Source organism: Megalops cyprinoides, chromosome 13, assembly GCF_013368585.1.
Source record: "Megalops cyprinoides isolate fMegCyp1 chromosome 13, fMegCyp1.pri, whole genome shotgun sequence".
Classification (NCBI taxonomy): Eukaryota; Metazoa; Chordata; class Actinopteri; order Elopiformes; family Megalopidae; genus Megalops; species Megalops cyprinoides.
In genome coordinates, this window is record NC_050595.1 from 18344792 (window position 1) to 18488429 (window position 143638).

Genomic DNA, 143638 nt, shown 5'->3' on the forward strand with positions numbered 1-143638 from the left:
TCTCACGAGGCGTGCTGGACAGGGGTTTGAGAAGGGAGCCAGGATGCGTGCACATTTCCTCTGTTAAGAGGGCTTAGGGTTTCACTGGAAGAGGAGGGAAAAGTAATCATACATTCTATTTTTTCCTTTTCAGTATAAAAAAGTTTGTGGGGGTGGAGGTTGTTTATGTGATTATCTGAGAATTATCGAGCTGGTTCCCATTCATTGTGTGTAAGATTTAGTTTGAACAAAAGGCCACATCATTCTTTTTTTTTTACCTGCCTCTGCTAGAATGCTGGACTGCATGAATAAATCACATTCAGCTCCCCCTTTGATTTGTTATTTTATAATATTGCACAACATAAGTACTGTTATTATGAATGTATGACGTGCAGGAAATGAAAGTGGTCTATGTATGTGTGTGTGTGTGTGCAGGAAGAATAGAGGAGAGAGCGAGGCCTGTGACCAGAGAAGCCTGGGGGTCACCCACTGCACCCTGGTGCCCACACACTGTCCATCCTGGGGGGAAAGACTCACAGTCGAGCTGCAGGATGAGCAGGCCCATGGGAAGGGTGTGCTGCCAAGACCGCCATAACCAGAGATAATTTCAATATTGTTAATCGTTATGCATTTTTCAACAGCTCCACATTCTATTCACTGTGCAGGACCAAGGGCTTGACCTGATAATATGTGTGGTTATAAATGTGAATGCTTTTTTTTCAGGCTTGGGCCTATATAACAGAGTAGCACTGGGAGAGAAAACTTATAACTGATATTTGTAGTCACCTCCTCCTTATATACTGATAATACATTTGTAGTTGTTAATTAGTAAAATAAATGGGGTAATATTAATCAACTAAAAGTAAATGACAGCCATCATCAACAATAATCATCAATCATATTTTATTAATAATTTTTTCATAAGGGAAACAAACATAGGTGTTTAAGGTGACCTGAGAATGAGTCACCTCTTATTATTGACCAGTAACTGGTTAGTAATGCACAACAGTGCTCATTAACATTTCTATTGAGCGATGCATTGAAAAAACGATGACAGTGACAAGCTGGCATACAATACACAGCAAGCTAACTGCACACAGTGCACGGTATCACCATAGCGAATGCACTGCACACAGCCTTGGCGTGAAGTTGTTGTCGTAAAAATGGCCCGGCTAATCAGTAAATCAGTCAAGGAATTCCAAGAAAGTAATCTGGTAAAACTTTCATTGATGAGAAAGGTTAAATATTACGTTGCTGATGGTCATCTAGACATGGGACACCTGGTAGTCCAGGCCATAAATAAACCAGGCACTGTGAAAAGCAAGAAAGGTTTTAATCAAGTAATTATTGAAAAGTAGCTGAGAAAGCCAATTGCAAGCTCTAGTGCCTAAACACTGCCTCTCCAGACAAGCACAACAGGTGTGTACACAACACACTACCAACAGTTGTACCTTACACCTGTAACAGGCCAGTGATAGCCACTCTAATCCAATCACCCTTCAAAGGAAAAAAAAATAGGAGGAGCAGAGATGAACACCTGCCATATGTAAGAGAGACTTTCATGTTGGGTCTTTTAAGCACTTCCCTCTTTTCTGATGGCTCTCGTGTGTATTGGTGATGTGAGGAAAAATGAGGAGGCTGCAGTGTGAGGCTCTGTGATCAAAGACAGGAAGAGGGAACGCATCACTTCTTACTGCTTTTTCCCTCCTGTCTGTCCTATTGTTTCCACTCATCTCTCCATTCCATAGGAAGTCTGTCTTGTCTGGTGAAATTGACAGCATAACCCTTCTGTTGCTAAATGTAAATGTGGCTTTTCACACACTGTCAGCGTATGTTTTTACTGAAAATGCTTAGCAACAATTTGAGGACTTTTCAAGGTCAGTTTGGGGACTTTGCCATTTAATTAAGTTTGTAATGTTTTTCCTCACACCATATCTGTACAGTTTAACAATTGAGATTCATGGCACATCATATGCCATATGTGATTGTGAAATCTTGAATTTTGTCGTGCTAACCGTAGCTCTCTCCAGCTTACTGTGGTGAGAAAAAAAGTTGTCAGCTGTGATTGTGGGCAGTTCACCTTGTCAAAACTCCATGTTGAGAACAGCATCAGAAATTTATTTGCTGAGATTCTAACAATTATCAATCTAACGCCAGTGTCTACATGGTGTTTTAAAGTTCCATGTATTTTGTTAAAATAAGGTCCATGAACCTTGCAGCAGTGCTCTTTTTTAATCCTGTTCATCAGCAAGTTCTATCTGACCTCTAACTTTCTGTGGGAAAGGAAGGGTACTAAATTGACCATGTGCATCAAATACTTTACACATGAGAGCTCCATTTGTGTGTTTTAAGGTCAGATATTCATTGTCAGGAGAAGAAATACAGGTTGGGGAAATTCAATGCTTTCGAAATCCCTGAGCAGCGGTCGCACTTGACTGCTCTGTGCTTGAATTTGAAATGAACATGTGTTGCCTCTGCACTTTAGAGAAAAGAGGTGATGGGGAAATCTGTCAGAGTAAAATTGCTTCTCCTTGTTCTGCGCGTCAGGCTTTTCTGCTGGTGGTAATTGCAGAGCACCAGGCTGATTATTCCGGCTGCATGATTTCACAGAGTTAAGTGACAGAATAATTGCACACTGGTCTTAATAGCGCTTCCCAGTGAGCAGAGGATGTGATTGGCTTGCATATGTGTTTGTGATTGGCTGACACTGTCGACATTCTCTTGGTTACAGTTGCTTCTCAGGCCCCGCCTGCATTTCCACCACAGAGCTGTGTAGCATTCTGGTTGGAGGAGAGCGGTCACCTAGTTCAGGCTTTTAGCAGAAAATCAGAAGTGCCCATCACCATTTTATAGCAGAATATTACTATTATGATGTTACTAATTGAAATGGTTTAAATGCAGTCATTCCCATGAGTTGTGCATTGTTATGTATTTTGTGACAATCACATCACAAAGAGCCCTTTAAATGACATTTCATTGATTGATTGGTGAATGAATAGATGGGTATCATATACAGTGACTAAAAACTCTGAGTGCCAGAAATGGTTCTGGAAGTTCTCCTAGTAATATGCGATTGAGAGAAATTCTTTCTCAGCTCAGGGTTTGGTAAGAAAGGGTTGAGAGAAAACATTTTCATGTACTCCTGTCAACATGCTTTTCTTTTACACCACATTTGACATGGACCAGTGCAGCAGCCTTTTGGTCGAGAATATTAGCCCTGATTCAAACTCAACCACAGTAACTGCTGTTCTGTGGACTAACATCCTGTCCAGTGGTGTACTATTTCAAGCACTACAGAAATCAGAAAATCAAGAAAGAAGAGCAAAGAAAAACCAAGAAATCAAACAAACTCCTTTTCTGTAGATACTGTGTCTGTTTGCACTCTGTAGTGTGCAGAATGTTGTGCCAGGACAGCGTAGAGACAGCAGTCCCACATTTAAAAGCCATTAGTAAATCATTCATGACAGAAGAGTGTTTGAATTCATTGACTCAGACAATTAGTCTCTCAATCACAGGTGACCTGCACATTATAAACTGGGATATGACAGATGGGTACAAGGGGGTAATAATCCAACTGTGCTCCCATGCTGTGAGTAAATGGTGGTGTTTGGGTCATTGATTATCTCTCTGTCTGTTGATATTGGGCAGAGGTGGTTATCAGTGTGGCTGACAGCCAGAGTAAGGAGCTGCTGACTTCTTACATTCTTCCATTGGCACTCCTGGAACCTTTTCACCACTATCACCTGGAACTGCTGCAGGTGAGTTCCTGACCGCTGACCTCCAACTGTTGGTACCGGTGAGCCCCCAACCCCTGACCTCCATTAATTTGTACACATTAGCCACTAACCACCAACCCCCCTGGGTTGGCACAGATGAATCACACAATCTGATTTGGCTACAGGTCAGTCCTCCAACCACCGTTCCTCAGTTCCAGGTACAGATGATCCCCCATCCTTAGGTGTAGGTACAGGTGATCTTCTCTCATCCGGGTGTAGTTACAGTACAGGTGAGACCCCATGAGCTCCTTTGCCTTTCTGTACCAGAACTGACACATTGCAAACATCCATTGGTTTATCCACCTGTTATGGTGTTCATAAAGCCTCTTTCTGCTATCACGAATTTAAATGATCTTAATTCAAGGGAGAGGTATCTTCCTGCTCGTCGGCTATAGGCAGTCTTTGCTGACGTTTATGTGTGGAGCCAATTAAAAGGTGTTATTTCCCCCTGGGAGATGGAGCCATTCTTTGCGGCGCAGCTCAGGAAGAGAACACGCCTCAGTGTGTCCCCTCTCTCTGGGTTATGGTATCCTTAGCAACAGCCTTTTTGCTTAAAGTTTGCAAAAAGCATATGAACATCACAGAAGAAGTACCACTTGTTTCCCGTGGTTGCATTAAAACTCTGGGTGGTGTTCACATATGTAAGACCTTCCTCCGATGCAAATCTTATGTCAGTAGCTAAAAGTAAAAGTAACTTGTCCTAGGAACAACACTAACAATGAGTGACAGTGGCCTGACACATCAATGTTTAGGCATGTATTCACGGTCTGGAAAAAATAATCAAAATAAATTCATTTCAGTGATTACTTACTCAAAAATCAGAACCCAGGGTAACAGTCTCCATATATTTCAGGAGTGTTTCTATAGATAAAAAATTTATCAGTGTATCAGTTCCATTACGCTGCTAGTATCCTATGATCCTCTGTGCCCGTGTGATGCATTCCCTTTGCTCCACGACCGCATGCTACCAACAGTTCTCCTTAGTTATAACAAAGAACAGCCCTCTGCAAGCCCAGGCTGTGATGTCATCATCAACTCACCAATCCCTGCCCAGTGGGGCAGCATGGGATTTTGGGTTCCTGGGGGAGCAGGCTCTGCACTGAACATGTGCAGTGTGAGGCTGAAGGACTGCCGCGGGTGGAAAGTATCAGAGGAGGGAGGGGGTGTTTGTTGTGGAGGGCAAGTCATGAATAAGCAATGCTCTTTGCAACCCTGAAGGTGAAATTGCAATAGTCTGAGGATAGCCCACTTTTCAGGGTCAGCCATTCTCTGTGTCTGGTAGAATATATTACAGTGACTGTGAAAATATTATTCTGGATTGTGCCCAGTTGTCCAAAACCTGTGCTGGGAACAGCATTAAATGCAGCTCATATCTCCACGGTGATAAGATGGATGGCCAGACGCTGTTCTCTGTGCATGCTGGGAACTTTGGCCAGATCCTCGGCTATTTGTGTTTCCGTGGAGGGGATTAAGAAATGCTCATGCTGACAGGGATGAGAAAGCTGTCAAAATATAGACTCTCACTCTGACAGTGATGACCAACAGAATTAAAAAGCTTTACCCCAGGTTAACTCCACTCCTATCTTGTCTATTGCAGTCTTTTACTTTGGTTATATTTTATTTGCTTTAAATGTTGTGTGATTCTTTGTCTTCCTCGGAAATCTCCTTATTTAGGTTCAATAGTAGAATGGAATCCCTGCTCTTTGATGTTGAACTTTGAACTGTTTTGTCTGGGGGTGATTGCAAGCCTATCAAAAGTAAAGAAATTAATGAAAATGCAACTGCAGTATCAGTCAGCCAAACCCAATGAGGGAAAAAAAGCCCAAGTTTTGAGCAGGATTACTGAGCTGGGTCAGTCCTGTCTGTCAGGTTTGTTTTTGTGATTGCATGGCTGGCTTTCCACAATCTCCTCTGCTCTGCTGCTCACACTGATCCCAGAACAGGCCCACAGAAGCAGAGGGGATCAATTATTTATGGCCTGCCTTCCATCAGTAACAATGTTCCGATGTTATGCATTTACCTGCCATTGTTGTGGGGTTTGTGAGTCCTTCCATCACACAACCTGTCAAATTCAGTCAAAAAATCCCTGAATTATGTCTGTTGATTACTGATATTTTGTGAACTTTGTGATCGTTATCAGCAATGCATGATCAAGACCTTTTACCACTACAGTGGGTGAAGGAGAAATCAACAAGGAAACTGTTACCCATAAAATATGGATATGTATGGTTATGAAGACAGGAAATCGGGTCAGTCTGTGAAAAATCAGACGAAAAATCACTGATAGTACAACTGGGTGAGTGGCAAGTGTTGATTGTAGCTGTGAATTGATCACACCTATAGTGTGGGAGTCCCCAGCTTACTGGTGTTTATGCCCTCCATAAAGATTGATCATGCCATGTTGTCTTAATGGAAGACTCTCTTGAGAGCCTCGAGCTGTAAACATTACCACTGTGGCCTCCTGGAAATCCTTACAGCTTTGAGATTAATGGAGGCATTTTGTGGTTTCTCCTGCTCTTAAGAATGGACCTTATATATGGCACGTTGCTGCGCATGTAATAAACTGGAGCAATGGCCTTGTGGTTAGAGCATCCCTCCTGACCCTAGAGGGCTACAGAAAGCTTTAAAAATGGTACCCACTATGGTACCCACTACAGGTCTGTTTGATTTTTTGCATTTAAAGAGTTAGATTATGGGTAATTGCCGCAGGATAAAATGGTGTACTGCTAATAGACTACTGTACCTACATAAGCTGTTTCATACCATAGAAAGCACAGATGCATTTCCATTCTTAATGGAACTTGGTGTTCCAACATGATATCTCTCAATGTTCTAAAAGTTCATACTTTCCTGTTTTGATTTAATTTCCTGGCAGTCTGCACATCATCACTTGTGTGGGATAGCATAGCCCTTTTTTAGAGATGATACCCAGTGGAATTGATGGGAGTCACAATTTTTTCGTTTTCTGACGGTTTATATTAAAATTTACTTTTAAGATGCACTTGTACTTACTGACACTTGTTATGATAAAAGGTCATCCTGTGGTGTGCCCTCTCTGCAGAAACACAGTGCTGTGCCCTCGGGGGTGCGACTCTACGTCACTCTGGTCCGCAGGGTCAGCGTCCTCCCCAGACTGCCCCGTTTCTCCTTCACCGGGTTTGAGGTACAGTCATAAAAACTATTCAGACAACAACCTTTGAGGCTTGATGTGTCCAGCCATCTAATATTTCCTGCTGCATTGAACATGTATGACATTTTTCAGTCATTTTTTTTCTTGTGAATGAGTTGAGCATTGAGTGAATTACAAAGCACTTATGGCTGCACATCAGGCTCCTGGTGTTCCATAAAGTTACATAATGGATATTTGGCCATTTTATTCTGATTAGTATATTAGATTAAGTGTCCTAATTGGATTTTAACAGTCTGTCCATCTCCTGACAATAGAGAGGTCCTTTGTCTATTTTTTTCTGTTTCAGAGTAGTGTCCCAAAGAGATAAAAACGTTGCTAACTAAATCATTCTGCTAACAATTCCCCATTAACTGTGAATTATTTCATTGATTTACTCCATGCTGAGAGAAGTATTGAACACAAAATGAGTTTAAACGTCGGCGCGTGGAGCTGCATCGCTTGGAGGCGCGGGCAGGCGTGTAGCAATTACAGATCGTGGAGTCACACGGGGACAAGCGGCTCTGTTCTCTATCCTCGTTAATCTGGCGATGGTTTCAGGTGCTTCTCCAGGCCATGGAGAGGCCGCTGAAGGAGCCTGCCGGGCCCCTCCTCGCTGTGGCCCGCATCATCCCCAACTACAGCTCATACAGGTAGGAAACTCCAGGTGTACACCTGAGGGAGGCCTCACTCCTCCGGTGAGCATTACTCATTGTGAGTGTTAATGCGCCTGAAGAAAATGGGTTGTTAGTTGTACAAGCCCTCCTGATTGAGCACCACAGGGCGGCTCATCCCAGAGGTCGAAGGTCAGTGTCAGAACCGCACGAGTGCAATCTGCTGCCTGTTAATGCAAGCAGGTCCCTGACATCAATTAAGAGAGAATGAGAGCGTTTTTCCTCCTCGCCAGACTGCAGACTTTACATCCAGAGGCCAAAAATAACCCTTTAAAAGCGTGACTCTGAAAAGGGGGTGGTGGGGGGAGGGGTGGCAGGTCTGGGTGCAGGGAGTGCATACTGTCAGTATTGCAGGATCCTTGCTTAGTGATGGATAATGGCTTTGGCAAGACCTCCATTAAGGGCTGCATTGCGTCACTGCGTTTGTCGCTTCTGATCATGTTTAGTGCTGTGTGAGGCCTCCCAGCCTTTGTCCCCATAGGAAGGTTATACCGCCGTAACCCTCTAACTGTGCCCTGATCTTGTGTTCATTTATCCCTGGCTTATGGACAGCTTAGTTAATGGCCTCTTATTGAGTAACATGTGGTAGAAAGTATGGCCATATGTACTGAGATACCAAGGAAAATATATTATGTGTGATATTATTTTTTGTTTTATATTTTTTTTTTGTTTTTGGATGACAAAGCTCAAAAGTTTTGTGAAATACTTTTTTGCTTACAACTTAAATTATTTACAGTTAAATGATAATGCAATAATGTGTACATATTTAAAGGGGTATAATGAGCCACACCGGTTCCAGCTCTACAGTGGAAAAAGGGTGCAATGAGCCATCCTAGTTCCAGAAAAGTACAGTATAACAGGCCAGCGTGGTTCCAGCACTGCAGTAGGGAAGTCGTTTCAGTAACTCCCGGTGTCTGTCCTGAAAGCCGTTCTTTTGTCTGCGTCTCCACGGAAGGGTCTGCTGCTCCCACCCGTAGTGTTCAGCTCCTGTTTCTAATAATAACGCCGGGGCTGTTGCCAAGGCGGCGATCGCAGCTCCGCTCAATGTTTTATTTATTCTCCTTTTTCCAGCATTATAACTGCAATCTGCAGGATGTCTGTCGGTGTGACACCCCCTATGCTTCCCGTAATGTCCTATTGCTGGAGGGTGTGTGTTTGGGGGAGGGGGTGGGCGGAGGATGAAGGAGTATTGGCAATCTGAGAAAAAAAAAAAAACGTGTTTAATCATTCATTCTGTGTCTGGAGACGGGCAGAGTGCTTATGAGATTTCTGTTTTCTGTAATAAGAGGTGATTTCAGCAGTGAAATGCATTAATATCTTAGCGTGATGGCACATGACTGTATGTTGTGTGGTGGAAGTGTCTGAGCGTATGTGTGTGTTATTTATACAGTATGCGTGTGCTTTGTGTGTGTGTATGTTGAATGGGGTGTGTGGCTGTGTTTTAGGGGGCGTGGATGTGTGTCATGTTGGGGTGCGGTTGCTTGTTTTGTAGAGACTCCATGCTGCTGCGGACGCCACGGCCAGCCGGCATCACTCTGACCTCGGTGAACTTCCCCCTCCCTCCTGACTTTACCTTCACTAAACCCTCCCTCACTGGACAGGGTTATCCACAGGTAGGCAGATCACTTCCCCTCTCCATTCAGCTCTCTTTAGTCTGCCTAGGTAGATTTATCAGGTAACAGGTATCATGCTGTATCAATGGCTTACTGATTTAAACTAATCCTAGTGTTTCACTATGGAGAGCACAGTCTCCTGATTGGTTAATATATGTGGGGTTGACAGTGAGTGGCCACTCCATCCACCATAAGCTTCATGAAGCCTCACTCTCCTGTCATGACTTTTTTTATTTTACATCATTCATTTGCTAGGTGCAGCACCTGAATGTACATATTATACCTCTATAAAGTGGGATAATGGATTTCATTCTGGCCTGAAGACCTGACATACTGTGGTAACAACAGCAGTGTCCTACCTGGGAATCGAACGTTTAACCTTCTGGTTCGAGTATTTCCCAGACAGGCGCGGCTGCTCCGTGGGCACTAACCCAGCGGGTTTGCGTGTCTCTCTCCCTGTGGCTGCTCAGCCTCCGCTGCCGCTTCTCGCCGCCCTTCGCCCCGCTCACTCTCCTCATGAATGTTTTACCGAGCGCTCAGCGCCTTGTGCTTCCTGCCCAGCTCCCGCTGTCTTTTTTATGGTGAACGTGTCATCTCTCTCCTCTCTTCCAGTGCTAAAGAGCACATCCTTAGGCCGACCCGCTCCGCTCCTATTGATCTTCTTAACTGCCTGCCTCCGTTTATCTATCGATCCATCTGTCTGGCCTCGGCCCCTCTTTATACATCCTCTCTGTGTGTATTTGTTCTAACCACACAGCTTTTTTCCCTGTCTTCCTGCTGTCTACATAAGGTCTCCTGCAATACAATGCAATTCTGTTACCACAAAATCGCATATTTTGCTTTGATATTTCCCACGCAGCAGGATAACATCTACATATGATATGCATACATACACTGTCAATGGCAACCAAAAGTGTAACATGCTCTCTCTTCATTTTTTCTAACAAGGAGCAGAGACGGATACCGTATTTCAGCTTGTGTACAGAAGGCCTTCTGGTTGTGGCAGTGGGCTCATATTCACGCCAGGCCTTTTGCAGCTGTCACAGCCTCTATCATGAGACTGTTATGCTATGTTATATTATCACATTACGTTATAACCCTGATTTTCCTTATTTAAAGTGAATTACAGACGGCATGATATTTGCTGAAGCAATGCAACAGTGTATTATGATTCTGGTTATAATGCTCCCACGCCACAAGTGCAGCTCTAACCACTTCATTCCAAAGCCTGTCATAATTGTTATTTCTCTTATTCAAATACTAATCAGTGTAGTGAATGCAGAAAAAAACACTGAGATTCTTGATAGCTTAAGAGGAGCTGTTACAGAATAAGGGTGATGTCGGAATCACTTGACCTTTTGTCAAATGACATGTTCCTTATCAGCACTACTTTAACGAAGTCCAGAAAACCCTTAAAATCTGCATGAATTAGCATAAATAGAATGTCAGATTGTGGTATGTAATTGGCCTGTGGATTGGGAGTCAGTGAGGTCGTTAAGGAGCTGTTGCCTCTGTGTATGCCAGTGACATCTGTGCCACCAGTGCCCCCCTGACACCGCCCCCCCCCCCCCCCCACAATGGGACAGGTACTTGTCTCAGGTTACTTTGTTGGTGTTAGTGGAAGGAAATCTGACCTGCTTCTTTAACAAAACCCTGCCTTCCCATACTGCACCTCTCTCTCCAGCCATCCCAACACAAAGGGAGGGGTATCTGACAGGGAGGAAGTCCAGAGACAAATATTCATTTCAGTATGGTGGGGGTGGGGGATTAGACAAGAAAGTGCACATTGTTAATGTTGTTTTGTTTTTTTCTTTGAAACCTGTAGAATTCTTATTATTCGATGTGTTATTTTTGAGCCATCAGTTTCAACAGCAAAATCGCTAAGGTGCAGAAACCCATTTTGTAAAAAAAAAAAAAAAAAACGTAATGCAAAAATAAGCCACTAAAGCATGGCACAAGAATATGGCATAAGTGACCTTGTTGAAATATGTAGATGGTATAAATGTAGTGCACTTCAGCAACAGGCAAAAATGAAGCCAATTTCTAGGTAAAAACATCTGGGCACCTAAGGATTATCTAGCACCCCCCCTCCACAAAGGAAAAAATACAGCAGGTGGGAGTAAGTCTTAATCAGCCCCCTGATGGGCTGAGAGGAAGTGTGTGCGTGTGTGTGTGTGTGTGTGTGTGTGAGTCAGAGTGCCTCTGTATGTGTGTGTGTGTGTGTGTGTGTGAGCATGTGTGTGTGTGTGTGTGTGTGTGACAGCCCCCAGCCTCACAGCCATCTGCCTTCTCCTACCATTCTTCCAGCCAATGGCTGAGCAAACTCACACCCAGCAATGGCTACTTCCTGGAGGGGGTGGAGCCTATTTCATGGAGACACTTTACTATAGTCTAGAGTTGGCATCGCTCCTAGTATTGTGATAGGCAGACTTGATGTCTGTTTATAGCATCACAAAAAGGGCTTCAGAGAAAAGAGTTTTTGAAGTCTAGGGCCATTTTGCGCATGGTCTCATTTTGTGTTGGCATCCGTGTGTACCTGTGCACGTGTGCCAAATTTAAGCCCTTCAAACAAAAAAAAAAAACAAACAAACATAAGAACAGCTCAGATTACTCAAGCTGATCAATGGTCAATACTGTGCTCAAAAAGGTTTGGAATCTGAGAGTTCCCACTGGATAAAATATTCTCACGACTGAGCTCCTTTCTTACAAATAGACTTTAGGTCTCCATATTACAGTGTTACAGTAATGGCACAGTAATAGAGTTAAGTATCTGGCTCTGGCTGTTTGAGACTCTGTGGTTTTGCCAAATACTGATTGACATGTATTTGACACATTCTATAGTAGTTTTAGTAAATGCTGTAATGTCTAAAATGGCTAAAATATATTCTGAGCAGGTTTACCACATAGACATAATCTGAAAAGACTCATGAAACACCATTGCACCATGTAATTGACACAAATATATATAGATTGTTATGATATTATGATCCAAATGAACATTGTTATGGATCATTGTTTGCCACCATGTTAGCACTATGCTTTTTATTGATTTTATTGATAATTTTAGACTCTACATTCACTTAAATCAGATGTATGTTATTTTTAAGGTCAATAGTCAAGCATTATGTTTTTACTAATGTGTGTTTTTTATGTTTTATGTTTTGTTTTGATGACTGATGAATGTAATTCTGACTGTATTTGTTCCTGTGTATTTAAAGTGGTGTGCCGTAGTCTTGTAAAATCACTCCACATAGGTCTGTCTGCCAAATAAATAAATAATAATTGTTGAGATACACATAAAATGGACTGCAGATGTATGTGCTTTACATGTTTAATCTACAGATGTCTAATATTTTATTATAATCTCAGAATACACAATTTCTAATCTGGTCAGACATGCATCAAAATTTATATGCATGCAGATTTATATGCATGATGACTCTGCCATTTTGCAGGTGTCCCAGGTGGGGTTACCTGAGGAGCAGCCAGTGTGGAATCACTGCTTCCTGTTCCTTGAACGAGACAGTGCCACCATCTTCACCGGGGGGGCTGCCCTCGTCCTGGAGTACTACCCCACCCCCACAGGTGCGGTGGGACCCTAATCTAAAATATTTCTAGTCTTCCATTTGTTCAGAAACAGTACAGTATTACATCATTGAATCATTATGATGATTGTAACACACTTACTAGTACCTAATCATACTAGTGATGTTTACACACATTCTGCCCAAATATGCATGTTAAAGTCAGCCCTGACACACACTGCATCTGTAATGTGCTTCAGTTTAACAGTGCTATGGTTATTACAGTTACAGCAATGGCTTTAATCTGATTCTATTAGCAAAATGAAACTTATTAGTTCTGGGCCTCCTACCACCTCCATCGTGTGGTGTTCTGAGAAGCATTGGAGGGCGGATTATTTTTATTACATCACTTTACATTATAATGGTTACATCATATTACATGATTTATTGGCATTGGCATTGGCATTTATTCAAGGCGACTTACAGAGCTTACATTTAGCATTGTCCTTTTATACAGACAGAAATTTGCTGAGCCTTTCCAGGTTAAGCACTTTGCTCTAGAATTCATCAGTAGCACCACACATGCAATTTCAGCCTGCAACCCTCTGTTTAGTTGTCAGATTCCACTGTGGACCCCCCCACGGTGCCACATGCTGTAGCCTGCGGATCTGGGCCTGTATTCGTGAAGCATCTGAGAATTAGTCATGAAAGAGTCCTGCTAAAAGCACTTCTGGGATTTAAAAAGTCCCTCAGAGCAGCTGGGAGGGAGGCCATTTCCTACTCGAAGATCTCATTTGATTTTTATGACCAGTATAGTGCAGCAAACGGACAGTAGCGATGATTTTTCACAGTTCATCCCATGTGTTGAGAAAACGCCCAAAAACGCTACTGCTGTCAGTACTACTGTACTACTGTTGAAAACAGTACTGCTGTCATACAGCATTTGTTAACATGATCAAATATTTCAAAAAATGTGAGTAAATCACCTTATCTGAGGGATATCTTTCTACCAGCACTGTTTTGTCAAATGTACACAAAACATACTTCCTCTTCCTAAAACGGTTACATGCTGAATCACTGTTGTCACCTGTCAGCAACTCCTAAAGTTTAGGACAGCTCATGACAACTCCTTGAAAGTCTTGATAAATAGCTTTTACTCTTAAGAGAAAGGGTAGGGGCAAATTGACATCAGTCTCAGAATTTTTGAGCGCATAGGACCTATCTCCTACTTTGAGATGCTTGATGAATACAGAGCCTGATCTCAGAGCAGTAACTGGATCAGCAGCAAGTGAACCACAAATGACTACATTCACACTTCCATTTTGCCTCTCCCAGGATGAGGCATGTGCTTTTGGAACAGGCAGGCAAAGACTGTGTCTCATACGTTCTCAACTTATGACTGGTCTTATTCCCTCACCCCACCTGTCCCAACACTGGACTTTGCAGTGATGAACTCTGTCAGTTGGGACCTCCACAGCCCCCTGGGCTTCTCCACCCTTGTCCTGGATCAGCAGCTCTACTGGAAGCTGATGTCAGAGGGAGGGCAGAGGGGTCTGAGAGTGGAGCAGCTCCTCCTGCAGGTTAGGAGGATTGATTGCGCTGTCTCGAACTATGTCCATGGTTAAGTTTTATGAAGGCCCAGATACGATCTAACTGCAAAGTCGTTTGTCCTTACCTTTGAACAACAAATGGAAGCAAGTGTAGCCCTGTACCATTTCTTGCATTATAGCATCAGCATGATTTTGACATGCTCTGACACCAGTGAAAACTATTTTGTAAAAAACAAAATAAAGAACTAAAAAACTAAGAAAATAGCAAAATAACACTTCCTTCCTTCCAAGTTAAGCACTGAATATATTGTTGGATAGACTCAGTAAACACTTTTAGCTGCCTTTAGTCGTTCAGGTTTTTGGTACCTTTTGAGGCACTTTCTTAATCCAAACCACGTGAGGAAACTGAAACTGAAAATCACTTACATGCTGCAGTAATGATTGTGATCTGTCACAAATGTATCTCTGCAGCACTGCGGCTGGAGATCGCACCTGTTACATAAAAGTATCAGGACTTATATAAATACACTCCACTTTTCAGGCACTCCTAAAGCAATAACCCTCTCTTTCATTTCTGTTCTTTTCCCACAGGGTTTGCAGGATTATAATTTCCGATGAGATTATGTAGTAAACATGTCTTCTGTGGGAAAATGCTAATTCCGAGTAAGGGAACAGAACTGGGCGGGTTCCCTGTTCTGGGGGAGCTTTAATCCATGTACCAGAACAGAGCTTGCCTTTCTGAGTGGGGTTTAATCCCAATCTCCCCTCTGTCTCAGGGCAGCACACTGCAGACCATCACGGGCACCACTCCCACTGTGGGCATTGTCCTTCGCCTCATTGGCTCAGAGGTGAGTGTCCAGACATCCTCTGATCCAATCAGAGTGCATGTTTTTGTTTCAGAGAATGTTGCTTATGAGTGCTTGGCTTGCATCCAGACACTTAGCAAAAGGCCGAAGTCAGCCTGTAAGACGACTCTATTGTAGAATGATCACAGAATGGCCTGCTGTGTTCACAGATCCTTCTGTTTCAGAGTTTTCCTTGGTCAGGTAGCTCTCCCACACTGGCAGGCTCAGCTTGAGGAAAGGAGCTTGGTCATTTTTTGCAGATACTAAAATGTGCGTGGAGTCTAAGGGAGTAGGCTGGAGAGGGTAGTGAAGGTGCTTTATTGCTCTTTAATAATTACTGCGCGGCATTATTGTAGAGATGCAGATGTCTTTATGGGCTCTGAGGGACAATGGTATATTTACGAGCATGGTCGACACATCTCTCTCCATTCGTGTGAACAAGTGCAGACCCCCCCCCCCTTTACTCCTCCTTGTGGCTTCTCTCTCCCCCCGTCTCCCATCCGTCACTTTTCTTTTGCTCTCCCCATCCCTCCCTTTCTCTCTCTCTCTCTTTTTCTTTCTGCCTCATTTATGAGTGCTCTGAGTGTCCAGGCCCAAGCCTCTTACAGATTAATAGAGATGCTGTAAAACTGTAATAGGAATAGATCAGAGCACAAGTGATTGTTTCTTTGGGACCTCCCATGTGCGCTATATTCTAGCTGAGGACAGTGCCTGACAGACAGTATCTAAAAGTGGTTACAGCCCGGTGTCAGCTTGTGTGCGGAAACCTGTCACTGAGCAGTTATTTTTGGCAGCAAAAAAGAAAAGCTTTTCTTTCTCTAATTAAAATGAGATATTTGGAATTGTCATTGAATAAAAAAGACTTGGTTCGTAAGAGGCACCTCTACCTAAACATTGTTTTTTAATTGTTTGAAAGATTGCCCCTTGAATTGTTTGGTCAGTGTTCAAAGATAAGAACATCAGATGTTTAATGATGAGAACAGGACATTCTTGTAATTACTGCTTGGATTCTATGATGAAGCCCCTTTTTAATCCACTTTAACACAACTGCATTCAGATTGAAGATTTCAGCATAATATATGTTGCTCATGGAGTACTTTGTCAAGCACTTTTTGAAAATCCAGATATTCAACATCATAAACTCATAAATCCAATCTGAGTCAATACTTACAGGAGTTTCCTCCAAAAATGCAGAAGATATGTGAAGCTTGATATCCCTGTGCAAAAACCATGCTGACTATCCGCAGACATCTGCGTACTGTGGCAAATTCGTTGATGGCAGAACGGTGATGAGTCAGTGGGTGCTTCAGTAAGAGTGTGTCATGGTGGACTGAGTAAGAGATGAAAGACATGCATCGCAGAGATTTTGTGAGCAAAACAAATGTAAAGAAAGAAGAGGAGGAGGAGGAGGGGGGAAACATGGAGGAAGGGTGAGAGAAGGGCAATACATTATTCATGGAAGGGAAGGGGAGGGGACGGGAGGGGAGTAGATTGAGGTTACACGTACAGTAAGTGCCAAATTAATTTTTTTTTTTTTTTATACTCTTTTTTTTCCAGCTGGTGTCCAAAATAAATTAGCACTTCCAGCCATGCAGTAAAGTGCTGGGGAATTCATTTCCATGAGTGTTATTGTAGCGGCAGAGCAGTAGCACCTCAGAGGTGCCCTCCCCCCTGCTGCAAGCGAAGGGGCTTTAATTACGCCTCCAGCTCCTGTGATGGCCGTGATTGCTGGAGTCCCCGTGGAAGGGCCTGACAGTGTGTGTGTGTGTGTGTGTGTGTGTGTGTATGTGTGTGTGTGTCAGTGTGTCTATGTGGGTGCACATGTTCAGTTACAAGTATGGATGTGAATGTCTGTGTGTGAGCATGTGTGTGCTTTGTCTGTATGCGAGTGTGGGCTTGTGTGTGTGCATGTTTTGGGGGTTCATAGGTGACAGGGTATGATCTCTTAGCAACCGAGGCACACTTGTTGAATTGTTGAATGTTATACATACATATAAGACGAAGATGTGTGTGTGTGTGTGTGTGTGTGTGTGTGAGAGAGAGAGAGTGTACATGGGTGGATTTTGACAGCAATCCATGGTAGCACAGATGCAGGTGCAAGCACTCTGGAAAGTCACTTTACCAGTCAAAGCACATTTAATTTAAAAAAAAAAAAAAACAGCATTAATTTCTTACCCCACGGCTAATTTATTCTGGGCACCCATAGGCCAGGCATTGTGCATCACAGAGCAGTCTCATCCAGCTGTCTGCTACTGCACATCTGTCCTCCATCTCCCGCTCCATCAAACGCAATTACCGCTGCTTGGAGCCCGGGATGTGGCGCCAGTGTATTGTAAAGCTACAAAGGGCCATTATTTAATATTGGCTCAGCGTCAGTGCTTGATTTCAATATGATTATGTCAGTATTATAACATGTTGCACTCTAACAATTTGAATTCCTTTGTTCACACCTGTTCAGATTTGTTTTTGAGGTTTGGTTTTATTATAAAAAAAATTGGAAGTCATCTGAAAAACAGCAGGTAGTGCCATGGCACTGGGCAAACAGGTGTTTCACCTTCAATAACTCCGTAATCTGATTCCACAGCCGTTTCCAAACGACTCGGGCGACTCGCAAATCCAGAGCCGCACACAGTCTGCCGCTTTCAAAGGTAGAGTCGCACGGTAGCAGAATATCAATCCTCTGCTTGAGAATGCCTGACATTCACGTCTCTCAAAACTCTGCCGGTGATTACGCGGAAAACGTTTCATCCGCGGTGAAAAAAAGAAAGGCTCTGCGGGTTTATTTCTTACGGCTTTGTCAAAGCGGTAGCGTGGCTCAGAGATAGCCAGCTGGATTTCAAGGCTCTGTGAAGACGAGCCCAGTACAGATGTCGGCTCTGAGATTGGTCATGAAGAGGTCTTTGATGTTGCAGATTCTGAGGGGGCCACACACTGCTCATCACCATAGCCACACAGGGTCAGTGCTTGCTGGGATTTTTTTTTTTCCATCCTTGAATCTGTATGGCTATGAAGATTTCCTCATCTTGCTCTAATATTAGCTGCAGCCAGACGGCGAAAGTCTTTGCTGAAGTTAATGGAAAAACATTATAAGAATGTGAGAGGTGAAATTGGCAATTTTCCCGAGAGACCGAAAATACATCTTCATGTATCTAGGTTTATATACAGCACAAACGAGACACTGTAGAAATACGTTGCGCTCTTGTAGTCCATATAATTCAAAACATCCAGAGTTGCGCCTTATGCACACAGTAGTCAGTTCAAACCCCACTATTGTGATCAACACACCTGGGAACCATGACCTTGTAGATGGTAAATGGAAAGCCTGCTTTGACTTTCAGTGCCTCCTGTTGCCTTTTATCATACACTTAGCTCACCAATGAGATGGAGTCGCCAGGGCACTGGCGCAACGGGCGTTCTTTTGTTCACAGGACTCTGGTTCCGACTTCCTGCCACGCAACACTGTCCCAGGGGAGGGTCGAATGATTGGCTAATTGAATGAGGCACGCGTGGTGCCTGCGGAGCAGACATCCTTCTAGCACAGGAGGGAGCGCGCGGCCGACAAATTGTGGTCTCTTTTATGGGGCTTTTAGTTTATTTCAGAACCAAGGGCAGCGCCGCAACAGCTGGCTGCAAACCAGTCCCGTAGTGCTGTTTATCGAAGAGACACGTTCACTTCCAGCAAAGCATTTATTTGGATGTTGAGCTTAATTGGGTGTATTAGATGTGCAGCGCAATTATCCGCACGTGTATGTATAGGCTGATCAGAACTGAATAGATTCCAGTTAAGGGGAGGGACGAGTGAAACAAAGCATAAAAGCGGGAACAATGAACAGGCTGTCAGATGAATGGAGAGTTAAAAGGTGCGCGCGCCATCCTGGCCTGGTGCTCTGGCTAAATGTGCCCAGTGTCATGCAGCAGGGGACGAATGCATGAATTTTAAACGCGAGGAGGTTGTATGACCCCACATCTTAATGCGTCCCATCTCATTACCCCACTGATCGCGCCGTTCCGCTTCCAGTCACGCGCTGCGCCCGGGAGACGGGGTCGGCCGCTAGCGGACTGCCCTGGCCCCAGTAACTCACGGAGATAGATTGCGCTTTTGCTCGGACCAGAGCCCCGCTAATTTGATTTTCCTCCAGACGTCAGGTTAACGAACGGGCAGCATAGAGATCAGGCTTCCTAATTACAGAAAAAAAAACAAAACCCTGCTCCTTTACGAATACGGATCTCAGGATCATGCCTCAGAGATAAATTGTTTTCTTCCTGAACCCGTTTTTCACTGTTGATTTTTAGTCATTATTGCTTTGTCTCTGCATGCATTTTGATTTTTCTGTAAGTCATTTTTAGAGATTATTATCTTAGTTTGTAGTCTACCGTTGGTTCGGGGGGAAATAGTCAGTTTTATTAGTTTCCTGTTGATTGTGCAGCCATTGGCCGGCTCTGAAACAAAAGGCGACCTTAGCGTTTAATGACATGGGCACTAAACCGATGTCTTTCTACATAATAACGAACAATACGGTCTAATACGCACCGCACATGCTTGTGCACGTACTGGATTAGTCTTGATAAGCGTCGTTTTGACTGCGGAGCTGCAAATGTTTGTGGATGGATACAATATATATCTAAGGGAGAGAGAGAGAGAGACATGACTCTCACACTAATAGTTTTGATGCTTTGTTCCTAACGCGGAGTAGCAAATTTAGCAATTTAAAAAAAAAAAAAATTTAGCAAATTTAGCAAATTTATATACTATTTTAAGATTTACCTAATCAAGCCTGGACGTCACCGAATTTGACAAAAAAAAAAACACATTCTATTGAAAACGCTATAGGATGAAGCTCAGAGTCATTTCATTTAACACTCTATAATACGTCTTTAGTGATATTTGCTTTTATCACTTTATTTAATTGATTTGTCTCATATAATATTAGTTTTGACATGCCTCTGAGAACATTTTGTGAAATGTATATACCGTTTATGGGGGAAAAAATAACTGATGACACATAACTCCCATACATTTCTATGCTTTTAAAATAACTAATTAGAGCCATGCTACCAAGTAGTGTCTGAACCAATATCTTAAATTTTAAACTGTTTGGCAATCCCTCTGTCAGCAGTGTCTGTGTATTCTTTGTGTTGAATGAAAGAAGAACAATTAATATACAATTTAATAATAAAAATAATTCTCTTGGACTTCAGAGACTCAACAGAGTGTAAGAATCCTGGGTGCCTAAAAGACCACATCCAGAGACAGTGATGCACAGGAAATATTGTCCATAAATATTGTATTGATGTTGAGGATATTAACGTCTTTCAGTTATAAATTAAACAGCATTCGGTGAAGGAAAATAAGCCTATGTTCCTTTACCAAATGCTGGAATTATTTGTTGTATTCATATAGATACACTTATTGCTTGTTGAAAGCAAATAAACCATGATATAACATTGATACATAGATTAGGTTTTAGTGCTTTTTTGCTGCAGAATAACTTGCAGGCGTTTTTTTTTTATTATTAACAAAAGAAATTTGGAATAAAGTTGTGCACAGTGCAGTAAGATGACCAAATAAAACCCATTTGATATAGATAGATAGATGGATGGATGGACAAAAAGAGATATTAATCTTTTTATAAGCGTGCCAGGTTCAGCAGTAGTATTGCAGCATTTTAGTCTGATTCAGATAGGCATGCTGTATTATAAGTATGAATGGATGGATAAGTATGAACCTCCATCACTGAGGAATGCCCGGAAACAGGTTAAATGCACTTAATGTCAGATCACTGTAAGAGCCTGAAATGAAATTGCGGTGAATATCTGGGCGGGATGAGTCTACTGCTAATGACATTAGATCAGTCTGTCAAATGATTTCTGGGCAGAGGATCCCATTTTGCTGCAGGGAGGTGGAGTCAGTTCTGATGGAGGAGTGCTTTAAGCAGCCCACTTTGAGGACACAGTTAAAACAACATGACCCAGGAAACAGAAGCCCCCTTTTTCCCTCACTGTTGTGAAGAGTGCATAACACACCAGTGTGTGGATATATGGGGCAGCAATGACATAATGCTATCAGAGTCCTCTCCTGTTTCCAGCCGTAGCTTTTTGTTATTACAGTGATGGTTTGAGATAACATTGGTTTCTGCCATAGTGATAAGAGTCTGTCTTGCTGTAGTTTTATCAATATGTGTCATTACAGCAACACCAGCGTTCATGTTGTTATAGCAATAACAATGTCTGTGTTCTCATGGCAATGATACAGCTTGTGTTGTCATAGCGTCCAGACTCCCTCCTGACAACGGTGGACCCCAGTGTCTTGCCCTGCCTGGATTCAGAGCCCCTGGAGGAGACTGGAGCACCACCTGTCCCTGTGCTCCCCCTCTCTCAACCCTTGAACTCTGATGAGGGGGAACCTCCCCCCTTCCCCCCTCCCACCAGTGGCCGCCCCGCCCACCTGCAGCTGTCGGTGAGCTACACTACATCAAACCACACAGTTTCAGCCATGTTTTATGTTTAGTGCTGGCCAGCACATACAGTGATGCATATCTTGTGTAATCCTTTAAAGTATTCAATCAGCTCTTTACCAAACATCTTCCTGTATGAGGTGTCTCATCGATATATTCAACTACACGATTGTACACTGATGACATCATCACAGCTGCAGTGATGACATCATCATCATCATCATCATCACCACATGCAGCCACATCTTTTCTTCTGGTCAATACATCTTCCCTGCTAGAATTCTGCATCTAATCTACATGTTTACTGTGTATGGAACCTGTACAATGTGCCAGAATTCTAAAGGCTCTATTTGAAGCCGATCAATATCAGCCATCAGTACAAATTTCCGTTTCATCAAGTCTCTGTATATGCGATTGATTTTCTGAAACAAGACGCTCGGAAAAGAACCTGGTAGTGCTTTTATTTTCTCCTGCAGTCAGAGCCAACAGTATTGATTTGAGAGTGAGGCTTCATGAATCTCATAATGGGTGGAGCTACACTATCATTTGCTGTCAATCACTAATTCACCCAATCAAAATGCTTTGCTGTTCCCAGGAAAACTCTATGGTCACTTCAAACCAGACTGATAGCACATGGTGACCTTGCCCATTTTTGGGAGCTTGTGAAGCCTCACTCTCACATCACTAGAAGAGGAACTCAGCCAAGAATGAGAAAGATCTCTGCTTTACTGCTGGGAGTTTGATTAGGGGCCTCAGTAAATTACTATGAGAGAGTGTGGATCAATGCTGTTCGATGCAGCTGCCGTTTGCAAGCCTCACCGCTGACGTCTCTCTCTGCTTTCATTAAACCACAGAATGCAAGGCCAACCTACTTTATATGTATAACACTGGACTCTACAGTAATTCAGTGTATTTGTGATTGTGCTTTCTGTGAATCTGTGAGTGTGCTTTTTGTGAATCCGTGAGTGTGCTTTCAGTGAATCTGTGAGTGTGCTTTCAGTGAATCTGTGAGTGTTCTTTCTGTGAATCTGTGAGTGTGCTTTCAGTGAATCCATGATTGTGCTTTCAATGAATCTGTGAGTGTGCTTTCTGTGAATCTGTAAGTGTGCTTTCAGTGATTCTGTGAGTGTACTTTCAGTGATTCTGTGAGTGTGCTTTCTGTGAATCTGTGAATGTGCTTTCAGCAGAACTGTGAGCTTGCTTTCAGTGGTTCTGTCAACATGCTTTTGGGGGAAACTTTGAATGACACTGAAACCAGTTTCCCCCGAAGTGATAACAGGACCAGGTCTCACAAAGAGCTCAATTTACCCACCAGGCTATATCCCGTGGCCGTATCGAGAGGGAAAGCACGACTGCTCAGCCTCTCCTATTTCAGAGGTTACAGTATGTCATCCTTCAGCTCTTTACAGAGATTTCCACCCCTGATGTTCAGTATGCAGTGTTCAGATGGCGTCTGTGGTAGTGCTGTGTGGGGAAAAGAATTACCAAAGCTAATACAGTGAAACTGAGTGAGGGTTCATTAGTCTGCACAGTGTTGAGAAGAGGATTTGTTCTACACTTGTTTCAGTGTTGATTTTGTGCTTTTTCCATGTCCTTAGTGTATTTTTTGTTGCTGTTGCAGTTGCTGGCAGGATTACAGAATTCTCTGTTGGCACGGCCTCAGGTGGAGCTCAGTAATGTATGTGGTCTTGGTTTAACAGGGTTGGTTTGCACTGTAATTTCCTAGATGTCTGCTGCTGGCTACTGCTACGAGAGAGAGCAAGAGGGAGAAAGGAGGCAGATGTAGAATAATGGCAGAGATTCAGGCTGATTCACCATTTTTTACTCACATCAATGTGAGCATTTACCCTATAGGGTCAATTGATTAATGTTTTCTTGGCTTGGAGTGCTGGGCTGTACTCCGTATCATACACATAGACATAAAGACATTTGTAGCTGTGATATTAAATAAAGGCATACAAAGGCATAGCAATGTACTGTAATGCATACACATCAAAATGCCCAAGATGTATCCTTGTGCGCTTGGGAGGGCCAACCATTATAGTAGACATTGAAACATCCTTATCCATGCCTGTTATTTGTATATGTTTGAATCTACCTGTTCAAATTCATACAAACAAGGACTGCAGCAATGTGGGAATTAACAAGTGTTCAGTACTTGGAAATGGTGCTAGAAATATTGATGGCCTCTTTTGGAGTATATGATCAAGTTATATAAATGTAGATATGACACAGTAGCATAAAAATAAAAGGGTCAAAGGTGATGGCACAATGATGATACCAAGGATGTTTGAAAGTACACACATCCTAGTATGCAGGCATGCGACCCGGAACAAAGCCCTGGAGTTCCTGCTTATGTGTGGCTGGAATGGGTTTACAGTGACATCTAGTGGTCATTGCAGTCCACTTGAGTCACAGGAGGAACCTTTGTTTCACTCTGAACAATTATTCTGTGAATATCATCTCATTTTATTAGTAGTTAATTAGTACCTAATCTAATAAATTGGAAGGATGGATTTAAAGTATTGTATGAGTTGAAAGTAAAGTCTAGAGATCTCAAGCTGTAAAGTTTTCCATTTTTTATGTCATAGCATTGTTTTATTTTTCTGTGCATGTTTTAATATGCTTAAAATGTAATTTCAGGTGGTTATTAAATAGCAAAAGGACATAAAAAAGAATTCCCTCATTTTAATAGCTCCTTTTTGACAAAGATGCCAGAAATGTTGGAATTCACTGTCAATATCCACCAGAGAAATCTGTTTTTAGCTGGAGAACAGACAACCATAGACAGACAGGTTGTCTTCAGCGGGAATGAAATAAGAAAAAATACAGGTGTGAAAGGAGCACCACTCTCCTACCACTATGACCGCTTTATGCTGTCTGGTCTCTCACACATTCATTCCCTGTTGGATTCGAATAATTGCTCCTAGGACGTCTGCTTTAGGGCAGGTGTCTGAATCCCACTTCTGTGTGGGAGGTACAACTGGAGCTCTAATGACAAGTAGTCTGTACCATCAAAACCAATATTTCAGTTGTACAGAAAAATTGCATGTATTAGCTCCTCTCTTTTTCCCTCTCGGTCCTGGAGCCCATGGCTTTAGCACATGCTCCTTCCTTTCTGCTTGTGGGGATTCTAACAGTTATTAAAGGTGTTATTTTTTCTCTTCCTTTGAAATGGTTTTTTTTGGCTCTCTGCAGTTTGCAGCAAACTGTGTTTAATGAAACCTGCAGGGGTTCAGAGGTGCAGGGGCAACTCTGCGTTACTGGCACAGACACAGGCTTTACACACATCTGAACCTCAAAGGCAGTGACAGAGACCGCGAGAGAGAGGGCTGGACAGACAGACAGCCTGACAGAGATACAGACAAGCAGAGAAATAGCAAGTCAGCATTAGAAAAGGAGTATTGCAAGCCACTGTGGTTTCAGCTCTATAGTAGAAAAGGTATATAATATGTGAGCCAGCCTGGTTCCAGCTTTATAGTAGAAAAGAGGTTTAATGGGCCTGCTTGGTTCCAGCTCTGCAGTGGAAAAGGACCTTTTCCCTTGTCCTGAGACACTCAGAGACACTGAGTTGACATTCCAGATAAGAGAGTGTGGAAAGGCCTTTCAATCATTCAGCCGGATTTATAATCTGCACCTTTCCTTTCAAGGGCAGTTACAGAGCAATTCTGAAACTGATTTTTCTTTTGCAGTGCAGATCATTATCCTTACCTTCCATTTCTTTTTTAATGAAACTTTTTTCTGAATCATCCTGGCTAACCCAATTTATTTTACTACATTACTGTACTTCTAGGGATGGATTCATACATCCTTTATCAGCCATGATAACAGTAAATTTAAATAACACAGTGCTGCACAATTTCTGTTGGATGTGGATTCAGAGAAATCTGTTGTGGGTCTGTCAATTTCCAGTTAAATTATTTTTGATCAAGACCAAGACCTTATTTTCAAGAGCAGTACAACCAAAATTCCTTATCAGCTGGAGACATGATTTTGTTGTTGGGACAAAAGTATAGATCTACAACACCGTTGGAGCAGACATCACCTTTATAAATGTTGTTTTGTACCATGACACATCTTTGTGTTTCAGCAATTAATGTTGTGTGAAAAATAATCATTTTTGTTTTTAAAATAATTTCAGAACTTGGATCATGGTGTTTAATTACATTTTCAGTTCAGTGATATTTCACCCTGATTTAAATCTCAGAGGACAGTTCTTCATAGCAGGCTCCCAGTATTTTTATTCATTTCATCCACTCAGCCTGAGTTACAGCAAAGCTGTAGCTAACAGTGCATTAGAAAGCAGTGGCTGTAATGACTGCAGACCGAGGAAAGCGATAAAAACAACATTCAGCTGCATAATGAAATGCACGCTGGAACAGAAGCAATTTGTCTGGCAGTGATGTGGTCCACTGACCCCACCCCCCCTGCTGTGCTGTAGGTGATTGCTTATATTGACTGGGTGCGGGGTGCGCTCCAATGCAGAGAGCCTGCTGTACAAAAAAGACTTCAGGCTTTTAATTCTGATGATGTAAGATCTGATTAGATTTTAGCCCTTGGTTGGGGGGGGGGGGTGCAGGGGCACGATTTACTGTGAATAATGATGGTGTGAAAGGACCCCTCACCCCCAACCCGCACACACTCACACACACTCACACTCTCAAGTGTGCACACACACACACCATACACTTGTAGTGGGTGCACTCACTGTGCCACACCCACTCCCCCTGGCTGTTCCCAGTGAGTCTTTGTGTGGAGGTTGTGTATTGGTGGGCGTGCATTACTGCGGCTAAATAATGCTCTGATTTAACTCCAATCCTCTCAGCATCTCCCGCAAAACATCAGGGTATGAATCACAAGCAGACCCCCCTCAAATAACCCCCCCCCACCCAGTGGCCTTCACCTATCCATCCTTAAAGCTTCCTGGAGTCATATCGCTTGCACACAATGAGACGTGTTCCTTGTCTACCTCTGTCACACCCACAGTGACCTGGTTTCCCCTCTGTGTGAGCAGCATCAGTATTCACCCTGTGCTCATGTGGAGGCATTACGGACTCCTCTGTGTTACTGCATCAGCAGTAGTGTGTCTCTCCGTAGTCTTCTCAAACGCTGCAGGTGTTAGTGACTTTGCTATGTTTTCAATTGATACATTTTCACACAATGAAATAAATACATTTTATGTTGTAATTTAAAATGCCAGCCCCTGAAAGCAGTGTGTGTGCACACATTCTCATGCACACATACACGTGCACACCCTCACGAGCACACACATACGTACTATATGCAGCACACGCACACACACACACACACACACACACACACACACACACACACACACAGTCATCTGCTGGAAACTGTGTTTTCCTTCTGCTGACGGAGTGTAATTCAGATTATCCAGTACCCAGACTGCAGTCCCGAGGGGAGGGCAGTAATTCAATCACCAGGGGGCGGAGAGGACAAATCTAAAGCGAATAACAGAATCAATATTAATTTTTAAAACACACCATGTTATTTCATGATATTTGTGATGCATAATTATTGTGTTGTGTAGGTTATGGTAAGTGCATGTGTGAAAAAGTTAAGATTGGATATTGAGTTTACTGAAGGAAAATAAGGAATCTATGGTGGTCTACATAAGTGTGCAGGCTTAGGCAGCCAAAACATTCAAAGTTTTTCATTTTTAATACTCTTTTGAAAAACTGAAGCATTTGATTTTGACTTAGATATTGTTTGTTACAATGTGTAAATAACTCTAAAACGGTCACTTCACTTGACTCAATTTCAGCCTTTAAGACCCCAAAAGCAAGAAATATTGAAAGGATGTATAGGCTTTCTAGATATGTTTGGTCACATGGACTAAAAATAATATGACTATAAGTCTATGAGACTTATTTCATACTGTGTGGGCTGATCTGGTACACCAAATCAACCACTTTGATGTTTGTTCATTTTTTAATAATACGCATCAGACTAATTTAGTTTGTAAGACTAGTAGATACTAGACTAGTAAATTTTATTTCCTGGAAACTGTCAGCATAGTCCAATGAGTTATGATTGCAGACCTCATTTCAGCCAAAGACACTCGACAGCTTCTGTCTTGTCAGGAAAAATACTATTTTAGTATGAAGACGTTCATCATGAAATGTTTGCTCTGAAAAAAAACAAAAAAAAAAGAATTCACTGATGCCAAAAAAATGCTAAAAAAATAATTACACGACAGCGCTAATTTTAATTTCATTAGTGTGAGATGGATTTGGAGACTAGAGAAACACATGGCACAAACACTGAATACCAACTTAGCAGAAGAGGTGAAGATGCAGAATTCCAATAGGAGCGTTACTGTATCGCTGCCAAGATACATTCCCCCAGTGTTTGTGTTCAGGCTAAGAAAATATTAGTCTGCCAAACCACCAGAGAAATTGATTGCAGTTCTTATAATCAGGGCAACATCAAAGGGTAATTAATACATTTGGATACATCTTGACGCACAAATTTGATCTGTCTCCAAAACATCTGTGATCGACAGTTATTCTGTGCTGTCACCACGGCGGCATATGAACGCTGCCAGTTTGCTGCTGCCTCAACAAATGCGTTCCCCTTTCATTTGCTTGTTGGTCACCTTTGGTGCCTATGCATGGTGATTCCATAGCTTACATTTTTATATATGTAGTGATTTAGTAGTCTGATATCTAGGTTTTCCCAGTCCAGAGGTTGCAGGTTCAATGCCCAGGTGGCCTATTCTTGTACCCTGGAGCAAAGCACCTGAATCTGACCTTCAACAGTAAGTATCCAGCTATGTTGATGGATGATATGTTAGTTGTGCAGAACGCTTTAGATCAGGACATCCCCCCCCCCCCCCCCCCCCCCAAAAAAAAAAAAAAAAATAGGAAATAGGAAAAATAGGAACACAGTCTGGTTCAGAGCCATGCTGTCTTAACACAGATTGTTAAACTCAGACTTACATTCATAATGGTGTGGTGTAGGTTTTTTTCTGAAAAACAAAACTCAGTGATAGTTTGGTTGCCCATCCCAAGTACGCATCAATCCGCTTTGAAGCAGTATCCTCACAGAACTGGAATGGAACGTTAAGGCATTGTAATGCTGAAGTATGCATTGTGCCTGGGCAAGCTCAGGACTGTCACAGAGACCTGACATCCCCCTTTCTGTTAGGAGCACTGTTGTCAGTAGCAATCTGAGGAAATGGCAGTATTCATGCTGTGTGTCCCAGGACACCAGCACTCCGCCCATTTAAGCTAATTAAATGAGCGAACACCATTCTACTCACTGGACTGCTGGTGTGATGAAAGACCTTTGAGTCAATTGTTTCTGTATTGGTAAAATAACAAGTGCATGACAATAATGGGCATTTTGTTAAAGGATTTTAAAGAGAAAGCATGTTTGACTTCATGGCTCAATGAGTAAGGCAAGTTTTATGTGTGAACTTCACTTTTGCCCAGCATAAGCAAGGCATTTGTCTGAAATTAAATAAAGACAACCAAAAAACCTTGTCAGAGGACTTGTCAGAGGATGAAGTGTGTTTCTTTTAGGTTGAATACATTATTTAGCTGTAGACTACATCGGCACTTGTCCTTCACTTTGACTTACTATACAAATAAGCCAACAAGTTTGCTTGCTTTCAGTACAAACACAGTTTCATTCATGTGACTGCTGAATCTACCAATCTCTTTGTGAAATAAAAGGAACACCTTGGTGATTCAAAATTAAGGTGGTTCACATTTAATTTAAATGTGGACTGAATCCAGGGGTTAGTGTATAAAGTTGTTGGTTCAGACAAGAAGAAAATGAAGTACACAAAGCATTAGATCACCATGACCTTGTACACTAATGAGTAGATTTTAAAGTGCTATTCCAGGTTCTTTGCAGTGCTACCAAGCTAACCCATGAATCCCTTTCACAAACTTTCACAAAGTTGTCGGCAGCTTCCTCATAGGCTGGTGAAGTTGCTATGGAGGGCTTGTGTTGTGGTAACGGGAACAGGGGCCGCTGCACAGGGACCTAAACACAATGGTGGCTTCTGCTATGAGGACTTCAGTCATCCATCTGAAGCAGGCAGAAGTTTAGACAGCTCTTGTGATAAGACATTGGTAGGTTACCTTTCAATGCAAGCTGCTACGAAGGAAGCCACTCTCCCTGCCAATAGAAAGGTAGGCTGGTTGTTGCGGTAGTTGTGTGGACAGCCCTACAGTAGGTAAACATTGTGCTGTGTTTGTTTAAGAGAGAGATGGAGGTAGTATCTCCATTTGCTCACAAGTACCACAGCTCAGGTGTGCAATCTCATCCCTGGCAACCGAGATTACCTGTGAAGGTACGCACAGTGGGCCAAGGAGGAGTATGATCACACAGAGCTCCTACAGCACAGAGTGGTGAATGATTGGGATTTATCATGGAGTTATAAGTGAGACTGTCCTCAGGACATGGCCCGCTATTACAGGCCACACTCAACCACAGTGAGTACTGGGTCGGGGGCCCTGCTTAGTCACTCAACAGGTGTGGTTTGGAATCTTTGAACTTGGGAACATCTGGCCTCCATTTAAACGTGTTAAATATTGGCTTTCTTCATTTAGCTGACATTTAGGAAAGTTTTACTTTATGAGTGTATCTTCAGTGTGTTAGCATATCTATTATTTTGACTTTTTAACCATTACAGTGTAATATTCTTCGCTAGTTTAGCTACCTTGATCACCACAGAAAGGGTCAGAGGTATCTCCTAAATTTGCCATGTTGGCTGAAATGCTATTTGTTTTGTCCCCCTCTTCAAAGCATTTTGTGATGACCCTCAAAGGTTGCTGTACTAAATAGATTTAATTGGTCTGCAGTGATTTCTCTTCAGCTGCAGCTCTGTGTGGCATTGAATGCATTTTGATTTGTACTCTGTGAGGGTCTGTGTGTCAGTGTTTGTTAGGAGTGCTAATCCGTGTAACTGTACTGTTTGTTTGGAGTTTATTTAATCAATCCAAAAGCACTCTCTGTGGTCTTACTTGTATTTTAACACCAGAGAGGGTGGCTTCTTTCCCACATTGTGTCCATGCTCTTTGTTTGACATTAGTGTGGAACTTTCCTCTGTAGCTAATTGTTAGTACTCAGAAGATGCCTGATAGTAATAGCACAGGTAAAGGACTAGCAAATGTGACACCAGTAATGACGTGCTTCTCCACAGCTCCAGAGAAATGGCCACAATCTGCCATCGTACGATGCCCTGGCGGAGATCTTGCCGGAGTACCAGTACCTGTTCAGGGTGCCAAAAGCTGGGCTTCATGACACCGAACAACACAAGCCCCGCCAGGCGGGTGGAAAGGGTGGGGCTGCGGAGAACGAGCAGCACAGATCTCAGGACAGCCATGCGCTAAACCAGACGTACCGCGTGCAGTCCCCACATAGGAGGTAAGCCACACCTGCAGTCCCCGCAGGTAAGCCACACCAGCATACACAGTGGTGTTTTCATCCTGGGTACAAAGCATAAACTGCCTTAAACAGTGGAATAACTCTAAATTCTAAATACTGACAATTTGACCACACAAGATATGGCCACCACGCATACTCACATGCATACTCTTCAGTGATGTGTTTATAACCTGGGGAAAGCTGGGGAGCTTTGGTCTTTAACAGAACTAGCCAATTGTAGCTAATTATTGAAAACCTGTTACATACAAAACACATACCTTGCCTTTTTTGTTCACTGCAGGTTCACCAGAATATTTGACAGTAATACCCTCATTGCACATTTCCTATGCATTTTGTCTGCAGAGTCCCGTTGTCAACATGGGACAAAAATGGCTACAATTAGCTACTTAAATGTATACATTTATTATTCCATATTACTGAATATTTTATATTTAATAAAATTCCGTTTCTTGAAATGAACGCTGGCCATCTCCGCTGAAGGACTCAATAATACTGTTGAAAGTAGGAATACAATCAACTGTTTATTGTGCATTCCTGGTTGCTGAGGCCTCTTATTGACTCCTGAGGCTCTGTGCAGTTAGGAGAGACACCGGGGAAGCAGAGAGGCGGCACTCCCTGTTCATTTATCCACAAATAACACCAGCAGTAGATACGGATAGCCTGAGGGACCCAAGAACTGCTAAACCAAGGGGATTCAAACCAGAGCGCTAAAGAAATTAACATTTTCCACACTTTGCCTTGGGTGAATTTCCCTATTGAACTGAGCTGGCCCCTCTGAGGTGTGGCAAGGTGTCTGATTGGTGAAGGGGATGACCAATGGCAGAGGCCGTGTTACTACAGCTTTGTTTTCTTTAGACGGCTGAATTCAGTATCTTAAAAAGATTACATTTTTGCACATTTTCCAGTTATACTGCTGGATATTTACTGACGCAAGTTAGGTTAAGCACCTCCTTCAAGGGAACAACAGTAGTGTCTCGCAGGGGATTCGAACTTGCAGCCCTCTGGTTTCTGTACTGAAGACATGTCTGCGTACCTAAGAGTGTAGAACCCTCCTTAAGAAATCCCAGAAGGCCTTGTTTTAAATGCCCTGAGATGCCTGGCATGCAAATTTGCCTTTGCTGTGTGTTTCTTGGATGTTGACAGGATTTCATTTAGTGTAAGAATGTTTTAGTGATATCCGAATTGGGAAGGTTAATGGTTTTAGAGTGCTTCTTTATGAATGTTGGTTGTGTGGAGTGTGGACGTACAATCAATGTGGAGATTTCTCTGCCTCAATGCGTCAATGCCTCAATTCCTCGGGGGGATTGAAAATTTAGCAACTGACTGTCCCCCTCCTGCACTCCATGCCAGGCCCCCCGTCCCGGATTTTGAAGAAGACCCCAACACGGCAGAAGTTACTGAGCACCAAACAAGAGTGAGTACACCGCCAACACTGTCCACTGTCACTTACCACAGTGCACACTGGCAAAATGAGTGAGGCAGCCAGGGGGACCAGCTGTCCCTGTTTCCCCTCGACCCCCTCCCCTGGCTCATTCCTGCTGTGACAGATGCTCAGCTCCTGGCATGTCGGTTCTGTTATGCTGTAGAAAATAAATCGCCCCCTGGACGCTCCTCGCCGGTGTCGCCATGGCAGCCTGGAGGCAGGAGCTGATAGTTTGGCACTTGTTTGCCGTGCGGGGTTTCTGTGTAAGTGTAAATGTCAATGCGAGAGCCTGCGGTGCCTGGGCCCACTGTGGGTCCTGGAGAGAGCCCCGCCTCACCCGTGGCCCAGCCAATGAGGGATTAGCTCTCACGGGAAGGACTGTGTTCCCTCTCCACCTCCGTGACCGCTAATGTTTGACGGGGAAAACAATCCCATCGCTGGGATACATTAACATATCCTGCCCTTTATCGCTGTTAAACCTGAAAGCAGCTGAATGTGCCGAAGGGATTTCCAAAGAGTGGATCAGCAGGAGAGGGAGAAACGGGCTGAGAGAGATGCAGAGCTTATCACTGTGCCAGTGTGGGGTTTTCAGCTCTCATATCTTGGGGTGGTTTGTGATGAAGTAGTAACACAGCTATCTCTTAATTTTGCTGTTCCCGTTATCTGAGGTACTTTAATGCTTTTATGTTGCTTTATTTTGAAATCTTGAATCACTTAACAATTACAAAATATTAGCTGTGGAGGCTTGTAAACAGAGAGCTTATTAACATTATTAATTATGTGCATACACACACACACACACACACACACACAGACACACGCACACTCACACACACATAGTTTCACAGGGACTTTCAAGGCAACATGCTACTCTTTGTTGTGTAATTCTCCTGCAGTGACACTAAGCGCTGTTGACTCCCATTCTCCTTTGCTGTTTTAACATTCATAGCATTGGGGAGGAAAGGTCCTGCTTTGTGACCCAGATGATTTAGCTCTTTCTGGGCTCATCATTGGACCCCCCCTTTTGTTGTCCCCCTCCCTCGCCCCTCCCGTTCTGCCCTGAGTGCATTACTCTGTCTCCTGTCTCATCTGCAATCATAATTCTCACCCATCAGGCACTGCTTCAATTAGACGCTCAATTTCCTCCACAGCTCCCAGGGGAGCCGCGCCCACCCCGGCTTAGATTAGACCCTCCTAATCACCGTATCCCCCTTACCCCCACCCTCCCCTCTCTCCACTTGCCCCTTTCCCTAGCCCCCCTCATACAGCCACCATGAAGCTTTTTAACAGATAGACCAGCCACCACAGAGCTTTTAAACACATAGAGAGACCAGCCACCCTAAAGCTTTTAAGCAGATAGAAAGAGACCAGCTATCATGAAGCTTTTAAATAGGTGGAGATGGATCAGCTGCTCATAAACAATCAGCAGTTTGAACATTTTGTGCAAGCACTGATTGCATTAAATTGAATTAAATTCTTGATGCGAAGTTAAGTATGGAGTGCCATACAGGTTACTGTGGTGTCTAGGCTGTGGTGTATTTATGAATTACTTCAGAAATGGCTTCTGAGTTTGTCTAGCACAAAGAAAATCAAAATAACAGCAAAATAATGACATTCTTCAAAGGGATGTTTCTCATCAAATGTTTTTGCATATGATTCTAAAGCAAGTGTGAAATTGTTTTTGTAAATATTCAGGAAATGAGCTATTAGATGTAATGTTTTTCTCACTAATGTGGGATGTGGTATTGTAGAGGTTACTTTAGGAGAACTGGAGTTGGGGCATAGTGTGTTTCTGTTACTGCAGTAAGTGATTGGCCCTTTCAGCTCTAAGGAGTGTTCTTATTGGTTAGAATTTCATTTCCATGGCTTCCATTTCCACAGATTAATTAAACAAAATATAGCTGTTTATGGCTGCTTTTGTTTAGGGTGCTCTGAGGGTTTTGTTTTATACAGAAAGACTGATGCAGTTGTGTTTTTTTGAATATGTAGAAGCGTGCGTTATACAATCTAGACTTCAAACACCACCGGAGACCCATGTGGTACAACAGTATTGGTCAGGTGCAAACTAGAACTGGTTGTAGTAGAATACAAGCTTAACTGAACCCTCAGAGAGAACTGTGTCTGATCACAATAGCTACAACTTTCACAAAGTTTTTGATACCAAGGTAACCTGGCAGTGCTGAGCTGCTCTGTACATCCTGTTGTTTTGGGGCTGTTGAACAAATGAGATTTCAGAAAAGGGTACACTAGCCCATGAGCCAAATCCTCGGATCAACCTTACGTGACCCTGGCATGCACGCGGTTTGTTGCCCCCTGGAGTCCGAGTGTAGCAAGACGATTACATTGTACTCTCAGCACGGAAAATCAATTATGGTAAGATACCCCCTAATTCAGCATTCAGCGAAAATCCTGCTGTCTCTCCTGCTCTAATGAATTATCCGTATCTCCCTGAAAACGAAAAATATTAGAGGAGATGCACATAAATTAATATTAATAAAGCAGGATTTGAGCTCTGTGACAAATGGCTCCAACACAAATTGCCTAAACCGAGATGGCTGTTAATCCTGCAGCAGCACAATGAATCAAGTTCTCCCATGGGGTGCTGCTCCTGCTGTGGACTGTCCAGGCAGGCAAGACAGTGGGGCTACGAGGACACCTTGTGGTCACAGACTGTAACTGTCAATTCTTCCACTTGATGCTGGCTTTAGATTTTCACTGCGCCTGATTTTTGACATATTAACTTGCAGTTGGATGTTTGAGTTCACTGAGTTTTGAGTGATACTCATTATCTATGTGGTGAGATGATGTTTCTAGCAGTGACACGAGGTATCTCTCGCTTTACTCTTACACATCCACATACACACACATACACACACACGCGCACACACACACACACACACACACACAAATTCCCTCCAACCTCTCTGTCTTTCTCCTTTGCTTTCTCTGCCTCTCCCTTTCTCCCTCTGTCTCTCTCTCCCTTTCTTCCACTGTCTCTCTCTCCCTTTCTCCCTCTGTCTCTCTCTCTCTCCCTTTCTCCCTCTGTGTCTCTCTCCCTTTCTCCCTCTGTCTCTCTCTCCCTTTCTTCCACTGTCTCTCTCTCCCTTTCTCCCTCTGTCTCTCTCTCTCTTTCTTCCACTCCATCCCCTCTCTCTCCCTCCTTCTCTTACCTCCTTTCATTCCTTCTTCTCCTCCTTTCTCTTTCAGGAGTTGGAGAACTACCGCACAGCCATGCGGAAGATGGCCGAGGACATCATCGCTCTGCGCAGACAGGTAGGTGGGCTGGAGTCAGAGAACAGCCGTCTGCGCAGTGAGCTCAGCCTTCACCAGGACCTGGGCCGCACCCTGCTGGAGGACACCGACATCGATGTGATGACCAAAGCTGAGATCGCTGACCGAATCGGTAATCCAGTTCACTTTGCCCTTCCTAATCTTGTTCAATGCATTCAGCTGCAGCTACACTCTCTACTGCATACCCCCCACCCTCTCCACATAAGTAAACCAAATCCAGAAAAAATAATATTGAAATGCTTGATTTTGAACACTGAAAATAAATGAATGAAAGGACTTCAAGAGTTTTCACATCAAAGGTCAAAGGTCACAGAGTATTACACGAATCTTGAGTTGGTAAAGAAATGCCTGAAATTAACAAACTAACTGAACCAATATTTACTGTACAAATGGACAATGTTCCCATGATTGTAACCTCAGCAATAGGTGACAAAATGGCAAAAATGACAAATGACAATAACTGTAAAACAGTTAAAAAATTAATCTGTCAGCTTTCAAGAAATGCCAACCTAATGAGTCTAATTTCACCTGGAAAGACCCAATATAAATTAAACTGCACAGAATAATGAGAAAGTAGAGTTTTGTTTACAACTAAACTTCTTGCGGTTAAACTTCAGTACTTCCTTTTGTGAAGACTTGCCCTTTTTTCATGTGTCTCTGAGAAAAGTTTGAGCGATATATGCGGTCTCGACCTGGTGTCGCTAATCCACCTTGCGGTTTTTGGCATGCTTAGATAAGGCAGCTGCCTCGGGGAGTGAAGGCAGATAAGGGCTCACAGTGAACCTCTTATCTTCTGAAGGACACCTTCACCCACGTCTTTGCCTGTTTATGGCCATCAAAGCACAAATAAAAAAATAATAAAATATAAAAAAGGTCCATTTAGTTTCCTCTCTGTCAGCTGGGTTTCTTGCATGTTTTCACTTGTTAGGTAGGTTTGCTCAGAAAATTGTAAAATATTTAGAGTTAAAACAGTTGTAAATTGTAAAAATTGTAAAATAGTTGATGCGAAAACAGTAACGTTATCCTGATTTATAGATGACTTCCTGCGTGTTTGTGAGCATGTGGTGTGGTGCTGGGTTTTGGGAGTGTGTGTGAGAGCTGTCCCTCTGCAGTGCTGGGTTTATGGGGGAGTGTGTGTGAGAGCTGTCCCTCTGCAGTGCTGTGTTTATGGGGGTGTGTGTGAGAGCTGTCCCTCTGCAGTGCTGTGTTTATGGGGGTCAGTGTGAGAGCTGTCCCTCTGCAGTGCTGTGTTTATGGGGGTGTGTGTGTGAGAGCTGTCCCTCTGCAGTGCTGAGTTTATGGGTGTGTGTGTGAGAGCTGTCCCTCTGCAGTGCTGGGTTTATGGGGGTGTGTGTGAGAGCTGTCCCTCTGCAGTGCTGTGTTTATGGGGGTCAGTGTGAGAGCTGTCCCTCTGCAGTGCTGTGTTTATGGGGGTGTGTGTGAGAGCTGTCCCTCTGCAGCGCTGTGTTTATGGGGGTGTGTGTGAGAGCTGTCCCTCTGCAGTGCTGAGTTTATGGGGGTGTGTGTGAGAGCTGTCCCTCTGCAGTGCTGGGTTTATGGGTGTGTGTGTGAGAGCTGTCCCTCTGCAGTGCTGAGTTTATGGGGGTGTGTGTGAGAGCTGTCCCTCTGCAGTGCTGAGTTTATGGGGGTGTGTGTGAGAGCTGTCCCTCTGCAGTGCTGGGTTTATGGGTGTGTGTGTGAGAGCTGTCCCTCTGCAGTGCTGAGTTTATGGGGGTGTGTGTCAGAGGTATCTCTTTGGTGCCTGTGCTCTCTGCTCCAGCATCCCTGAAGTTCAAGCTGGCCAGTGAGAGCAACACAGTGACGTCACAGAGAGACACCATCCAGCAGCTGCAGAATGAGCTCATAAAGGTAAGGATGCACCTGGCTCTTACAAACCCATGAAGACCAGCAATGTGTCTGCCAATTGGTTGGAATGTCTAAGAATGCCATAGCAGTGTAGTACGGCTGTCAATGTTTTCAGTGTGACCATCCTCAATGTTGTCTGGTGATTCAGCATTTTGTGTGCGTGCCAGCATGCAAGGACCTTCGGGTGTTCATGTGCAGTTGGGACTGAGTCTTTTTTCCAGGCGTTAATGACACTAAGGTTCAAAGGAGAGAGTCACAACAGCAAATCTTCACTGACGTTGGTGCACATGCCTTGGATACGTTTGCCTGTTGTGATAGTATAGGAGAACAAAGGTAGTGCACCACAGTTGTCTGTCGTGGTAGTGTAGTTTTACCACGGCCGTGTGTTGTGGTAGCACATTTTGACTGCTGTTGCATATAGACGTAGTTCATTAATAGCACAGCTGTGGCAGTGCAGATGTGACCTCTGACCGCAGCGAGTGTGTGCTGTGTCTCCTCAGAAGAATGATGGGGAGAAGGAGCTGCTGAGGCTGCAGAGAGCTCACCAGCAGCAGCAGGCTGTGCTACAACGCTACCAGAACCGGCTGGCCCGCGTCACAGGGCTGGAGGCCACGGTGCGCCAGCAAGAGAAGGTGCTGTACCCGAGTAACCTGGAGTACCTCACTGTCTCATACAGTATACTCACTGTGTCATACTGTATACCCAATGGGCTACAGTGTAGACTCACTGTGTAACGTTGTATACTCACTGTCTCGCACTGTGCACTCACGGTGTTTACTCGGTTATGATCCCTGCTATTACCACTGTGCTACAATGCTGCCCCACATACTATACTTACTTTGCACTATATACTCACAGTAACACTGTATACTTGCTGTGTCCCACTGCATACTCAGTGTCCTTATTCTGTACTCATTGAACACAAACTGCACTCCCTGTATACATACAGAATACTATCACTGTCCCACTGGAGTGTGCCAATGACAGAGCGCCCTGTAGGTTGTGTCTCCACATGGCGTTTCTGAAAGAGCCATGCCCTTGTTGTGCAGGTCATTGAGAAGATGGAGAAGGTGCTGGACAGCAGGCTGAAGGGGAAGAATAAAGAAAACGCAGAGAGGAACCAGAAAGTGAAAAAACAACACGCAGGTGGGGGTGCGTGTCTCTCCCGTTTGACAAGTCTGTAACTCAGAGTGTTCAATGACAAAATGGAGTTTTCCAAAAACATTCATGTTAGAATTCTCATGTATAATGAGTTCTGATTCCTGCTTTATTAGAATACAGGTAGAACAAATGTGTCACTAATTAAACATAGGGTATGAGCAATATGGGGATAAATAATTGACAATTAATCGATTAATGTAGTTATTCTTAACACTGAGATGGCGTGGCCGTGTGTGTGATGGTGTGGCTTGTCCGCAGGTGAGGAGGAGGAGGGCAGAAGGAGAGAAATAGAGTCCGTGCTGACCGCTGAGAACTCCCGTCTGAGGGCAGAGCTAGAGAAGCTCCATCTCCAGCCAGCACCTGTCATCATCCAACAGCCAATGCAGGTAACCCACAGACAAACGGTCGGCCCTCAGACACAGCGGCAGAGTTTCGCCTCCTCTTTACCCCTTTAACCACCATTAACTGACCTGAACACATTGAAATTTAAGTGCAATGAAAGGCACAGACATATTCCATTCAAACAGCAGTCAAAAGATGATGGTCACAAAAAAAACATCTAGAGACATTTGAAGTCGGGTTAATTACCTTCCACGGTGTAAACACCTTGTAACTACTACAGGGTGTGAACATGAATGCAACTAATGCAAAAGTTTTAGGATGATCATATGTCAAATAGATGCCTGAGCTCTTCCTCAGAGGATATTCTGGTCTTTGGATAAACGTCTTCCACACTGAAAGAAGTCTTTTTGGTGATTTCTGCAACAGAATTATTCACTGAGGATGTTCTTGCTTATGCAGTGTGTCTGTTAGTTGATCCTACATATTACATTCTTTAAGTGTTTATCGTACTCCATTAGCACAGAGACATGCGTTTTTACATAGTGACAGTTGGCGTGATTGGATATGTACCGAAGCGATTCTGATTGAGTGACTTGAAGGAGCAAAGCAGTCATCTGCTACTCGGGATTAGAACCTGTAACCATCTGTGTGCTGTGGTGCGCATGAGTGTGCTCTGTGTGTCAGATACAGGAGCCCTTCCCTGAGAGTGAGAAGCTGAGTCTGCTCACACAGCTGGAGAAGGCCCAGGCGCGCATACGCTCGCTGGAGAGCCAGGTAGCCTACTGCACATGCTAACCGCACATGCTGACCACACAGACGGTCTCAATCAGGAAACATAGCCTCCCGTCCAAGGGCCCAAGTTAACCACATGCGTGTGTGTGTGTGTGTGTGTGTGTGTGTGTGTGTGTGTGTGTGTGCACTTCTCCTTTTTCAGCTGGAAGAGAACTCTAGACGCTGGGGGAGGGAGAAGCAGGACATGTTGACCAGGCTGAGCGAACATGACCACGGCTTCGCCCGCACATCAACCATGATCCTTCACGACCTCCCCCTGGTTAGTGGGCCAAATCCCTGCAAGGTTTTACCTTCCATTAAACAATCATGAATTTGCATATTGAAAGTGTTTAAAAATGTCAGTCACTGGTAAGGTGCTATACCTGGGGGTTTCAAGTTTCAGACCAATCAGTTATGACTGTATCCGAAGCTTTCAGGCATGAGTAAAATGGAAAAGCTGAATTAGTTAGCAGAACAGCCTGATGTCTGGAATCAGAGGGGGCTGCTGCAGGTTTCCAGCTGGTTCCTGTGTGTGTGAGGAGTTGACAGTCCCTGTTTGTGTCCCCAGAAGAGTGTTTCCCACTCGATGTCAGGTCCCGGGAGACGCAGGCAACTAGACCCACTGAACTGACCCCTTCTCTGTCCAGCACATCGTCCTCAACCCACAAACATCTGTGCGAAATCTCTTCTCTTTATATCAGATTTTTTTTTTTGCTTTTTTGACCATGAATAAATGTAAACCTGGGTCATGCTTACCATTTCATGAACTCAAAACCATACACTGATTTTTTTTTTCCTGTGCACGTAATTTACTGATAAACTGATGTGAACAAAAACTGTACACTAGTCATGTGGAACACAGAATGTTGCACCAGACACTGACATTACAGCATTTTGCTTAATTTGAAAAATAATAGAAATAAATTCGGGTACCACAATGTCAAAATGTATCATTTAAGCAAATGCTTTCATGAAAAATAGGATGCCGTGAATGTATTGATCTTGTACTCTGAGTTACAATAAATAGCCACAAGGTGACGCTGCTGTTCCTTGTTTGTTAAACTTGTCAGACCTCCGTAAGAATGCTGTGATAACTAGTTATATGCATTCATCTCTGGATGTTTTTTTTTACATTTTGAATTTTATTGTTTATTTTATGTTTTTAATTTTAATTTGAACTTTTACTCCTAAATCCACTCATTATGTTTTTATGCAGATTTCAATTCATTTCTCAAAGTGAATAACTCATTGAAAGAGCTTACAGACCTTACTATATGTGCATTTTATCAAAGAAGACCTGAAGAAACTTGACTAAAAATTCATTTTATTTTTTAACATTTATTCACTTGTGTATGGTGCCTGTGTCCTTATAAAGAGCAATGGAGCAGCAGAATACAGTAGCATGTTTTTAAAGGTCAGCGACTGCCAGCACTGGCTAAGAATCTCTATTACAGTTCCACAGAGCCCCTGCACATCAGCAGTGTTCCAGCTCCAGCAGTGTGTGTGGTCCACTCTCACACTGGCTACGTCAGTGTACTCGCCTGTCGCGATTGGCTCATCTCAACGCAGCTCGAGCCCCATTGGATGGCCATGTAAAACTCAGAATGTGCAGCATCTCTGATTCAGATACAAAGTGAAGCACCTCTATCCCTGTCAGCAGATTGGGTCACAGTCACTCTGTGGCCCACTCCATGGTGGGCATAGCCAGGCCAAGCCAGGCTGAGCTGGGCTAGACTAGTTCTTGAACATGTCGCAAAGCAGCTTCTCCATGGGCGTGTTGCCGATGGTGGAGTGGAAGAAGAGCAGCTCGATCCGCTCCGATGCCACAAAGCGCAGAGAGGGCAGGAGCAGCAGGAGCTTCCCAAACCTGAACCCAGAGCAGAGTCAGAGAGTTAGAGCAGAGTCTGTGCAGAGTCAAGGAGTCAGAGCCAGAGGGTTATTTTATCAGCTGCTTTTCTGGCTCTTAAACCAACCATTGCTATTGTGTCAGAATGATTTGTTTACTATCTGTTTTTTACTGTTTTTTTGGTCTAACCTGTGTTTCAAAAGACCTTTTTATGATGGATGGATATGGGTTTATTTGGTTGTCTGGGGAGGGTGCGTGCGCGTGTGCATATGTGTGTGTTTACCTGGCTGGCTGGCTCGGGTAGTGTGTCCGGAGGTGCTGACCCAGCATCACCTGAGACTGGTCCTGGAAGTTCTCCACCTGCTCCGGATCTTTCAGACCACGAGTTTCTGCTCAGCCAGGAGAAACAATTGAGAAACTGGTGAGAAACGGAGAGCTCAGCCGGAGATTCCTCCCACAGAAACCCAGTCATCATCACCCTCATCATTATCTTCATAATTACCGTCACCATCAGTGCCACATGCAGTAAGTGTATCAAAGGCAGTGAGTGTTTTTCAGCGGTGGCACCCAGATACCTGGAAGCTATGAAATGGGAACGCACCTGGTTTGAAGAGGACAATGGCCTTGAGGCAGGCGAACTCGGTGGGGTCGACGGCGAGGGCCCGGAAGCGGTTGAAGACCTCCTGCAGGAGGCGCAGGTCGGCGCCTGCGGGGCTGGCCTTGCCATGCAGGCTGGGGGAGAGGTCAGGCAGGGACAGCAGGGGGCAGGTGTCCAGCGGGAGGGACCACTGGATGGTGCAGAGCAGGAAGAGTTCCGCCCAGGCCTCCTCCAGCAGAATCACCTGAGGAAGCACAGGTAAACATCTCATCTCCAGCGTGGGCTGTAGCTGCCAGCCAGTGAATCACCTGACATGCAGATGTCACTTCCCCATGCAGCATGTGGATGCTCCAGTACCAAGCCTCTCACATAAGATGGACTTCATGTATTAATGGAGTATTAATGAGTAAGAAATGAATAAGACTGGCTGCATTTTGGAATTGTATCTCTAGAACAAGATCTACTGCCTTAGAGGGGGAAGTCACCTGATCAAAGAGCTTACCTGGTCGCGGAACGGCAGGTTGGAGAAGATGGGCAGGTTCTTGGCCCACTTGACGGACACGAAGAGCAGACGGGCTGAGGTCTCGTACACGTTCTCCGGGCTGTTGGGTGGGTACAGGGACATGCGGCAGTCCGAGGCCCTGTCCGGCTCACCGCTCATCACGTCAATGTTCTCGTCCGCTGCAAAACAGAAAAAACAGCTCAGGACCCAGGGTAATCCCAATAATCTTTAAATTAATTTACCAAGATCCATTCTAACTTCAGTGACTGTGCAGAATGTAAAATTAGAAATTGCTGCAGTAACATGCAGTCACAAGTCATGTAAAGTCACAAGAAGGCCTTGATAAAGTGGAAGGAGGAGCAACAAGACTGGTCCCAGATCTTAAACCTGACTTATCTACAGAGACTTTAAGCACTAAATCTCTTTAGTCTCGGAGGGATTTGGTTGAAGGTCGATCCTCTGATCAGATTAGTTCAAGCGAAGATCTGCGGGCAAAATTGTGTTTTTATGGAAGTTGTAAATACATATATATTTTATGAATTGCTATATTTACTGTTACTATTCGCTCACTTAATTTTATTGTTGTTTTAGATACAGGGAAAAGTCTGAGAAAAATGGGACGAATGGGCCGTCCTTGTGTAATTGTCATTGTGAAATTCTTGTGCTAGTGCATTTGATCAGCAGATGCTCTTATCCAGAATGGCTAACGTCGTTGTAATGTGTAACTCACCGTCCTCGGGCTCCAGCTTGGCGCAGGTCTCGGCGGTCATCAGGCTGGCCATGAAGCGGTGGTTGTTCTGGGGGCTGGAACAGTGCTGCAGGGAGGTGGAGGAGCTGATGGCGGAGCTGATGTGGGGCTTGGTGATGACGGAGCAGACGGAGGCAGTCGAGGAGGTGGGCTCCCTCGTGGTGGCCAGGTGCTCCTTTTCCGCGTCTATATCGATGGAGTCCAGGCGCACCTGCGCCGTGCTGCGGGGCTGCCTCTCATTCTGCACCGCTATGGGAGGGGGAAGGGCGGGTTAGAGACGGCACACAAAACCCTGCCAGAGTCGCCTTCTACTGGGCCTCTGACACAATCGCTACTCTCCACAAGAGAATCTCTCTGCCCTGGCCCTGGAGGGCCACAGAGTCTGTAGCCTTCTGTTCCAATCAGGCATGTAACTTCATTTGTACATTTAACTGAGTTCATTTCAGCCCTTCAATTCCATAGCCTCTGCATGACTATAGCCCTCCAGGCAGTAGGTGGGCTAACCCTAATCTACTGGGATCTCTCTGAACTGGTGAGGAAAACACCATTTGTTCTGTGGGTTCTAAAGACTCTTTGATTTCAGGTATGTGCTGCTGTTTAGGCTCAGGGGTGCAAGCGATCCAAACAAACGCTATTAAAGATTAGGCTACTCGACTCTTAGGCTACTCTAGTGGTAAAATGCTGTCACTACGCCTGTTTGATGCAATCAGACAAAGAGACAGGCAGACAGGAAGCCACACTGAGCCAAGTGCAGAATGCTTGGTTGGAGGGAAACCAACACTGTGACTTACATGATATTGTCCTAATTTTTCAAGCCTTAGCAGGAACATTTGCAGTAGAAAAAGGTCATGGTTACCATCCTTGTTCATGCCAGCTTGCAGACACTTCTTGAGGCGGCAGGCCTGGCACTGGTTCCGATGAGCCTTGTCCACTGGGCACGTGCCCAAGCCAGCCTGGCATCTGCACAGGATGGATAAGACACTGTGAGTCAGTGGCTTTTCCCAAACTGGGCAAATGGCACCTGTGTCACCAATTTGACTGCTACAGTGCTATAGGAAATATTTTACATCTTTATGTTTGAAGGAAACTTGACTAGCAGATTCCTAATGCTTTAACATAGAGTAGTTCCCTGAATGTTCCTTTAACCTTACAGAACTGTTGTTATGTTACCTATCTAATCCTTATCAGTTCATTATGCTGTCCATTTCACTGTCTCTGCATGCCTGAAATTATGATGTAACTCAGTCATGTAATTCGGCTTGGATGAAGCAGTCTGCCAAATGAAGGATGATTATAATTCATGATGATTAAAATCAGGTCAAACAACCTTTTTTAATGGATATTTAATCATCACATCGTTAGGCTGAGACGATCATGCAGAGGATGACTTAGAAAGTTTTAATCTTCGGTCCCTGCCCCTCTGCAGAGTAACAGCAGGCAGGTTTTTGAGGGGTGGAGATGGGTAGAGGGTGCGTGCAGGGAGCTCCAGGGCCGCGCCCACCCCCACCTGTAGATGAGCCTCCTCCTGACGCTGCGCTTGAAGAAGCCGCTGCAGCCGTTGCAGGCGTAGATCCCGTAGTGTTTGCCGCTGCTGCTGTCGCCACACACCCTGCACAGCAGGGCGGAGCTCAGGGACTTGCCTGCGACGGGGCTCTTCTCTGGGGAGGGGAGAGAGGGCACTGTGAGCTGTGTAGAGCCCTGCGGTGCTCTGCAGCTTGTGTGTTATGGAACATGTGCATCGTAGACATTGTTGATCTCTGGGGGTATTGCACACTGGAGATATTTACTGTGTACCTCTAGAGATCGTGTGCTCAGTATATTTCAGGAGATCTTACAGAGTGGAAGTCTCCTGTGATTTTGCACATAAGGGATCTCTTTAGATCTTGTACAGTATGGATCTTCTGGTGATCTTGAACACTGTAGATCTTGTACCCAGGAGATCCCTGGACTAATGTTTATATAGATCACCCAGGCATGGACTGTTTTTACTCATTCTGAGAGACATGCTTATCATGGAAACATTTGTGCCTGTAGATAACCCAGCTATGTATGTGTTTAAAGCTGAATATACTGTAGCTGAACGTTCTTGATTGACGGCAACTCACATTAAATGCCTCCAAAGTTCATGTGTTATTCTTCATATTACTATAATCCAGAATTTATTTTGGTAATTTTTTACAAGTTCAATAACTTTCCTTTTTTTGCGTCTTAAAATAATCAGGCAGATCAAGTTCGTTATACTTGATCTGCAATAAAGAAATAAAAATGAACTGAAAATTTGAGATGAAAAAATGGAAAGAGTGAAATGTAAAAAACTGTAAAAAAAAAAAAAAAAGGAAAGTAAAGAACAGGGAAAGTGAGAGTTGAAAAATTGATTTAGTAAAATTTCAGGCTTTGAGATTCAAACAAATGATCTTGTCTTATCAGAGTTTTTCAGCTCTATGTCAGAATTATGCGTACTAAACCTGTCTGAAGTGTAGATAGGTTGGGTGTGGGGAACTGGAATGTGAAAATCTTTTTGTGCTGTTGCGATCATGCCTAATGGACAGATTGATATTGTAAGGGCTGAGCTTGGTAGCTGTGCGCTGAGGCCTCGTTAAGGGGTACCGGCATTTTAACGAGGCAGTAAAACCATGAGAGAATCGGTTACAGTTCCCCATGGGGCAGGTCTACATCACCTCTGTATCACCATAGTATCTGTCCATAATATTCTCGCTACCTGGGTGAAGCATAGAGGTCACATACCATATAACCATTTCTATTGATTGGTGAGTCGAAAAAGCCCATGTTGATGAAATGCAGCCACCCCACAGAGAAATGTCACTGCCTTAGGGCATGTGTGCCAAATTTCACGGAGCTGCGGCATGCTGAGTGTGTTGTATGTTCTGCCATCTTCATGTTACAGCACCTTGTTTGCTGCTGTACTCTGGTGCCACATTTTACTAATTAAATTTGTTAATGTTAGAGTTGCTCTCTTTGAATCTGTCATTTCTTTGTGGATGGAAGTGTCACGCCATTATGAGAGAGAGGGAGGTCTTACCTCCGCGGCTGTCCTCTGAGCCGATGCTCCTTGGAGACCCACTGGAGGTGGATGAGGACGGCATGGATATCCTGGACAGGTGATCCTCCATCAGAGATGGTGGATGAGGAAGTGAGTGGAGATTCCTGGGTGATCGGAACACACACCCTTTGTGAAAAAAATGAAAGCACTCCTTGCACTGGGTCTCCCTGTGGTGAGCTTTCTTCTGCTTTTGTATTTTTGTAGTTCAGATGTAGATTCCAGAAAAGTGCTTTTGGGCTGGTTCTCCTGCAGTGTTGAGGTCAGGGCTCACAGAGAGGGTCAGAGTCTCAGAGCTCAGTGGTGCTGTCCGTCGAGGTGGTGCCACCACAACTGAACCAAACTTCACGAGCTGAGGAGATGCTTTCCGATGGGATCGCTTGTCGTCCGTCTGCTGTCACAGTGCAGGCGGAAAGCTGTCGCTTGGCGGGTTGTTGTGTTGTTCTCTGCCCTTCTCAAAGACTGTGGAAGGTTCAGGAACCTGCCAGTCTGCGGTGTGTGTCCCCTCTCCTTCTTTCTGTGTGGAAGTGTCTGGAACCTGCTCTCTGTCTCGTTGTGCTATCGGGTGAACCTGTATGCGTCGTCCAGCAGTCCTACCTGCGACCTGTCTGTGTGGGACGGTGCGTGTGAATGTGTGTCTTTCTCTCTGGGGGCTCCTGAAGGGAGACAGAGGAGATTATCTCCATGCGCTGTGTAAGCACATCCTTACTGGTCATCCTCTTAATCTTTACTGCCCATCAGCTGGATCAATCAGTCACACTGCAGAGAGTTAACCAGGCAGGGAAAACACTTCAGGAGGAGGGAGAACAAGACGGGGGAAAACGAGGGTCAGGGTTAACACAAAGGCTGGGGCCTGAGACAGGAGCGCTCTGTCTCTACCTGTCAGTCTCCCTCTGTCTCTCCTTGTCTCTCTTTCCTTCTCATTCCTGTTTCTGATGGCCACGTCCGACAGTTGGCAGTGTGGTATAGTGTTTTTGAGGAAACAGAATTGAGAGCCAGAAGGTTGTGGGTCCAGTGAACAGGCCACTGTCACAATGGCATGAAAACCCAGACTGTCTCAGTATTCCATGTTCAGCAGTACACATAGACAGCATGTCAAATGTAAGTCTGTGTGGGTAACATCATCTGCTAGGCAGTTTAAAAAATATCATTGAGTATGATAGCCACCTTTGGACATACTGCATGCAGATGTTTTGAAGCCATTCCATTGGTATCAACCTCTTTCTCCAGTGCCTCTGTATTCAGCACCAGTCTGGCCCTCTCCTAAATTAAATTTGAGTGGTGATTAACCAGTTCTCACTTGTCCTGTTCTTATCCACTTTTTTTGTTCTTATTTCACTTATCCACTAATCTAATTTGTCAAGATGCCTGTCTGTCTGGTAGCTTCCATTTGTCTTTACCTTGTGTTACAGATGCACCCTTCTTTTTGATTGCAAGGAAGAAGTGGTGCTACAGTGCACAATGCTGTATATGGCTATAATGAAAGATCCTGGTAAATGGAGGTGAATTTCATTGTCTGAGCAGCCTAGCATCTCATTAAAAACACCTTATCAGAAAGCTCAAGGGGAAGCAGTGCTGAATATGCATATTGTGCATTATTTTTCTATTTACCCATGAACATTTTGTTTTGCTTGCATGGGAAGGGGGAGTGAATGCCCTCCTCTCACTTCATATTTCATTTGTTGAATCTCCCTCATGACTCGTTAGACATAGCAGTTCAGCTTGGGCGTACAAGTTCAGCAGTACTCCCCCATCTCAAGTTCACTGACATGTGACATGGGATATGACATTTGTAGGCTGTAGAGTCTATACTTAGTTAAATAACAGTAGTTTAGATATAACAGACTAACAAGCATACTAACAAATTGCGAGCTGGCTAGGTTGCTCCTACATTGAACATGTGGTTCTAGCAAGCTGATCTACTAACATTACTTATAGTAGAAATTAGCATGGCAGCTCATGGGGGGGGGGGGGGGGGGGGTTGTGTGATTCCTAAAAGTTCAAGGGGACATTGATGCAAAAGGTTGAGAAACCCTGCTGTGGACTGTAGACTGTAGGCAAAATGTAGGCAAAAAGTTAGGCAAAAATCACCAACTTGCATATCTCAGCTGGCATTTACTTGCTATTGATTTGATGTATGCAGGTTTTTTAGTAGCACATTCATCAATGAAAGGAATAGTACACAGATGAAAATACTGCCCTTGACAAATGTATCAGTACCAGTCAAAAGTTTGGACATACCTACTCATAAAAGGGTTTTTCTTTATTTTTACCATTTTATATATTTTAGAATAATAGTAAAGACATCAAAACTATGACATAACACAGATGGAATGACCAAAAAGTGTTAAACCAATCAAAACTATCCTATATTTTAGATTCTTCAAAAGTTACAAAAAAAATTTTGGAAGTTAGTTCACACATCAAGTTCAAGTTCACTATTTATATTTGTTTAAAAAACAAATTTCAAGCATTTAAGCATAACTCTTTAGATCAAAATGTCTTTGAATGCATGTTTCCCATTATTTTAATCAGGTGTGTTCAGACTTTTGACTGATACTGTATTTATGTATCTATCACCCCAGAATCATATACACTCATTCGTTTTCTTTTCATGCACGGAGACTGGCTGGGTGACAACACTGACACCCAGCACAGTCACGTAAATGGTGGCAAGTGTGTGACATGAACTAAGCTCATGGGGGTGGGCGTGGGTCATGCTACACTTATAGATTTCAAATTATCCCTGCCGTCAGCACAAGCGTGTTATCCTGTTATCATCAATGAGGTCAGGTTTACGTCTCAAGGTTGAACAGAAGCAGAGGTCAAGTGCGGCGGGGACTCAACCATGACAGGACCCCTGGCTGGAGTGACACTGACCCTGCTCATTGCTGTGACCCTTGGAAATGAATTCCCCAGTGTTTTATTTTCTGGTGTTGCATTCCCTAGAGTTGTACCCACCGTGTTGTCTTTCTGCTGTTATATTCCCTCATGCTGCAGTCTGCAGTATTGTGTTTCCTAGTTGTGGATTCAGAAGTTTATTTCCTGGTGTTTTTACCCTGCAGCTGTAGGTACAGTGTTGTATTCTGTAGAGCTGTGCCCCCAGGGTTGCACTCTGCAGTGCTGTGTTGCCTAGCATTGCATTCTTTGGCGTTGTTTGTGACACTGTGCAGTAGCTGATCCTGTTCCTCGCTCATCGTAGTGAGGCGCAGGACTCGGGGGAAACAGCCATTCTGCACTGTGGCCTGCACTGACGCAGTGGGCACTTTGAAACTGACTGTGAGTAATAGAATGATCTTATTGCGTTGGCCTGTCAAATGTCAGTAGAATAGTAGAATGATTGATTAAATACATGTGAATTTTTTTCCAAGTTGAACGTCCACTTAGTAGGTGTATTCTTACAGTATTATTTGGTAGTCTTAAAACTCTCGCAAACAAAGCTAAGCTGCTCAGCCTATCACAAAACGTATTTACTGTGTTTAGCAAAGACAGGGAGTAAGGGGCTGGGAGGGGGGGCACAAGAGCAGAAAAACAATTAGCAGCAAGATTAAAAGACCTGTAAAGACCCAATCCTTGCAGCCAGGCTATGGCCATATGGTGGGTACTCTCTGTCTGCCTAATTTGTGACCCTTGTGTGATTTACTCCTAATTAGTGTGCCGAAGTCAGAGATTTTCTTTGATTTGTGGATTTAGCTTATTAGGGGCTTACACAGTGTCTGGGCGGGGGGGAACCAGCACACAGCCTTACTTGCCTGTTCTGTTGTTTTATTCTCTGCTGGTGATGTAATTGAGGTCACCTCCATGGCTCTGTTGGGGGGCCAGGATAGCCGGATAGCACAACTGAAATCTCTGCTTTAGGATTTGTAATGCTTTCAAGGCATCAATGAACAGATGCCGTTCAGCGATTCTTAGGCTATTCATGTTCTTGTGCCTTTTTGTGCCAAGAATCTGTTTGTCTGTGTCTCTCTCTCTCTTCCTCTCTTTCTGTCTGTTCATCTTTATATGTCTCTCAAGTTTTAACATGTCCATGTTCTGATTATAGACAGACAAGGTAAAGTACTTAGTGTTAGTATAGATTTCCCCTTTTGGTAAGTCACATTAAAGAAGAGCATCTGCCAAATGAATAAAGATATGAGTTTTACCAGGAGCAGTCCATGTAATGGCAGGCCTCAGGATGCAAGTAAAATGAGGACTTATATTGATGTACAACATCAGAGTTGTATGTATTCCATGATTAGACACCCTGATTAGGGGGATTGCTTGGCAGATGGGGTTTTTTGACCTTTAAACTTTGTATTCTTTGTTTAGTCTGGTGACCAAGAGGGCCAGGACTATGACCTTAACTGACCTCTGCATCATAAGCCTGGCTAAGTGGTTGGAGCCACCCACCTGTGTATTTTTCACATGAAGAAGCAATAATGAATCAATAATATTCACACGACAGTGAGTCCAAGTAAAGTAATTCTTTTCATTACTACTTGATTTGTTTTGATAGGTACCCTTCACTTTACACGATTTCTAACTGTATACAGTCATTTCCACAGACACATTGGTTTTTTTCTTTCATGCAGTAGTCGAATGGAGCACAAAAACTAATCACTTCAGCTGCTGTCATCCCCTCAGATCCCACTGCCACATACTTATGGAATGAAATATAAGGCTCGGAATGCTGTGTGTGTCTTTAAACAGTTAACAAATGTCACTGAACATTCCCATGTGCCTGAACACAGCAGCATGGTAAACGGCAGGCCTGTTAGTCTTGGCCCCATTGGTTATCACCAAACTAAATGCATCTGTATTTATGAAAAGCATTCAGGCAAATTTTTTGCTATATCACAGGTGGCTAAACTGATCATATCGTGATTGACAAACACTACCTGTGGTTAACCATGATTTGAGCTCCTGGAAATCAGATCAGACTAATGCCGTATCAGTTTACATAACAAACACCTGTCACCCAGCACTGGGCGGGGGTTACCAAGTGAGAGTTTTGGATTTCTCCCTCTTGTTCAGAAGACTTGCTGAGATGGGCAGGCCAGAGATTATGGCAAGACAAAGAGATTAGGAGGGGAACAGCCTAAAATTAGAATTCAAAGCATGATTAGGTATGAGTTATGCAATAATATTATTAATGACTGATCACTTTATTTCCTGTCCTCTCTGTGTATCAGCCTGAGCTGTGGAAGGTTCCTTCGTCAGAGGGAGTGTTCCTAGGAAATCACAATTCCCCTCTCTAACCTTCACCCCCAGTAACATTCAAACATACATTCAGAGTTCAGTTCACATTATGTTAACACAAGTGCCATTTACTCACTTAAGATGTCAATCAGTATGAAAGTTTGAGAAGGTTTTATGAACAGCACGACCGTTTTTGGTTCTGCATCGTCACCTAAGTGCTTGACATGCAATGAGCAATAAGTCACAAAAAATGAGTCTCTGCTAGTCTCCAGATTTCCTGCAAATGTAATAATAATGTGAACATGTTTCAGCTTGAAATATTCTGAGATCATTACAGTTCCACACGCTTACATTTGCATCTGTGCACATATTGTTGTATGTTCAATATATTGATGTACCTGGTACTCATCATTGTAATCATGTCAATCAATGTGAAAATTTAAATAGGAGCTATAACCATCATGGCATGGCATAATGTGCATTGTAATGCCTAGTAGTGCATTTTCACCTAAATGCCCACTGGACAATGTAAGAAACTAAATCTAAGCATGAAAAGACACTCTAAACATATTTATGATTTTTCATTGATCTCCACTGTGATTACTGCAAGTTTTGTAAAAATGTGTGGAGGTAGGAAACTGGACAGGTGTCAGATAATAAACTGTTGTCTCACTCCATCACTCTGTTTTTCATTTAATTGTTCTGGAGGTCCACTCACTGCAAACGTGATGCCCCCGGTCCCAGCACAGCTCATTGACTGTTGCATAAAGGGGTTGCTGATGCAGTGCGTGAGCAATGGGCAGCAGGGTTTTAGATCTGATCGCTGTTGTGCTGACACTGTAGCTCCGGCATCTGCTTGGTCCCCCATCTCGGGCTGTTACATAACCAGGTGGCAAAGCCTCTCTTCTCTGGCCTCGCCTGTGGGATTTGAACTGTATGGATTAGCCTCTGAACTGCCCGGGAGGGTGGGGGGGGGGTTAAGAATGTACCTTGCCCTGGGTAAAGCGTGTCTGCCAAGCAAATGAATACACATTTGTTGGGGGTTTGTTATATTTGATCCATGTTTTTGCTTCAGGTGGGTCTTTTGTTTCAGCTCGGCTATGTGAGAGGATATTGAGAAAATGGATCTGTCTTTACAAAGCAGAAGTACACACAAAATCAGGAGAACAGGTGACAGGGTGTAAGCTGGTGCGACAGGGTTTGAGTGAGAGCGAGAGGGTTTGAGAAGGTGCAGGAGAGAGGGGATGAGACGACTGGGGTGGCCTCCCCTCCTCACCCCGTCTGGACCTCCCCACCCAGCTGCCGTGCTGGTGTAAGCTGGTGCGACAGGGTTTGAGTGAGAGCGAGAGGGTTTGAGAGAGTGTGTGAAAGTGTGGGAGGATCTGACAGTGTGTGATGGTGTGAGAAGGTCCGAGAGGGTTAAAGGGTGCGAGAGGGTTTGTGAGAGTGTGAAAAGGTGTTGGAGAGTGTGAGAAAGTGATAGGGTGTGAGAGGGTTTGAGAGGGTATGTGAAAGTGTGAGAGGGTTTCAGAGAGTGACAGGGTGTGAGAGGGTTTGAGAGGGTGTGTGTATATGTGAAAGGGTTTGAGAGTGTGACAGGGAGTGAGAGGGTTTGAGAGGGTGTGTGTATATGTGAAAGGGTTTGAGAGTGTGACAGGGAGTGAGAGGGTTTGAGATTGTGTCAGGGTGTGAGAGGGTTTGAGAGGGTGTGTGTATATGTGAAAGGGTTTGAGAGTGTGACAGGGTGTGAGAGGGTTTGAGAGGGTGTGTGTATATGTGAAAGGGTTTGAGAGTGTGACAGGGTGTGAGAGGGTTTGAGAGGGTGTGTGTATATGTGAAAGGGTTTGAGAGCGTGACAGGGAGTGAGAGGGTTTGTGAGAGTGTCAGGGTGTGAGAGGGTTTGAGAGGGTGTGTGTATATGTGAAAGGGTTTGAGAGTGTGACAGGGTGTGAGAGGGTTTGAGAGGGTGTGTGTATATGTGAAAGGGTTTGAGAGCGTGACAGGGAGTGAGAGGGTTTGTGAGAGTGTCAGGGTGTGAGAGGGTTTGAGAGGGTGTGTGTATATGTGAAAGGGTTTGAGAGTGTGACAGGGTGTGAGAGGGTTTGAGAGGGTGTGTGTATATGTGAAAGGGTTTGAGAGCGTGACAGGGTGTGAGAGGGTTTGAGAGGGTGTGTGTATATGTGAAAGGGTTTGAGAGCGTGACAGGGAGTGAGAGGGTTTGTGAGAGTGTCAGGGAGTGAGAGGGTTTGTGAGAGTGTGACAGTGTTAGAGAGTGTGAGAGGGTGACAGGGTGTGAGAGGGTTTGAGAGGGTGTGTGTATATGTGAAAGGGTTTGAGAGCGTGACAGGGTGTGACAGTGTTAGAGAGTGTGAGAGGGTGTGAGTAGGCATGAGATTCTGAGAGGGTGTGAGGGGGTTTGTGAAGGTTTGGGGCAGTTTTAAAAGGTGTTGGTGAGTTTTATTGGGAGTGTGAGGGGGAAGTGAGGACAAGGTGTGGGAGAGAGAGGATGAGACGACTGGGGCGGCGTCCCCTCCTCACCCCGGCTGGACCTCCCCACCCAGCTGCCATGCCCAGCAGCGACACTGTGCCCTGCCCCAGATCTCTGATGGTGAGCAGCTGGCACCCAAAGCCAGCGTGTGCTGATATCAGCAGACTTGAGCGCTGCCGCTGGGCTGAGAGAGATAAGTGTCAGATCGCACCTCTCCTGATCCCTCTGACATGGCTCAGCCTCCTGCGCACTGTTTAGCAGATCCAGTGCCACATTAAAGCAGCCGACCATGTGATCAAGATCGACATCGGCCAGCAAAAAAGGCCGCGTGATCTTACCTCCCCAAAAGCAGCCAATTCCACACCTGACACCCCCTCTCCACAAAGACGTGCCAGCATTACAAATTATAGTTCAAAGTAATTTATGTGTCTTTCAAATGTGCGAGAACAACTAATGTTTAATATGTAATGCACAAAGGAAAGTATGCAGAACTCTACCTCTGGGCCAACAGGCTGGTGTTTCAACATAATACATGCACAGCAAGTGCCCTCGGGTGAAAACAGAGCATTAGACAAAGCACGACTACAAATGGAACCACAGAAGAAATGTTTAGCAGTTTCTCTTTTACAGATAACAAAAGGTAATTTGGGACTATGCAGTCCTAATGCTGACAGGCAGTTTATTACACTACTGGAGAAGATGTCAAGAGGAAAGGATGAAAATAAAAGCCACAAGAACATGGAGTTGCCATGAGGTGTATGACACAGGTTGCTACTGATTCGAAGAGGCATATTATTAAGATGAGGTCAAGTAAAAAATCTTTTTCATAAACCACTGTCTCAATATTTGTCCATAGATATATTGTACAAAGTTTGTCAAACTCTGTTTTGTAAAGTCGTTGAAACCATCTCTATGCTGGCTGTCCATTTTGCCTGTCAGTCTTCATGGGGAATGTGGTGTCCTTGAGCATAAGGTCTGAACGCATTGTTTCCTAGTCTTCAAGCTAAGCCGCTTTAGATATAATCTCTTTGAATGCCAACTGTTGTCAAAGAGTGGGCTTAACCTTTTATGATGTGTCATAGTGTATTTTCATACCTGTGTGATTGTATACGTGTGCACGCATGTGTATGCGCATGTGGTAGGCGGGGATTGCTGCTAAGCTATGCTAACTACACCAGCTTGCACGTGTATGAATGCGTGCACCAAGTCTGTTATGATGACAACTGAACAGGCTTTCTTCTGGGGCCAACACAACTGAACAGGCTTTCTTCCGGGGCCAACACAACTGAACAGGCTTTCTTCTGGGGCCAACACAACTGAACAGGCTTTCTTCTGGGACCAACTACTTGAGTGGGTCACTTTTGTAGTGCCTTTTTGCCATGTAGTGGTGACACAAAGGTGCTGTCACCGCTTTAAGGGAACCGATCACTCAGTTTAATGAATATGTGAGTGAGAGAGAAACTGCGGTTTCTCAGGCTGCTCCCTTCAGCCACAAATGTTTGTACGTCTGGCAAGGTCTCAAGTAAATGCAGCCCCATAACATGCAAATGATCAAATCAATACCCCAAGGAAATACCACAGGCATGCAAGCTCATGTCACTAAATAGGTGAAGTGTTAAGGAGACTTGAAAACATCTTACCCTTGTGCACGGAACAGGTGAACTTATTATGGGGTGGGGAATTACATTTACATTATCTTACATTACATTTTGACAGTTGCTCTTATCCATAGCGACTTACAAAGGCTGAGAGCAAAGTACGTAAAGGACACGACTGGACACATCTGAGCATGTGGCAACCCCTTACACGGCGCTGTGATAATTATTAAAAACATGGTTGAGTGAACACAGTGAACACAAGTGCCTTACACAAGTGCAATACAACATACTCTATAAAAAGACTACACAAACAAGTGGAAAGTGAGTTATGCTTGGAGTTGTGGAGTCATACTGTGTGTGAGTGTCTGTGTTTGTGTGTGTGTGGTAGTGCGCTGGGAGTGTTGTGAATTCCCGTTAACATGATGTGTGCAAAAAAAGATATAAAGGTTTAAATGCTGCTTATCACATTCACCTTAACTGAAAGGTATCATGAGACTAACCTGAGCAATCTGTGCAGAATGTGACAAAGATATTACATTCACCACGCACTGAAAGAGAGAGTCCAGGGAGTAGCCTACATCCTGTTCTTGTAAATAGAGAGTTTTACACCAGCTTATCACCTGGCAGGAAGACATGGCCACAGGATGCTTAAAATAAAAACACTTTAATGATTAAACCCCTGCCTTAACACAATACCGTTTGTCCAGGGATCTCCCTTCCAGAGGGAGAACCTCATCCAAACCTGTGTGGGCGCGGCACTGCAGCCATTATGATCCGGAGCACTTAACACACATCAGAGGCAGAGAGTGTCAATCAAGCCCCTGAATGCACAGAATAAAAACCCACCCCGAAAAGCCTTATCAAATCAGAGTGTGCTTTGTAAATAGGGTCAGTCTGCCGGTATCCTGCATCTCTGTGTCCTCATCTCTTTTCACATCACTGTCACACATCCTGGTACTCCTCCCGACAGTGGCCTACTGCCAAAGGCCCTGCCCGAACCCCACGCCTGAGAGAGGGTACACAAAGCGGAGAGAGAGAGAGAGAGGAAGAGGAAGAGAAAGAGAAATCGGGGGTGAGGAAGTGAGATAAAAAGAGATTGGAAGAGACGCACAATGATGTAGATATCATAACACAGTGTCAATAATCTCCCAGAATCCTCTCTCATACAGGGGACTGGCAGTACCTCAGCAGCCTGCAGCGAAACTCTGCCAGGCGGGGGAAGGCTCTGGTCACACTGGAGGTCTGCTCCTCATCACTCCAGAGCCTCTCAGCTATCGCACTCGCCCTCGGCCTGTAAACAATCACAACAAGACTTACTCTAGGTGTGTGGCTGAGTAGGTGTGGTTGAGCAGTGTTTACTCTGGGCCTGGCTGAGTGGACACTCCTGCTGTGTCTTGCTCTCTTACCAGAGCAGAGGCGAGAGGTTGGCAGCATCCACATACTCCCCCCATAAACAGACCTCTCCACCAATCACCAGCTGTTTCTGCTGCTCAGAGCCTGGAAGAGTGCATACACACACGCACAAATGAGCACTATTTTCTGAATGTTGATGCCATCTTCAGCATGTCTTTTTGTCCATCTAACAGCATGACCTTATTTTTCTACTGTAATCTATTCTTGATTGTTATTTTTACAGATGAACCATTACTCTGATAATGTGGGAGGTCAGTTAAGCTGATGCTGTCCAGTTGCAGAGGGGGAGTCTTTTGTCACAGTTCTTGCTGCCATCTAGTGGATTAAAAAAGACATGCAACACACAAGCCACAAAAAACACAGCAAATCAAAGCCAGCAATGTGATATCCTTTGATAAAGCATGTTGAAGGGCCATTGCACAACTAAAAAAATACTGTCTTTAAATACAGCTGAATAAGAGGAGGATGATTTGGGCATGATTTCACCAATTGCCCATGGTTCTGAGTTTGGACATTTTGAGAAAAAGCATGGACAAAATTCCCTTTGACATGGCCCCTTCTGTTTTTTTACTGCAAACTGGACACAGCACAGGCATGTTTTTTTACTAAAAGAGCTGAGAGTGAAGAATATCTGATCCAGAATGGCTTAGGGCATATTATTCATCTACAGCTAAAAAAAAACAGCTAGAACTGCTGTTTATTCCCAGAACAAAGTAAACTTCAGAGAACCACTTTTCAAGTTCTGTGCCCCAGCTTTTCTTACACTGCTCCAGAAATTCTTCACTGGGTTAAAATGTTCACACACGTAAAAAATGAACCTATTTATGACATACAATCAAACTAATCCTTAACCAAATCAGTGTAGTTTCAATATATTGTGGTTTATCATCATCTGCACAAATTAAGAAAATCCAGATCTTTCCGAAAGCTCTCCTCTCTATCACGCAGCACACACAGGTTCTGACCGGTAAAGGCAAGTGGTCGGACATTGTAGTAACGGGACCAGTCATGGGTGGGCCCGGGCTGGTCCAGGTACCAGGGCGAGGCCAGTATGGCCCGTATACCTGCCCGGGTCACCTTGCGAACCTCACACAGGTAGCAGCCCCCCTTCCACACCTCCACCACTGACAGAGTTCTGGGCTGAAAAGCACAGTCATCTGTCATTGGCTGAAACACACAGTCATTTCTCATTGGCTGAAACACACAGAGGTAAATATCCCTCGTTCTCCTCTCCACAGCCACCCTGCACCCAACAGTGATGAGTCATGAAATTATCCATGACTACAGAGCAGATTTAACTATGGCCTGGATATAGGCAACCTTTGCCCTTAATTTTTACTTATGATTAAGAACAAGTATTAGTTGTTCAATACAAACACATTTTTTAAATAATTTAGTTTATTGCTGATCTGTGTTTGTGAAAAAAAACCCACTTTCCATCAATTGTGTATTAAAAGTCTGGACAGATATTGATTAAATCCAGGCATATCCTTTCATACAGTGTATGCATATAGTTAGAGGGGTCATCATTCTAAGGACCCTAACAATTATACAGCACAGCCCCTGAAAAGAGATATGACTGGTTTTCTGCTCAGATGACCCAAAGCCTCATACATGGGACAAATCAGGCTATTATCTTGACCCTGGGGGGTGACAACATCCATAACATCTACATGCACATTGAGTTCTGCTACATACAGTATACATGGTTGAGGCTGTTGAGCACAGTACATTCCGTTTCTTGTGGAAGCCAAGACACAGTATGCTCAGTCTCTCCAGTGTAACATTCTCACCCCCCAGTGGCAGTCAGGTACGGTGTGCTCACTCTCTCTTGGTAGTTGGGGTAGTTGGGTACAATGTATTCACTCTCTCAAGGTAGTCATTCACAGTATACTTGCTCTACTGTATGTAGTCATGTACAGTACACTCATACCCTTGAGGTTATCAAGTACAGTATACTCACTCTCTCCTGGTAGTCAAAGACATCCTGCCAGACGATGGCCGTCTTGTTCAGAGCGGCAGTCATGTTCACGATGCTGGAAGAATCAGCATCTTTTAGGTTAGAATCCTGTGTCTGTGTGTGTGCGTCTGTGTGGCTGACACATTTATGTGTGCTTGTGTGTATGTTTTTTACTCACTTTTCCATGTAGAATGACTCCAGTTTAGTAAAGTCGCTCCCAAATCCCATCTTGGACATGAACACCCTGACGTCAGGATTGGACTTCCTGCAGGGGGCAGCACAAACACACATGGCGCCGAATTCACTGTGTTCACACAATGCTTGCCAAAGGCTCATTTCACACTTAGAGAGGCGTGCAAAATTTCACAAATGCTCTGGGTAATTGGCTTAATGAGCTAGTTTAGCAAATTAATCATTTGCTTAAACAGGACTGAGTGACTGTTTTGTTTAAATGTGTTGCACTCATCATCAGAGCTTTTGTCATGTTGAAGCAATGGAGATAAACTGCAGGATTTAATGAAGGCTTCAGCCCTGCGTTCACACACAGAGGAGAGACAAGGTTTCATACCAGCAGGTGGAGTCCACCTCATCTCCTCCAAGGTGAACGTAGCGATCAGGGAAGACATCTCTGACCTCCTTAAACAAGCGGGCCATAAACTTGTAGCTGTAGCCGGCAGCGGCATTGACCGGACCGAACCTTCCATCGGGGCTGCCGCCATGGTAACAAGGGGTCAGCAGATTGGGGTAGCCTTTGGGGTGGGGGCAGTCACGCAAAACACAGAGCACACAATGTCTTGCAACTGCACGTTGTGAAGGCTGGGTGACACAATGTACAAAGTTGGGGGGGAACTGATCTTGTAAAATCCAGTCTTATTGTGCAGTGAGTTAGTGTGGCGTACATTTTAACATACTGTCTATTTTTGTCTATTTTCACAACTGGATCTGTGTTGAAAAAACTGAGGTTACATACCTTGCTCAAAGGTATATAATCTCAAAAGTGTCCCAACTGGGAACTTAAACTGCACCATTCTGGTTACCGGCCCAGTGGCATAAACCCTACATTGCCAATAAGACACACATTTGTGGTGTGGGACACAGCCTTGGCCCCTGTTCTCAATCTGGGAGCACGCCATACCTTTTCCCCAGGACTGGGTATGGCCAGGTGAGTCAAACTCTGGCAAGACCCTGATTCCATGCAGCCGGGCATGTGAGATCACCTGCCTCACGTCAGTCCGGGTGTACACGTGGGTCCTGGGGTGGAACGCGCCCTAACCCATTACATATACATTACATTATTGTCATTTAGCATACTCTCTTAAGCAGAGCAACTTACACAGATTACAGTTTTTGACATTTATACAGCTGGATATTTACTTAGGCAATTGTGGGTTAAGTACCTTGCCCAAGGGTACAATAGCAGTGCCTCAGCGGGGAACTGAACCAGCAACCTTTCGGTTACAAGCTCTGCTCCTTACCACTATGCTACACTGCTGGGCATGAAACTCAGGAAAAATGTAATAAACATGCTCCCAAAAGGGCGAATATGATAGACAGTGATAGCACAGAGACTCGTTCAGGTAGGCTGCTGTATCTGGAGACCACAAGTGAGTTCTCCATCTTTCAGAGACTATGTTGTTGGGAGTAGACCATCAGCTGAGCTGTTCACTGGCCTTAGCCCTCAGTGAACCCATGCTGACCCTACCTTGTTGCTGAGATCAGGAAAATATAGGCTCTGGAAGGGGAAGGAGGGGTCGTCCACAATGTGCCAATGAAACACGTTGAATTTGCTGTAAGACATGGCTTCCTGAAAACAAAATGAGCAGTTTAATTAGACAGGAAGATATGCAAGAAAAGCACTATAAACTATATTTAAATTTGATTTCTTTTCAGCTATATTCCAAATGCCCATCAGTTTGCTTCCAGAATCCAAACATCTCTCTGTTCTACAAAGCATCCATTGCTTCTTTCTACGACAGCAGTAAAACAGCATTTATTGCAATTTATCAAGCTATGTTATCCCCCTCACACTCTCTCCCTGTTTGTCTGCTTGTAACAGAATGTGGAATGTATTACCAGGGTCTTCAGGATGGTTTTCACAGGTAAAAAGTGTCTGGAGGTGTCCAGCAGAACTCCTCTATGCTGGAATCGGGGGAAGTCCCAGATCTCAGTCTTGTTGACGTAGAACTGAAATGACAAAAGGAAACTGTCAGATGATACACTACCAGATATAATCAGAAAATGAATTTCTCATTTTGAGACATTACATATTTTTCAGAACAGAAACATCCCCCTGGACTCAGGTATGATGCAAATCGGTATCACAACAACAATAATCCAGATGACTACACTGGATAGAGGAACACACTTATGCTTATTTACTGCAAATGCACATTATGGTTATAGTAATAACTACATTTTTTCTCATATCCTTGTTAACACTGATAAGGATGAAAAAACAAAACAATTAAAGGTGAAAAAGGTAGCAATTAATATTCAAAATGACAGTCAACTCATCAGTCAGCTCACGTATGGCCTAAAGTGGGTTAGTGGTGTGTTTGATCCTCAAAAGATGAACACCTGATATGACCAGCTTCTGACACTAATCCTCAGTCCAGAAGGTAAACACAAAACAGTAGGTCAGTCAAAGCAGGGCCTGACCCCTGACTGACCTAGAACAACTTTAAACTAATTAAAAAAAGTCTATCTTAGCAGCTATGGCCAGATATCATCCCCTACCCCCCTAAGATGATCCAGGGTGTCTGATTGCTCCGCTTTAGCGATCAAAAGCCTCTTTCATGTCCTCCAAAGGGAATGCTTATGTAATGCCATGGGTGTATGAAAAATAACAAGAGGGCTTCCTTCAGGTAATCCCACTCTACTGACACACATGAAAACATGATCCTTTAATGTAGCCTTGTGATAACATCAAGCAGTTATTTCATTCACGTTACTTACAGTATTATGGTCATCTTGGTAAACAAGCTGACTGAATGACTCCAAACCTAAAATACAAATTTAAAATGAAACAAGTACAAAATTAAAGAGGATGTTTCAGATGTCATGTTCAGTATGAACAAAGTTACAGCATCGGAAAAAATATTGTGTAACTAGGCCATGCCAGTAACCTAAGGTGTGCTAATCACTGGCTGGCATCTTTATGGAGGACCCAGGTTTGGACTGGCATCCACATGTGTTGTTTAAAGGAAAGGAAGCAGTACCTCTCAAAGCTCCCCATACCGTCTCAGCTGTCAGTACCCCACGATACGCAGATACACTCAGGTTGTCTGTGGCACAGCAGAAACATACATTACATTCCAGAACTGTCCTCAAGGCGTCTTCCTCTCTACCTGCTACCTGGGAGCTAAACTCAGTCAGGGTCTCGACGTTAGTATGGTCACAGGGGTACTGTTTTGCACCTCAGTCCTTGGGAGAGGACCTTAGTGTCTGAGATGGAAATAGCCATTGACATCTCAACAGGGCAGTCCACTGATTCAAGGTGTGGATAGACTGAGAAAAATGTGACAGACACCAGTGAACCATGGTAATTAGTCATAGTATGAGCGTTCCAAATGCTTTCAGTATTCTGCCTGATCTGCGATGCTTTCAAGTGTGATTTTTCACAGAATTTCACAGAAGCGTTGGGAATGGATTTGGCTTACAGTTCTCTCTGGAATCTGCGTGGGGGTATCCCTCACACCCGCCCTCTCGCACCCGCACCACCACTGAGAAAAGATCCTCATCAGGCCAAGAGTGCCTGCCTGGGTTGTCAGTTCCACTATCTGTAAAACAACAAGAACTGGCTGTAATGAGCTGCCTTTGATTGGCACCTTTATGATGAATTCTTTGTTCTCTTTCAGGTTGCAGGCTTGCACAAGGAAGCTCCTATCAGTAGCCGAATAGTCTTCCAGCACTGCTTACCTCTTGATTCCCACAAAGTATATCCTACACTGTACCTCATATCCCCATTACACAAGTGAAACCGGAAGTACTTACTCTCACGTTACTGTCCTAGATCTTTGTTAGGCACTCTGTGCTTCTGAAGGACGTAAAGTTAAATTGCTCTTGTGCCACTGTATCTATTCTGTGAGAAAAGCTAGTGTTTGCTTTCATGATCATCTTGAAGCACTGTTATCCTCCAAAAAGCCTGTCTTAGCATTTTTCAGTCTGAAGCTTTATCAGTGATGAGTTGCCCAGCTCTGTAATTGACGCTAAAACCCATGTCCAAACGGCAAACAATATCACGAGCAAGCTGAAAACACTTACACGTACTACTTTCACCGCGTTTTAACGCATGATCTTGTTGTCAGTCCATCACAAAGCACCCTGGCGTCACCTTATTGTCAAGTTCAGCGTACAGTGTTACAATGCACTCTTTTCAACCCTCGCACAAAAGCCTTTTTATCTGTGCCTTCAGAATAATGGACAGAACAAGAGAACGTTAAGAGGAATTGCATTTTTCGAACAAAATTACAAAAAAAATAAAATATATATATATTAAAGGGAATATATATATATTTGTATGACATTGCAGCCACGTTGTTTGAGGCCACGAGCAGGCACACACAAGTATGATGTCTTTTTATGTTATAGTTCAGGTTTGTTCATTGCACTTGGTACAGATACTGTAGGTCATTTTTGCATGTGATGCCGCGAGACAAATTTCCTCAGGAAGGCAATTCATTAAAAAAGCATAAAGCAACAGCAACAATATCCATTCTCAATTTTGTTTTGGTTACGAGGTATTAAAATTTAACTTTGTAAGATCTGAACCTATAAACATGTTAATGAGGACTTGTATTGGATTGCCAAGAGACCAGTGAACAGCGTTTAGGAAGGTATGGGATGGGGGGTTAACAATTTAATAATGATCACATTGGCCGAACATTTCCCGTTTGCAGTTTGCCTTACCTTTCCCAGCGGTGTAACCAGGAAACATGAATGAGAAGTACCTTCTGAACGCCGTGTCAAGCACCGAGCATCCCGGCTGGGCTACCGAATTCTTTGCATACCGAAAAGTGAACTCCTGAGGATTTATTGAGTACCGCTCGTCAAATTGACTAATAGTCTGCGGCATTGGCCATACTCCTTCAGTAACAGGCAGCCCGGGAAGTGTAATCAAATACACGAACGAAAGCCACAGAAAAACATGAATCAATGACTCTTTTATCATGTAACTGGTGGATGCGATCATTTCAAAGCGAGCGTTCATCTTTTTTTTAAAGAAAAAGAATAAAAGATTGCGTCAAAGTGGTCGTGACGATGCTAAATCGGTTGAGGATGAATGAAATGCTACTGGCAGCACGCTTAGTCCCGCAGCTCGACTGTGTTTGTTGCTGGAATCGACAGGTTCCAAGTCATATGATGCACAGACTTCAAACAAAATGTAACACGTGACCGTATGTATACATATGAAGTACAGCTTTGGCTTTATGTTTTCGTTCGCTCAGACCACTGACCAAGATGACCACAGTGGTGGTACCCAGTCAGGAAACGGCCTGGGTAACGGCATCGCCTAAAATCACTGGTCATTCTTATTGTTTTATAGCGGTAGACTAGTTAGCTAGCATCAGGGGTAATTAACCGAGGCGCTGGGGGTGATCCCCATTCACAGTGGTCAGATATACTGTATTAACGAGAGAGAACTTCCAAACATCTAATAATGACTACTCAAATTTGTGAGAGCGAGATATACCAGTAGTCTATTTGTCTATTATAAAATAGATCAATCGTTGGATATTTTGTTTGTATCTGCTTCTTCGGTATTATTCTTTAGTGACTGAGTCAATGAAGCAATAGTGGGCTAATCAACCAGCAGGGCAAACCATAATAAGATTTTGAAGATATGACTAAGGGTCTATCATAATAATAATGATAATAATAGTATAGGTTACCTCATTTATCATGATGACCTTATAACAGGCACACGTGAAATAAATGGTAATTTTGCCAGTACTTCCTAACCTGTGAATTCATACATGAACTAATAATAAAACTAATTCATACTGTACAGTCACAAAATAAAGCAAGCCATAATCATGCAGATCACAACGATACTTGAATAGCTGAAGCGGTGAAATCGACATTTTCCTGTCTGTATTCCACACTCAACATGGCAGCTATCATTCACCGAACTTGTCAAAAAAAAATTGCGCATGACACAAACTTTGTTGTTTTAACCGACTTTATTTAAATTGCTCCAGTTTTTTTCCGCTTAGCCGCGTGACGTAAGGTCGCCGTCGGTTCATTACGCCGCGTCCCTTTGTTGGCCCAGTAGCGGCAGCACTTGTGTTGTTATTTTCTCTGCAACTGAAAATTTGAAGTCAAATATTTTGTTTTGGGTTTTTTTCCGTTTTGTCCTGGCGTTTTCGGCACGCGGGCGTCTCGCGTTCGTACTCTTTCTCGTCGCGATCAGATATTAACCTAGTAATGGACTCGGACGAGGGTTACAATTATGAATTCGACGACGAGGAAGAGGAATGCAGCGAAGACAGCGCCGAAGAGGAGCCTGAAGACGACACCCTGGAGCTCGGGGAGGTGGAGCTGGTCGATCCTGTAGTGGCCGGTGGCGAGCGAGACGAGTGCGCGGAGACGGGGAGCAGCAGCCTAGGGCCTGGCCAGGATGAAGAGGACTACCGCTTCGAAGTGCTCACTGCCGAACAAATCCTCCAGCATATGGTGGAGTGTATCAGGGAGGTCAACGAGGTCATCCAGGTGAGGTGTTTTGAGGCAAGCCGGCCACAGGAAAGACCGGGGATGTGGGGAAAGTTTTAGGCCGCAGATCGCAGAACGTAGCTAACGCAGTAGTTAGCTGGCTGGCTAGCTATGTGGCGTCGGCTCAAGGCGAGGGGTAGATTGTGGTTAGCTAAACGTTAGCAACTTAAACTGGGAAGCTTAAATTGGGGAGTAGTAGCTAGCTAGTCATTGTGTTGTCCCTAGTTAGCTAGCTAACGTTAGCTAGCTGTCTGGCAATAAAACGGCGTAATTGCAGTGTATTTAGCTAACTTTACCTGGCGAGGAACCTAAGTTATACATAATTGTTAGCTGGCTGGCTAACTTAGCTAAGGGCGGTGCTGGGTGGTAGTTTCGAGGGATCGTTAGTTAGTGCTAACTGCTCTTTATTTGTTGGAAAGTTGGCGTTAGTTAGTTGTGTAGTCTGTCTTTATTTTCAGAGTATTGAGTTTATTAGCTAAGCGAGTAAGCTATCAAGGGGTTCTGTTCTTCACGAAACGTTGTTCCCTGAAGAGCTAGCTTAGCCAGCTAGCTAGTTAACTCACTTGGTGGAAGTTCGTAACTCTAAGGAGACACACCTGCGAAATGATCGGTTTATTATTTGCAAGGCCCGACAAACACCATGACGAAACTAATCGACTCATAAGCACTCGATTGAACAGCAGTTGATTCGGCAGCCGTTCGTTGTGTCGAAATAGCTTTCTGATGTTAGTAGCTGACAAGTAATGTAACGCTCAAAAGCTCGCGAACTAAACACGATTAAAATTTCACCGAAATCACTCTTTCCAGTTTCAGAAAAGGAGTCTTGCTTGGCTAGGTAGCTTGCAACGCGTTTCATCAGCTTGCTGGCAAGGAAAATCACCTGTTCAACGTTAAACCCACACAGAACATAGCTAGTTAAGTGCTGAACATAGTAACGTACTTCAGAACATAGTATTATTTCTGTTTGAAACATGCAGTCAACGACAGCGGTTACACATCCTCTTAGCTAATTTTAACTATAAGATAACGTTACAGTGCTTCTGTGACGTCTGTTGACCTGTGTAACCAACTACGTGTCCCTATGATATGTTGTCAGTTTGTTAAAATGAAGAAACAAACTTGATTTTTAATGTTTTGAGTAGTTATTGCCAGCTATCTAACTTGCCTAACAAATATTTGCCGTGTCGCCATCAGATTCGTATTTGCTGACGTTCTGTGTTGTAAAGGGAATGTCCCTTGAAGCAATTACGCTTTCTACTTTTTATGTCACGTGGCTTAGTGTTTTGCTGCCTTTTCGTTATATGTAAGCCAAATTCGGCAGGAAGTTAAGATGACAAGAATGTCTATACACATCCACATCATCTTTGGGGAAAGACTGTGCAGCTAGTTGATTCTAAATCATTGTGCTTTAATGCAATGGATGAACTCGGTGTTAACAATCCGGACATTTTGGGTTATGTACACTTGGCTGTACACACATTTAAAATGTCCTGCCCTCACACATCCCCTCTGCGTTGATGCTTTGTATATCCCTTTTGTTAACTGCCCTCCAAACACAGTTATAACCGGAGCTCTTTGTGTGTAAACCCCAACTTGCTGAGCTGTGTAGTTGTTATGTAACCTGCAGCAGCAGGGTATTTTCAGAGTGTATTGATCTCACTTCCATCAGTGTTGTGAGAAGCTTGGGAGCGTTTGGAAGACATCCATGCTCTGCGCTTACTACACAGGCCAGCAGCACAGCTGATCCCCACCAGAGGTCTGGGATTTACTGTGTTATACCTGTAAAAGGTACCAAACCATAACCATACCTTACAGCAAAACTTCTCCTTTATTTACAACAGACACTAGTTTTATAGCCTGTTTGTCAACTTCCATAGCATACTTATGTAGTCGTTAATATGGGAGTTGAACCTGCAACCACTCTGTGTATGATATTCTTTTAGAGGAATGCTACAGACATAAGCTCGTACAATGATCCTGTGTAGCTGGAGGGGCAGGTGCCAGCATAAGTGGGAGGATGTGTCTGACACTGTGTACCAGTGATGGAGGGTTTACTTTGGGCAGCTGCTGCATGTCACCCTAAAGCAGGGACCAAATTTTGTGGTTTCACTGATCCCTAAATTATCTGGATAGCTCATTTAGCCCTAAATTTTCCAATATGTTTAAATATTCATGTTAGTGTTTTTTATATACATAAACAATATAATTAGTATTAGCAAAAATTTTGATGGCCACCAAGTTTAGATAATGGGTTATGTATATTTAGCTTGATATCTTGGTAGTCATGTGAATTGGTTTGAAATCTCACATTTGAATGCAGGAGATTTACCATGCTTACAAGTTTCAAATGCCTGTGATATGTGACAGTGAGTGTAAGTGGAGCTCCATCCTCTAACAGCTTACTGAGACACAGTGAGTGTGTTGTTATGGTGATGACCATAGGTGGAAAAGGTGTTGGAGGAACTGTCTGGATGGTGATCTCTTGGCCAGAAGCTAGCAGGTTTGCCTCCTCAAAGAGACATTGCTTTTTTTTCTCACAACATATATTACTTCAGTGAAAACTCTACTGCATTACTGGAAAATGTTAAGCATTTTCTATGTAAGTGGGAAGCAGGTGCAGTGAGTTGGGAAGTTTTGAAAACACACTTAATAAATGTGTGCTAAATGTTAATAACAGTAGGGTCTGAAGATCTGTGAGAGGTATTTAGATTGAAGTGAGCAGATTGATTCTGCTTATAAAATGGTTACTTGTAGCTATAGCATTCACACCTTTTTGTTGCAAACTGTAAAAGGGTATGTGTGTTACAGTGGCCTATTTATGACTGCTTCCTCAGTAATGCCTGCCTGGAGATGCTAGACTGCAGCAGCTGTTGGATTACTCAGCACTTGCTCATACACGCTGCACTATAGTGACACTTATTTATGTTAGGTTCCAGTCCTGTGTCCTGAGGAGAATTTCCCATCACCTTTTTTCGTTTCCCATCCAGAAAAGTAATTACCATTTAGCCCATACAGTTTTTCATCTTTTCAGAAATGCACTTTTTTTTCCCTGCCTCATCTCATTTTGTGACCTTAAATGAGATCTTTTGCATTTCAGCCATCACCCCCCCCCAATATCATTTGGTCATTGCATTTTAGAAAAAAATCCATTTTTTGCAGGTTGCCAGATTTACGGTCTAAAAATAGCATTGCCTTTATCTCCCATGTCTTTATGTGGTTTGCTGTGACATCACCACAAAGACATGCCACCCTGGTTCTTCTGCTTTGTCTCTTTTGTGTTCTGTTTCACTAGGCTATGTACATGTGTGCGCTTGTATCTGTCTATACATAACACATACAGACACACATACACGGTCTTATTGATCTGAAGTGTTCGGCACAGAACATATAGTCATATAGAATATGTTGTAATGACAGTCCTTTGAAGGACTGAAGTCACTGGCACAGAAAGATGCCCACCAGCAAATCTTTACAGGATAATTAGCTTCTGTTTCCTTTAGGCCTACTTTTAATTAAACATGGAAAAGATGAAAAATGAATCCTCTGAAATGTTCACCAGACTCTCATCAGGGAAGCACATAGTTAAAAAGTTCTCTTAAAAATCAGTGTCACATGTAACTAAAATTGAGCTTTAATTGATGCTGTATTTCTGCCGTTGTGTTCAGCAACGTAAAACCCTACGCTGTAATGTGTGGTAATGAAGACGATCCTGTCCACTGCATGTTATGCTGTTGTATTCCAGGTGCTCTTAGGGCTTCAAAGATAAGCTTTATAGAGACTGAGAGGCCAGTCTTGCTGTTTGTACTCATTTGCCATTTAATATCATAGAGATTTCCTTTCCCTCAGTTTTTAAACTGGGGCATGTTTGGCTTTCATAACAGGATTATGTCCCTGGTCAAAATCTGATTTGGTCAGGAAACATGTATTGCCAATGTGTGTACCATAACGATTCAGGAGTAGATTACTCATATCAGCTTGTCAAAGATGTTAGGCCACTGGTGTTCTGTTTTGGCTTGTGGTCCTCCCACTTCCTGTCCTGCTTAGAGAGCTTTCTGTTTGTTGAGGCTTAAACTAGCCTCTCCTGAACAGGTAGATTATGCTCAAAATGTATTTAATTCTAAGAAGGGTCTGTTCTTGTCTGAGCCAGCTATAAGCTGCAGCTGTTGACGTGATCGTTCAGGCGAGCCATGTAAAGTGGAGAACAGAAAAGTTGCTGATGTCATTGTGGTGATGCTACTTCTAGCTTGTGATCTCTAGTAACTTTAGATGTCCCGTTCCACATGCTGTCAGAGGGGGTGTTTTTTTGTAGACTGTAAAGACTGCGTGACCGTTTAGCTCAGTGAGTAAGATGAATACATTTGTGCTGATCTTGTCTCTTTCATGGAGCACAGTTTTCCAAAAGACAAAGCAAGGGTTCAAGGACACCTTTTGCCAGATTCTCCAGCTGGAACATGTCCAGGTGCAAAACACTGTCGCTTTTTGCATGTCCACCTGAGCACCATTGCACTGAGTCAATCTGGTTTTCATCTAGCGATTTATTAAATATCCCCCCTGAAATGTGTGATCGGAAGTTGTTGTGGATGAAAATGCGTGAGTCAGGTAAGCTGTTTACTGTAACGGTAGCTGTCTGCCTTATGTTTTGAGACATGCGTTAATGAACCTGGAGGATCTGACGGTGCCAGAGGGAGGAAGAGTCTTGGAGGGATATGACTCTTGTGACTTTGCTCTCTAGTGGTATACTGTCATTTAATCCACTTCTGTAGATACGCTGGTAACAAATCCCCAGATTGCGTGACACTAGCAGGTGGTGTATGATGGCCTTTGATCTCCTCATGGACATCACGCTGTTCCGATCCCCCAGAGGGTGAAATGCTGCCCTGGGTTTTGAAACTTGTCTGTGTTGTGAAAGGTGTGCAGTTTCTCGATGCCAAGATTGTGACAAGTTGGCACCCTTTTCCCCCCCAGATAATTTCATGTTAATTTTACAAGCGATTTTGCCACAGTGAATTGCAGGTTTATAGGTATGCAGTTTGTTTGTGCCAAAGAGATTGTCATTTCAGTGAATTTAAAGCATCTGTTTCTGAGTTTAATAGTTAAGTGAATCATAATTAATATTCTTCCTTTCCAGAACCCTGCCACGATAACGAGAATACTTCTCAGCCACTTCAACTGGGACAAAGAGAAGCTTATGGAGAGGCAAGTGCTTTTGTAGCTCATCTGAGCATGTTTTGTCTGTGTTTCTGTAGGTTTGCACACTATTTCCAGATATTTTTTTTAAACATCTTATGTCCTTTCAGTATATTGTCTATTTTTCTCTGGTTATTGAATTGATGGTACTTTTACATAAATTTGGTGTCGTGGTTTGACATTGTGGTTACCAATAATGTTTAATATCATATGTAACATGTTCCTGGAATGTTTTGTTCTCAGAGGTGATTTCTGTTAATGCTTACTATTAATGTTGACATGGTTACATTTATCTCTATTCAATACAGTATTCACTCATTTAAAATGAATTTAGAAAATTTCCCAAAGATCGTCTATGAATATGTGGTGCCTTCTGCAGGTACTTTGATGGGAACTTGGACAAGCTGTTCTCAGAGTGTCACGTCATAAACCCCAGTAAGAAGTCTCGGACGCGCCTGATGAACACGAGATCTTCGGCGCAAGATATGCACTGTCAGATCTGCTACCTGAACTACCCCAATTCGGTCAGTACCTTTCCGCTCTGTTGCTGTGAGTTTTCTCAGCCTTTTTGTTTTTTTTCTTTCTTCATTTTCTCCTCTTGGCTCCGAGTCCATGGCGCTCGCAGCCGTTTCATCATACCATGTGAACACTTCCGCCATACTAAACGCCAAAGCCCATTTGGAACTGTCAAAGAACGTGACATCAGACTGACACTCAGGAAAGACTGAGCCCAGAATGTGGAGGTTAGGGAACACATGATTGTGTGGGTGAGCAGACTAGGAGTGAGTGGCTGTATATGGCACTCATGTGACATCTGAGAGAGAGAGAGATGCAGAGCTGCTTCACAGCACAGGCCATTAGGAAGAGTTTTTGCCAGGCAGCCAATCGTTGGACAGGACCCCTGCATTAGCATGCACGGCAGCAGACCTCGGCGACTGCCTGCTTTCAAACTCCTGTCTGGAAAGGAACATTAACTGCAGCACAGGTACTGCATATTTCAACACGCATTTTGTGTGAATAAGCCTGTGTGTGCTGTTTTATTGGGGTGGTTGATGCATTACCAGCTGAAGTTATTTTTGCTGTTATTTCCACAATCTGAGGTTAGGACTGCCAGGAGCTGCAATAATTCATTCCCTTCTTCAAACAAGATGTTTTAAGGTTGTTTTTGTGCCTTCCTGTTTTAACTTCTCTGCTTATCTGCGTAAATTTCTTATCTGCATAAAACTCATTCAGGAAACGATCTCCTAAATGAGCTGGTCTCAGAGGAGCCAGTGTGACATAATTATTCTAAACATTTGAGCAGAGTTTTTTGTATTATAAAATAGATCGCAAGATTACTGGTACTCCTCTTACATGTTCATCAGCAGCCAGGAAACGGGCAGTCTGGCTTATACATTAACACTGTCCTCTGAGCTGCACTGATTATAAGACCAAACAATGTGCCTTTGTGCTGTGTGCCTCTTGCAGCAGATCACAGCCCCAGTCTGTCAGTGTCTTTAACATTTTCAGCAGAGGTAGAAAGAGGCACAAATGAGGCATATCTTAGTTTTACTTGGCAGGCTTGTATTGTAGAGTATGTCTTTCCCTGGTTATTTTGCTAGAAATATACATTTATTCATCATCTGTAGACAGATTCTGAGAAGGAATGACTCTTCAGAAACAATACGCTGAAATTGTGGCCAGCACAAGATGAGTAAGAGTCTTAGCCCTGATGCACACTGGATGAGTTCTGCTGAGGTGCTTCATCCTGTGAGCTCATTGGTACCTCCAGAGCAAACAGATAACCAAACAAATTCTGCTACATGATCATATGACTGACTGCATTGATATGGTCTCTCTTTCTTTCCTGTAGTACTTCACTGGACTGGAGTGTGGACACAAGTTCTGCATGCAGTGCTGGGGTGATTACCTAACAACCAAAATCATCGAGGAAGGAATGGGACAGGTACAGACATGCGGAATGCTGGATTCATTGAAAGAGCAGAGACGTTACACAGTTATGCCCTGAATTCAGTTGCCATGGCATTAAAGGGATGACATTTAGCTCCTTTATTAAATATGTCTTTGAAGCAGTGTTGTCTTTGTGCCCCAAATTGACTAAAATTGCTCATGTACTTGGGAAAGCTTCATGATATGGTCAGGGAGAAGTGTTTTGGCTTCACTTGGTTTTAACTGGAGAAAAGATTTCTTGGGAACCAACATTAACTATAGGAGGCAGAAAAAAAGAAGCCCTCACTGGTTACTAGAACAAGCAGCTGCTGGTCACTTCTACAAAGTGCAGCTTTTATTCTTAGATTCTTGAAGATGATGCATTATGTTAACCATCAACACCTGCTGTTGATACAGTTCATCACAGGGACACAGCATGGAGAATCTGAAGCACTAGCACATTGGTCCAACAGTTCTTACCAAACCACAACACACTCCAGCATTGGGCTGGAGTGGCTTGCTTGTAAACATTTGGTCACTTTCCTCTGTAGCTGTTTCTCCCAGTGTGGTGTGTTCAGTGGTCAGTGGATGGTGTTTCAAGTACAAGCGATGTGCCTCGCAATCCAGAAAACTCAGGAAAAGCAGGCTTTTTTTCCATTTTCCAGGCAGCTCCATTACCAGTCAGAGTCTGTATGTGCACTTTTGCTGTAGTGAACACCCACTCCTATTGGGCTTTAATTTGGGGTGAGCTTTTGAGGACCATGTCCCACTGATGGCTCAATGGAAACATTTTTCAATTTGTAGCTGCTTCTCAAACAAAAAGCTAATGCACATTTCGTGTCTGAGAGGCTGACCTGTTCTGAGTTGAGCTTTTTCTCGCCCTCTTTCTCAGACCATTTCCTGTCCTGCTCACAGCTGTGACATCCTGGTGGATGACAACACGGTCATGTAAGTATATTAGTTTTCTGTTACGTTCTCTGAGAAAGGTATGGATTAATTGTACAATATTGCCAAACAGACGTGCCAGTGCTAGGTATGTGTGCGTGTGTGTGTGATAGAGAGAGAAAGATGAGAATGTTTTTTAAATGAATAAATGTTGACACAATTTAGTTTACTCTTTAGGGGAACAAATCAGTAGGCTTACATTTTTGCTTTAACATAGGGAATCTTAAACCCTTGTTGGGCTTTTGGGCCCAGAGCACCACAGATATAATGTTTTTACCTACAGACCAGTAATCCTGCTGCCAGTCTCAGGAATGGGCTTGCTGTATTTAAGTGCTTATGCATGCCCAGTCTAAGGCAGACTCATCCCCTCAACAGCACAAGCTAAAGTTCACTAGCACATGCATGAAGGCATTCGATTTGAATATTTCTGAGTGGCGTTAGCCTTCATTAAACATTAAAATGGTTGCAGTACTTTCATGCAAGCTATGTGTACTGTACATTCTTCCTTTAAGGCATGGGCTATGTCCTTATACTCTGTTCATTTCCACAGACATTCTTTTTGTTGAAGTTGGCAGTGCTTACTACTTCATACAGCTTTGGGCATCACTAGGGCAATAGTGATGGGCACGCTAACACTCAGGACTCGATCCACTTTGCAGGGCTGGATTAACTTTCATGCAAACTGTCAGGCTGGTTACTTTTCCTGCCTGGTTGAAAAGAACTGTGATGGTAGTTTTAAAAATGACTTAATCAAAAGATAGCTTATTGTATTGTATTATGAGACTGAGTGCAGTGAAACTTAGTATTCCTTCTGACAGCTTTTAACTTTTAACGGTTCTCTTTGCAGGCGGCTGATAACAGATTCAAAAGTGAAGTTGAAGTACCAACACTTAATAACCAATAGTTTTGTACAGGTAAGGCTTTCTTTTTTTATTCATGGCATTTACAGTGAAAGTCTGCTTAGAAAATGAACAAACAGAAAAGGCACAGATGAAGTATCTATGTGGTGCTACCTTTAAAGTACTGTGTTAGTGTGAAGAGTCAGGTGGCTTTTAAAAAAATCATTACCCTGTTGTATTACTGCTCACTTTGTAAATGAATCCCCACTGTTCTCAGAAGTTTGGGAGGGTCTGTGATGAGTTATAGTAGCTGTTTTCAGTTTGTGTGCAGTTAGCCCTAGAACATATGTGCCATGTCTTGAGAGTCACAGTGTATCCTTTTGTGTTCCAGTGCAATCGACTGTTGAAATGGTGTCCTGCTCCAGACTGCCACCATGTGGTGAAAGTGCAGTACCCGGACGCCAAGCCAGTGAGGTGCAAGTGTGGCCGGCAGTTTTGGTAAGATCCTTCCTGAGACAGGAAGCTGCCGGCAGCGCTGCACGCAGAAGCAAAGCACATCCACTTTGTCACACGTTCCGTCTGTTAAGAGGTGCAAGAAGCATGCCAGTAAAAGCCTTGTACTGTATTCAGCCTGCCAATAAGCCTTAGACAATATTCAACATGGATGCAAAATGTTCAACAGCTAAACTTCCAACATTGAATGTGACCATCCTTTTGTTCCCTGGAGCGTCAGTTGACCTTTTCCCTTCCATTGCAGCTTCAACTGTGGAGAGAATTGGCATGATCCTGTCAAGTGCAAGGTATGCTAAGAGCTCAGTGAATGCTGGTAACCAGTGCAGAATGATACATGTGTATGTTCTTAGTACATTGTAATCTGAATCCTGTCATTGAATACATATTTATTTTTGTGCGAGTACAGTAGTATAAGTGGTATACATAAATGGCCATCCCTTTTGATGACCTGTTGCTCATTGCACACCGTCAGATTTTACCCATGAGGGATTTATGCAGCACATCTGGCATTCTCACACTTTACATGATGGACATATTTATGGGTGTTCATGGTTTTTCCACTCTGTTTTTAACCTATAAACAGTTAAGAAGGTTGGAGACATTATCACTGAGAATATCTTTGTGAAGTAGAAACTCCAAGGATAAAGGAAGTGATAAGGGTTTGAGCCCAGCTGTGTCATTAGGCAGCATTGACCAGCAGCCAGCAGCAGTGGGACATAATTCGCTTCGTTCCGCTGGGGAAATGGGGGATATAATTCGGCCGGGGGCTTGTCCGTCCTGTAGCTCATCATCAACTTCCAGTGTTCAGTCAGGCACCAAGGTTTGCCTGCAAAAAGCTGTGTGTGATGTGGCCTCCTTCAGCTCCTACCTGTGCGTGCTTGGCCTGGAGACTGCTGTGTGTGCAGAAGCAACGGCGGACCCCACGTGTTTCAGAGAAGGGCACGTGTGTGTCTCGCCCTCCTAGACTGTCAGTGTGGGTTGCAGCTATGGGGTGGCTTTTATGATGCAATATTAGCCTGTAAAGCGGCACATTAAAGTGTCCTTTGGGTGCTGCCTTCTTGGGGTCTTTGATTTAATTGTCATTTAAATGACATCAATATAAGTGTCTATACTGTCAGTGGTAACATTTATTCCTGTGTGGGTGGAAATGCAGTGCTTGTTAAGTAGCCTTACAATAAAGTCCTTGCTTTGATGACCACTGTAGCTTCTGTTGAACCTCCCACATCACATTGTTGTAGCAATACTACATTGTCTCTCTCCTTATGTATCTTGATGAACACAGCTCTTTCCATTATAAAATCTAATTCATGCAAGGAGAACACACTTTGATTTGGTGTATTGTGCCTTCAGCAAGTAACGTTATGTGCACAGAGCCTTGCACATTTAAATAAAAATGCTTTTATCTCACCTAAATGCAAAAATAACTGAGCCTCATGATGCCAAACTGAAGCAAATATGCAGAGCTGTTCTGATTATATTTCATTTAATTTTTCGCACAAATCCGACTGCGCTGTCTTCATCTCCATTACAGCTTGCAGTGTTGCGCCTTGGCTGCTTTTCATGAAGGTTATGAATTATTCCCAGAGTCACAGGAAGTGGCCAGATCTCAGCAGACTGTCACAGGCTGCTGAACAAACTTTACACTTCCAGCTTCTCGCTTGTTTAATCCGCACTCAGCGAGTTCATTTTATTGTTGAAAAGCACAGCTTTTTTTCCTTCACACCAGACTTATCAAAATGCGTTGCATAATGTGTTCTTCAGATGTAAATATCAGAAGCCAGGATTAATAAAACGTAACGGAATTGGCGTTCTGTAAGGGATGAAAGCCGAGCCGCGGGATCCTAACCTGTGGAACTGTACAATCAAGTGACCGAGCTCGCATGCAGGGCTCTGGAGACGGTGGCTGCAGTTGGGTTTGTTTTTGTTTTTTTTTTTTTTTTCGGCTGAAGGCAAGCTGAGGGTCATTCATGGATGAACGAGTGCGTTTCTGACTGAATTGAGAACAAGACTGCTGCCCCGCTCGCTACTAAGCCAGCTCCCCAGAGACCTGCCCTGTTTATTCTGAGGTTGTCACGGTGACCGCAAAGGATGCGCTTGGTCCTCAGTGTGTCTCCTCGGAAAGTGCCCTGATGTCTGCCTCGGTGCAGTCAGCACTTACCCTCAGTGTAGGCACTCAGTCGGCCCGCCCGGAATCTCTCTACAGCAACTTCCTTTGTGAGCTTTTTCACATTGTAAAAGCCACGTAGCGGAGTTGGCATTGATTCTTTGCAGTTTAAGCTGGCTTTATGTTGCTCTGCTGTGAATGGGTACACTAGCGACCTAACTGTGTATTGACTCAGTGTCTTCAGAGTTTTTAGGATTGTACTCCTCCTAGGGTCATCAACAATGAGCAGATATGTTTCATTTGAACTTTTGCACAAGTATTACTGTTGAATATATGAAAAAACTAGATGGATGAGCCAGTGAATCGACTGTATACTCGAAAGCCAAAAGTGATTAATATTTCAGTGCAGTTCCCCATTTTTGTTCAGAAAAACTGAGAACTGACCAAGGCAGATTCGTCAATGGATGATGGGTCTAACCTTACACTAACATTTTCCCTGGCTTTAATTTTGACAAACAGCCTTTGACAGATGTTCTTAAAGACTTCTTTTTGACGTGTCTAAGCATTACTGAGCTTCGAAGAAAGCAGAGAACTTTCTGACTGATGACCTCTTCTGTCTGGGCAGTGGTTGTGTTTCCCACAGGACAGGAAATGTTTCATAGCCACTGCAGTGTCATAACAAGTTGATGTACAATAATTCTTCTCATATTACCCTCAGCTGCAGAGTACTGTTTTTGCTGCAGTGTTTTCCCCATCGCTAACTGCCTTTGACTATATTAATAATTCTGCACCCTTTAATCTCTTCCCTCCTCCTGTCTGTCCAGCCTATGTGTGCTTAAGCATTGTGCCACAGGATACTGCTTTCTGTCTGTTGGGGCGGCGAGAGTGACTGTACTTTGCATTATATTGCATTAAATTTCCCTGCTTTTTTGTTTTGCAGTGGTTGAGGAAGTGGATTAAAAAATGTGACGATGACAGCGAAACGTCTAACTGGATTGCTGCGAACACAAAGGTGTGTTGCACTCTTGAGATGCATTTACCTGAACATTCCACATGCATGTGGAGGCCAGAGGGCTCTCTCTCTCTCTCTCTCTCTCTCCCCCCCCCCCTCTCTCTCTCTCTCTCGCTCTCTCACACTCACACACACTCTCTCTCTCTCCCTCTCACACACTCTCTCCCTCTCAGGAGTGTCCCAAATGTCACGTGACCATAGAAAAGGACGGGGGCTGCAATCACATGGTGTGCCGGAACCAGAACTGCAAAGCAGAGTTCTGCTGGGTTTGCCTGGGTCCCTGGGAACCTCACGGCTCGGCCTGGTACGTTGACTGCAGCCGCAGCTGGCTGAAGCCGGCTCCTGAAGTCTGGTCTGATCCGCTCAGTCCATGTTTACTCCACTGACTCATGTAGGGGAAGCACAGGATGATGCAACTCGGCACAAACGGGTAGTAACCACAGATCAGGTGTAATGGGAGCTGCTCAGTGCTGGGTGAGGAACGCCCCCTCCAGCAGGCAAAGGAAAATGGCTCCAGAGGATGAAGAATGCTAAACTGACAATGTCTTAAATTTGAGTTTTATTTTCCCTTTTTTGACCTTTTTTTTGCTCTGAGGAAAAACATTATGCAGTAAACTTTTGTGTTCCCTTTGAGAGTGAATTGAATTGGAGAGAATTGGCAGTAGGACGGCCTTTTTATTTGTTTACATTATTTATGACACCTGAACGCTGAAAGAATAAAGCAGATATATGAATCCCAGAATGGATGGATCATCATGCTCTGCCAGTGACCTAGTGACCCCAGTCATGTGAACCAACACAGCTTTTTCATTGGTTAATAAGAACCCGCAAGTGGCGGCACATGTCGGTTTCACTTGACATAATTATTTTACATTGTTACCATAATGGCCGTGTCTTGCAGGTACAACTGCAATCGCTACAATGAAGATGATGCAAAGGCGGCGAGAGATGCACAGGAGGTAATTATTGCAGCGCTGCAGGTGAACCCTGAAGCTGTGTGTGCCGTTCACCAAACAGGCCAATGAACACGTGCTCACAGTGTATTAAAGAGCAGCAACAGAGTGTTCTCTGACTTAGCAGTGAGGAAATGGTGACATGTATAATGTGATAAGAATGGCACTGAAACAATGACGCAAATTACTGAGAGCAGAGGTTTGCCCCCAGGGCTACTTCAAAGGCCTGGAGAGGATACCTGGGCTCAAAGTAAACAATCAGACATAATACAACTGAAGGGGAAAACTCTGTAAAGGGCTACTGCTGCATTGAAGCCTGATACTGAGAAGGGTTCTGTTTCACAATGAGGTTGAAACCAAGAGTGATAGTTTTAAAACAGTACAGCAGCGTTTGAGCTACACTGGGCTGTAAGTACCTAACGGATGCGTGGATGCGATACCTTGCCGTGATAAGCTTTTGTATGGAGGCGGGAGGGGTGTTTGCATGCGGGCGTGCAGGTGTGAGGCTGCTGTGACTGAACGGCAGGCACGTGTGTTGCAGCGCTCCCGCGCCGCCCTGCAGAGGTACCTCTTCTACTGCAACCGCTACATGAACCACATGCAGAGCCTGCGCTTCGAGCACAAGCTCTACGCCCAGGTCAAGCAGAAGATGGAGGAGATGCAGCAGCACAACATGTCCTGGATCGAGGTGCAGTTCCTGAAGAAGGCGGTGGACGTGCTCTGCCAGTGCCGCTCCACCCTCATGTTCACCTACGTCTTCGCTTTCTACCTCAAGAAGAATAATCAGTCCATTATCTTCGAGGTGAGGCTGAGCGGGGAGGGTGTCAGTGTGAGGGAGGGCCTCTGTTCTGTGGTAAAGCAGCTCTGGTTTTAAGGAGTTTTCCCTGACAGCATTGTGCCTTTTAACATTCTTAATACATGTGTACATTTCTAGAGACCTCATTTATTATCTTTAGTACAGGCGGGTGGGGTGAGGAGTTCCAGGTACTCTTTAAACTATGGAAGCTGATCTGATGCTTTAGCTGGTATGGTGCTAGATCTTTGTCGTGATGTAGCTGGTGTATGAGGTCTCTGCCATTCTATAGCTGGTGAATGACGCCTTTGCCATGCTGTAGCCGGTGTATGAGGTCTTTGCAGTGCTCTCGCTGGTGTGTAAGCTGGGTGGTTGAGCACAGCCCAATGAGCCTCTCTCTCTCTCTTGTGTTCAGAACAATCAGGCAGACCTGGAGAATGCCACCGAGGTGCTGTCAGGATATCTGGAGCGAGACATTTCCCAGGACTCCCTGCAGGATATCAAACAGAAAGTGCAGGATAAATACAGGTCAGTGAGAGCTGTCTTACTGTCTCCCAGAGTTGAGTGATGTTTTTCGACAGGGGGCTGAGTAAACCCTTTGTTTACTCTTTTGCTGCTCTTGCTTAAATCCTTCCACAAGTGATACAGTCACTGTTGAATGATCTTATTTCTAGCAGAACCAAAGTTTCTTTAGTTGTATAATTATTTTTGATGCAAGTTAATTCATACCTTGTTATGGCAAACATAAAGTGGGTGTGTGTATTTGAGATGATGCTGATGCATTCGACACTGAGGGGTGTCTGCCAGGCCGAGCCGTGCTGCGTGTTGACAAGCGTCCCCTCTCCTGTCTGCAGATACTGTGAGAGCCGGCGGAGGGTGCTGCTCCAACATGTGCACGAAGGCTATGAGAAGGACCTGTGGGAGTACATCGAGGACTGACCGCGTGACGCTGGCCTCTGCTTTAACCGCTGCATCTGTTCCCTACCCTCCCCACCCCCTCTGGTTTCCTCTCAATTATACTGAAAAGAAAGATAGAATATTAATAATATTAACTGTACAACAGTATTGTTAGCAGCAGAGTGGAGTGTGACAAGATGACAATTTAAAAACAAAAAAAAAAACACACCTACGACCCCCCTCCCTCTCCACCATTAACTCCCCCCGCCTCGCCCTTGCCCCTGGCTTGTATTGTAACATCTTCCTTGTAATTCCCTCCTTTATGGTTGTTTCTTTTTTCTTTTTCTTTTTTGGGGTATGATTTTTGTTTCTATTTTGAGTTGATTTACCATCTCCACGCGTGCGGAGAAAAGGACTGTTTTCAGCATGGCTTTCAGTGTCCTGCCCGTGTCAGCTGACTGTGATAAGAGCCCTGATTGGGTCTGTGAATGTCGATTGGCTGAATGTTGATTGGCTGATTAAGGGGCAAAATCTTTTGGTAAAAAAGGAGCAAAAAAAAAAACCTATAAAAAGGAAATCAGTATTTTTCAAAGTGTAAATAACGCATATGCATGGAAGTCTAATGGCAAGCGTGGCACGTGTTTGCATAATTCTTAAGTTTAAAATATTTATTCTTTACAAAATATTCAGACAGATGTATATTTGCTGTGTAGTATTTCTCCCTGCTTTTTTTAAGTTGAAATTTATTGTACATGAGGGTGAGACACTGGGGGTAACCCAGGATAAAATAAACACCACCCCCCCCAACCTCCTCCCACCCTCATGCTCTCTAGAGGAAAGAGTAGTGCTTTTCTGTTGTTGGAGTACCAGCGCCGTCAAATAAAATACAGCAGACAGTTTCTCATAAATGTTTTGCTGATAAAAACTGATCTGAAAAACAGGAGTCAGTTGAAGTGTAGACAGGATGGCATTCACGCTGGGCTGAGTGTTAAAGTGAAAGCTGGATTTTAAAAGTGACCCTGCAAAGTGTCAGTGATAGGCGAAGGGCAAAGCGTGGTGCATTTTGCTGAGAATGAGCTGTGGCGTGATGGCGGCTGAACCATTTAACCGGCTCTCCCGTGCGCCTTGCCTCCCGTCCTCCCCCGCGTCTTTCTACCTTCATCGGCTTAGTTTTTATATAGATACTATCTGAAAATGACACTACAGTTGTTTCATGAGAGCCAAACTGAGTGACATTCACTCAACGAAAACGTTCTTGGCAGATGAAGCTTTGAGCCTTTTCTCGTGGTTTTTACGCACCTTCGGGGATAGGGGGGGTAAAATGGCATGTACTGAAAGCACTATTACACAAGGTCAGAAGATCGCTTCGCTTCAGACTTAAAGTGGGGAGCTGCTATGGAGGTAGGAACGACAACATGTTTCTTTGTCACCTTTTTTTGCATTTTCAGTTTGCTGGGAAATTTGACAGTGATCTGATTGAATCTCTACAATGAGGGCTTGCGTCTGGGGCTGGGACTGAAAGTGTCGGGTCAGACCAGACAGTTGCTTCAACTTTTCTCTTTCTTTGTTTTTTGTTTTGTTTTTTTTAAAAGTACCCCTTGCATAGGAAGACTGTTCTACATGCTGTAGCGCTTTTGCATTTAACATGTGAGCCGTGTTTACACAGGAATGTACAAAAAAAAAAACGACGACATGCCAATTACCTTCTCCGCGCTCTTCCTCATGTTCATGTCCTCTGGACCAGTGAGGTCTACAATGTCCCCCCCTTGCCTCAGAAAGGACACTCCCTCTGTGTGACAGCAGCAGCAGTGGGGTGGGGGGCATCATCCTGCATAAAATGCTGGTGCGGCTGGCAACGTTGAAGAGACGTCTCCTTTCAGCAAAGTGTGAACCATCTAGATGACTTCTATTTCTCTCAGTTTCTGAGATATTCTGGGACACAGGAGGGGAGACCCAGTTGCTTTCATGTGTCATAACTGTTCTTGAATACAAAACAAAAAAAGAAAAAAAAATGTACTATTTAAATAAATGTCATTAAAAATATCTTCTAATTGGGAATGTTGTGTGAGTCATTAGAAAATTTGCTAGAACACCTTTATACATACACGCACACGCGTGCGCGCACACACGCGCGCAATCTGTATGCTATAAATGTAAAATGGATTTTAAGGTTTTTGTATTTGTTTGCAAGGGGTTTTTAGAAGCTAAGATGCCATCAGACAAAAATAAAGATATTGTCCATGAGCTGTCTTTTGAAAGAGCAGTTGATTTCTGTCGTAACAGGGTTTCTTGTTGCTGAGACAAAAAAATGCAAAGCCAGTGGCACCTGACACGAGATTGACACAACACATGGACACTAGATGTGCATGTCCTCTTCTGAGCATCAATGTTTCAGAAGTGTCTGGCTCCCTCTTGTGGCAGAATGCAGGACAGGCTTTCTTGTGCACATGGTTCAAAGTAACCTGAAAATTCCCTAAACTGGCTGCACATATGCTGTTTACAGATAAACTGCTACACATACAGTGCTGCTTGAATAAAATGACCACCATTCTACTAATTACAGAATCTAGTATGTTATTGTAGGTACTGTATAGATGTTATAATATGAATGGGCAGAACAGATGCCCTATGTAGCAAGGGTCTTGAACTGGAAGCATGTCTGCTTTTTAGCGCTGGCAGCCTTCATGCAGTCAGCATTTGAATTCCTGAATATAAATATAGTGTGCTTTAACATTCACCTGACACATCTGATTCTCGTGGCAACAGGAAAATGTTTGTCCTGTGACTCAAGGCGTTTTGCAGATTGTGTCAACGATATGGACACTGACAATATATGTTTACATGTTCTTTTCCATCCAGAGCAAGTCAGATAAAAGCCAGTCCTAACTAAATGCCCCCATGCAACTGTGATTCAGCAAGGTATGCAAGCAAACCAGCCCAAACAGGCAGCTGTGTTGTTGTCATGGTTTCTAAAGGTATGCAACATATTCAAGAAGAATGCAAGTCATCTCCAGCATGTTTTTTTAGAACCACTTGTTTAACATTATGTTATACACAGCCTGATCATTTGTCTGTGCTATGTTTGAATGTCTGACTACTGATCCAGGGTCAGATTGGGTGGAGACAGATGTGTGTGCCATTGCCCTTGCCAAACGCAAGGGATTCTGGGTCAGCCCTGTGAGTTGGTCTGCCAGGCTACTGATGGATTCTTACTTCGGTTTGGTATATATTGGCAAACGATGCAACCAAATCAACCCAAGCTGGATGATTGCGTAACAGGGGAAAACACAAATAGCAACAATGTGGGTGTGGGTGGATTTAGAAGATACTGCTGACAATAATGGATTGTAACTGTTTTTTTTTTTTAACAGTAAAGATCACATGATTAAGACATGTCTAGTTGCAGTTTTCTCACTCACCCTAAATACTCCAATCTCTGCTACAGTATAGTAAGCTTACCATCTCAAACCTCAGTGCCACAATATAGTAAACTTACCAGCTTGAAGGAGCCAATGACAACAACATACAAAGCAATTTGCTCTTAATTCTGAAGACCAGATTTTCTCTTTTTGTGTTATTAATAAAGGGGAGAAAAGAAAGAAGTTCTAGAAAAATCAAAGCATCAAGCAAAGCAATGCAGTGGGAATTAGGGCTGGAACCAAATGATCACAAAGGAAAAACTCACTAGCAGACATACACAGCTCCTCACATTGAAGACATAAAACATGAGACATTCCGGCTGCCAGCATCCACTGCATCCCACACTACTGCATCCCACACTAGACTGGAACCATTTTTGTTCGTCTCAAAGGTCAGAGATAAGCAAAAATAAAAGGCTCTTTTCTACACGGCATTCCAAAGCATGCAAGTGTTACTCATTAGATACAGGTTTGTCTTAAGGGCCTTAACCATTTATTGTCATACCTTTATGGTGACCGTGAGAGTGTCAGAATCTTTTACGTCCAGGGTCATGTTCTGAATCTGATGGACAGCACCGATGAAATGGCGTGAGCCCAACTGACCAACCCTTCTGTCCGACCATCCTTTCAGACGGTCCATCTCACTCCCTCTCTGAGTTCTCCACAATCAGTTAAAAAGTCACTTAATTGATGTCAAAACATAAAACTGTATCCAATTTCTTTTTAAAAATTTAAGATAAACCACTTCACGCTTGGATTTAATTAGTCCCATGATTAAAAAAAAAAATTTATTGTGAAAAATTCAGATAAAACTGTAAATGCACGGAATACAGTGCACAGTGTATAACAAAAACAGTATGCACTGTAAGCTTTAGTGAGACCCTGAAGGTACAGCTGCAGTCTTAGACTCACATTTTCCACCAGTCAGTCTGAATAACAAAGTTTAACTACGCCAATGTAAAATCTGCCTTTTAGCAGAAAAGAATATCCCCAAAAAAATCAGAAATACAGAAGTTGAAATCAACACACACAAATACACACACACACACACACACACACACACACACACACACATTCAGTCCCACTGTCCTTTTATGAATCCTCAGTCCTCTACTGTGAGCCAGCCTTTCTTGTAGTCCACCAGCAGCTCTAAGTAATACTGCCACTCTGGTTCGTTGTCATATTTGACTTCAAACACAGTCTTCAGTGGGTCAGAGTGTGGCTCGTGCACACGCACCACCACGCCCCTGTACCACACCTCCGACTTGTCTTTCTCCTCATAGAGGTGACGGATGGTCTTGCCCACCAGCTCTGGGTAGCCGTTCCTCCACGCTGTCCCGGAGGTCCGCGCGGCTGACCGCAGGGCCCACCTGATGCTCCGCCTGCCGGGCCACTGCTTCGTCTGCATCGCAGACCTGCGCAGGTGCAGTAGCCTGGGGGAGCCACTAGGCCGCAGGGCCCTGGAGAAGCCTATCCCTCCGCGTCTCCTCTGGGTGCTTCTGAGACGCATCTTCCCAGAGATACCTCTGCCACCTGGCTGTCTCTCGGGGCATGTGCCTGGCTGGGGACAGGCGTTTCTCATAGTGGGGGCTGGATTAAGCACCTTTGGCACTTTCAGGATGCGCCCACAGGAGCTGCTGGGAGTGGACTGGGGCCTGTTGGTGGCCAGGGACTGGCTCAGGTTTGATGCTGTGGAGGCATTGTCCGTCTCTGCCTTGCTGTTGCCTGAGGAGAGGTCACGCGATGTCACCGACCCCCCACAGGTATTCTCAGGCTCCTCCGCCCCCTCCTGGGGGACCTTCATTGAGTCCTCCTCCTCCTCCTCCTCATCATCCTCCTCTGGCGTGTGGGAACTTTGGGTCCTTTCTGTTTTCTGACCCAAAGAGCTCACAGTGCTCCAGTTTCCCGATTTCTCAGCGTTCCCCAGGCAGTCATCCCCGGGCACTTCCTCTGTGGCTGAAAACATTCTCTTCAAGTCTCTCTTCTTCTTCCCTCTCCTCCTCTGCTTCTTAAACGGAGGTTGCGTTTTTGGGTCCTTAGTGGGTTCAGGGGGATCGGGAAGGCATGGCCTCGTAGCAGCACTCTGTGAATGTGTCTTGCTGTTGGAACCTTCAGTGGCATTTTCCACCCTTTTCAGAGGGATGTCAAGCTCTACACCTAAAAAAGGTCAAATATGAACAACCCGTTAGTCCGACAAAATTTAAAGAACTATTTCTCAATAATAATAGATTGTGAAAAAGGTGATGGGTTGGTTTGAGGAGAAGAAACACAATAAAGGATTCCTGTTTCTGTTTCTTTGAGCTAATGGAACAAAAATGGCAATTGACAATGGAAAATGGCAATCTGATTTTTTTAGTGTGTGCTAGTTATATCCCTATGCTGCAGTTATTGTCTTTTGTTAACACATAAATATTTCAGTAGGAAAACACAAGAGTGAATCAATGATTCGCAGCCTCCAATAGACTGACTTTGTATGGTTGGAGTGGAATGTAGTGTAGGCTGTCCAATGCAAGTCTGCTGCCATAGATCAGTTATGAGATAGGTGCAAGTGTGGGAGTGATTTTTTGTGTACCAAAAATATCCCTGATCTGAACAGGTCCAACTGCATGCACTGTTGATATAAGCAATCCTCCTGTCTGTCTGTCTGTCTGTCTCTCTCTCTCACACACACACACACACACACACATACACACACACTATCTCCACATCCAGATCAATCATTTCAGCACATGACAGCACAGCACATAGGAAATGGCAGTCTGAGATGGAAGACTAACAGACCACAGTGTAGCGTTCTCCTGATGGCTACAGCTAAGCAGGACTGGGCTTGGCTAGAACTTGGGTGAGAAACAACCTGGTCAAAAATGGGTAGCTGCTGGCAATGGCATTGGTGGGCCAGTAGGGGGCTGTCTAATACTTGGAGGTGACAACAGCCCTGCACAATGATGGGAACACTGAGCTGTGGGAGATGCAATCTACAGATGAGACATTATACCAACCATAAAAATCAAATGAACCAGCCATCAGAATGACTGAGCAAGCCAATTCAGTTACGTACCATAAAATACATCAGTTAGAACACTGTCTACTGCATGAGTAAATTTCAACATGTGCAAATACCAGAAAGGGTAAAATATGCTCCAAAATACTATTTGCTTATGTGCTCTGAATTGAACAGGTGAACTACAAAATGCCAGCATATTGCCTGGTTGTCCAAATAAATGACTGAAATTGAGATTGGACTATTTGAGCATTCAGGATGATGTTGAAAATAAACAGATCCCTTCTAAAATCCTCATGGATCCAGAGGACAGAGGGGAGCTATCTCTGGTTGCATTGCATGTTGAACTGACAATGTTCAATAAGAAGTAAGGGATAAGACATGATGGTATGTGCTGAGCAACTTTGCTCTTTGGATGTTGTGTCCTTCACAGATACATTGCAATACATTGCAGTCCTTTTAGTTGACAATTTATTTTTTTAAATATTACTGGGGTTCACCCTGGGCTTTCCTATTTGATTGCCTAACTAGTTCTTGCACATTTGATTTTCCTATCTGAAGAGCATATTAGTAATTTTCTTCACAGATGCACAGCCCAACATCTTTAAAGAGAAATAAACACATTCAAATACTAACAACTACTTTTAAAGAAGGTATTCGTCTCAATATATTAATATTTTTAACATACACACTTTTCTCATTTGAGTATTGTTAAATACAAGTATCATTGCTTTTCAAATTGGTATGATTTTCAAATTGGTAAAACAATAAGTGCTTCTGAAAACGTATAAACCCTAAACTTCTTTTTTTCGTGTGGGTGTGGTTGGAACTGCTTTCAGCTGAACAGGACACACGAATTTCCGGTATATCGGTTTATCGAAAGAAGAAGCATGCACGTGTCTGATGCCATTTGGCAGGTGCAGAGCAAAAAAAAAAAAAGCTATAAAAAGAAGCCAAATCTGAACACTGTCCTAACGCCCCACAAAAACCATTACATTCATCTGCATGATGAATGTAATAAAAATGTGCAAGTGAATACAACTCACTCTAGACAGGAGCAGCGGAAGTATACCTCAGGGCCATACAGAAGTGTGCCACTGTACTGTACGCTGTGTGTTTCTCTGTTCCAACCGTGCAATGGCACTCTTCATGAGATTGGTTTACTGTCTGCAAACCTCTTCAAGATTACCTTTTTTGGGGGTTACCACAAAGCCAACTGTTTACAGGAAATGGTTTTGTTTCATTTCTGACCACCACCAAAGAACACTTTGCTCCAAATGAGTTGTTACACTCAGGTTGTCACTCATTGCGGTAGATGGTAGATGGTTCCTCTGTGCCCTGGCCCAATTCCCAATCTGATATTTTCAGTCAAGCCACATAGTCATCCCGTTTAACTGGCTAAAAAATTCCCTCGCTCTCTATCTCAGTAAATGGATAGTGAGCGTTTGGAATGCGAAATGACTACTGTACACTGCTCGCGTGCTGCAACACATCGGTGGTGAACCCCTTCCCCGTCACCGTAAAGGATGCTGATATCCATTAGAGGTGAGCAAGTGCACGCAACTTGTTAAACATTCCCCGCTGCATGCTTTGAATATGCCTTCTATGCATCTCAACCTGTGAGAGTAGAAAAATTAGACTGGAAAATCCACGCTTGTCAAACTTGCATGAAACGTTTTCTGGTTACACCACATGCCGGCGGTTCAAGGAAATGGGGAGGAACACAAACGGTGAGCCTTCGAGGAACTGAAGGGGAAGGACCCGACTGCTGACACACACTGATGTCGACATAACTTTTCTTATGATATATTTTTTTTATGTTTTAGGCTTCCTTCCTCCACAGTCCAGCTCATACTTCTGAGGGAAAGGTGTCTTGGCATCTGGAAACAATCAGGGTGCAGTGTGCAGAAGCCATTTGTGACACAAATTTCTGGAGCCCTTTCTAAGTTCTGAGAAAAGGCCATTAGAAAATCGTGTCACACGCGTCAACATTCCTTTCCTGTCTGAAAAAGATCACCAAATGATTTGCATGTAGCTTGCCTGACTACAATGTCACTAAAATGTTCTTTTTGATTAAATATTGGGTATTGCCTTTCTAAATAGGATATCACTGAAGATGTTTCTGGGGAATATTGTACAAATAATTTTGGAATACGGAATACATGTAACGGCGTTATGTATTTAAAATACAAAATATGAGTAACTGTATTCCATTACAGTTACCATTTAAATTGATGGTAATTACAGTTACATTTTAAAAATATTTAGATTACGGAAGGGATTACATTGGATTTTTTTTTTCATTTAATTTCATTTATTTTTTCATTTAATATTTATTCAGTTGGAAAATCTATCCAATGACAGGCAACTCTGGGGTGTATCTCCCATAACACAACAAAGCTAAGTGAACATTCTAAAAATAACCATTCAGAACCTTAGTTGGATGAACATTCTTTAAAAAAACCATTAAAAATAAAAAAACAGTGTTCAGAAAGTAATCCAAAGTATTTAGATTACGTTATTTACCTTGAGTAATCTAACAGAATATGCTACAAATTACATTTTAGGGCAAGTATTCTGTAATCTGAAGTGAAATACATATTAAAAGTAACCCTCCCAACCCTGCAAATAAATATAATGAGTACTGGTGACACAAGGTTAATGTCATGCCAACAATAACAGAAGGCTTTCATTTTATAACTGAACTTCACCCAAGGCTGTGTGGCCTTATCTTAGCGTTTGATCTCATCCAGATCAGGACCTGAATCTCATCCTCAAACTTGCTTGGTAAATACTACAACATGCACATCCTGAAACTTCAATTCCCGGATCCCCATGAAAAATATTACAGCCAATCAGGATAAATATTTACAATAATTCTGTGAGCGGTTGCTGTACATTGTGTGTTTGGTTCCTGTATATTCCTCAGAGTGCCTGGAGACCTCGATCCCGACTGTGGCTTGCTTGAAGTCAACATATCAAATTTATTTTAACAAAGGCTGAGAACCGGATAAAACAGGAGGACTCAGGAATGCAGATATATTTTTCACAATGTTTACAGCCTTTGTCACTATAATGTGTGAGAAATGAGGCCATTGTTGTTTTGTTTCATTACAAGGGCTGCACAACAAATGCATACCAGGAAAGAGTATTAACAGCTCCTCACAGATTCATTCTGCATAAAAAACACACAATGCTTTCACCTCATTGGTTGAACACTGAACTCTCCCCTTAGTGTATTAAAAGGATAAAAGGTTCCCATACCAACTATAGACTCCAGATGCCGCACAACAATATAATTGTATAGCCAAAGGAAAAGTAGTGTGTATGTCTTTCTTTCCTTGCATAGGATGGTAAGTGGCTTAGTGGCAAGGAGCATGCGTTGTAACCTGAAACTCACAGGTTGTTGATTCCCAGGTGGGGCGCTACTGTTGTAAGCCTGAGTAAACTGAACTGCCACAGTAAATTTACAACTGTATATGTTACGTTAGGATATGGGTGTCTGTTAATCAAAGAAATAATGATAATGATGGCAATAATAATAACAGCGATAATAATAGGTGACCACACCAACATTAGGCCCTGCTTTTTCTGAGGCTGTTGTATTCCACACCGTAGGAGAGTCTCCTGGTCATCTCTACTCTTCAAGAGCCTTGCAGACAAAACCACTTACCCTCCCTGAAATCAAGATCACAGTGTGATTCTGATACAGAAACACAATGGGGCAATAGTGACTGTCTTAAATTAGAAGAAATAAATTAGAAGAATTAAATTAAATTAGAATTAATTAGAATAAATTAGAATTAGAATTAAATTAAATTAGAAGAGCAAAATGAAAAACTTTACTGTGATGGAGACAGTGGCAGGATTCCAGGTGCACGAGAGGGGCTACATCGGCTCACCGAGGCGCTTGCTGACACAGGTACGGTAGAAGAGGCCGAGCACGTCGGGGTAAATGTCTGGCAGGTGTTTGAGGGACAGGAGCTTCCTGAGCTTGGAGGAGCAGGCCCTTCTCTGGAGCTGCACCAGGTGCCTCTCCTCAGACAGCGTGGCGGGGCGCAGCTCGACACGATGCTCCTGCAGGACCCGGTCGATGAGGGGGCCGGGGACCTGGGGGAACAGGGTCTCCTTCACCAGCAGGATGGGGACGAAGACAGCCCCTGCTCGCAGGACGTGTGGGAACGGCCAGTCCTGGGCAGACACACAGCACTCTAGTCTGTTGACAACCCTCCCCAGCGCCGCCGCTGTGTCCTCGCTCTTCAGCCACGCCTCCCTTGGGACGTCCTGTGTCTTCGCGGCGGGGGAGGCGGAGTCACGCTCCTTTGATTTTGCCAGCCAGTCTCTCAGATCCTGCTCCGGTGTGCTGTCGACAGACCTGGAGATGAGACTAGAGAGCAGCTGGTGCAACTCCATGAACCGGTGGCGAGCCTGTCTCAAAGAGTCCGTACTAGGCTTGGCCTCTTCAGGCCTGGAGGGGGCTGTTTGGGTGCTGGGAAGGGCAGACCAGAAAGGGCCCACCAGATGGATCCTGTTAGCAGAAGGTTGAAGGTGCTCAGGTGACAGCTGTTGCAGGCAAATTATCTGGGGTGTCTCTGGATGTGGTGGTGGCGGCGGTGGTGGTAGCGTTGGTGAAAGTACAGTTTGCTTTTTGAAGCAGTGTGGGGTGTGGACACTGACCTCGCCTCGTCTGACAAGGCTGTATGCGCTGTGGCTGCGTGGTGATGGCTGGGCCTCACGAGGGGACTCGCCGAAATCCTTCTTTTTCACGCTGAGGTCCAGCGCACCCTCAGAGGAGCTCTTCACCACATCACCGTCTTCCGTCTTCACTTCTGTCTCTCCAAGGCCTTGATGCTGCCATTCGGTTTCACTCTCAACCGACTTCACTGAACAGCTTGAGAACTGCAGTGCCGTTTCCTCCCTTTTCACTCCCTGAGGTTCCTGGACTATGACTGAATCCTTCTCATGAAACGGTAGCGACAGCTTCAACCCATGTGTGCTCTCATCTGAGTTATGTTCTGAGTCTCTCTCATGGCTGTGTGAGTCTGGCTCAGTCTTGAGCTCACCAGTTTGAGACACGTTTTGTAGAGGTAGAATTCCTGACATCTCAAGGTAGGCTTTGTAAGGAGCCAAGCTAAAAACGTTGTTGATAACAGGCATGGGAGGAGAGGGAGGCTCCTGCCTTTCTGGTGGCTCCTGGTTCGATTCCTTCTCACCTTCTTTTTTGTTGGAAACTTCATGCAAGTCAGCGCTGTCCTCCACTTGCCTTTGGGCAGGCGATTTGTGAGCGTTCAAGTCTTGGGAGCTGTGGATGTCCTGTTTTTTGTTGGCAAGTGCTTTTGCGTGTAATGCAGAGATGCGTTTCGCAACACGTTGCCTCATGTAGGGACCAGCCCCTCCCAGAGGGGGGTCAGCGATGCAGCAAGGAGCGGCCTCTTTGTCAGTGGCAAGGTTATCTCCAGATCTGAGATCTGGGAGCATTTTGAAAGGCTGATGTTCGACAGGCATGTGATGTAAACCCTTGTAAGTGAAACAAGGCCGGACGGGGTGGAATGCACCCGGACTGCGAGGGCGGCCACAGATCTCCCGGGGAAGAGACGGGTCCTGCAGTCTCTGCATGCACTGATCCACAAACTGGTCAGCACTCTGGACCAAAAGAGAACTGCCCGGTCCCTCTGAAAAAGTCCTCTTTTTCCCAATGCTCTGGTCCACCTTGTACATATGGCAAGGTGATAGGTCATAGCTTGTATGAAAGGGATAAGCTTCTGGAGCTGCAGGACGAGGGATCGCAGCTTCACTAAAACTGGCCTGATCCATGGGGTGCTGTCCCAGAGGATTCTGGGAGCTCTGATTGTTTGCAGTGGGAAAGCGCTTCCCGCCTTTGTCTTTGTTCACTTCGATGTTCTCCATTCCCACATTTCTAATGGGGTAGTGGAATGTGGGGCGCTGAGGTAGAGGTGCACACTGGGATACAGGGGGGAAGTGAATTCTAGGGTGAAACCCTGACAGTGAGAGAGCCATCCTCTGCATCTCTTCATAGGTGTATGATGGAGGCTGTCCTTGGAGTGTTTTGGAGGGAAACTGTAAATGCAGATTCTGCTTGGAGGGGGGGCTTAAAAATGACTGAGCGGGCCTGCCGTTTGGGACCCTGTGGTAGTTTTGTTCTGCCAAAACAGGAAACATTCGGGGCCCGGGTGGTCCCAGGGTGTGCTGCCCCTCTAGACTCAGCTCTTTAAGGGCGCATTTACCACCAGCCTGCCCCAGCTGCGGGCCACTCTGTCTCACTGCAGAGTCTGACCCTGGAGTCTGCAGGAGTGATACAGACCCGTACCGGAGCATCCACTCATCCTTGCACGTGCTCAGATGTGTCCCAGATAGCCCCAGCTCCGTGCTGTAGCAGGACCCTGGTGCGTAGCATTGCCTGACCCCATAAACGGGTTTGGGGATGGCTAAACGTGCAGCGCCTTCTGACGAAACACCCGTGCCACCGATACCCAGTTTTCTCACAGCCACTGGAGCATGGACCCCTGGTCTACCAGCGCTGCCTCGTCCTGGACTCTCGTCACAATTCCCGAGCTTCTGAGTGACTGTGGCTTCTTGCGCTGTAAGGGATGGTCCACCCTCCACTGAGAAAGCTGGCTTCCCTTGTCTGCAGAGAATCTGCTGTGTAAACGGGCTCTTTGCATTTGTGGAGCAAATTACAGGACCCCTGCTGGTCTGCAGACAGCTGTTTGAGGGACTCCAGGGATGTGTTCTGCCTTTACCACTAAGACAATAAGAGAGGAAGGCCCCTCGGTAGCTTACAGGTTCTCCTGAAGAGTACTTGGGCAAGCCATCTGGGTAATGGAGCCTGGCATGAGCTACGTTACCCACAGTCCTCTCCAGGTATGGCATCTTGCAAGGAGCTGCCTGACTTTCAAGCCCCTGGGTCTGCTTGCTGCTCATTATTTCCTGTTTTGTCACCATCAATCAGATCAAGACAAGCCTGTAACACAAATACACAAAAGACGATATTAGTAGCACTCACATAAAGGCGCCAATATTTTCTATTGTGCAGCAAATGAACTTCTTATACCTGCTTATATGCATTATTCTTATTCTGTCAGTATTAATGGGTCTCATTACAGTGCAGTTTGCCTCTGCTGTTATTTACTTACTTTCTCTGTGTTCTTTGTTTTTCCTCTGTCTAGTATGTGCACAGTGTTTTCTCACACTGTGATTCTCTTGCTCGGATTGCATTATTCTGTTCTGGTCTATTTTGAACCTTTAAACTGTTTACTCTGTTTCAAAGTCTTATAACAAATGCTCAGTGGAGGCTTTACACTTGTTTTGTCAGGTTCATGCTCTGAGAGGCACTCTTCAGTATAATCCCACAAAACAGAAAATACAATATAATCATTAATTATTCTCATTTGCATAGTAAATGTTAATCTACTCCTTTGCATTAGCCACTGCAGTACAAAACAACTGCTGTTTTTTTTTCTCAGAAACTGACATTTAGGCCAGTAGTATTCTGTTAAAGCAATCCATTTACATCTTATTCAAATTAATATCAGTGGTATATTCAAATTCATATGGGTAGTTTATTCAAATGACTTAAAACTCCCATGAACTTGAGACGATGAAAACTAAAAGTGGCACATTAGCACCTGTAATGTAATACCCCCACCTGAAGTGTACTGTCTATAAAGAGCTACCAAAGCCAGCATTAACCCCCTTTAAATTCCCCTCTACTGTACAGGAAAATCTGGAGACAATAACAGCTCCACGACTACACATTAAACCTTGTTGGTACACGTTTAAAACACCTCTTTCACAGCATTTATTGTAATGCAGCCCTGCACTGTAGGACGAGCTGCGTCTTGATGTAAAATGCATTTCGGTTTTGCTTATTCATTGCTTATTCATGTTGATAGAAAGCAAAATGCAGATGGACACAAGATATACACAAATAAAAGATAATGAAAGAGTAGACAATACAAAAAAAGCATACATGAATTCATAAAACAGACAACAATGCTACTTGGACTGCATTACTATTATTACATTACATTACATTACTGCAATATAACTGCATTAGTTATATTTTTTATTGTTATGAAAATTACAACTAAATTAAAACTACATCACTTACTAGCTTACATAATACTGGCACTATTCTGGGATGACTAATTGACATGACAACAGAAGTTGGTTAATTCAGACATAGATACCTTCACATTCCTGTCATGCTGTAGGTACATTTCCAGGTTTTCCCATGCCTCTGGTATAAAGACAGCCCCAAGCCATACCTCTACATCCCCCAGGTAGAGCTCCCCTTTCCCCTATTACAGCACCATGCCTTCCAACAGACCCACAATGAGTGGAAAGACCACGCCCTCTGCAGCAACCACAGCTTGACTCACCACCTTTCTGTTCCTTCCTGAAGATTCACTTCTTCCTACAGTGCCAGGTAACCCTGGTTTTGGTCCATCCTGAAACCATGCAGTTACAATGGATCTGGCTCTGTGTCACTGAATGAGCCCTTTTCTGTGCACTGATCAGTGATCAGTTTGAACTGTGTGATTTAGAGGTACTAGGGCACCAGGCGGTGTACTTGCACTTGATCATTTGCATTTGCAGTTTGTATGGAAATGATATCGTCTACTGTGTTCTGCACCATTAACAAAAAAAGGTACATTTTCTTTTCAGTTGAAACAGACAGTAAAAGCTGAAGTTGTCATGGGAAATTTGTTTTCATTATATGCCTTCCAAACCAACGGGTGTAACTGTTTGATTAAAGAAGTTGCAATCCACTACAGTTAAGGATGCCTTCAACACTTTCCCAAAATACAGAAAACGCACCAGGTTTAACAACTGAGGTGACCATGGATGAACAGTAGCAGGTGGAACTTTGGTTTGAATGCCATGTTACAGAGGTCATATGAGGCTAGGCATCACAGTAAGCACACAGAACACAGTAACAGTGTCACTTGAGGCTACTTTAACCCAGTCATTGCCTCAAACAGTCACAGCCTCTGCACAGACCTTATTGCAATTTATACTGCTAATAGAAAGATTCACATTCAAGGAAATCTACACTCAACAATATTACAGATTTACAGAAAGACCAAGTATGACTCCTTCATGATTAGATGTTTTTATCTAGCTCACCTTTGCTTCTAACTTATATCTATACCCACAGATATAGGAAGAGAAAAACATAATTACACCTTTTAAATGATGGCGGCAACATTCTGAAATTATATATATATTTTTAAATACTGAGTAACCCTACTACTGTTTCTACTATTCCTGTTGTTCCTTACTGTGAAGTCTTGCCTGTCCCTTGTCTTATTTTTTTCAAGATTTATGTGAATGTAATTGTGAAAATTCCCTAAAATAAGTCAACGTGGTTTATTGATTGAATGATTACTGCCAATCAAAACCTTACTTGCTGACATGCGACAACGCTAGGCAAAAACACTTAAGACCAACTGAGATTCGGATATAACAGCAATCTAACAGATCAAACATGTAAGACATCACATTACGCTGGCTAAGCATCCAGAGCAACTTACATAGCTTATAATTTTACATGTTGTCCATTTACAGTATACAGTGAGATCATTACCGAAACCATTCAGGTCACCTTGACCAAGGGTATAACACCAGTGGCTCACCTGGGAATTGGGCCAGCAACATTAGGCTACAAGCCATGTTCTTTACCAATACTCTGTTGACTTTGACTAATATATGCACCTATAGATTTCATTCTAGCCAAGCACCTCCTGCCAGCTAAACAGGTCCAATGATCATAACTAAAAAGCTATGTCAAGCTTTGCCTGGGTGAAAAGATGAACTAACTTTTCAAACACCGGTAAAGCATCACAAACCAAGGCCTTTGGCAGAAACCCCATGGTTTATTTGTTGGAGCTTTCTTCCTGCTTGTCTTATTGACATTCTTCCTCAAGCTTTGTTTGCCGTTTGACCATTGTGGGCGTGTTGAGGTTCAAACTCAATCTGCATGTATGACCAAGTCTGAGAACTGCATCCTGCTCCGTAGCGGGAATCTGGCGCTGAGCCACACGGGCTCCGTGTCCTGCATCCTCCTGCGTCACATGTTTACAGGAGCCTCTTCGGATTGAGCAGAAAGCAAACAAAGGGAACCAAAACACTACTGACTCAGAATACAACCACAGAACTTCAGAGCTCTTCCACTTCGGCCTCATTCAGCGCTCTGGTGGCTCCTGAATTGGTTTCATACACCAGACAGCAAATCAACTCGTTAACCTTATCCTGCTCCTCCAGTAACATGTTGATTATCTGTTCTGTGCCGACTGAGACCTATTTAACTCCTTAACTATTAAGGCCTTCTGCAATATCTGCCTTTCCTTCAACAGTGAAGATGCTTTGGGGGAAGACACATCTGAGTGACATTTACACAAATGCTAAATATCAGATGAAGCAGAGCGTGGAATAGCTACTACATGAAGAGAAGACCACGCGGGTCAGGTGTCTTCTGCTTCCATCACCCAGAAAATGGGGAAATCCCTTGTTTCACTTCTCCTGGTTCACACAGAGCAGCGCCGCCTCAGTCTCACACCCCTCATGATCCTCCCCTGCCCCCTCCAAACAACTCTACATCTACTGCCCCATCTAGACACATTATTAAGCTTCCTGTTTAACAAGTGGAAACAAACAAAAAACAAAAAACAGCGGCACGATGAAATAGCAGACACACAAGGAGCTTGTGGTTAGCTGCATTCACAGTAACAGCCTGATAACGAAACATCAGGCAGGAAACAGGAGGTCTTCCGAATGACCCCCACCCAACACCTACGCGCCCATTCTCGCTGAGGAAGTTGCACCTGCCAGCTCAGCAGGGACAGCCACGTGCTGCCTGTTCAAGGGCATCCATTTAGAGCAGGGGCTGCGCATATCCAACAGATCTTCATATCATATGGATGTATCTGTCCGATCATCAGCGTCCTTCATGCAGTCGGTGTCCACAATCCTGACAATATGAAGACTGGTGGATCTTCACAGCGGCTGCTGTTCTGAACTGATGATCAAACCAAAAAAATCGTACTCGGGATGTTACATTTGACTATATAGCTTTAAAGAATTTCGAGAGTATTACCACTACTGTTAATACTCTACTACTGAATGTCAAGGTGAAAACTTCTGCATATCATTTACAGTAAATGTGGCTACCCTGTCATTATGCAAGTGGCAACATAGGAAATACAAGTGCTCAACAGCGATAAAAATGTTCCAGTCCTGTGTTAAATGGGAGATTGAGTGCTCTCAACACCATCCATGTGGGGTGCAAGGCAGAGGTCTGTTGCACCAGAGAAACAGATAAATCAGCAGCAAAGACGTCAAACAGGGGGAGACGGATGGAAACGGTGCCCGCATTAAACAGCTGAATTACGAACACGGATTGATTGGGTTCGCCTCTCACCACCAACGCTTTCCATTGAACCATTCGGTTTGAACACAACAGAGACGCACAGCCTTGTGCCACTTCCTGGAGACTGTTTCTAAGGTCAGGTCTGCTGCAGGGTTCCACCATGCTGGCTTCTCTATTGTAGATACAAATGCCACTGTTACCACAGCTTCAAAACTTACCACAGGGCTTCCGTTCCATCTATGAGGGATGGAAATGTCAAAAATAATACAATAAATGCATGTTCAAAGGCAGGAGTCAAAGGAAGTGAAACTGAATTAAACAATTGGTGAATAAACCTGGTCTAAACACCTTTTTTTGTTCTGAGTTAAATGAAACCATGCCAAAAAAAGAACAGAACAATTCACTTTTTTTTCATTCTATCAAGATATGGTTAATAATAATCAGTTTGAGCTTTCTTAGTTGGCTTCCAATGCAATAGGCCATCACTTTTGAAAAGTTTTTATTCTTTTGAGTTAATGTGGCCAATCTGTCAGTCAAACATCCCACCCGCAGATGAAGGACCAGCTTGGCATTTGCCCGAACATGCCTTCATCTGCTGAGCCAAAGAGGAGCAGCTGACACACTTGTACAACTTCCATTTCAGGACATCCCACTTCCTCATCCTTAGTTCATGTCCCAATACCCCCCCCCCTCCTCTGATGCGTGAACATTTACTGACGTCACTAAGTGTGCCATCTGAGTCATGATTCATAAGGCAATAGGGGGAGGCAGGAAGTTAAAATCCTTATTTTGGGACACCCTCCATTCTTGCAGCAATGGCATTCTACGACAGATTTGTGTTTGAGAAAAAGGGCGCAGCTCAAAGAGGTTGAGTGTTTGGTTGTCAGTTTTCTACCACATTTTCAGACACCAAAGCACCGGTTAATTTTTATCGCAAGCAAGCATGGCTCTAATTGCTAGCTAGCTAGCTATGTTACCCACAGACTTATCAAGCGAATTACTATATAGCTAGCTAGCAATACAAATAGGATTCCAGAAAATGCGTTTCATTACTGTAGAAATGATAAATGAAACAGAAGACTCAAGCTTGACAAACTAAAACTTATGTCACTGACCTGATTTTATTTAATTGCCATTCTTTTACTCAGTTCAATAAACACATTAAATTACTCACTGATTGTTTAATTCCATTTAATTCAATCCAATGCCATCATTCATCTTTCATCCTTTTTGTTACATCTTCTTCTCATAATGAAGTTGTGTTCTCTCTTCAGTGGTTTGTTACACACATAAGAAATTGTATTCTGATTTGGGTGCCTTTTTATTATTTTCATTTTCATCCAATATCCATTATCACTGCTGTCATTTAACATGGAGGCCTTTAAGAAAATCTTGATGGAAATGTGTAATTTGTTACAAAAAGGTTATCAGTGTGAAGCTGCACACAGTCTACTCTTGTGCACAGTTACACTGCAGTGATATTTAGTCTGTTAAAGTTTTACAATAGATATTCGTCTTGTGGCGCTAAGAAATACCCCCTTCAATCTAACTCATATACCCATATCTAACCCATATACCGCCCACTGTATTTGAATACTCCTCATTCGGCTCCTGTAGATCTTGTCAGCTTGACATACTGAACTCAGCCGGTAAAGCGAACGCATGAGCTGATCTGTGACGTACTGCATTAGAAATTCTGTGATGAGGTTATGTCCACAGATGGAGATAGCCTTTGGTATTGAAATTAATGGCAAAAATGCAATTTCACCCGCGTTTGCAAAACCTATGTTGAACCTTGCCTACACCGCTATTTTTGCATGGCTTCTCCAAAAGACCTCATATGCAAATTAAAATATGAAAATTGATGTGCACATACTTTGGTGACTTCACCACTCCCCGCCTCTACCGGTCAGGCCAGAGGATCTTTTCCGTTCTTGTGCCTTCAATATGCTGTATCAAATACAAAGATAACAATCTCCAAAAATTAATACAAATTATACCTCAAAGTCTGATGCAAATAGGTTTATTGTATATGGATCAGAAATCACATACAGTAAACTGGGCTGGTCCACGTGGAGCAAAGCAGTCACACCCTCTCTTGAGACCCAGGTCTGAAAAAGCACCTCAAAATTCTCATTCTTTTATACCTTTTTCCTAACCCTTCCCATCGCTGAGCTCACCTGCCAGCTCCCACTCTCATGGTCCACCCTCTTTATCTCTTTTTGATTTAATCACCAAGCCAAGCTATATTTTTTTAAAATAGATGGTGCCCTCCCAAAATTTAGATTGGCAATCACCCAGGCCTCCTGGGTCCATTATACCTGTCCTGCAATAACCTTAAGCAAGCATGGTGAACTTAATACAACCTTTTGGAAAAGAGCTCACGCTAATACACAGTGTTGCTAGGATAACAAAATTTTTCTACCACAATACCACTTTACTAATTCAACCATTCCAGAGTCTACACATTTTAATTTCAGCTGTTATTTTTGAAAGATTCGTTTTTCGGAAAAAAAAAATCCAACAATATTTCCGTTAGACGAATGTCAAATATACAGAATGCAAAGTGGTTAAAATTCAGTTACTCGTTGTTTTAGAATATGCTTTAAATAGTAATAATGGAGAAAAATCGGAGCAGCCCACAAACAGTACGCTCTTACGTATAGCGTTCTAGACATGTCACCCCTTTTGAAACCTTTGCAAAGACAATAAACTAATGCGTTGCTGTTGCCTTTATGTTCAGCATGGAAAAAAGGGGAAGAAAGCACACATTTTGTTTATATGGTATCCATAACATCTACCGCAACAAACCTCCAGCGTTGTACGAACATCATTGTTATGGCTAATGAAATCGGATACCATCAAACGGTACTTGCCAATACTTTCAATGCAACTAGTGAACCGGTGAAGTTTCTCACGTGGTAGTGGGATGCAACCAGTCAAAGCTACACGTCGGTTAGCATACAGTGAAGCCACATATCAAACAAATGTGCAAATGGATATAACATGCAGTGGTTTTATCAATTATTCCAGTCACATTTCTGAAACATAACATAGAAAAACAACGTTTCGCGACGATAGCGTACCAGCTAAAAAGTAGCAAAACATACCTTTCCACATACAGTTTAAAACACAGTTGTCTCGATGAAATCGTGAAACACATTTTTCAGGTTGTGGCTTTGTCAGCATACTTTGAACCCGGAGAGATGCGCAGGTCACAGATTCCCAGAGCAGATAATCGCATTCCCACCGTTTAGCTACAGCGGAGTGTATCGCGTTGTAAACAGCAACCTCGTTTAACTGAAGTAACTCCGTCCCTCGCTCGCGAGTACACTGTATGGGCTTGACTTAAAGCCAGCCAATTACAAAAAGACAAGAGTAAAAGGGGAAGGTCTAGTTTATCAATCAGGGGCGGAGATAAATAGACGATTCATAAAGTGCCTTCGGCTGTGAACAGGACAGTATTGCGAGTAGGTTGTTAGTGTCTGCTCACGTGCAGTTTTGGATTTTGTGAGGGGAAATGATAAAATTATGTTCAAATTTAGGCCTAAAGGAAATAAGCATCTACCTGTCGACTGTCACTGCACGTTCTGATCGTTTTGAGTCTGCGCACACTGCACTGATACAAAAGATTGGCTTTCAGGTATACCTCAAATCGATGTTATTTTGGTAGCCCCGACTCCGCCCCCCCCCCCCCCCCCGCCCCCCCCCCCCCAAAAAAAAAACAAAAACAAAAAAAACTTTTGCTCGTGAATTACAGACAAACCCTGAAGCAAACGGGACTCTTCTGATAAGATCATGGCGTGACAAGACCATTTCTTCCCATGGAACCATTTCATAGGTTCACTGCATGTGAGTTTGGTGAGGTGAGACTTTAGATAACAGATCTCCTTCAGCCCATGAAGCGAACAATACATTTGTGTCATTGTATCACATGGAGGAGCCATACAATTGTTTTCAGGTAAGACTACCTGTATATCCTTGGTGCAAGTATCCTTGCTGCTGGTATGTCCTGGTCCCCTTCCCTATCACTTTGTCTCTGTAGTCACAGGAGTGCCTGACTCCATGGCAGCAAACACTGGTAACAGCAAAAGCAGTTGAAAACTGCTAGGTCCATAGTGTTGTGGAAAATTTGGCATAAGCATTTCCACTTTCACCCCACCAGAGAAAAGCGGAGCTTGACATGGCACGATTAAGCTTGTTACTTGGTGGAGATAATTAGGCATTGTCACTTTAATATTAACCACCGTTATATGTTAAGTATATATGTTAAGTTGGTTATTTGCTTCTTATAAGCACTACCATTGCCCAGGGTTATTTTAGTTCATGAAATACTGCTTTGGGGGTCATCTGACGTAAGAAAAACAGAAAAGTGGTATCAGTAAGGGATGGCCCTGGCAAATTGGCCAGGTGTCTGAGTTTTAAAAAATGACATTCAGGTGCAGCCTGGAAATAATGGGGAAACTCCAGGCTGTGTTTAGAAATAAAATAAATGAAGATGGAATATTAAAAAATTGGCAAGCAGTGTGGCTTACAAGTAATGGACTACTTTTAAGAATAAAATAAATGGAGATGTGTAGAAAGCATGAAGATAATAGTGTATTGGAAGAGTGTGCTGAAAAACCACGAAAAGAGGAGTGACCATACAGGAGGAGTTTGAGTTTAAGGCCCACAACAGGTGGAGCCAAGAAAAAGCATAAAAGAAGGATGCATTTTGGGGGGGGGGTTTCAGATGCCTTTTGGGATATGACTGATGACATTACTGCTCCACGAACCAGCCCAGTTTACTGTATGTGATTTGCCCACATATACAATAAACCTATTGCATCAGACTCTGAAGATCATTTTCTGTACTTATTTTCTGCGATTATTTTATGACATTGTTTAATTCAGAATTGTTACAGCACAAGTGTGGAGGGAGCCACCGGTCTATTCGGCCCAGACTGGAAGGGGTTTTTCCTACCACAATAGCATGTGACCCCTAGGCTTGGGGTCACCCTGTTCACCCACTCCTACCAAGCATGGTCTGTCTGGAGTTTGGCCTCAGGCTCCCAGAAGAGGTATCCCACAGGATTCATAGATGCCAAAGTCAGAGGGAGATTCCTGCCCCAATGGGACCATGAACTTAGTGAACAGATTCTTTTGTGTTATGGAACCTTGCTTTGCTAATCATGTTCACCCAAATGCTATGCTGGATGTCCTACTGCAGCGTTTCCCAACCCTGCTCCTGAAGGCACACCGTCCTGCATATCTTCTATCTATCCCTGCTCTACCTACCTGACTGAACTCATCAGTGGCACTTTTGATTAGCTGAGCACACCTGATTTAGTCAAGCAGGAAGGATACATAGAAGATATGCAGGACAGTGTGCCTCCAGGGGCAGGGTTGGGAAACACGGTCCTACTGTATATAATGTGGATTGCCCCTCTCCAGACATATCATTTGCATATACTGGTTGTGTACTTCAGTGCTCATCGAAATAAATGTGATACAGTACAGCTACTGCTTAGGAGGCTAGGACTGTTACCAGAAGGTTATCAGTTCAAATCTTGGATGGCTACCCTTGAGCCAGGTACTTCACCTGTGAGTGTCCATCTTATAGCTCCCTTGGGTAAGGGTGTTATATCTTGAAATGGGCAAGACATTGTGGTGTAAAAATATGACAAGTTATATATTCAAAATGTGGTGTAAAAATATTACAAGTCATATATCCATATGTAGTTCATGTGTAATTCATAAGCACTGCCAGTAGATGTCAGTTAGGTTAAAGCAGGTGATAAATCATTTTTTTCTTTATATATTAGGTGTTTGAAATGTGGAAATAGGGGAAGGCAGTGTGACAGAGTGCTGTCTCAATGGCTGAGTATGCACTCTGACTGCCATACCAGCGAGCCTGGCACTTTGGCGTTGCGGTCAAAGATACAGGTTGGGTACCCCGTAGACCCAGACTCGAGGCCAGGTGGGGTGACTGCTCTTGCCCTTCGCTACAAGGAGACTGTGAGAAGGTATGCAGCTGTGAGATACAATGAAGTAGAACTGAGAAGCAGTAGAGAAGAGAACAATTCTACATGTGTGCCGTAAGTTACAAAGTAAGGCCTGTTGTTGGGGAGGAAAATGGGAGTTAGACACTGTCCGGACATTCCCCAGAAGATGGACCTTGAGTGTAAGATAAAATATGTTTTGAAACATATGCAATAAACCTAATTACATCAGACTCTGAAGACTATACTTGTCATATGTTAGGGCACTGAAATTCACTTTCTGTAATTATTACAAAAAAGGTATATACAAATTGTGTAACTTATTCTTTGGAGAATTGCTGAACAAGTGTGGAGGGAGCCCCCAGCCATCTGGCCCAGGCTGGGGTTATTTTTCTACCACAATAGAAAGACAAAGGTAAAGCTCCCATTGCATTTGTCTTAAAATCTATGGTGTTAACTCCAGTGTTGAGTTCAAATTCAAAAATTTTTCTCTGCATCTGGACACTTAATCAATCTATGTGTATTAAAGGCCTGTGGCTGCCTTTTTGGCATTTGTTGAACCCATACATGGGTGGAGAATGAGGATAATACACTGCTTGTTGACTGCTGTTAACCTGAGGGATTATCTGTATAGAAGAATGAATGCCCTCATGAAGTCACAAAAGCAGCAACAAGAGCCAGGATCCAAAAGCAGAATGAAAATGAAACAGCAGTGGGACTTATGTAGCAGGGTCTGGTGTGGAAATGTTGGCACTGAAAATCTCATCACAGTCAATCATAGAGCTAACGGGCACCTTAACTATGACATATTTGAGAAAGAAGGATTTCACTTCACAGTTACATATTGTATGGCAACATATGCAGGCAACGTGCAGTGTAAAGGCACTGGCACCATATAACTTTTTTATTTCCATATATTTATAGTCTTTTTGTGAATTTTGGTATTGTTGTTGTTGTTTTGGTATTGTTGTTCTGTTCCAGATGGTATGGAGTAGAATACAGCCTGAATAAAATCTCTTATCAAAGACTTTCTATACATCAATCTTGCTGCACACACTGCCATGTTGTTCTTTAAAATGCACAGCATTATCCATACTTGACAAATGTATATATTTAGGGATTATTTGTTTTTAGGACCATGTAACGGGCTTTTATGGCAGAATGTAAAAGCATTGTGAAGGAGAACCTTCACCATCTCTCCTTAAATGCTACTTCATTGTCAATTGTGTATCAATTATTTGTTAATTAGGTGCACATGTTGGCAATTTGTTGGGGAGCCAGCCTATTGGATAACGAGCCACACCTTGCTAATGGAGGCTTGATTAAATACAGGTGTGGCTTGTGAGCAAGCAGAGGCTTACTTTGTCCCTGCTACTGGTTTGAATAGGCTGGTTTCTTTGTTTGGTTTTTACAATAAATTATTGGTTTCAAACTTTTGCTCTTTTGGGGCTTGTTTATTGGAGAAGTACCATCCAGCTTCTTCACAAGCATCATGCCTCAAAGGAGCAGGTGAACAGCTGGTGATCATCTTAGTAGAAATAAATATCTTTCTTAGGCAAGCAGCTGTGCTCCTTGCTAGCAAATTGTCTTTATGTCCTATATGTTATTTTCATTCTAACTCTGTTTGAAATTAACTTCCACACTAATTTAAACCTTTTAATTGTACTCCCTGAAATATACAGAGTGTGTTCTCGCTATTGATCTAAATGTTTTGGCTGTGATATGATCAAGCAGTGAGGTGTGTGTGGTTAAAGGCTTACGTCATGGCTACAGTTTTTAATGTAGTTTCTGGTGCCACCCACGTTATGCTTTCGTCTGTGCCTTACAATATTTTACTGCATATTATACTCACAACATGATTCATTGTTCCATGTGTAACCTGAAAAACCAGAAAATAACAAGGATAGGGTTTTGCATGACAAGACCACACAATTGAAGTTGCATCATTAGTCAGTGACAGCAATGAAAACTCCACATGGAATACATTACCCAAGAGTCCCGTTTGACATACCTTGAGCACATACAAAGGTCTATAAGTAGAAGCACAGGGGACAACCAGGACTGTTTTTTTCTATGATCTGAAACACCCCTCCTATGCACAGAGCACACTGTATCAGGCAATTTACACAGTACACCACCTTTTTAATCCTGTAATCAAGTCTTATATTTCACATAATCTATGTCAGTGAGCTAGACAAATAAACTGATAGAAGTACATATCATACAGTTTTACAGAAATATGTGCAGAACCATGATTTGAATGGGTGAAGCTGGTAGAGCAAGGGAATTATTAGTTCTTTGTCCTGCTAATATGATTAATAAAGTAATTACTCATTTTTATACCATTTACCATACTGTGCTTTGTACCTAATGTTGGATAAAGAATTCCACTAAATTTTATGCTTTGCCATATTTGCAGCTCATGAATTTGTTCATTCCTGGAACGAATGAAAAATAAGTAACACTAAGTCACACTTCAGGATGAAGACTATCATGGTTGTACTGAATCCAGCCCTACAGTTTATGACTTATATACTGTAAACTATTTATAAATCATAAATGTTTTAATGTGTATGGAAAGGTCTGCCAAATACATGGCTTCATTTCTGCCAGTGATTGCATCATGCCAAACGATGCAGCTGCACACAGTGGCTAATTGTCTATCCAGGAGGTTCACTTCCCAGAGCCCTCTGGGGCATTGTGGCCGTGTAGTCTAGACAAGCCAGTGACTCCCATGAGTCCTGTGCTGTACCCTAGAGAGGAAGACCACAAAGCACTTTCTTTAAAGAGAGCTCACAACAGTTCTCTTCATTTTTAGGCACCATAGCAACAAGTCTTCAAGCCCTCCAGCATTTTGAACCCTTGAGACTCACAATGTGCACCCCATCGTATATTGACAACAGCACCCCAAGTACAAGAAAAAGAGTGCTAAGGTAATGTTTCTTTCTATAATATTTATTTTGTCCAAAGATTACAGAGTAGTTGCAGTGGTAATTCCATCCATTGACTTGATGGACTTGATTGAGCACATCAACAAATACGTTTTTCTTTAGAAACCAAATGCTAAACATTTTGTGTCCCTTATTACAGTGAAGTACAGTGACTTTGATATCCTGTACTTGCTGAAGTGGTCATGGCGCTTGTGGCATTGGTAAAAAAGTAATTTCATCCAATGAAAAGCATGTCCTATAAGCAGGTGGTATGTTGCGCTGACTTAATTAAGATGCTGTCTCACTTGAATATTACATGATGGCTTTGAGATGGCAGATAGTGTTTGGTGCTGTATGGGGAAAAGAGCTGAATGGTCAACAACAACTGGACATGTGATTCATTCTGAAACCCAGGACGATGATCCAACATGGCTTGAATTAAAGAGGGAACTCTTTTGGTTGCTCTTCCCTCAATGAGGCCATTGGCAATTTCATTTTTCAATCCATTCAATTACTGGTTCACAATCTTGCATCTATTAACAACAGAATCACTTAACTGAGTTTACAGAAGCAAATGGAGAACAAAGAATAAGACCCCGATAGGTACAGACAGAGGGAGAGGTGGGAAGTCCCCTATGCCTCTCTCTATAGGAAACAGGAAAGCTGATTGGCTCAGAGTCAGGTCATGCCACATACTTGGAAGGGCGTTGATTGTCCTAAGAGAGTACAACGATCCTCAAGGCTGCTGCCTTACTCATAAGACTAGAGAGGTGTGTAATATATTGGTTATATATAAGTGGTTATATAGACCTAATTTCTCTGTTACTTTCAACTGTGTCATATGATATCATGTCATTTGTCATCATGTCATCCAAGATCAAACATGTCTGGTTGTTTCCTCAATATCTGAATACTCTTGCAAAGACGATGTATATCAGGCACTGAAAAAAAAACTCCAGCATTAACCTTCTCTCAAGCCAAACAAATCTGCTTATTTTTAAAAGGCATATAAGCAAGTAGCTAATCCCAGGGACTCTGCTGTCCTGCTGTAATAGTTTTAATAACACTTCTAGGAATAGTAGCCTTATTCAGGGAGATTTTATTAACTAATATCGCAATCCAGTCATTATTTAACCCAGTTCAAAAGGAAATACAACAGAATGGCGAGTGTTCTATGCTGACATCAAACCCTGGTCGCATACCTCGGACCCAGCATTAATCCAATTTAGTGTAACACTAATCCAACACTGTAACTGTCAAGGTGCTGACACATTTTTGGGTAAGTCACCTGTTCATGTTGTGAATCCAAATTTCTTCTCACACAAGCAAAAGACCAACAGTTTCCTGGTTCCTGAACTATGCCCGGCATTGAGAAACGCGTTACTGGCACACTGCTCACAGCCGCTAAACGCGTGTGAACGCACCTGGACATACTGTACGTGCACGGTATGTTACTTCATCGGATCCTGTTCACATATGAGAGAACTCGCCCACATTTTGTTTTCGTGTATATTACAGCACCAGTTTCCAATATATCATATTTTACACATAATTTATTTAGCAAAACCACAAGGCAATCAATGCAAAACAAATCCGTTGTAACGGTGAAAAACGTCACGATAGCCTACTTAGTGAATGGTATAATTATAAAGTTGTACTCATTATTATTATAATCATCATCATCATTTTAACTTACCATTTAGAAGATTTCGGCGGCACCGCTCAGATAGAGGAAAATAACCTGACAGTTGTGCAACATTTTTGACATTTCATTTGTCAGACCAGGCAGGTTTTAGGCCGCGTTGAGCTTGCAGGAGGGTCTGATTTTTTATCTAATATCGTATAAACCCGTACGACTATAACCTCTGCCTCTTTTATATAGAGGCACACACACCTTGATTAATCATTTATCACAGGAGCAGGAGTCTCCCCGGGGCAATCTGTGTATAATGAAACCCTCCCTATCCCAAGCTGTGTTTAGATACTATGCTAACATTTATGTTTAGATACCTGCTACAGGTGAGCTCACAGTGTCGGATGTAAAAGGACGTTGTCCAAACACAACAGGATTGTAACCAGCGGTTAACAGCAAGTCACGAGAAATTTCCAAGGAAGAGCGCCGTTTCTGCACACTGGCTGTTAATCGTATTTGCATTTAGATAACTTTTAAGGGCCTGAGACAGCATTCGTTTCTTGTGAAGAGTGCAGTGTAGACACACAGGCATAGGTTGGTTTACCGCTCTTTATTTCCAGCATAACATGGTGAAACGAAAACCAGATGTGGCAATAACTTGGCTAACTGGTAACAGCACCTTCCCAGTTCCACATCCATGGCCACACATCATCAACGTATGTGGAATGTTGACACATCTCAAGTTTTTGTTTCCACTCATATGACTACAAGTGTGAACGGCCGAACAACTAAACCTACACCGTGACTATTCCGGTGTACTCAAAAACCATTTTCCAATCTACATTAAGCCAGAAATCCGTTGTTTACTTGCGGCAGAGTTTTAATACAGGTGTTATGAAACGCTAGGATTCGTAGGGGGATCTAAGCCAATTTATTTGATGAAACGGAATCGGGAATTGCATAACAAAATTGAAGAACATGTAAGAGTTTCTTACAAGTGTTTTTTTCCGTATGGAAAAATGGATCTCTATGGATCGCTCTAGTTTAACTAATGCCGAGGTTAACGGAAAATTCCGTTTTACATTTACATACATTTACATTTACCGTTGTGCTACATTATTTTTCTCCTTGCCTCTAATTTTGCTTTAAACCACTTGCCGACCCTCGTCCCTTCGATACAACCTCGTCCTCTGGTGGTTAAAAGCTGTCACTGCGCCCCCTGAAACTAATGATGGTACTAATGAAGGAATGATGATCTCATCGTCTGAACGGATAGAGATATTTGGCAAAGCATCATGGGTAAAGAAGAGATAAGATTTCAGACTACTCCCGTACACTATAAGAACGTGTTAATTGTTAGGTCAGCCCACAACCTTGAAACTCAGATGACCCTCCATGGCATGGGAGATCCAGAAATGCAGTGAGCAGGTACTTAATAAGAGGAGAGAAACAGTGCAGGTGTTTGTGTTTCTAATGGTGCCATGTCTCCTAGGTGAAGAGAACACGTGTCACGCTGAGGTCAAAAGGACAGCGGTGAAGTGATTCATTGTTAGCTTTTTCATGCTGAAGTTGTGCGTCCACAGTGCTGAGAAAAGACACCTGCAGGAAGGTGATCTCAGGACACCTCCCTCTTCCTTTCACCTCCGTTCTCTCTCTGTCCTTCCTTCCATCTCATCACTTCTCTTTAAAGTTCCGGCTCTCCCTAATTTTCTCTTCTCCTCCCCATTTGTCCCTTGTTTTACACTCTCATCCCTCTCTTTCTCCCTCAGATTTATTAAAAAATTTGAATCAGTTTTAATGACATGATAAATGCATGTGCTATTTGATATCCTCCTGTCTGTCTGTCTGTCTGTTTCTCTCTCTGTCTGTCTCTCTCTCTCTCTCTCTCTCTCTCTCTCATTGGATTGCTCTTCGATGGTGACCTCTTATGAAATCCTTGCTGGAAGTGGTGTTACTGTGCCAGTAGGGGACAGTGTTCCAGCAGGGATAAACTGAACAGCAATTTTGTGTGTCTTCCTTTGACCATTGTATGGAACAGTGCACACTAGTATAGGCTGAATAAGAATGTTGATTGTTGTTTTATGAAAAGATCACATCTTAGATTGATTGTGACCTGTTGCGATTTTTGTTGGCAGAGTGGCACACAGCACAGAGCATACTGCTACCACACTCGGCAGTTTCTCCAAAATATAATGACTTATCTTTTCCCTAAGGCAATCATTTCACCAAGTTTACCCCCAATATGGGTTTCACAAATCGCAAGTGTTGTTTCAAACAGACAGAGTAACAGTAAGATACTGGTAATGGTTGTCCTGGGAAAAGGAACAAAGATTTCATGCTGTGTGGAAACTTGATCACCAGAGGGAGACACAGACCTTTGTGCATCGACTTGTCCACGTCATTCCCTTCTTCCTCCTGGCCTGAACCCTGTGCCAGTTCACTGGAACTGAAGACTAAATTAGGATCTTTAGATCTCAGTTCACACTTAGCCTTAAGACCAATGATGCATCTCACTAGTTGACTCCAAACAAAACATCACTCAGTGCCTCCACTGCTATTGACCAGCTATTGATCTAAGGCCATGTACAACTGCGGGAGAATTTCAGACCGTCCAAGTCGATAGAACATGAGAAATTGAAAAGACCTGCTGAGCAATGATATTGCTAATTTGTTTGGCATCCTGTTTAGGCCAGGGCTGCTTGACTAACGGTCTGGGAGACAAATGTTGCCCGCCATGAACTTCCTGTTGGCCCTTTGGTCATTGAGATACAAAGCGTGCTTAATATGCATTCAGATTGTAGCTGCTTGTAGTTCCAGTGTGACATCATTCTGTATATGTTTGGCACTGGCACCATGAGCGATGTTATTCCTGTTAGATTGATTATATAAATGTTATTGATTTGTATAATCAGCACTGATCTGTTCTAAATTCATCATTTACCACACAATAGATGTTATTAATAGTACTTTATTCCACACATGGTGAATACTTTCTGTTCATATTTTAATATTGTGTCTGCATTGTTGCAGGTGGGCATAAGTGTGATGTAATGGTAAGGAGCAGGGCTCAAATCCAGAGGTTGCCCTGTTTGATGCTCAGCTGGGCAGCAGCTGTTGTACCCTTGTACCTGACCTGAATTTTCTTAGAAACTATCCATCTGTGTAAATGGTTAACATTTAAAAGTTGTGAGCTATGCCAGTCACTCTTGATAAGAGCATCTGCTAGGCAAATGTACTGTGAAGAGGAAAATGTTTGGCCTGCCTCTGAAGCATTTAAGTTAATCTGGCTCCTATTAAAAGGCAGTTGAAGAGCCAACAAGGTGTTTTAACCAAGAACAAATCAACTACTCTGCATGCAGATCTAAGCAGTAGTAAAAGCTTGTATACTCTGTGAGCCTGACAGACCCAGGGTTGTTTTCCACATGCGGTGTGTGGCACATAAGAACTAACTGTGGCTTCGCTGTCAGGTTTTTGTTGCAGTCTGGGGTGCTAAGGGGTGTCGCTGGGGTGCATGGCCCTTCCTCTGAGGCGGTTAATGGTGTGTAAGAGAGAAACGTGCCCCAGTGGCAGGTGCGGGGTCCTGGGAGAGGCAGCGGCTGAACTGTGACAAATGAGGCGTGTCAGTCCTGGCTGCTGTCGAGGGGTTCCCCCTGACCTTTGCATTACCCAGCCACTCTCGCACTCTGCAGTCCTGCGCAGACCGGCTCATATTCATGGTTCACAAACTCCACCTGCGCAGACAGGCTCACATAGATAAGGTGTTTGCGCAACGCTTTAAGTTTGACGACTCTTGGGTTTGTGTTTGTGTGTGTGTGTGTGTGTGTGAGCCATGAGCTTGACTGTCTCAGGCTCGTCTCCCATCACCCCTCTCTCGCCTGTACTTTGAACCTGGCACCACCCACCCGCGGCCCCCCCCCCCCCCCCCCCCCACAGTGCCCCAGGAGCTGCTGAGACCTGGGTATGGAGCCTGGGCTGGACCAAAGTAAGCGCTGACAGCATTAGGACCACACACACACACACACACACACACACACACACACATGCACACTCACATACATGCATACGCACACACTCTCACAACACTCTCAAGTACACATATATACACACACACACACTCTCAAACACACACACTCACACACATTACGGGCAAACCTGCTGTGATCCTGACAGATGGATGGCTAATTATGTGTGAGCTGCAGTGGTGGGGCTGGAGCTGTTAACAAGAGGCTCTGCAGAGGCTGTCATAGTATGACAGAGATTCAACAGCTGTAGCGCATGGTGAGGTGTGTGTGTGTGTGTGTGTGTGTGTGTGTGTGCGTGAGCTACAAAAGAAAGCAGTCTGGAGCAGTCTCCCATTTTGGTCTAAATTTGCCTCGTTAATGAAACATTTATTAGCAGTTGTAATCCAGTGTAGACTCCTAACTGCATGGGATTTAATCCATTTCCTCGGTGCTGTGCATTACACCCCATTCTGATCCCCTGCCACTGGGCCCGCATTGCCCTGTGCTGTAATACTCCACGCCATAGGCTGCTGATATGGATTTCTCTGTCGTATGAATATTTCATCAGAGCCCATTCCGGGAGGACCGCACGCATGGCCATCTGTGTGTTCTCCCCTCTCGAGGAGGCAAAGATGGAGAGATGGAGGGTTAAGATGATGGAAGGGTTTGGAAAACAGCGGGCAGGTAGCCAGGATGGAGGCACACTATGGCCTGCTTCAGACTGTTCCCTGATACAGCCAGGAAGCTCAGACTATTTACAGTCTATTTGGGGTGACGGGGAGGGGGTGGTTGGCCGTTCCGTGTTCCAGGCTCCCTTGGGTGCGGCTCTGAAGGCCCGTCAGACACGTAGGCCTTTTAGCTGTCCCGCAGTGCATGTTAGAATCGCACAGCGCTGCTAATTTGCTAAGTGGTTTCATCCATCTCACCAAGGACTGGGGTTCTGCTTGACTAAACACCTCTCTCTCACTCTCTCTTTCATATACACACATGCATGCACACACAAACACACACACACACACACACACACACACACACACACACACACACACACATACACTTACTGTATACATCTGTGCACCTGGATACCTGGATATCAGTGCATAAATATCCAGCACTAGGAGCCAGTTTGCATTCAGTTATTTGATTGTGAAGCCATCACACTCTCCCTGGAGTTTCCCCTGGTGCGGAACACTTAATTTCTGTTCCAGAAAAATCTACCGGGAGACAGCACTGTGTCTGTCTGGAGCAGACCCAGACGGGGTATTCACAACAATGACGATTTGTACTCCACTGAAGTAAGAACACCTGTGTAGGCCACGGAGTCATGCTGTAGCATGGACATAGAAACCCACAGCATGTCCTTTCTGATCTCATTTCTGTGTCTGTGCAGAATGCAGGCCTGGATGTCCTTGGTGGAGCAGGGACCTTGCTTGATAAACCTGCAGAGGACAGCTTCACTAAAGCAAGCCAGCTGCACTAGGTTGACCTTAGGATACACTGCCAGGCCCTTCACTCCTCTCATCAATGAGATGCACATGGTGTGTGAATCGGACCAGAACCAGGTCAGCAAGGTATAGGCCTGCTCTGCCCTTCCTGTTGGCATATGATACCTGAGCTGCCAGCACCTAAAATAACCTAAAACCTAAATACCACAAGATTCCAGGACTGGATTATAGACACAGACTATGGCGTTGTGCACAGTGTCAGGGTGTTAGGCGTTGAGATGTTTCAGGGAGTGAGATGTTTGAGTGAAATATTTTTCCTGACCAGTAGATGGTGCTGTTAAGATCTTTTCTGATATTTCTTTTTTTCCTTTCCTCCCTACATTCCTTTTGCTCTCTGGTTTGTGTCAGGAGGAGGTTTGAAAGCATCTGGGTGGGAGAATTATCACTGTGTGCTCCCCTGGCTATCCTGGAAAGGGGGTTAGATTGATGATAGTGTGTAAACACTGTGTGTGTGGAGGTGGGGGGGGGTGAAAGGTGGGGGGCGGGTGGCTTTTTACACTCTGCTAGACTGGAGTGGTACCTTTGCCTTGGGTCTCTGTCTCTGTGTGGGGTGGGGGAGGGGGGTGGTTGCGGGGGGCATCGTTTTGGGGCAGCGTTTGGGGGAGGGGGGGACCTGGTGATGGAACTGAGGGATGAAGTGTATCCAGCGATGAGGCACATCCTTCGGACACCCGCAATGTTTTAGTGCGACACTCTAAAGTGCAGAGGAGGGCATCAGAACTTTTATTGCAGTGGTAAAATTTAACGCAGCCATTTATTTCTCCGGTTTGGGTCATTTGCACTTTGACGCGTTCATATATTTAAACGAACAGCAAACGGCAGAGCTATTTTCCTGGCCTAGACCTGATCAGGGTTACCAGTCTATCACATAACACAGCTGTAATATGTGTGTGTTCATATGTCTGCCTGCCAGTCTATCATGTAAAACACCACTTTATCACACCATTTCTGTACAAGATTGACGTTCTCAATATGCCTCCTCAGAAGTAGGCTTTTTCTTGTCATCCCAGTGTTATTGGGTACAGTAGTTAGTACAGTGGATTATTTGGCAGGACACAGTAGTTGGCACGACACAGTATCTGGCAGGGTGCAGTAGGCATTATAGACCAAGACCATACAGTAAGCTGTTTATGGGTCCTGCTTGTTTGTTAACAGTTGAGGCAGGTGTATATGTTGTGTGTGTATGTATGTATGTATATATATATATATATATGTGTGTGTGTGTCTCTCCATTCCACTTCTGCGGTGCCACAGAACAGTGTGCATCATTATCGATTGTCATGTCATACAGGATAATGCTGAGCGCGGTCTTGTTGACTGCTTGCGGTCAGTTTGCAGACAGCCAGGCTGTGCAAGCAGATCGGCCACCCCCCCCCATCTCCCTACCCCCCAGCCAACATTACAGGCAGCTCTGCTCCAGCCCACCGTTCTAGCCCCTCCCTCCCTGACCACAGATGGCCCCATGGCTGGTGGAATCTCTCACACACAAAGCAGCATATGGAATACAGAATCCTTTTACACACAAATCAGGTCACAGTACACCCCAGAAAAACACCAGTTCAAGCTCAAATGTAAATGCAAACTCAGCCTGTCTTTCCTGAATATCCACTATGCAGGGGGCAGTGATGTCTTGCTTTTTTGATATCTAAATGATGGCAAAGTGAAAATTTATTTTGCCTCATACTTTAGGAGTAGGGTTTAGGTGTATTTCCAGCACTGCAAGGACCAGGACTGTGCTATGTAATCTAATTTATGATTTTATTTTAACACCAAAAACCTCTTTTAACCCGGAGCACAAAGGTCTAATTAGTTCTCATCAACTGATTGCTCCATCAAAGCACTGATTTATATCAAACGTATGGTATGCATACAAGGTAGATGAAGAAGCAGAGGCTTTCGCTTTGTTCAGATATGAAAGTTCAAAGACAAAGGTAACCATATATACACTATACAGTATGATAAACCTCAGCCTGATGGTACCAGCAAAATCTTTTAGATAATTCGGTTGACTAACTGAATCTGGGTTGACGTCTGTATTTCTTAACTTTAACGAACAAATAAACGCCTGTCTCACATTTTCAGTAAAAACACAATATTTTTTAAATTCATTTTTGTGATTGCTGAAACTGTTTGTGAAGAATAAAAATAACATAACAATTAAATGTTACTTATGTTTAATTGTAAATTCAATTGTAAATGAATTAATCAAATGTTGATTGAACCCAGCCCTGGATCATAATAAAAAATAAAAAGTTGACCTAACATTGAAATAGATCAGCCATGTTCCTTTCCCAGTCATGTGCAGTTATTTGTCACTTTTGATCATGTGTCAGCATCAGTGTGACACATCTGTGGAAGAGTCCAAAGGTGTTAAACGGGGCTGAGGTCAGGGCTCTGTGCAGGCCACTGGAGTTCCTCCTCACCAAACTCGCCAAACCGTTCCTTTATGGATGTTGCTTTGTGCACAGGGGCACAGTCATGCTGGAACAGGAAAGGGCCTTCCCCAAACTGTTGCCACAAAGTTGGAAGCATACAATTGTCTAAAATGTCTTTGTATGCTGTAGCATTAATGTTACCCTTCACTGGAACTAAGGGGCCTAGCCTAAACCCTGAAAAACAGCCCCAGACCATTATCCCTCCTTCACCAAACTTTACAGTAGGCACTGTGCATTCTGGTAGGTAGCGCTCTCCTGGCATCCACCAAACCCAGATTTGTCCATCAGACTGCCAGATAGTGAAGCGTGATTCATCACTCCAGAGAACGCATTTCCACTGCTCCAGAGTCCAGTGGTGGTGTGCTTTACACCACTCCAGCCGTCGCTTGGCATTGTGCATAGTGATGTTGGGCTTGTGTGCAGCTGCTCGGCAATGGAAACCCATTTCATGAAGCTCCCAATGCACAGTTCATGTGCTGATGTTGCAGCCAGGGACAGTTTGGAACTCTGTAGTGAGTGATTCAACAGAGGATAGGTGGTTTTTATGCGCTATGCACTTCAGCACTCGGCAGCCCCGAGTGGTCAACCGCTTCGTGGCTGAGTTGTTGTTGCTCCTAGACACTTCCACTTGACAATAATAGCACTTACAGTTGACCGGGGCAGATCTAGCAGGGCAGAAATTTCGCAAACTGACTTGTGGCAAACATGGCATCCTATGACAGTGCCACGTTTAAAGGCACTGAGCTCTCAAGTATGACCCATTCTACTTCCAAGGTTTGTCTATGGAGATTGCATGGCTATGTGCTTGATTTTATGCACCTTTTAACAATCGGTGTGGCTGAAACACCTAAACGCAATAATTAGGAAGGGTGTCCACATACTTTTGGTATAGTGTATCTCTTGATGATCATTGTTGATTAAAGTCTTGAAACTCCTGAATATTAAGTGTTCCCTGTAAACAGAAAAAGCTGGTATTTGCTCATGTATGTGTGTGTGCCTGTGTGCTTGGGGGTGCATATGTCTGGAGCGCTGACATGGTTCATTTCGCAGTGGTACTGCGCCGAGCTGCACGGGTGTTCATTAGCCAACGAGCTTCACTCGTCTATTAACTAAAAGCGCTGCAGAGCTTTAGGCCCAATTACCCCTACCTTTAGAGGTCCCATAAATCAGCCCTTCCTGTTTCACAAGCACCCCTTGTCTGCTGGGGGGGGGCGTCCAAATCTCATGTCTCCCAGGAGATGCTGCATTAGGAAGATTATAGCTCCGCTCCTGTGCGTTTTACGGTTATTTTGTTTCAGGGAGAACAGCAGCACAGTGTAGATGCAGGCAGTGAAAGGGAAGTACAGATAACAGCCAAAACCGTTACAGATGAAACTTATGTTATGACCTTTTAATGTGCTCCTTTTTTTATAATGGATTATAATAACCCAGGTCAGAGAGCTGTGTGAATTTGTGTACGGTTTGAGCAGTTTGTCTGGGGTTGAAGGAGAAAACTGAATCCTGGTGTATTTTTACCTCCTGATCGATCTGGCTCCCTGCATCCCCCGCCCCCCTGGGGTACCAGCCTTGACCTTCACCGCGGGAGGTATCAATGCGCCTGTGTGACCTCTGTACTCGGGCTCTAGATTCCCTCTCTCACATCTCCCACCCGCCAGCTCACTCCTCAGCTCACCCTACAGCCCCCAGGGAGGGGGGGGGGGGGCAGAAGAAACACAAGGCTCCTTAGAGTCAGTACCCTCTCATACACTTGCAGTCTCCCTGAGCTTGGTGGAGCACTGCCTAAGGGGGGCGGGTCAGGTCTTCTGGGGGCAGGGGCCTGTATTGATGTCCCAACCCTACTACACCCTCCCATCCCTGGAGAACCAGCAGCCCTGGATCGAGTGTCAGCAGGACAAAGGGACAGTGCCTCCTCTGCCCGGTAACAAGAATTAATTACAAACCAATCAAATTCGTTGCAGCCAATTGGTAAACTAATTGGGAATTTGATCCGTATATCCAGGAAGGTCTTAGGGGAACTGTGGGGTGAAGGGCACGAGGGGTTTCTTAAGGACTGTCGTTCTGCCTCTGTTCTTTCTGAATGAACGGCCTTCATGACAGAGGGGGAGTCTCAGTGAGACTCACGGCTGCGTTCCCCCCAGCCTGACCCGACCCGACCCGGCCCAGCTGCTCGTCTTGTCCTGTGTGTTCACCTTGGCAGGGCAGTTACCGGGTCACGGGTTCCCCAGTGTGGGGTTGTGGCACCTTATTGTGATAGCTTGTGGTGTAATGTCAGAACACAGCCAAATGGCAATGTGACTCCTGTAGCATTCATTCAAAGTGTCTGAGTATCTACTACTCTCAAATGTTTATGGTAATTTTTTTGTTGTAGAAATAACATCTGTGGTTGTCTCTGTATCCCAGATGTCTGCAGGAATTTAACCTGAATGACAAGGTTTGTAACAGAGATGGCCGTTGGAATCTATCCATGGTGAAATGGCTTTAGTTAGCCCTGGACTCCAAAGCTCTGATTGACAGGATCCAATTCCAAGATAAGACAACAGACACCTCAAACAGGTTACTTGCCTCTTGCATCTTTATAACTGGTAAATATACCCCCACGTCAAATCTTGAAACTCAAAATCCTGTCATGTGTGACAGCCCACATTCATGGCTTCATAAACAGACCCGGTCAATGAGGAGAGCAGTAATTCTGGGTAATCCACCAGTTTATCGGCTTCTCTTTAGCCAAATGGCCACTACACTCGTAAATTGATTAAGGCATAAAAATCCAAGCTTTTAAGCGACCCTCCAATTTGTGCTTTTAGCACAGGTTGTACATTGATCCCATTACCAGTACCTTGTGTACGTCTGTGTTTTTCCTGCTCAGGGACCATTAATATTTCAGGATGTAAAAATTATTTGTCTGAGCTGTGTCGAATAAGCATGTTGTTGCTCATTTTTTGCCTTCAAAGGTAAATGCATCATTTGATCAAAATAACAGTTACCCTTGGATTGAATCATTTTCTGTTACAAATGAATGTGTTACTTTTTTCAAAACACCAAAATTAATTTAAAATTAAGTGTTTTGAGAGAAGTAACTTCTGCAATTAATTGGGAGTCAAAATTAAGGAAAACTGTTGTTTTAAATTGGGCTATTAAATTCTTTTTTGAGAGCATTAAAATGATGTCATGCCTGCAGTACATCCTCTGAAAGGGTGTGGTTCTGCTCCACCTGGTTTGTATTACCAAACATGCATTATTGCGGTGCTCCTCCATAACCGACATCCTGTCGCGTCTGCAGACATCAAATTATTACTGCTGATTCTAGTGGGGAAAAGCAATGGCAAACTAGATTACAGGCACATTAACCATTAAAGAAATTCTTCCTGATTTAAAATATCCACGCTGTAATTGGTTGGTGTTTTCCTGGTAGAATACACACATCGATCGCTGGGCGGAATAGCATTTGTTTAATGTGATTTCCGGGGGTTTGCTTCCCTCGAACACAGAAACCGTGGGCGTTTCAGATAAAAATGCGGTTAAAGACTGCTGAAGCGTTGGTTCAATATGGGCATTATTCTGTAACCCAGCACTGCAGGAAACAGATATCGATCATCACAGAGTGCTGTCAAGCGAGATAACCATTTGTGCTGTCCGAATGCCAGTGGGTCTTATTAATCGTCTCGTAAGAACACGTGCACATGTTTCTGACTCTACACCTCTCTTTGTGAGGCACTGGACACCCACTGCACTGTGAAGAGGAGAAACAAAATAGCTGGTCGCATTCTGCGATGTCTCTGCATTATTTAAACCTTGAAAAATTCAGCGCTCAGATTCCACTGGCATCCAAAGTGGGTCTTTTTGAGTTTTTTCTGTTTTGTTTTGTTCTGTTTTTTCAAAATACCTGAGATGCTGAAAAATTCATCATGGCCCAGTGGTGAGCTAGTCATGCATGTGAGAACATTTCCAAGCAGATTTCTAGATTCACTCCAGAACAAGAACGCTAGGTGAGGGCAGTGAACACCTCTGTATGTCTTGTGTAAGCTTCTGGCACTGAACTCCTTCTGAGACTCAGAATTTTAGAACGTTCAAATCTCAGCATGTTAGTCACTGTGCTGGAGGCTGCAGGCTGTGTGTATTTCGGTATTGCTGTTTGTGTGTCGTGACCCTCTTATCTGTGTTTAGGGGTTGCCCACTACTGTCACTCTATGTGAAGAGTGTGTTGGGGGGGAGGTAGCGTGCATTTTTTTGTTGTTATGCCCCCTCCAACAGACAGTGTGCAGGACACTGAAGGGTCTGTCAGTGCACCCGTTAGACCACGAAACCCCGTCAGCCACAGGCCGGGACCACACAGGAGCATTCGAATAGAAGAATGAGAGACCCGTACGATGTGGGAGGCATAGTGACTGAACCATCCATGCGCCTGCAGCATCTGTCCTAGGACAGAGCCCCACTCCACTGAAACCTGAGACTATGGTGGATCCCAGAAGTTCAGTGCTGAGAGATGGGGGTATCCCGCAGTGCCCCAAAAGCAGTCAGCCCAAAAACACACACTGACCTCATCACAAAGCAGCTTCAGCACAGTAGCCAGGTGGGACTGTTCAGATGAAGGAGTTGCTGATTGGATGTGAACAGGGCAGTTTTGTGTACCTAGAGTTTGAAGTGTATTGTGCGTGGGATGTGACACAGTGATGCTGAACAAAGAGAGGCCAGGTGGGTCAGAGCCAGGAGGGGTGTCAAGGGTGGTTGCGCCGTCTGGTGGGAGAACATGTACTTGCATGTTCTGGTTTTGTTTCTGATTCTGTTGGTGCACCGCAACCAGTGCTTTTTGGGTTTCCTCTCTCTGATGTGAGCGCTGGCAGATCGATGGCCCAGCTGGGATTACAGTAGGAGCAGATTTGATCCCTGCTGTTTCTCTCTCTGTGCCATTAACACCCCCCCTCCACCCAAGGGCTGCACCCCCCCTCCCTGTCCTGCCTGAGCCCACCTGCTCCCACCCATTACCATTAGTGCTAGCACTCTGTCTTCTCTGAGTGTATTCAAGCTTTATTTACCAATATGCCTCTTCAGGTTCATAAGTGTCAAAGAACGGCGCAGTGGTGCTGAAATATCGAGTTACAGCTGTGGAGAGGGCTGATGAGGATGCTAAGCCCGTTTTCCCAAAATACCATGAGCTCATGCATGTGCACTGGGGTTGAAAACCCCTCCTTCCGATTTCTCCTTTAAAATCAGGAAACTCTTTGAAATTCCTTTTTTCATTTGAGGTATAAAATGACATAGAAGATAAGATAACCAAAAAAAAACATTAAATGGTCTCAGTAAGCACAGAGACTGAAGCCAAAATGTGTTCACACTGTTTATTTATTATGAAAGGCAAAAGTAGTCTTGTGTTAAGTGAAGATGTATGGATCCTCTGGGTGTGCCCTACAGAGAGCACCATCGGGATTGTTAAATTAGAGTGTCTTTGCTGGAGTCGCAGGGGAGAAGTGTTTGCTGTTGTGGTTCAGTCAAACTGGGGCAGTGTTTCAGGAGCAGGAGCAGAATTTAAAAGCAGATTTAAGGGGCGAATCTCCTGTTGGCAGAGTGAGATGAAGAGAGGAGAGTTATGGGAGTAGAGGAAGTGGAAGAGGATCGTATGAGCAGGATTCAGGTGGCAGAGTTGAGATGGCAGGGTTCAGGGTTCAGGAGTGGCACAGCATTGCCAGGGAGACCAGCAACAGCAGTGTGATTTAGAGGCAAGGAGCAGGGCCCATAACCCTAAGGTATCTGGTTTGATTTCCACACGGGACATTGCTGTCATAACCTTAAGCAAGGCGCTTACCTGAATTGCCACCGTGCACATCCAGGTGTATGGATGCTATGTAAGTTGCTCTGGAGAAGGATGTCTGCCAAGCCAGGCAGTCAGGAGGGGGTTCACACAGGTCCTGTGTAGAGCAGCGTGTGAGGTGCAAACAGGAGTGGATTAGCACTGCTGTGTTTAGCATGAAGCTGAGAATACCTTCAGCTGCTGCTCTATGGACTCTGAGACACCAAACCCATCTGGGAAAATGCAGGAGCTGGAGTGAGAGGATTATTTGGCACCAAAGCTGGTAGAGAGTCCTGAGCTGTGTGAAATGTCAAAGCATATTCCATTCCTATCTGTCAACCATGTTGAACACTATATGACAGGCTTTAAAAGTTACATGTTTACGTGATTGGTGTAAGTGCTCATGCAAGCTGATTCACAACTTCTTCCTTTAACTGTTTGTGCTTCATAGTACTGCATCACTCTGCCCCATCTGACTGGTGCTTTGACGGCTTTTTGGCAAGTTTTTGCTGGCTGGATGGGCACTCACACCTCTATTTTCAGATAGGGATGTCCTGGTCTGGGGGATTTGACATATTCCCCTGGAAGTGGAAAGGCCTGTGGCAATGGTGAATCGAAAGGACAGAGATCTCTTTAACTCTTGAGGGGGTATCCTAATTAGCTGCAGATTATATTCTTAGCTCATACCCTGACATTACTCCGGTCTCAATTGAGCATTAGTGGACTCTCTGGCATAAATAGCGCTTGGAGGGTTAATTAGGGATGACCTCCACCATTGCATGGCAACCATCACTGATTTCTTGGCAGCGCTCAAACCGTGAATGAAGGCCTGCTTAAAATATTGAGACGAATGGCTTTTTAATGGCCTCCAGGGAGCGTTATCCACACCCAGATCAAAGTGGGGATTGGGGTTTGTCTTGGAGTGACCGGGACGCCTGGCCGGGCGGGGCTCGGATAAGTACCTCGCTGTTTGGGCTCCCCAGAACCCCTCGTTAGAGACGGAACAGCCGGAGCGATGAGAGAAACCGTGCTCTAGTTTTCCTCATTAGCAGGATTGCAACGCTTCGTTCTGTCAGAACTGTGGTGCTACTGTTAGCCATCTCTCTCCTCCTGTGTGCAGAGAAACTTATTCTTCAGACTTAATCCAGCATGGGTGTTCTTGCTCTTACTGCACTTACCGTTGCATTTTTTAGTTGCCGCACTTCTGTATTCAGGATAGCATAGCGCTGTTTTAGTGCTACGTGTCATGCTCAGAAGTCATTTTCAGTACATTTACATTTTACATTTATTCATTTGGCAGACGCTTTTATCCAAAGCGACTTACATAGGTTACAGTTCTTTACAATGTTATCCATTTAACAGCTGGATATTCAACTGTGGGTTAAGTACCTTGCCCAAGGGTACAGCAGCAGTGTCCCAGTGGGGATTGAACCAGCAACCTTTCGGTTACGAGTCCTGCTCCTTAACCACTATGCTACACTGCCGCTTTGTAGGTAGGTAGGTATTGTTGTTGTTCATCTGGTCATATTACATTCTTTTGACCCGCTTGCATTGTAAGCTGCTCTGGATAAGGCCGTTTTAAATGTAAATGGATAGGAGGCGTGTTGCCTCTTGGCAGTCGTATTCCAGAACTGACACCATGCTGCTGACTCTGTAGAGGGCAGAGGTCAAGGTCACCAACTGTTCTCAGAGAGTAATCTCTCTCCTATTTAGAGTAGAGTGTTTATAAAGCATGTTTATAAAGTTATAAATCCACACACTGAGCACACTTGCATGCTCTATAGACCAAGCTTTTACGTTCAGAAGTAGTCATGGTGAGAGAGAGAGGGGCTGGCGGGCGGCGGGGTGGGGTGGGGGGGGGCACGTTTTTCTCCTTTTGGGGTACGTGTTGACAGGACCACGGCGGAGCGTGGGTAGAGTCAGTGTGGGGGGTGGGGGGGGTCCAGGGAGAGACGGCTGAGGGCGCAGCAGGATAAACCCTTCAGACAGTGCTGGAGTCACTGCGCGCCTCCAGCCCTGGGCTGGACCCCGACACGCAGGTAACAGGCGTGACTCCGGCAGGAAGGGCCCGGCCCGGGGCTGTTGGTTCTGCGCGGCGGGCTGGTGCGACGGGTCGGACGCTGGAACACAGCTCCCATTGAGCGGCACCGGGCAGAGGGAGCCGGTCCGGGGCGAGGGGGGCAGAGCAGCTCTGCAGCCTGTTTCAGCTCTCTGGGACTCGCAGAGAAGAGAGCCCTGTCATAAGCCCCTATATGCAGCACCTGCATGAATAAAAACCTTTCAGAGTAAATATTGATCCTTCCTCCAGGCCTGCAGAGAGGGCTTGGGTGCCAAGCTTGCGGAGGTACAGACGTGTGGGCTATAGCCCGATCAACACCCACCTACCCCTCTACTCCCCTTTTTCCTTCCCTTTCCCTCTCTGTCACACCTCTCTCACTCTGTGTCACTGCTCCTGATCAGCACCCATCCTGCCCCTCTCTCTGTCTGATTCCGTCTCTCTCAACCCCCTATCTTTCCTGCTCTTTTTCTCTCCACTCTCCCCCTTTCTCTGTCTCTTGTAAGTCCTCTCTCTTTGTGCCTCTCCTCTCTTCCTTAGACTACCATTCTAATTCCCACTCAGTCTACCTCACTCTCATTTCTCTCTGCATTTTTCATTTTATATATATTCATCTTTATGTAGCTTCTCTCACATGTTTAAAAGGAGGTTTCTCGAGATCCAGCGCGGCAGACAGCTATGCTGCTAATTTTGAAATACATCATACCTGAATGCAGGTAGCTTCTACTTTCTCTGAGAGTCTATCACTAGATTCCCATGTTGGCCCTCGTTATCGTTTCATGCTGACATCCATGGCTGAGTGAGATCACACTTTCCCAGCCCTCTTAAATTCCAGAGAGCCCTGTGATTGGTTTTCTGTGTCTCTGGTTCTCACGGGCCAATGTTCTGGAGGGTCCAATTAATTTCAAGTGAGTTCCAGAGCTGCTGTGCAGCATGGGGAAATTTGGGGGTGGAGGGGCATGAAGCGATGATGTCAGAGACTGAACATCAGTGCCTGTTCCCAGTACGGTCTTTCACCCCCCAAGTCCAGCCAGGGAGCACTGAGCTGTAAAACCCAGCCTGCTAACGTGCTCCAGTCAGGCAGCGGAGCTGAAAATCCGCAGCCTCTTTGAGATGAAGCACTGGCCCTTCTCTCCGGCTCTGCTGGTCCCTGCTGGTGTAAACTCTGTGTAAAAGCAGACATGGGTTTGCATCATGTCATCTTTTTTTCCACATGCCTGTTGCCTCACTGTCATTTCTTGTTCAAGACTGAAACCTAAGACATGGTCACGCTCCTGTTCTTACTATTAAAACTATTTAAATATTTCACTGGTACACTTCCAGAATTATCCGGGAGAGGCTGTACTGACACAGTTAACCCCTCGAGGCTCACACCTTTGCACTACTGCAAGCAGACCTTCCTCTGCCAAGCTGCACTGTGTGCAATGCGGAGTTGGATACAGTATTCGAGTCACTGCACCTCCTATGCGAAAAAGATCATTTTATCAATTGCACTGACCTCAGTTCAACAAAACCGCACCAAAACCGAGTGGCATTTTGTGCTCACTTTCCCCCTCTCCCGCATGCACCAGACCCGGGCGATCCCTGCAGGAAGCGGCTGACAGGAAGGCGTGTCATGCATTGGTGAACGCATTTAAATGAGCACTTAACTACATTCATTAAACATGAACTCTTGGTGGGAAATTTACGGGTGGGCTTGATTACACTCATGGCAGTGACAGGGAACAGATATATGGGAGGCCCATTTATCTGCAATGCTGTGACACCTTGGAGCATCAGACATCCGTGACATTAAAGAGAGAGAGAAAAAGAGCAAGAGAGAGCGAGACAGAGACAGACTGAGAGAAAATCAAATCTTGTTAAAAATGTCAGATGCCCTTGGCCAGCATCTGACACCAGCGATCGTCCTGAGGTCAACGACGGGCACTTTGTTTAATGACATGAGGAGCTTCTGTTGTGGGTCGGCTTTGTTCCAGAAGCCGTGCGCACATGGCCACTCGAGTGTGAGAAGGAGGGAGAGAGACAGCCCCTTGTCCTCCAAACCTTTGTGGCTCTTGTGTCCAACCCCTAATCTCCCCAATGGACATGGAATATTTAGTGCTATTTAGTGCTAAGTTCTGAAGTTGTAAAGTTTGCAACATGGCCCATACAACTCTGTGCTTGCACAAGACATAAAGCTCTGGTAACACCCGGGCAGGTGCATTATGGTTATTCATAGCAGCACTGGCCATATTGGGTTCATGGCTTGCAGGCTACTTGTGGAAAAGTGGACACAGAACAGTGGTGATGAGATCAAGAGGTCATGACCACAGGGAGCAAAAGACAGGTGACAATTTCCCACAGCTACACCACCAGGGTGTGTTGGGTCAGGTTGCCAGCGCTGTCTGCTCTGAACACTTAACACTGAACACTAAAACACACTGGAGTGGAATGAAGTTTATAGAAGCCCCTGTAAAAATCTAATAAAACACACTTACTCACACACTAAAAATCATTGAGCTACTTAGAGGGATGAGCTGGTATCAGACAGAGAGACTGTATAATCAATACTGTGGCCCGGGGGCGATCCTCCAAGCACAATTATTATTTGTAATTGTTTACTGGGAAATATTCCCATGGCGTTGGTTGGCGCATTCGTCTCCTTTAGGGCTGCAGCCCGGCGACGTCTCGTTGGAGTACGGAGGCTTGTTTTACAGCGCTGATGTCAGGAAGGTTTAGGCAATGAGAAATGGCCAGGCAGTCATCCCTGGGTAACGGGCCAGCAAACATTACCTCATCTTTACAGCAAACTCCCCTTCTTTCCAGGACGTGCTACAGGGAAGGACTGCACCTGCCACCTCTGCTGATCTGACCTCAGATCTTTTTAATTAATCATGGACCTGTGTGGTCTCCATATTATAGGACCATATGAAACAAGCATTCTCTCTTAGGTGGAGAAAAGACAAAGAAAACTGATTACTGAGGAGTCCTGAAAACACTTTAGAGCCTGGTCTTATAAATGCTTAATAAGGCAATAGTAATTGTACTATAAAACTATTATCTGATAAACTGTTGATGTTTAATCCAACATAACCACATTTTTGAATATGCTATCGAGGTGGAAGCCAATCTCAACAGCGCACCTCTCAAATTTGGGAATTTTCTTAGTTTGGAAGCATGGGGATCCTCAAGCTTTCTTAATCCTTAAGCCTTTATAACCAGAGAGTATTCCAGAAGGTAAGGTGTCCGAGTTCTTTGCGTCGTCAGATTTTGACAAATTGTTTATCTGGTCGCCAAATTTCTGCGGTAAGGAAAGGTTTTACCTGTGGTCACTGTAAGCATTCTAAAGTTTCTGGATGTAATCAGTTGTCAGATTGGTTGTGTACGTATTGGTACTGTTATTTTAAACTATGTCAGTTAAATCTATCTCTTACAGTAAATCAGTGTGGGCATGCATGTACTTCCAATGAAGAAATACATAAACAACAATAACAATAATAATAATAATAATCTGTTATTTAAAAAACAGATACCAATAGTTGAACACAGAGTAAGTTTCATTCTTAGTTTGGCTGATGATCCTGCTACATAATGCTCTGGCTTGCTGCTCCAGTGAGAGTGACGCATCTGAACCTTAGGGTTGGAGACAGAGGGTGTACAACCATGGCGCCTTGGGAGTAAAAAACAATGACACCTGATTTATAGAGCTGGTCTTACCAGCACCCGTGACTAAGAGATGAGTTCAATTTATTTACCCCAGATGTAATCCAAGATTTATTCCAGTCGGGCTTCTGGGTTTTTATTTCATTTCTGTCATGGATTTGGCCTTGAGCACTCTATCATAGCCCTCCATCACTTTACGCATCCCAGGATTCAATCAACATGTGTCCTTAATGTTGACTTACCAGTTACTTAAGACTAGTTACTTATTTTTTCATTACGCAGGAATTTTTTCCATTCATGTTGGTGATTTCTCTGTGTGTGAGTAATAAAAATGCAACACTTCTGAGTCAGAGTTAAGGTCAAGGGTTGATTAAATCCAGTGGTAAGACTTGACCGTGCTGAATGGCATCCACAGCAAGATCTTATGGGAATGGGTCAACAACATGCAGTTTTTTAGTGGACCTGTGAGGTAGTAAGTGAGCTGAAAGTAAACAGCCGTAGGGCTCAGTGACGGTTCTAAAGAGTGACATCAGCGTCCTGTCTGTCAGCTTGCTTTTGTGACAGTGCGTTATAAAAGTCAGGGCAAACCAGCTACAGGCGGAAGCCAGCAGTGCCCCAGCCTGCAATATGAGATTGCCATTTCAGCACGTTCTTTGTGCGTCTGACAACTGTTGGTGGTATATGTCTCACCTTTGACCCCCAGAGAGCCTGTTCTGCGGGTAATCTCTAATGTCTCTCCACCTCCACTCTAATTCATTAGCAACCTCCCTGTAAGGCTGCTTCCTGTCTGACCAAAGGATAAATGACACTAAGAAACATCCAGCCGCTTCTTCATGACTAGGAATCAGATTCGATCTTAGCCCATGCCTTTTTGTAGAGTTTTTTTTTCCCTTCTCCCTCTCTGACTTCTCCCTAAAATATTTCATAGTCATGCCCTGTATCATTAGAGAGATCAGCTGCAAGTGTACCTGGATCAAGGCATGCATGAAATTTGCTTCATGTTTCAGTAAGTGGCTAGTACTGTGGCACAGTGGTGAGGGAAACGGAGCCAGGCAGATGTAGGCTGCTATTTTCCGCATGAGCAAAGTGCTGTCATGAAAACTGGATCTATTTGTAAAAAACGAACTGCCAGGACAAGAGAGGCCTCCTTCACTCGCTTCTGCGCATAATGCTTGTCCTCTGTCCTGTATTAATATTATATATTGTTCTGCTTATGACCTCCCCCCACCTCGCATTTGAAGTATTGGATTTTTTTTTTTTTTACTGATGACCGTTGACCGTATATACTTTGGCTGTTAGACTGACTCATGCTCTGACACCTCTGCCCCCTTGGAGCAGGGCTGGCCGCTGGCAGTGCCGTGAGACCAGGGGTGGGGCGGGGTGGGGCAGAGGTATTTTTGGGGCTGTGTGGGCCTATAGGGCTTGATGAAGTGGGGTTCTAAGAGGTTGCCCTTGTGGGGTCACCCCTGCGTTAAGAGTGTACTCATAAATCTTTGCACTAGACCCTAAATGAAATTGGGTGCAGGAGCCCTGAACTTGCCCCATTCCATGCAGTCCAGGTGGTTCCTGGGAACTCAGACATGATTGGCTAAGCCATAGGCCTAGAACACATACAAATGCACTCTGGGAGCTGGACACTCTACAGCTTCTCCTTACGCAGTTCAAACCTGTAACCGCTTTCACTTCTTCCCTTAGAAGATAATTCTGATGCTGTATGAGCATGGGAAGCAATTAAAGTGCCCACTGCTTCCTATTGTTTAAATTCTGTATCATGCATGTGCAGGTTTCTGAGTCTGATCAGAGTCATGCAATGCTTTCTTCCTGTGACATTCATCAGCTGCTGTGCATTTCAGTCCAACTTGCATTACAAGGTATTAACATGTAAGGAATTATTATCTCTTTTTTAGAGATTGTCAAAATGACACACCATCCAAGACTATTATGTGCTGACCTTGAAAGAAACAATCTGCCTTTTTTTGGTCACTGAAATCACTTGGAACATGGATCAATCATAGGTATGAAGGCTGAGACAGCCTGTAACTCAAAACGACTCACAGCCATGTTTCTGAGCAGCAGAAGAGCAAGATCTGTAAAAGCTGCAAAAGCCGCAGAGGAAATCCAATCTGTCATTTCACACCATGGAAAGAGCTCTCTTCCCAGGCCTTTGTGTCTGACAGTTAAGAGGGGATGGGCGAACAGCATTCTGATGCGGTGGGCTTGCGGGGAGAGTCTCATTGCCACTGTAGGTGTGATGTGTTCAAAAGTCTCATATTTCTCCGACAACAAGGAGACATTAGGTGTTGCCGTGAGCCTTTCTTGCCCCAGGCTGGCCACAGATCTCCATTGTCTCTTCACCACAGCAAGACAGCTGTCAGTCACACCACTCCTGCATTATGACATCACTTCCTCTCTCAGAATAATGGGCTTATTGATCCTCATTATGACCAAGCAGAGATCAGTTTTACCTTTTCTTTAGATGACCATCTTTTCTGCTATGACTTAGAGTGAGAGTTAACCATATATACAGCTGAAAATTTACTGAAATTTAAATGATCTTCGTAGGTAGGTACTTGTTAAATGGTACAGCAGTGGTCACCAGCAGTGGGATTTGGCATAAACAGCCTTTCAGTTCCTTAACCACTACGCTGTACAGCAAATGCCTGTGTTATTATCAGAGTATGGAAAGCTGGATGGATGATTGCCAGTTAGGGTGTATAGATCTTTGTGATATAATTCAGTCATATTTGTGTTTGCAGAAGCAGAAGTGGTTTCCAGTAGGTGTGGGTTTGTATGGTGCTAGAGATTTTGGCATGGATTCTTATGCCTGGTTATGGTGGGGCTGATTTAGATCAAAGAGAGGAGGGAACCAGGGTGTCCAGACAGCTGGTATGGGGAACAGGGTCTTTTTTTCAAATGTGTAACAGAGACAATGAGACCGAAAGGCCAGGAGAGCAGGATCATCTTTCACACAGACGGCCAAACATCTGCCTCTGCTGCAGGGACTGAGCAGGGTCCCCACTGCAGGACTGCCACCTCACCCCCCCACAGGCCCAACTCACACACACACACACACACACACACGCACACACATTCACACACACGCACATACACACCATACACACACGCACATACATATACATATACACACACACATACACATATGCATATTACACACACAGATATATACATACACACACGGATACACACCCAGGTGCATCCACTCACATAATCTGTGCACTTCTGAACACAGTGTCCATTGCCCTACACATTTAAAGGCAAGTTCCCTGTAGCTGGCTGCTATTTATGCATTATTTTCCTGGTTAATCCTTTTAATAAGGCTGTTGAAATTGATTCAGAGGCTGTTTTCCTTTTGTAGTTTGATTTTATTGGATTTTTGTTCTTGTATGTGCTGTAATGACCTCAGAGGAAGCTTCCCTTTTAACCCTTTCGTAATGATTGACTACCAACTCTGATTACAAATCAATAGGCCAAAACAGGAAAAGGAAACGAAAAATTGATTTCAAAATTAATCTTTATGCTGCATTTATGTCTCCATTTCAGTTTCCTTGTATACCCTTATAATGATTTGAGGAGGGATTGAGAAACTTTGATGGTTGTCAGACAGAACAAGCAAAAGGGCCAAAAAAACTGATCATTTTTACAAGGATGAGCTCAGATGCTGCGGTCATTCGGGGGGAAAGATGAGACAGGTGATGGTCTTTATTGCTAAACAACAAGATAAGGCTGTAGCTAACTTTCCAGCCATTGGCGATTTTATGACCAGCTGTGAGCACATGCTTGAGCTGACTGATATCAAGAGAAATCAAAGATGTGCTACAGAGGAGCTACAGACTTTAATCAACTAAAGAGTAGGTGGTAGTCCAAGAACATCTGTTTACCATCCATGTTTTGGTACTAGTGGACATTCCTCTATCTTGTTAAAAAAATGATGTTGTTGAATTTGGGAATGTTTGGCTGAATGCATCCACCTCGTCAAACGCAACAATGAGTTGAACTTTGACACTTTGCAAGGCTCTTGCCTCTGCACTCCCACACCCTTGTTCACTGCTGGGAGAAATGGGAGACGTCTAACATTGCACTTCCAGGGAGTTTTCAGTCTGATGAGCTGGATGCTGTAGGGCTGTTCGGAGGCTGGACCCTCTTATCAAGCCCCTGGAGCATGTAGCCATTGCGCAGGTGACAGGGTAATTGGACAATTAGCAGCTGGCACCGATATCAGGTTGTTTAATTCGGGGCTTTTTTATGTAAAGGTTAACCGAAACGTGAACCATATGCTGGAGGTGGCTCCAGGCTGCCGTTCCTTTGGGGCGCTTGCAGTCAGGCACATTCAAAGGAGTGTGGGTGCTGAAGGGTACCTTGGATGATTAGAGACTTCACAGTCCTCTGTGCTCCTCATGTCACCTCATGGCCAGTGTGGACACCTGCAGTTTCACTTCTCTGAATGCCTTGAAACAGTACAGTCACCACTCTGGCCATCTGAGCAAGGCCTCCAACCTGAGCTTGAGCTGGTACAGACAGAGTTTGGGAGAGTCAGGGGTTTCCCCTCCTCTAGTGGCACAACTTGTCTCTGTTGATCAAAGAGAGGTGGCACAGGTGAGATGGTCCCTCAGAAAAGGGCTTCCCTTCAGTAGGTCAGCTGGACTGGTGTTCATCCTCACAGCCCAAGCCCCAAGAGGTTCGATAACTCTCTATACCTTGCCTGTGTGTATGTGTATGTGTATATGTTTGTGTGTGTGTGTGTGTGTGTGTGTGTGTGTGTGTGTGTGTGTGTGTGTGTGTGTGTGTGTGTGCATATGAGGTATATAGAGTTCTATCTCTTCCTGGTGCACCTGTCCTTGTGTCCTTGTTGCAGGTGGCTGCATTCCCATGGAGAAAGTAAAAGACAGACAGGAGAATCCTCATTTGTCCAGCATGTCCGTCTCTCTCCCGACAGTCGACGGATGTCGCTTTTCCTGGCAGAGGGGAAAGAGGACATGGCCGAAAGAGCGGGGCTTTGCGTTACGAGCAACAAACAGATGGAGCCTGAAAGTTATGTGCCTCACGGCTGTCTGCAGGATCGCACAGATGAGCCTAATTTATGGCCACTCTCTGTGATTGGGGAGGGAGAGAGGGGATCGATCTCAAGCCCTCACTTTCACCTGTTAAGAGCTTTTCTCCTAATTGGCTGCCAGAGTGCTGCCAAAACAGAACCCCCCCCCCCCCCCCCCCCCCCCACCACCTACACACACACATACACACACACCGCTGTGGACAATAGCATGTTAAGGTATGTGTAAACCATGCCTATTTTTCTCCCCCCTCCCTCACAGCTATTGATTTTTAAATGAAGTATCAAAGAAAATCAATAGCAATCTACAAATAGGAGCTAACGCCTCTGCGTGTGGCGGCCCCAGGGACCGGGGCCTTCATGAATTTTGTTTCCTGTCACATGGAACGAGGGAGAGAGAAAATCGGAAAGTTGGAAAGCTGGCAGACGGGAGGCGAGCTGTGGAATGAGCTGTACGTCATAGGTGCCCCCCACCCGGTGCAAGATTGCTCCTTTCACCTTGTGACTCTGTCATCTCCCACTGCAGTAATGGTTACCTCAGGTCCCAAATCCCATTACCCCTCCCCCCACCCACCCCCTTACCAAGCTGGGTGCAACTGACGGCTCACTGTCCAACTGATTCAAATAAGAGCTGTTGTCTCTCATTCCTCATTCCTGCACGGAACTCCATGTCAGCAGAGTCGGCATACATATACAGTCCATGCAAGAGTAGTTATCCTTGTTTGTAGTCAAATTCGCCAAGGCATCTTAAGCGGAAGGGAGGTGGGGGTCACTCTGTCACTCAAGGTGTATATTTGTTTTTAATGAATGTAAGCCCTTGCCTCCGTTTTTTGTGTGGAAAGTGGCATGGTTTACATAGCCTGCTGGCTCTGTTGACTGCTGACGTGTGGGTAGGCCAAGAATCTGGACACTGGAAACCACACCAGAAGCTGAACTAAGAAAACTGTCCTACTTCCAACTCTACATTAGTGAAAGGTATAATGAGCCAGCCTGGTTCCAGCTCTATAGTGGAAAAGGGGTATGAAACCTTTATTATTGACACCACTGTGTCCATCTGTGGGGCCAGTATCCCAACTAAATCTCCCCAACACTCAGTCCTCTTTTGCTAAAGCACCTAATGGTAAAAGAGCGACAACATGAAGCAATTGTGTTTCCTGTCACTCACATGCCCCCCACCCCACCCTGCTGTGAGGAGTATTTAACTGGAGAAGGCTTTTAGCAGTTGTAAGGGGGGTCCCAGTTGAGACAGGCTCAGAGGTGCGCAGAAGACTCGTTGGGTGGTAATGGGCCATTTTATAGGACCTCGGTGCTCAATTTGTAAAATGCAAGAGGAGCTGCCATTTTCGCAGGCTGGCCAGTCCCATCCTTATCGTAAAGTGACAAATGATCAAAAGGTTTCACCAGGGAGCAGAGAGGCCAGGGTTGTGATTTATTTTTTGCATACATTCTTGAAATCTCTTTGAATATGCCTGATGGAAGCAGTATGTACATTTGCAGCAGGGATGGGGATAGCTATCTAACTATTTGGCTGTCTAACTGCTTGCTTTTCTGTCTATCTATCTACCCATAAGGAAATTAAATGTATTGTAATTGTATATATTGTATTATATATATATATGTTGATCATCAAATTTAATAATTGAATTGCATTTACAATATACTAATGCAAAGCAGAAATATATTGCAATATATCAAAATGACCATAATTTACATATTTCAAATATTACATTACATTATTGGTGTTTAGCAGATGCTCTTCTCACTTACACATCCAGAGCGACTTGCATCAATTCCAGGTTTTTACAATGTTATCCATTTATACAGCTGGATATTTACTGAGGCAGTTGTGGGTTAAGTACCTTGCCCAAGGGTACAGCAGCAGTGCCCCAGTGGGGAATCGAACCGGCAACCTTTCGGTTACGTGTCCTGCTCCGTAACCACTATGGTGTAATGCTATATATACATTAAACTAAAAATATATTCTGTAAAACACATTCTCAGTATACTATTTTTGTATGGATATCTATCTATATGTCTGTCTATATATCTGAATGTCTGGTATTGTGTTTGTCCATGTGTTGGCCTGTCAGGCTGTTTTTGTCTACCTGTCTGTCTGTCTCTCACTGGTAAAAATGAAGCCTTCTCACATGCTACCTTTGAACCTTTTAAAGCAGATATATGTGTTCTGTCAGTTTCAAATAAGCAAAATTAAATACATGTCCTGATGGAGTCCTTTTTATGACACAATCCCTCTGTGTCTGCCATCAGCCGAGGTGAATGGAGGGACAGATCATGATAAATTGATTATTAGTTCTGCATTGTAGCCTTGTGTGTGTGTGTGTGTGTGTGTGTGTGTGTGTGCGTGTGTGTGTGTGTGTGTGTGTGTGTGTGTGTGTGTGTGTGTGAGTGCGTGTGCGTGTGTGTGTGTGTGTGTGCGTGTGTGTGTGTGTGAGTGTGTGTGTGTGTGTGTGCACGAGCGCATGTTTCTCTTAAACTGATTACTAATATTTATAACCTCAGCCCATTTAGCTGGGCCTGCTGTAGAAGGTAATATATATCATTTGGCAATTGCTCCTCATTTAACCTCTGAGCGAGTAAACCTGCCACACTGCTGTAGTGTAATATCTGCATTACTGAAAGGGCTGGATGCCATATACTTTGAGCTGTATTAAAAACTGGACAGGGTTTTACATTTTCCTTCCCCTCTGTTGACTTGTACAGTAAAATAATTTCTGTGTCTGTTGCTGAGGAGGTATGAATTCCTCGAGTGCATTGTGCCTGAGCTAAAGACTTCTCAGTTTTCTGTCCTGGATGAGTGAGACCAAAGCTATCTCTGGAGTCATGTCCAGACGTCAGTGTCTGTACTGTCTTTGTGCACATGACCATGGCCCTCTGTTAATGCAGAAACTCTACATTTATCCAGTGAGCTTTCCCTGCAGTTTATTCCTAAATATTGCTGGGCTGTATCTGCTTAGTGCAATACTTTACTTCATTTTTACCTTCTAGGACTGCAAATGGCATCATTTCCTGTTCACATTCTGGCTGCACAAGAGTAGCTGTAATGAAAATCTATTGCTTGCTGAATTATATTTAACATATATTTAACACACTGTGCCAATTGGACACACAATAATAACCTCTGTGCCAAAAGGAGAATGTGTGGTGCAACAGAGTCCTAGGCTTGTAACCAGTAGGTTGTAGGGTTATACATTTTCAGAAAACAGTTGTCTTTGAACACTCCTGAGGGGATAAGTCCGTTCCCCGGGGCGACCCGTTTCCATGGTGACGTGTGTCACACAGTTCAAGCCATGAGGGGAACAGCAATGGCCGGGCCAGGGTGGCCTTGCTTGGAGTGGGATGCTACATGTCACATCTGTTTGGGGAGGACAGTTTGTGCCAGATTTCCCAGCAGCCTTTGTGGCCCACATTAGCGCCGCAGATGTTTTGGGTGCTTTTTTGGGACTGCTCTTGCTGTCTGTTTTCCGTTTTGTGTTTAGAGCTCTGGGAATGTTTTTGCCTTCATCTGAGACATTTAATTAAGTGTGAGTTTAGCTTGCTCCTGCCCGTTCCTGTAAAACTGCACTCTGTGTTCAGTTTCACTTGTAGTTCATGTCCTGCTCCGTATGATTTACTGCACTTTGAGAAGAGGGTAGGAGACAGTATTAATCTCCATGCATCTAACATCTGTGGAAGAAATCTGATCTTGAGAACCAATGCATTTGGAAACCTTTTTAAAGTCTTGGAAAAATTAAGCAGATATTTGAATGATTGTTAAGAATTCAAGCTATACTTGAATGGTTTTCCTTTGATATGGAAACACTTTAAGCAAGTTTAAGCAAGGCAGTACACAACTGCTGCTATTTAAGGTGTCTCTCATAATGCAGTAATAAGAGCTAAAACCCGATTCTGAGTTTTTTTTAACATCTCAGTGAGGGCTAAAATCCCTGTAGACAATGCTACCTTGACCATCTGCATTTTTAAGTTTGCGCATTCACCACGTCAAGCACCGCGTTCCAGTTCGATGGCTGCCATTTCCTGAAAGCCTGGGTGTTCCTGCACACCTCTCCCTCTCTGACTTCCAGGAAGGGAATTCTGGGCTGCGTCCTGTCTCCTCTTCCAGAAAGCGTCAGGGCTTATCTGCAGGCCCGCTGACAGTAAATCCCGCTGCCGGTAGCCCCGGGGTCAGATCGAGCGGCTGTTATCGGCAGTCACTGACAGCGATCCGTTGTGGCCTGTCAGGTGGCCACGCCGCCCCCCCCGCGCCACACAGCGTGCTCCAGAATGGTGACAGGTGCGGTTTGTCACTGACAGCGGTCAGTGGTTCCTGCCCCGGCTCGAGCGCATACCGGTTGTACTCGATGCTGCTCTGACCTTAAGCGATGCACTCCCCAATGCCATCACTTCTGTCGTCTGCTGTGACTCACCTCTTCAGACTGCATCTCGGTTCCACCTCAATCCCCGCCCCGTAACGCCTGCTACTTGTAGCACTTGCTGTTTATTTAACGTTTAGTATTGTGATGTGTTTTGGATACTGTGATCTAGTGACTGATGTGTGGCAGTATACTTGGCTTTCCTTGTCTAGTCTAGTCTAGAGGCACAGGTTAACTTGTGGTAGAGCTTGAATATTGTTATGCTCACACAGTGGTCTGAGAGTGTTGTTAGCCTGACACTGAGGTCTGAAAGTTAGGTCCAACACTTATTTCTCATTCAACTTGAAATGATACACTTATGTTCTATTGTGCTGGAAGTTGCTCTGGATAAGAGTGTGTTATGAATCAATGTAATGTAATGTAATGTAATGAGTCCACTCATCATCTGCTGCCATTAACACAGGTTTATGTAGACCAATTCATCCAATGAGCTATACTCGTAAATACAGTATAAATATGCTATTGTGTATTTTAGTTGAACAAAGGTGAGTGATTGAAGGAACTGCATTGACAGCTTGGGGTGAAAGAGAGCTGATCCTTGATAATAGAGTAGGGTCATTTTCAGTTATTTCCCCCTCTGAAAGATAGTGTCAAAGTGCACTAGGAGAGGCTGGGAGAGACAAGACAGGCAAAGTAAAGTGTCAGGGCTAGCATGACCTCGACGACCTTTACATCTCCGCCTCCGTTTTCTTATCCTCCTTCTGCCCTTCAGTCCTCTCCGCATCCCCTTACAGCCGCTGTCTCACTCTCTCACTGTCCCCTACAGCAACTGCCTCACTGTCTTACTACCCCTCCACAGCAGCTGCCTCACTGCCTCCACACGCCCAAGATGGCCCTTGTCTTCAGCCTCCAGCAGCTCTACGTTCCAGCATAATAGATACTCTACAGACTACATTGTGCTGGGGAGCAGCCACTAGGAGTTGCAGGTGCTGAACTCCCTCACAAGGTGGTGCAGAGATTAGAACAGACAGCTGGGTTGATCGATTTTTAAAAATACCCTGATCCATTCACTGAGTCTCACCACCGACCGACCAACTATATTTCATCTGGCACAATCTGAAGAGTAGGCCAGCTTGAATCTCTATTAGCAAATTAAGTACGACATTTTCACCTGAACTGGACCATCATCAGTAGTGTCTAAGGGCAGTAAACACAGCAGACACTGAGGATGAAATGATATTTACAGCTGCTGGAGTTGTGCTGGTGATAAATTCAAATCATTCAAACCCAGAACTGCATGGGTGGCGGAAAAAAGCAAGGTGCTCCAAAGGCGAATTAAATAGCGAGAAGGAAAACAGCGAAAATTTATTGATTACATGATCAGCACAAAGTTAAATATTGCTTGTACAGGGCTCAACAAATATATATAGAGGAAAGCCATGGTTTTGGACGCAGTTCTGTTTCACATGAGCCAAGTTTTCCTCTGTGGCCCACTGTCCCCTGCAACCTTTGAAAATTGGCCCTATCCTCACCGAAACTGCGGCGACCCCTGCGGTTGGACTTTCCTGGCTTGCTAGCCACGGTTCGCACTCAGCGCTGGGAACCATCTGCGGACATCAGCAGGAAAAAGAACATGCCCAGAACGGGGCGGGCCAGAGACCGCAGAAGAATGCGCTTACAGGCTTTGCCAATGGGAGAGCAGTTTGCCACCAAGTGAACCTGCAGCCCTCCCTTCAGCTACCAAGAAGTTGACCAAAAAGAACACTCGCTTGTCACGGTGCTGTTCTGACATGCTGTCTTCCAGGAAACTCCACTGCACACTTCCTGGGGTTGCGGGGTAATCTTCCACTATTTTCCCCATTTGGCTTTGGGTGCTTGCATTTTTGTTTTCGTGATATTTTAATTCCCTTTGGAAAATGCACTCTATCCAGTGCTTTGTGGCAATGCAACTGTATGAAAATGACAGTATAACATACATTTATAACAAATGTATAATACATGGATAGATAGAAAGACAAGACATACCGACAGACAGAGAGACAGACACGCGGAGTTGACCTTTGCCAGCGCTGCACACCTGCGGGACACTCACTCTCTCCTGCCTTCTCCAGCAGCCCAGAAACAATGAGCACCTTGTATGAGTATCAAGCAGCAAAGCAGCCAGGCTGACCGACTTTTGATTTAATTCAATTTACCGTGATTATTTTTTTTTCCCTGAAATGAATGAAGAGGCTGTGGCTGCTTTGTTCAGGGAATAAATCAGTGCCATTCCCCTAACGGCTCTCACCTAGAGCTGTGTTTGAGTAACACTGTCGAGTGGAAAGGAAAACATTCTCTCTGATATTGCAACACCCTCTTCTGTAAATTAGAAATACAGACGTATTTTTTTTTATTGGCTTCACAAGAAAATGCAGTGAAGGAGTCTGGGATGTGAGAAGCCAGTGCTCTTATACTGCTTGTGAGACATAACCAGACAGCCTGGTGTAACCAACTGCATTCAGCATTACTATTAAACTGTAAGGGCCTTTGTGCTGTGAGATCATAGAAAGCCAATGGACAGGTAGATAAGAAGTTGTCATATCAACAGGATTTCTTTTTTTTCAGTTATGGAACACAAGGTGTCAGGAGTGCCCTTAGGAACAGTGCTCAACAAGCATAATATAAAGTGCTTTCCTCTGAAGTATTTGCCCTCTTTTGAAAATATAACTATTCTTACCACTATTTCTAACCGTTTTTAATCACCTTTTATTTTGTTTAGCAAGGATATTCAAACGTGGCACAGGCAAAGCACCTGGTGTCGCCGTAAAATGCACCACAGCTGTCACTGAGGGAGAGTTATGGACATGATGAAGTGGCTGTTTCACAGAGCTAATTATAGAATGGCGGCCTGAGGCCCAGAATTGATATAGCATGTGAGACAGAAGCCCAGACAAAAATACAACATAAATATGTATGTATAAAACACAGAATGAGACCCCTGACCTCCCTCCATGCTACATTTGGCTGGGTACAGTTGTGCCCTGTTGCCAGCGAAGTCTCATGGCTCTCATGTTATGTTATGATCAATATGGTTCGAGGAAGATGGACTGGAGCAGCTGTCACTGTGTTTATGGAGTGGAGAATATACAGTCCCCTCTTGCTGGTGAGCAGTAATTCTGCTAACTCCCCCGGGTGAAGAAATCACAAGACATGTCTTGCAGGTTAGGGGCTGTCCATAGAAAGTTAATGATATCGGTCATTGATGAGTGGGAGGGAACAAAGGCCAATCCTTGAGGAGTGGGAGGGGACTGAAGCCAATCATTGATAGTTGGGAGGAGACGAAGGCCAATCATTGTTAGGTGGGAGGGGAGAAAGGGAAATCATTGATAAGTGGGATGGGAGAAAGGGCAATCATTGACAGGTGGGAAGGGACAGAGGCTGCCATTAAAATTCTCCAGAGAGTGGGAGGATGTTGGAGGGGGGAGGAGCAAGACAGGGTACAGTATTGCTGATGTGATGAAGAGGGGAAGGGCTGAGCAGGAGGGGGAGAACAGGAGAGCAATCAACAGAGCTGAAGGTCTGCTCCACTGAGCCACATCTGCTCCTGGGCAGGGAGGGCAGGTTTCAGAGGTCAGAGGCCAAAGGGCGTACGATCTCTCCTTTCATTCCGAGTCATGTTCATGTGACACACCCTGCCGTAAGATAGTAGAGATCATCTTTCAGCAGCTGATTTTGTTTCACTTTATTGCAAAAACTTTGTATGCTTCACATGAAATAACTTTGGTTTAATTTCACCTCTCCAGCTGACAGTCAATGCAGTGATGTAATGTAGAAGATGAAACAAGACATGTACACCCAATGACTTGGTCATTTGTACCACTCATACTGTTGTGCCATGGACAGTAATTTGATTGGTTAATATTTGAGTTAGATTTTAATCTGAGTTAGTATTTGACAGCATGTCATAGCTGCACCCATTATAGGGTTCATGAGGCCTCACTCTCCCTTCACTGAAACTCCTGCCCCATAAAATAAACTGAAAGGAAATTTATTTTGGGAAGGGGTGCCTCAAGGCCAAGTTTCTCTCCCAGATTAGCCTGGCTCAGTCCAGAACTAAAGTTTTAGATCCAGTTTTGCAGGGAAACTCCATGAACCAGGGAGTTCCCTTCCTGTTCTAACGGAGTTCACTTCCTCTTCTAATTCTCGTAACAAAGCCAAATAAATCCAGTCTCTGTTAGCGTGAAGTCTGCCACACAGGATGTCTCAGGTGAACCCTTTTGGATACTTTGCCCTAACTAGCATCTCTTGTGTCATTGGCTTGCCCCACCTGATATTTGTTTTCTCAGCTATATCTGATTCAGTGTCCTCTTTCTGCTCTGATACTGTGGCTAACACCCTCCATCCCACCCAGACCCCCCCTGCCCCACCCCCCCTTCCCCCGTAACCACCCCTGTGCTCACCCACACCCCCCAGGGTTGCTGTAGTCTCTGACCCCAGCTCACTGGTCCCTCTGTGGCTACCAGTGGTTTATTTTCTGTCAAACCCAATTTTTTTAAACGTTTCTCCTGGAAGATTTCAGACAAAATTCTCTTTGAGTCACAGTGCCCCCCACCCCCTGCCGGCGCGAGAGCTAGCGCATGTTTACATTTCAGCTGTGTTTGTCACCGCTTCCAGCTAGAGAGGCAGGCTGAGGCGGACCGTGTTTACGATATGGAAGGGACTGTCAGGAATGCTGGGGTCTTGGGGCTCCACCAGTGGCCCCCCGCTATTTACACTTTCATTTGCCCGCTGTCGTGGGGACGCCTTGCCGTCATGGCTGACTGGGGGCTGGCAGCGCCCGGGCAGTCCGTGGACACCTCCCTAGCTGGTACTCCTGAGCCCGTGGCAGATTACCATTCGGGCTCCAACAAGCCCCAGAGGAGCTGAGTCACATGACAAGCATGAGACGGAGTGTGGAAAGAACCAACCGAACATTAGTCACCTTATCAAGCAGCCCTGCACATGCAATCCTAAAAAGGCAATTTTAAAGGACACAATTTACAGAGTAAAGGGGTTTGTTGGCATTTTTGTTATATGGGTATAATCCACTGAATCTTGCCCCAGGAATGGCATGTAACTGTATAAAGCAGAAAGGCAGATTGAGGGGTCTTAACTGTCTTCAGGCAGCCAAACACTCAAACTGTGCTCAGTAGAAATGGCACAGTGATTAACTAAAAAGTCCATGATTTCAGCAAGTGTGCTGTTCAGGCTGCAACAGACAGATCAATACGGAAAGCATCATTACGATTCACTTTAATTATTAATTTTTCT

At 44.1% G+C, this 143638-nt stretch overlaps 5 protein-coding genes across 6 annotated transcripts; 2 read left to right on the forward strand and 3 right to left on the reverse strand.

The window, feature by feature from the left end:
* Positions 1-29653: 29653 nt before the first annotated feature.
* Positions 29654-40497, forward strand: ccdc33 (coiled-coil domain containing 33). Its single transcript, XM_036544619.1, has 11 exons — positions 29654-29747; positions 30761-30984; positions 32356-32419; positions 35636-35831; positions 37500-37588; positions 38086-38217; positions 38635-38712; positions 39016-39132; positions 39773-39862; positions 40023-40139; positions 40428-40497. Exons 1-11 carry the CDS (start codon positions 29703-29705, stop codon positions 40488-40490), a joined length of 1215 nt encoding a protein of 404 aa, XP_036400512.1. The 5' UTR covers positions 29654-29702; the 3' UTR covers positions 40491-40497.
* A 1096-nt stretch (positions 40498-41593) lies between these two features.
* Positions 41594-46684, reverse strand: LOC118788506 (photoreceptor-specific nuclear receptor-like). Its single transcript, XM_036544524.1, has 8 exons — positions 46594-46684; positions 45061-45211; positions 44410-44513; positions 43536-43802; positions 42806-42984; positions 42307-42547; positions 41989-42094; positions 41594-41726 (listed from the first exon to the last, which is right to left on the reverse strand). The coding sequence occupies exons 1-8, from the start codon at positions 46682-46684 to the stop codon at positions 41594-41596; spliced, it is 1272 nt and encodes a 423-aa protein (XP_036400417.1).
* Positions 46685-56559: 9875 nt separating this feature from the next.
* Positions 56560-64562, reverse strand: LOC118788107 (beta-hexosaminidase subunit alpha-like). Its single transcript, XM_036543977.1, has 14 exons — positions 64157-64562; positions 62908-63027; positions 62467-62532; positions 62204-62250; positions 61322-61432; positions 60951-61052; positions 60384-60516; positions 59817-59997; positions 59427-59513; positions 59252-59324; positions 58254-58428; positions 57282-57372; positions 57059-57166; positions 56560-56881 (listed from the first exon to the last, which is right to left on the reverse strand). The coding sequence occupies exons 1-14, from the start codon at positions 64455-64457 to the stop codon at positions 56818-56820; spliced, it is 1659 nt and encodes a 552-aa protein (XP_036399870.1). The 5' UTR covers positions 64458-64562; the 3' UTR covers positions 56560-56817.
* Positions 64563-65478: 916 nt separating this feature from the next.
* On the forward strand, positions 65479-82816 carry LOC118788125 (E3 ubiquitin-protein ligase arih1-like). Its single transcript, XM_036544004.1, has 14 exons — positions 65479-65959; positions 71088-71155; positions 71526-71670; positions 72999-73091; positions 73968-74023; positions 74868-74934; positions 75251-75357; positions 75617-75659; positions 78417-78488; positions 78662-78792; positions 79390-79447; positions 79983-80243; positions 80650-80762; positions 81089-82816. The coding sequence occupies exons 1-14, from the start codon at positions 65675-65677 to the stop codon at positions 81171-81173; spliced, it is 1584 nt and encodes a 527-aa protein (XP_036399897.1). The 5' UTR covers positions 65479-65674; the 3' UTR covers positions 81174-82816.
* Positions 82817-85610: 2794 nt separating this feature from the next.
* On the reverse strand, positions 85611-102222 carry c13h15orf39 (chromosome 13 C15orf39 homolog). 2 transcript variants are annotated; one of them, XM_036544393.1, is made up of 3 exons: positions 102054-102222; positions 91454-94533; positions 85611-86707 (listed from the first exon to the last, which is right to left on the reverse strand). In XM_036544393.1, exons 2-3 carry the CDS (start codon positions 94512-94514, stop codon positions 85653-85655), a joined length of 4116 nt encoding a protein of 1371 aa, XP_036400286.1. In that variant the 5' UTR covers positions 94515-94533; positions 102054-102222; the 3' UTR covers positions 85611-85652. The 2 variants fall into 2 exon arrangements, with proteins under 2 accessions (XP_036400286.1, XP_036400287.1); XM_036544394.1 differs by lacking the exon at positions 102054-102222 and having other exon boundaries at positions 91454-94905.
* Between the last annotated feature and the right edge of the window lie 41416 nt (positions 102223-143638).

What these genes read in the sequence shown, in the direction of transcription:
- ccdc33 (XM_036544619.1), top strand. Translation starts at nt 29,703, where the DNA reads ATGCAAGCTGCTACGAAGGAAGCCACTCTCCCTGCCAATAGAAAG. An exon ending in TGAGATCGCTGACCGAATCG is followed by an intron (nt 35,832 to 37,499) that starts GTAATCCAGTTC and finishes TCTCTGCTCCAG; the next exon opens with CATCCCTGAAGTTCAAGCTG. An exon ending in ACGCAGAGAGGAACCAGAAA is followed by an intron (nt 38,713 to 39,015) that starts GTGAAAAAACAA and finishes GGTGAGGAGGAG; the next exon opens with GAGGGCAGAAGGAGAGAAAT.
- LOC118788506 (XM_036544524.1), bottom strand. Translation starts at nt 46,684, where the DNA reads ATGGAGGATCACCTGTCCAGGATATCCATGCCGTCCTCATCCACCTCC. An exon ending in CAAGCTGGAGCCCGAGGACG is followed by an intron (nt 42,985 to 43,535) that starts GTGAGTTACACA and finishes TCTGTTTTGCAG; the next exon opens with CGGACGAGAACATTGACGTG. An exon ending in CATTGTCCTCTTCAAACCAG is followed by an intron (nt 42,095 to 42,306) that starts GTGCGTTCCCAT and finishes CTGGCTGAGCAG; the next exon opens with AAACTCGTGGTCTGAAAGAT.
- LOC118788107 (XM_036543977.1), bottom strand. Translation starts at nt 64,457, where the DNA reads ATGAACGCTCGCTTTGAAATGATCGCATCCACCAGTTACATGATAAAA. An exon ending in TGGTTACACCGCTGGGAAAG is followed by an intron (nt 63,028 to 64,156) that starts GTAAGGCAAACT and finishes GTTGTTTTACAG; the next exon opens with ATAGTGGAACTGACAACCCA. An exon ending in ACCAAGATGACCATAATACT is followed by an intron (nt 61,433 to 62,203) that starts GTAAGTAACGTG and finishes TTGTCATTTCAG; the next exon opens with TTCTACGTCAACAAGACTGA.
- LOC118788125 (XM_036544004.1), top strand. Translation starts at nt 65,675, where the DNA reads ATGGACTCGGACGAGGGTTACAATTATGAATTCGACGACGAGGAAGAG. An exon ending in TCGAGGAAGGAATGGGACAG is followed by an intron (nt 73,092 to 73,967) that starts GTACAGACATGC and finishes CCTCTTTCTCAG; the next exon opens with ACCATTTCCTGTCCTGCTCA. An exon ending in AAGTGTGGCCGGCAGTTTTG is followed by an intron (nt 75,358 to 75,616) that starts GTAAGATCCTTC and finishes CTTCCATTGCAG; the next exon opens with CTTCAACTGTGGAGAGAATT.
- c13h15orf39 (XM_036544393.1), bottom strand. Translation starts at nt 94,514, where the DNA reads ATGGTGACAAAACAGGAAATAATGAGCAGCAAGCAGACCCAGGGGCTT. An exon ending in CTGTGTCAGCAAGCGCCTCG is followed by an intron (nt 86,708 to 91,453) that starts GTGAGCCGATGT and finishes GACCTTTTTTAG; the next exon opens with GTGTAGAGCTTGACATCCCT.